This window comes from Gadus macrocephalus, chromosome 18 (assembly GCF_031168955.1).
Source record: "Gadus macrocephalus chromosome 18, ASM3116895v1".
Taxonomy (NCBI): Eukaryota; Metazoa; Chordata; class Actinopteri; order Gadiformes; family Gadidae; genus Gadus; species Gadus macrocephalus.
In genome coordinates, this window is record NC_082399.1 from 15,698,467 (window position 1) to 15,801,626 (window position 103,160).

The window sequence follows — 103,160 nt, forward strand, 5'->3', positions numbered from 1 at the left end:
AACGAATGGATGACATTTGAGGCTATGGGCATTTCAGAACTTTATTAATGCAACAACCTTTTATAAATTCTTCAAAAAATGTATGTTTAAATCAAGAATCAACAGTGTGACGGATATCATGTGACCGGTTTGTTACGTATTTTAAGAACATAAGCTGCCTCCACATAGCCTCTAGGAAGCAGATTCAAACACACAAGCTGCATTACCCTCACATAGCCACTAGGAAGCAGGATCGAACACTTAAGCTGCAATAACTACTTTAGCCACAGATGGCAGCACCTTTAGACAGGGGCGGAGCCATTACGTCACCCCGGCCACGCCCACTACATAGGCCACGCCCACTTGACGGCCTCTCGCGGGTGATTCGAAGTGAAGAGGCCAGAGATCTTAGGTACACCCACGGAGAGACATGGGCTTTTGCCCGTGGCTCGAAGTAGCTCACGTTATTTCTCTCACACGTGTTAGACACGCTTCCTCTCCTTTTGCTCCATAGTTACCATACCGAAATACTTTAACAAATAAAGTAACCTAAAAAGATATCCGGATTTGACCACTTTCCTTGAAGAATGCTACAGGTTAGTCTCTGATCACTTTCTTCATTACCCCGTAACTCCCATAACTAACAATTTCTCCTTTACATCGAAGACTCACAACACACCAAAAACATTTTATAGGCAAATTCAATTCACTCTTGATATTAAAAAAGGTAATCAATGATAGACCAAACTCCAGAAAGTCTAAAAGATGAGCCAAGGGTTGAATCTGTGTCTGCTGCAGATCCTGTTTGGGGTTACCCAGCATTCCTGTTCGTTCTCATCATCCATATCGCCAGCCACACACACACACACACACACACACACACACACACACACACACACACACACACACACACACACACACACCCCAGAACTAAACCCTTACCAGACCTAGACACCCCCAATCCAGGACCCCTACCAGACCTAGACACCAACACTCCACTCCCCTACCAGACCTAGACACCAACAACCCAGAACCCCTACCAGACCTGACCCTGAGGCCTCACTGGGCCTCAGGGTCATGAGCTCCGGTACTCAGAGCCAGAGGGGAGCTCAGTCTGGGGGGGGACCAGGAGTCAAATCCAGATAGAAGATTGGGTTTCTTTACGTTCCAGGGGGCACAGCCTCCGGCCCCCTGGTCACAGGAGGAGCCAGCAGGGCAGCAGTGCAGGGAGTCAGCACAGCACACAGCCTGAGAACACAGTGACATCACATCCTGTAAGCACCGTGACATCACATCCTGTAAGCACCATGACATCACATCCTGTAAGCACCGTGACATCACATCCTGTAGGCACCGTGACATCACGTCCTGTAAGCACCGTGACATCACATCCTGTAGGCACCGTGACATCACGTCCTGTAAGCACCGTGACATCACATCCTGTAAGCACCAATGCCGTGTTCCAATACCCGTACTGTCCGAACTTACTAGCCAAAAGTTCCAATTCAGATCCGGCGAAAAGAAGTATACTTCAAGGACCCGGATGCCGTACTCAAAACGGGCTAATCGTGAAGTGTGGATCGAAGGACACTCCCCGTACTCAACGGCAGCCATCTTAGCTACGTAGCGGAAGAGGCGGAGCCAGGCTGAGCCAAAGTCGGCGCATTTTCCACGTAGCCTGCATTAATAGAGTCATTTTGTAGTTTTTATAGCTTTTTATAGCTGCTAGGCGTAAAGAGTTCACCGTTCAAAACGGGATGTTTATTGCGGGGGAGGAGCCACGGCGGCAGTCGTGATCGTCGTTTCCGGTAAGTGCACCACAGAGTACTCGATTTGGAACAGCACTCACATCTGAAAAATTAGCGTACTCAAGTGAGTACGGATAGTGCAGATAGTGTACTTCCTTTAAGTATACTCATGGAAGTACGGGTATTGGAACACGGCCCAAGACATCACATCCTGTAAGCACCGTGACATCACATCCTGTAAGCACCGTGACATCCTATCCTGTAAACACCATGACATCCCATTCTGTAAACAGTGGCCTAAAATCCTGTATACACCATGACATCACATCCTGTATACACTATGGCATCACATCCTGCAAACACTGACTTACATAAACAACACCAAAATGTCACAGTCAAGTAAATATGATTTTACCGACACGTCTTCCACGGTTTTGATAATTATTTCAGGCAGGGCTCCCTTGAAAAAGAGGCTAAAGGTCTCAATGGGACACATCTAGATAAATTAAGTTTAAATAAAAAATAAATTAATAGAATAATTTCCAGAGCAGAGCCAAAAACCAATTACTTTGATTTCAAAGTTGAAAATTGAAATATAGCTGCGAGCAGCAATGTGGGGGTCAAGCATAATGGGACTTGATAAACAAATTTTGCTGGACGGACGGAATTCGGCTAGGTGGCTACATCACGATCCTCTCGGTAATCGGTAATACCGACAGCCGGTGGGATGAGCATTATGCGAGTACGCGTCAATGTTTACCAAATGACCCCACCTAGAGGTAAGGGCGTAATACAGTCTGCCTGACAGAACAAATGTCACAAATACATAGTTATTCGGAAAACAATATCCCTAAAAGAGACAACAATTTAAACAAGAATCCGTTCTGGAGGTGGTTCGTGAAGCATCTAATCCAATGGGAATTGCAGTTTATATTGTAAATGGGCGGAATGGTAAATATAGTCAATGTTTTATTATACATTAAGTACCGCTTGTCGCCACACGAGTGCAGTGTCTACCCATTAATGAGCGCTGTTCAGCGCAACTGACATTGATATAAATGAAGTAGTTTTCTGATTGTATGCTGTATGTCAGGTTTACATGATGATTGAATATGATTGATATGTTATCAGTTTTATATAACACAGTATATATGATATGACCATGAAAAAATACATATTAGATTTTACTGACAATGAAAGTTATTGGCAAATGGGTATCACAATGAAAATACATTGAAGTTGCTTTCTAAGGGCTGGAATAGACTTTCTGCTAACAACGCACCCCTAAAAGTCAAATCACACCAAATGATTTGGGCATCATCAGGATAGGGTCATAAGACTATGAGCCAAGTTTGGTTTGGATGCATGAAGGCCTTGCAGAGGTATGAGCTCACTTCCTGTTTGACGTGCCCCTGAGGTCAAAGGTCACCAAATAGTTTGGATGCCCCCAGAATGATGTCATGAGTCTATGTACCTAGTTTGGCTATGACATGTTAAAGAAGTGCTGAGAACAGACTTACTTCCTGTTTGGCTGCTTTGCCGTCAAGTTTGATTGGCTGTCACGGCCAAACGGTTTTGAATATGAGAAAGCTGTTGGACACATTTTTCAGCTTGGTCTGAAGATCATATATGCCAAGTTTCATGAAGATTGGACATAATTTGTGGCCTGTGGAAATGTACAACTTATTTTGACAACTTTCAACATGGCGGCCAAGTTCTGATGTTGCCATAAGATATAATTTATAAGCTATATGGGGAGGTCTGACAGTATCATCAGACATTGAAAATAAGTTTGAAATGTACTCATGGGAAGAGAGAGGAGTTAAAACACGTCTTCATTAATTATAGCTCCCCCTAGAGGTCAATGGTCACCAAATTCATTAAGTGTCCCCATGATAATGTAATGGGTTTATGTATCAAGTTTGGTTATGATATGTCAAAGGGTTGCTGAGAAATTGGCTTACTTCCTATTTGGCAGCTTCGCGGTCGAATATGATTGGCTGTCGCAGATATTTCTGCAAGAAATAATGTACTAGCTATATGGGGAGGTCTGATAGTATCACAAGACATTGAAAATAAGTTTGAAATATATTCATGTGAAGAGAGAGGAGTTAAAACACATCTACATTATTAACAGCGCCCCCTAGAGGTCAAAGGTCACCAGATTCATTGGGTGTCCCCATGATGATGTCATGGGTCTATGTACCAAGGTTGGTTATGATATGTCAAAGGGCTGCTGAGATATCTGCTGAGATAAACGGTTCTGAATTTGAAAAATCTATTCGATGATTTTTATCAAGCATGGCCTGAAGATCACGTGTGGCAAGTTTCGAGATGATTGGAGAACATTTGTGATAGGAGATGCATTTTGAAGGTTTTTGACATTAACCAAGATGGCGGAAAATCCATCACGGCGCAAAATGACGTAATAAATGACGTTGAACTCGGCTTGGCCGAGTTAAAAAAAAACGAAAACGTTTATAACCTACCCCAATAACCTACTCGTGTCCCTGATACATAACATGGCTGTAGTGAACGATTTACTCTCTATAGGTTTTGTGGAAGGATTTTGTGTTTTATAGGGGCATGCCACATTAGATCATAATCTTAGATCCTTGCATATAAGAGCTACATACCATCCATTTAAAAATCAATGAAGGGATCTTTTTGTGGGGAACAATTACATTTAGGACCGGGGCTTCTAAGAATCTTGATGATGTATTGTCACAGTACGATATAGGGATATAAAAAATATTTAGTCTCTTTCTCTTTATCCAACCCTTGAGATAAACATTTGAATAAACCCTTTTCCGCAAACTAAACTTATCAAGTGCTTATGTTAAGCGTTGGTCCAAAAGATACCAACAGACATTAAGAGAAGTTGACAGCTGCCAAGAGAAGCTAGCTGAGACTAATAGAAGCTCTGACAGATGCTAGGAGAATCCAGGATAACCAACAAGAAGAGATCATGTAGAATGCTTAAAGATGCCAACATGTCAACAGACACTAAGAGAGGCTAACAGATGATAACGACATCAAACATCAATAAGGAAAAGCTATTAAGCAAACAGATGCCAATACAAGCTAACAGATGCTAACGTCAGTCCACTAAGGCTAACAGAGGCGAGGCGCTACCTGGGCCGAGGGGCAGCACGCCCACACTGTGGGCGACGCGCGGCAGCAGGTCTCCTGCTTGGAGCAGCGGAACTCCCCCACATCGTCACATGGAACATCCTCCTCCACAGCGGACGGCCTCAGCATGGACCGTACCACCTTGCTCTGAGGGCGGCTGCGGGGGGTTTGGTGGCGCAGCTGCTTCTCGCAGGTCCCACTGTGCATGTTGCAGGTGTAGCCCTGCGGGCAGCAGTGCTCGTGGTTGTCGCAGAATACGGCCTTGAAGGGGAAATGAGGAGCGTAAGTAGACATGTACTGGATCACACACTGGTGGGGGTACATCGGAGACCAGGGCAGGCCTTCGGCTAGAAGCTAGGTGAAGTGTGATGTCATTGTCTTGTTTACACATTGTCTTATCAGTGTTGCCATTTTTTATTTTTCAATGTTCTTTGAAAAGTAGCTAGAACTCGCTGGTTTGCGTGATGACGTAATTCGTGACATGAAATCAGCAGGCGCAAGGGATTGGGATTGGGAAGGGGCGGGGCTGGAGAGGAGGGAGAGACCTGTGCAGTGCAGAGACGAGGAATAACACGAAAAAAATCGCCAGATGCACGAAAAGGTCACCAGATTTGCCGCCGGTCAGTCGCTGGAGATAAATCTCGCTAAGTCGCTAAATCTAACGACAAAGTCGCCATATTGGCAACACTGTGTCTTACATATAAACAAGAATAATTTGAATTAAATCTGAAAAGGGGGAACATGGAACATCAAACTGAATTCATCATCGTGGATAAAATTAGCATTATTTGTTTTCTGAAACAGATTATAATAAATGTCTCTTAAAAGAATCAACCAAATTGTATGGTATAGTTAAATATAAAACTAAAGAGTGTGTTTCTGTGCGTCACACATTCCCATAAGCAATTGGACATCTATGCAGATTGGAAAAAATAAAAATAATCCTACTGAATACTGTCAGCCTCTGCTACACTAGAGCCATTCTGTCTGGAGCACAATATCAAAACTTGACAAGCCTCATAGAAAAAATATCGAATTAAAGTGAATTAAAGTTCATACCGTAATTTACAGGCCTACTATGTGCCTTGAAGAATACATCGTCCAAATGCAAGAAAAAAATCGCTTCATTTCACATTCACTTCAAAAAATCTTTTTTAACAATTTATGCACACAAGAACATCTGATTGCATGGTTTGATGGGAAATAGGCAGCAGGGCTGGGGGGCGATGAAGAAGCAAAATGAAGCACTAATAGCGCGTCCGTCCAAGTTATACATGTCTTATGTCTGCTAATCTAGAAGAATTGAAGGGCCTCTACGAATTCTATATTTTGCATAGGAAATTTTCTTTCCTGTGGAGATGACCCGGAACTGCTTGAAGGAAAGGTGGTTCGAATTCTAAAAATGCTTAGGAAAGGAGCATTAATGCTTCCTTTAACTCTCCTTTAAGCCGTAACGAGCCGTAAGTAGCAAGTCTTATACAGCTTTGAGCAGGTCCTCAGCTAGCATTGCTGCCACAATGGCAAGAGCTAAGGCTGAAGCAGCCAAAGTAAAGGTGTCCTTCCCAGAAAAGGAAGCAGCCATGATGAAGAAGAAAGCGGAGGTAGAAGCCAACCTCCATGTATTAAAGCAGGAAAAGGAAGCCGTAGCAGCATCTACAGCGGCAGCAATATTTGAAGCAGCGGCAGACATGGAGGAGGGTCATCTTGAAGAGCTGCAGGATTTAACGCAGGAAGATCCAGCAAAACACACAGCTGAGTACATAGAACAACAGGCATTTGAGCACAATACTCAGAGACAGCGTCAAGATGATTCCAAACACCATTTTCCAAGCGAAATCACACAGCAGCTGACTTCTCATTACAATGAACAATGGGTTTCAAACCAACCACCCCCTACCAGCAGTGCAGCTTATGCAATGTTAGGGCCTCAGGAGTGTGCAGATGGAAAGAAGCCCACTCCTAACAGACGCTATGTAACTTCACCTCTCTCCTGCGCATCCATTCCAGCACAAGTTCATAATCCAACAGCAGCTGTCAGCATGATATGGCAACGCTTGGAGGAGTCTTACGGAAGCCCTGAGATGATTGAAAACGCTTTAATGAGGCGGCTTGAAAACTTCACGTGCATCTCAAACAAAGACCCACACCAGCTCAGAGAATAAGGTGACTTGTTGCTAGAAATAGATGCTGCTAAATCAGGAGGATACTTACCTGGTTTGGCATACCTGGACACCGCAAGAGGAGTTAATCAAGTGGTGGAAAATCTCCCCTTCAGCCTTCGGGAACGCTGGATCACACGATGCTCAAAATACAAGGATGATCATAACGTCTCCTTCCCACCATTCAGCTTTTTCGTCAGATTTGTAAGTGCACAGGCAAAGATCAGAAATGACCCCAGTTTCACATTCAATCTCACCACTGCTCCAACCAAAATGAGAGCAGAAAAGGCACCTAAGTACTTACCAAGATCAGCTTTGTTGGTTTAAAAGACTGAGATCACTGCTGCAATATCCGGTTCACAGTCTAGCTCAGGCTCGAAGGACGATGAACCAGACAAGCAATGTCCGGTACATAATAAACCTCACCCACTGTCAAAATGCCGCGGGTTCAGAGGGTTGTGGATCCACGAAACCTATTGCTAAAGACTGCAAGGTAAGAATAAAATGCAGTGAGTGTGAAAGTGACAAGCATACCTCAGCGATGCATCCTGGTCGGGCTCCATGGCCTCTTGGTACGCCTGCTGCAGCCAATGCGCAAAGCGGGGAGCCTGAAGAACACCCATCACCTGACGTGACTTCTATGTGCACAGAAATCTGTGGTGGTGCTCCCAAGCCGAGATCCTGCTCTAAGGTATGTTTGGTGAATGTTTACCAGATTCACAATCCCAACATATCCTACAGAGTGTACGTGGTGCTTGACGACCAGTGCAACCGATCCCTGGCAAAATCACAGTTGTTTGACCTGTTTAACATAAACGGCAGTACAGCTCCATATACATTACGGGCATGCACAGGCATTGTCGAGACAGCAGGGAGAAGGGCAAGCCAGATCGTCGTAGAGTCACTAGATGGGAAGACTAGAGTAGCACTCCCCACCTTATTGGAATGCAACAACTTCCCCGATCAGAGATTCCTAGCTGAGGCTGAAGCAGCTGTGTGGGAAGCAGCAGACGGTATGGAAAAGTATATGCTGGTAGATGATGTAGGCCCATCAGAAGAGGATAAAATGGTACGGACAGAAGAATACATTACGTCTCACTTCGACCCGCCCTCATATAAAGGCCATCCTTCTACCGACCCCCCAGCTCAGCCAGCCATTAAAGCTACCCAATCAACATGTCAGCCTCCTGATCTATATGTCCCACCAGGGGTTAAGATAGAAAACCAGGCTCCGCATGGAGAATCTGACCAACAGAGAGGCTCAAAGGTGAGCCACACCGACTCGAACAGGTCAGCACAGCCTTTCTATCCCCAGAGGGCACGACAGCTCCCCACACTGGACCCATGGCCGAACACCTGGGGCAGTATTTGGCTCGACGGGACCTGGTGAGTTCAAGTTTATATCAGTTTGACGATCAGCCTGAACATTTTCGTGCTTGGCAGTCGTCATACATCAGCGCAAGTACTAGTGGCTCGCCTGCAAAGTCTGAAAATACCTTCTTTAAAGGCACAAAGTACCCAATTTCAGTCCACAAGACGGACATCGCCCCAACAAGCCTAAGTATAAACAAAGGAGTCAGCGACCTGAACAAAAGCATCCAATACATGGCAAGCCACATCCTCTTAAACGCTGAAAAGCCTTCAGAGCTATGAAGCTGGAGGAAAGAAAGGCCTTTCTCAAAGAAAAAGGAATCTACTTTAAGTGCTGTGGCTCAACTACTCACCTTGCTAAGGACTGTCCGAATGCAGTTAAGTGTTTGGAGTGTGATAGCCCCTATCACGACTCTGCCATGCACCTGCACCTGGATCTGGACCTGCACCTCAAGTCAAGTCCCCTTCAACTCCACCACACAACGGCGGGGAGGAGGAAGAGAGCAGCAAAATTAAAGCTGTTGTTAACTCAAACTGCACAGAGGTCAGTGGCACAGGAAACGTTGGCTGGTTCCAAGATGTGTCTTGTGAAGCTATATCCTAAAGGTCAACCAGACAAAGCTATCAAAGCCTACGTCATCCTAGATGACCAAAGCAACCGGTCGCTAGCAAGGTCCAGCCTTTTTGAGCTGTTTAACATTGAGTGCAAACCATACTCTTACTATCTGAAGACATGCTCTGGTGTAGTGGAAACATCTGGTCGCAGGGCTGAAGACGTCCTGGTCGAGTCACTCGATGGAAAGGCCACGATCCCATTCCCACCAGTCATCGAGTGCAACGACATACTTGACAACCGCTCTGAAATCCTAACCCCAAATGCAGCTCGTCATCATCCACATCTTGTCAAGGTAGCAGAGCACATCCCAGAGGTCGACCCAACTGCTGAGATCCTCCTGTTACTTGGTAGAGACATAATAAGAGTGCACAAAGCTAGGGAACAAGTCAATGGCCCCCACAATGCCCCCTTTGCCCAACGCTTGGACCTAGGATGGGTGCTGGTTGGAGAAGTCTGCTTGGGGAAAGCGCATATACCAACAGTCAACACCTTTAAGACAACCGTGCTTGACAATGGCCGGCCCTCCCTACTCGAACCCTGTACAAACTTCTTGCACATCAAAGAAAAGGTTCACCAAGAAAAAGAGATGAGAGACAGGATTTCAGAGACTAGCAAGTCCGTGGAAGAAACATTGGGCCAAACAGTTTTCAGTCACACCGAACATGACAACAAGCTAGCATCTTCTTGAAACTAATGTACAAAGAGGTCTACAGTAATGAATCCAGACGATTCTATGCCTACGTCCATAATAGAGTTCAGTGCATTCGCCAAACCACAAAACCTGAGTAATGGCACTATGTGCGCACAGAGGATAATCCTGCAGACCATGCATCAAGGTATATTCCTGCCTCACTCTTGGCACAGACTGCATGGTTACAAGGCCCTAACTTCTTGCTTGACTCTCCCAACAAACCAGATCTGGTTCAGTCCTTCAACCTGATCCAACCAGAATTGGACGTGGATATCCGTCCCCAAGTGAGGAGCTATGCCACAAAGCAAGAGAAAAGCCTCAGCACAGAACGCTTTCTAAGGTTCTCCAGATTCAACTCTCTTGTCCGAGCTATAGCACTCTTAATTCACATTGTGAGGTCCTTTAAGCTCTCTAAAGACATGGACAAGTGTAAAGGGTGGCACAGGTGTGATCTGTCTCGAACCCCAGATGAACTATCCCTAGCAAAGGAAGTCATTATTGCAGCTGAGCATTTTCAAAGGAATTTGAGGCTTTGATCACGAATAAGCCAGTCCCGATAAACAGCAGACTTCGTCGCCTCAGTCCAACCTTGGAGAACAATCTCATTTGTGTTGGAGGACGACTAAAGAACGCTAACCTGGGCGCTGGAGAGAAGAACCCCATAATCCTCCCAAAGGATATCCACATCGCCTTGTTGCTTGTCAGACACCATCACGCCCAAGTCAAACACCAAGGCCGTCACCTGACAGAAGGAGCCGTCAGAGCAGCAGGTCTATGGCTCTTGGGGGGGAAGAGGCTCATCAATTCAGTCTTACACAAATGTATAACTTGTCGCAAACTCAGAGGCAAAATGCAAGAGCAACGCATGGCAAATTTGCCTCCAGAACGCCTTCAAACCTGCCCTCCATTTACATATGTGGGATTGGATGTCTTTGGACCCTGGTGTATTACTGCCAGACGAACAAGAGGAGGACAAGCAGAGAGCAAACGGTGGGCTATGATGTTCTGCTGTATGAGCTCCAGAGCCGTCCACAATGAGGTCATTGAGTCAATGGACACTTCAAGCTGTATTAACGCTTTGAGGCGTTTCTTTGCCATAAGAGGACCTGCCAAACAGCTAATATCCGACTGCGGCACACATTTCATAGGAGCATGTAAGGAACTTGGAATGAGCCAAAACCAACCAGACGCCACGGTGCAGAGGTACCTAAACCAACAAGGGTGCTCATTGGAATTCAACCCCCCACTCTTGGGAACGTCTGATTGGGGTGGCCCGAAGAATCCTGGACTCAATGCTTTTCGAACAGCACAATCGCCTAACCCATGAGGTTTTGTGTACACTAATGGCAGGAGTGACAGCTATTGTAAATGCAAGGCCACTAATCCCAGTTTCTAATGATCCTGACGATCCATTCATTCTGTCGCCATCAATGCTCCTAACTCAAAAAACTGGAGTCCCACATCCACCAGGAGACTTTACAGATAAAGATCTCTTCACCAAACAGTGGAGACAAGTACAACAGATTCTGGAGTCGTTGGAGTCGAGAGTACTTGCCAACCTTGCAATGCCGCAAGAAATGGACCAAAACCTGCAAATAGGAGACGTTGTCCTTCTCAAAGACAGTCAAGCTACCCGCAACAACTGGCCCATGGCTAACATCACAGAGGCCTTCCCTGGAGAAGACGGAGGGGTGAGGAAGGTGGAATTGAGGACCACAAATCAGGGACATTCAAAAACTTTCTTCAGACCAGTCTCAGAAGTTGTCTTACTTCTTACTAAAGACTGATGTTCAGAGACTCATGTAGTCCATCTGGGTCAATTAATGACCTCACAGAGGTCAGACGGGGAGTGTGTTGCCTTTCACGCATAAATCTGAATGGACTTTTGCTTTGAAAGAGCTCTTATTTTGAAGGGCAGCTTTCACCCTAATGTTCCCGGGTCATAGGTTTGTTTTGGTTTAGTAGTCTGAGGAGGCTAACCGAATTTGCATAGCTACATTTCTGTGTTCAACCGCATGATTGTATCACTGTAAACGTCACAGAGGCAACGTCGTAAGTTGATAATTTCATAATTACATTCAAAAGTTAATGTTAGAAAGTACTATTTATATGAAAAATGCATGTGATATATTTGTGGCTAAAAACGTTTTATTTACATTTATTTACATGTGGAAAGCACCTGTTACAGAGGTAAAATTGTAATTTTCGTATTTGTCTTGTTACAGTTTTCACTCTGACCTTGTACAAGGGGGAAAAAAGCCACAGTAAAGAGCAACTAAAGCTTACTACGACTCACGTCTTCATTTATAAGGAAGAGTTGAACTAGTTGTATAGCTGCAGTTGCTACACTGCAGTGAGGACAACACAGACTGAAACAACCTAATTGTGATTGCAAAAAAATGCGTTTGTGTAATGTGTTTTTGATTGGTCCACTACTTAAGCTAACGTATTGATCCACGATAGCAGACGCTTTAAATAATAGTTAGAATTACATGCAACTTATTTATCTCAACGAAATTTCAAATAGTATACTAGATACATACAAATATATATAAAGGAAAATATACAAAAATGAAATGGCTAAAGTTAATGCAAAATTATGATGTAGTCTACTCTCATTGCAGTCTTTGGAAGTTAATTCTGACTGATATACTGTTATCTTCCACAGCATGACATAACACATCTCAGGAAGTGGTAGTGCTCCACTTTGTTGGAGAATCTCCATATTGAGGGGTATAGTTCTTCTGAAGCAGATGTGCTGTGAATTCCAATATTAACACAACCGTAACAATGAACTACAAAAACTATTTGTGTGTGTGTGTGTGTGTGTGTGTGTGTGTGTGTGTGTGTGTGTGCAGTCATTGCAGACGGTTTGCTCATTTCACGGAGGACAGAGAGATGGCAAGAGGAACTCTACCACCTATCTTCGGTATCCCGAGGAAGCGCAAAGTGTCTGAAATGGAGGAGAAATAATATTTATCTTTTCTCTATTTCTTTATTTTTTATTGGTTTGTCTGAAGAGAAGAGCAGAAAATAAAATTTATAATAATGGATACCAATTCAAAGAAACATATTATTTGAATCGAAATTAAATCATATATTGCTGGTTATTAAGCACACAATATCCACCGTAAGAAAATAAAATGCAGACTTCACATTTAATAAAGACTAATAGGGGAAGTAAATTTCAAAATCGACATAAGTTGAGCCTCTTTTTTTCACATGTGAATTGGGATTCTCACCGTTGGCCAGGGCCGGCCCTGACCAATTTGGCGCCCTAGGCAAGATTTTTGCTGGCGCCCCCTACCCCGTTGGATCGTACAGTAAATTCGACTACCAATGTTCATAAACTCAGAGAAGCTACAAAGCTTTGTCTTTGAGACTCTTTGATTTTAGATAGAAAATTAAACACACGAAACGTATTACAAACCAAGTAACAAGCAATGAATCACTCATACGATAAGTATGCACAAAATACTGCAAAGAAATGCATGATGTTTACTAAAGGCATTCATAAGCAAAATAATAGAGTTCAGATTCAAATTATTGTGCAGTGAAATGAATGTATATATAGCCTATGAATGATATGTGAAAGCTAAGGTGTGAAATATTAACATTAATACACTTTAACTGCACACTCTTGACCCTTCCCCCCTCACAGAGGGCAGGTACAGAGCAACGAGCCAGGCAGGCACCCAGAAAAAAGGCTTCTCCATTATTTAATAGCCTTTGCTATGACTTTATGTTGCTGTGGGCTTAAATAATATTTCAAAATAATAGTAGTAATGGCACTGAAAAAAAAAAAGTAGTATATATATATATATAATTATTATTTTTTTTTTTTCTCCCCCCGTTTTCGGCACCCCCCGCGGATGACGGCAAGCATTTGCATTTGCCTATGCTGCCTATGCCTAGGGCCGGCTCTGCCGTTGGCCCAACCTCATTGAAATCAATACGACAAGAATGCATTGGAGCACTTGTTGTTGGGGATACTAAATCATCAAAATCTTATAAACATTTGTTTTGTACTCCAGGGTGACAACGAAGTGCAAAACAACGTGCAATTTCCTATTTATTTTATCAGTGTGGAGAAACTGTGTTACCAAGAGGCAGAGCTTACAGGAAGGGTTACAGAAATCTTGCACAGTCTAAAGAGTGCAAAGGAAACTTCCCTGTTCTACTGTTCTTTCCCCACTAGTCACTTAAGAAATGAAATCGTTTTACTTAGTTTCGACTCTTGCAACAGGAGAAATCGTGGCTCTTTCTCCATAGTCGCTGAGCTCTCATTTACCGAGAAGCAGCAGCACAGTGTTTGGGTTAGCCGCTCTATGATTTAGCTTGTGGCGCACTTATGAAAGCCCTTGCGCAATAATATGAATTTTAAGAACTGGGTGTTGGTGGTTCCCCACATGCGTAAGATAATGTAATAATTGCAAAGCAAACCATTTCTGTTCCCTCTTTCTTCATTTGTCACGTGAAGTCGTTCCCCATTTTGTTATACTTTTCCATCATTGCCAGTACGTTTTTATTTTTATTTTATCAATATTAATTTAAACAAAAATATATAAATATAAAGAGAAATGTCGACTCTCTCTAGCTTTCAAATAAATTCTGTTATTTGTTATTTTTAATCCGACTGTACATTACTTTGAAAGGATGAACCTCAGTTTTGTTATTTAGACCTCACTTGACCTCACTCGCAGAGGTCCACGGTGCAATGTTTTTTTCACCACTGGGATGCTGACGGCGTTACCCGCCTCAATTTTTTTCCTTTGCCGGCTCTCAGTCAAATTCTGGGTTCCTAAATTGGCCATCAACTGTCAAAACTTTGAGAACCCCTGTTGTAGACCAATTTCGGAAAACTGTAGTTCCACCGTAAAAACGCTAAAGTTCAGCAATACTGTCTGTCTTTTCCTATGTTCGAAAGGAAGCACATTTTCATCTCTCCTTGACCCGATGACGTTTTCCACAAAGGTTAAGTAAAGGAGGCATAAAGGCCTGATTCCACCGGACGCGTTACGGCAACGTTACGGCTGCGGCACGTCTTGGCCGCGGTCACCGCAGCAGATAGGTTCCACTCTAATCAATGAGACCATTTCCACTGGGCGCGGCTGCGGAACGTCTCAGCAACGTCCCAGGAGCGGCTCGCCGTGCCGCAGCGCTATCATTCCGTAGCATTTCTATTTTTGCCGCAAGCCGTTGCTGAACCGCGTCAATTTCAACAGAGCAGATCGAGCAGGAAGTGAAAAAGTAAAAGCCATAGAGCATCCGGTCAATTTTCAAAATAAAACACAATACTCAGCTCATGTAGCCTATCACAACGTCATTTATGTACCAAATCATCCTTTTTATAAGGGCAATGGCCGGAAGGACAAAGCGTGGCATTTAATTGCAGTAGTTTTGGGAGTGGAAGGTGAGTACATTAGGTTTAGGATTATCGCGTGATCTCGTGATCTCGCGTGAATACGGCTGGCTCGCAGGGCAACGCTGCGCTGCCTTAACGCGCCCGGTGGAAATGCAAGCAGGGCAGAGTCGCAGCCGTTCCGTGCCGCAGCCGTAACGTTGCCGTAACGCGTCCGGTGGAATCCCCGGGTAAAGGTTAGCATTCGTAGTGTTGATCAGCAGAAAAAATAGTCAAAGACGTTGACGTCGCTTAGCAACCGAAGACGCTAGGGTTGAAAAGTTACCGGACTACTTGAGGAGTGAGGGGCGGATCTAGCCATTTTGGGGCCCTAGGCAAAATATAGACATGGGGCCCTCATTTTTGAAACACGTACACAAAACAAATAACCATACTCAATACTCTAGAATCGCAATAAACCCATAGTGCACTGCCACTCAACTCTCCACAGTAAAATCAGTTTCAGATTTCTCCAGCCTTTGCCAAAATTACATGTTTATTACTCAAACGAGAGAGAGAGAGAGAGAGAGAGAGAGAGAGAGAGAGATTAGAATTTCCATTCTCTGCCAGAGATACAAAATGATCTTGCACTTAACAGAACTAAAATACAAAATGGATATGAGTCTATGAAAACCACCATTTACATTTAAACAGGACCAATGAAAAGATTTTGTGTGTGGACAGGAATAACAGTGGCTGTGTGTGTGAGTGAGAGACAGGCAAAGCAGTGGTTCAGTGTGAGTGAGTGAGTGAGTGAGTGAGTGACAGGTGTGGCATCCCGCCACGTGGTCCTCGGCCTGGACGGGCCCGGGGTACCGTGGAGGACGGGGTGTACCACCCCCACCCACCAGCCGGCGATGGAGAGCAGCCCTTTCGGCTCCCCAATCAGGGTGATTGGGGGACACCTGGCCGAAAGCTGGGGAGCCATTTTAAAAGGATGCACAGCACAGCACAGCACGGGTCGGGTGCAGGAAGGAAGGGCTCGTGGCAAGGAGAGAGCCTAGAGTATGGCGACACATTAGTGCCATAATTCACTATTGTGATAAAAGATGCATTCGGGCGTATTATATTATTCCACACGCGTAGATATTAACTGCGAGCGCGCAAATGATCTCTGCGTGCGCGCAAATTACCTCTGCTTGCGCAAATTACCTCAGCGCGCGCAAAACAGCCTCTCGCGCGTAACAGCCTCTCGCGAAAGATGTTTTTACGCTCGCTCGAATTTAATTTTGGCACTATGGGGGAGGGAACCAAGGCAGGGCGGGCTTTCCTATGATTGGCCGTTTCTTTCCTATGATTAGCGCGATATTTGATTGACAGCCCTCCTCAGCCCTCCTCTCATTCAATTCTGAATTGTTCAGTAAATGGCTGAAACGACAGTTACGTATTGTAACTCCAGATTCTATGAGTATAGGCGCAGCCTTTTAAGTGTCGGCCTCATTGTCCTTTAAATAGCTGAAGAAAAGCTGTTTATTGGGAGCAGAACGTCCGCCGGCGCCCGACTATCTGCGAAATGCCGACGTCGTTGAGGCACGCCGCACGCGGACGTGATTGAGGCCCACGCTGTTGGTGGTCGGGGATTACACATTTTTCAGTGCTACGGCTCACGCCTAGGGATAACCCAATAGCAATAGCCTTAAAAGGCTGCGCCTATACTCATAGAATCTAGAGTTACAATACGTAACTATCGTTTCAGCCATTTACTGTACAATTCAGAATTGAATGAGAGGAAGGCTGAGGAGGGCTGTCAATCAAATATCGCGCTTCAGAAACGGCCAATCATAGGAAAGCCCGCCCTGCCTTGGTTCCCTCCCCCATAGTGCCAAAATTAAATTTGAACGAGCGTAAAAACATCTTTCGCGAGAGGCTGTTACGTGCGAGAGGCTGTTTTGCGCGCGCTGAGAGGCTGTTTTGCACGCGCAGAGATCATTTGCGCGCTCGCAGTTAATAGCTACGCGTGTGGAATAATATAATACACCCGAATGCATATTTTATCACATTAGTGAATTATGGCACTAATGTGTCGCCATACTAGAGGCCCACGGAGGCCCTAGAGACCGCGACTCCTTCTTTGGGGTGATTGTTTCACGTTGATTGTTGAATAAATGCCTGACATGGCTAAAAACCCTATGCCAAGCGAGTTTTGTCAGTGGATTCCGGCTCAACCGAGCACCGAGAGAGAGAGAGAGAGAGAGAGAGAGAGAGAGAGAGAGAGAGAGAGAGAGAGAGAGAGAGAGAGAGAGAGAGAGAGAGAGAGAGAGAGAGAGAGAGAGAGAGAGAGAGAGAGAGAGAGAGAGAGAGAGAGAGAGAGAGAGATGCAAGTGGTTAAGTTCTCCATCTTCAAATGTCCATTTTCCCTGTTGCCTTCACCATTTCATGTGAGTAAAACTGTGTGTGTGTGTGTGTGTGTGTGTGTGAGAGAGAGAGAGTATGTGACTGAGTGAGTGGCAAAGCTCTGTGTGTGTGTGTGTGTGTGAGACAGAAAGCATTTGTAAACACAAAGTTCTACTGTTGTCGTCTTCTCAAAAGTCTTCATATCAGAGAAAAGTGGTGAGCAGCAGTATAGAACCCAACCTGAAAAACAGACAAACACAGCATTAGAACATACTCACTACACCATGTTTCATTTGCCAATGATCTTTATGCAACAAGAATGTACTTTGTCAACTCAAATACCTTGTTCAGCCAGGGCTCACTGATAGAAGGTGATGTTGTTCATCTGTCTTTTCCCCTGTTGTTTTCTCACTGTCTGTCAACTTTTCTGGCCAATGTGCAGGGTCGTCGCCAATTAGGAAACTGTTTCCACTGCTGCTAGTGGTAAATGGCATAGCACTACTCACCGCCAAATCATCTTCGTCTTCATCTTCCTCTCCTTCGGCTTCCATAGCCACCTCTTCTCCTTCGGCACCCACCTCTCCTCCTTCCTCCTCCACCTCCACCTCCACTTCATCATTTTCCCCAACAGCAGAGCCTGTCGCAAGTTCAGCAGCGGCTGCTGTAGCAGCAGCAGGTGTAAAAAATGAAGTCAATTTCGGCAGTGTATCTGCAATTCTTTTCTTCTCAGCTTTTTGTTTTCGTTTAGCACAACCACTATCATAATTCCGCCGCTTAATTTTCACCGAGTCGCATCCCTCTGCTTTGGTTTGAAGTAGGCCTACGTTATTTCGCGCTGCGCGCGTTACTACGTAATCATATTCTGGACTAGTCCAATGCACAATGGAGGGGGGCATGTGTGCTGGAAAATTATTATTTAGGCATTAGTTCGGCGTTATGTTGATATTTTTGTTATTTTTTTCTACTAGAAATGTTTTTTTTTTTTTTTTACTTTACATAAGTAATGGCTGGGGGGGTTAGATTTGGGGGCCCCTAATAAAGACAGATTTGGTTGGGGCCCTAGGCACTTGCCTAGGTTTGCCTAATGGAAGATCCGCCACACCAAAGACGTCATTAAAGGCAAAAAGTCCTTTGTTTTCCTTGACAGCGGTCAATTATACTTAGCACGACGCCGGAAGTTGTGAAGAGCCTATGCAAGTGAACGGAGCGTTCCACGGCATTGAGAAGACCCGTGTAATAATCCATATAATTCAACTCGATTTTTTTGTGGTGGGTACACAAATCTTGGAAAAATGTGCTGGGGACACGTCCCCAGCGTCCCCGGCGTAATCAACGCCTATGCACATAGCTGATCTTATTGCAAAGGCCAAGAAACCCAATAGAAGAGCTTCTCTTACCTGCAGAAATGGACATGTCCAGACAGGTTATAGATCAACCGGCGGCAGATAAGCTGAAGACCATACCACTAGCTGCGTTTACATGGCACATCTGATGCGCATAGATTTCTATGCGGAATAGATTTGTTCCTAAAATGTGATCCGAATGTAGGCTACTGTATATATGGCAGTAACAAAAGTGTCCGATATGTCTCTCGCGCACACCTGACACATCTCTGGACCGGCGGCGACATATTGGACGTCTTATCACTATTTGACATTGTAAATTTTATTTTAATGAAAGCACAGCAGGATAGAGCTTTTCTCTGCCTGCTGCTTCAATTAAGAAGGAGGCAGCACAGCTACGGCAATATCTCGTCCGATCTTTATATTTACCCCCACCTCCGCCGCAAACAAGAGGGATTTGAACGCGAGTCTGCAGCCAAGACTGGTGGGAGAGAGTGGTCTCTCTAAGTTGAGAAGTATTTTAACGTTCAGCCTGCAAAAGTACTAGTAGTAGCCTACTCATTTACAGTTATCTCGGCCGCGCACGGACACTGCGATACGCGAACACGTCATTAATAAACACCCATGTCCTGTCGCTTAGCAACCGGACACGCTTACCGGATTACTTGCGTAGTGGTAACAAAGACGTGAATCACGCAATAAATCCACTTTCCCTGACAGCGGTCAAGTTCGTTGTGCATAAAAGTACCGACGGAGCTCAGTGGACCAATTGCGAACTAGGCCTACTACAGCTGCTCTAAGTTAAACCCCAATCTATTCGGAATAAGTGTATACATGTCGATTAAAACGGACTACACCACCTCTTCTATTCGGCATAGATTTCTATGCCGAACAAATAATTGTATTCCGAATGAGGCGTATATATTGTAGCGACCCTGGGACAATTAAATAGTTTGTGTGTTATGTGTTGCATTGTATTTCATTGTCCGTTATGCCAGTTGTTCTATGTGCATGTATTGTAATGTTCTTATTGTCAATCAGGGTGGGGGCCTGCACGCGAGTGAGACCGTGTTGCCGGGGTAACCGGGGGTTTGTGTGTGTGTCGGTTTTCTGCGGTTGTTTACATTGTTACAGGTTTTTCAGTGACCTGGTTTTGGTTGATTAAAAACTACGATCAATTACTAATGACTCGACATGATTATGTCACCGGCGAGGTCGTTACATTGGTGTCAGAAGTGAAACTATTTTATTTTTATTTTTATTTATTTTTTCTCGGTCCTGCTGTGCTCGGCGAGTAGGCTGAAGTTGCGATCGCCGTTAGCTCTGTTTTTGTTGTGGCTTGTTCTCTGCAACAATAATGCTTCCTGCGGACTGTCGGGTGAAGATAGAGATGGACGACTACGGCGAGGGGGCATGTGGAGAAGCCTCGGAGTCTCTGGTGAGGGGTAGAACCAAACGGGAAACGGCCGCCGTGGAAAAAGATGATTTTTCACGCATAGTTCGCAGCGCCGACTGCCCGTGGCCACCACAAGACGGCGACAGACACGGCGGCGCCTTTCTTACATCAAGCCCGGTGTCCATCAAGACGCCTAGATACACCGGTAAGGCTGACTGGGAAGCTTTCCACGCGCAATTTGAACTTTCAGCCGATGCTGCCGGATGGTCAGTGAAGGTCAAAGCGCTGCAGCTTGCGATGTGTCTGGCGGACGACGCATTGTCTTGTTTGTTGCTGCTTAGCCCAGAGGACAGGGGGGACTATGTTGCCCTAGTGGGGGCACTAAGTAGGCGTTTTGGACTATGTGTTAAGCCGGGGCTAATGCGCTCAGAACTCTGTAATAGGCGCAGGAAGCCTGGGGAGACGCTGCGGGCACTGGCCAACGATATCGAGAGCCTGTCTCGGCGAGCATACGCCCACATGCCGCCAGCCGTGCAGAGCGAACTCGCTCGGGATCAGTTTCTCCAGGCCCTTTCCCCTACAGAACTACGCATTCAGACCCAGCTAGCCCACCCGCAGACTTTGCAAGAGGCCTTGGAGATGGCCATAGAGAGGGAGCTGGTGTGGGCTGGAGCAATCGACGGTCATCCTGCTCCTCAGCCGATGGTGAGATCGGCGAGGGAGAGGAGTGAGGACTCACAGAAGCCAGCCTGGGTGGACGAGCTCACTGAACTCGTCCGCGCTGTCTCTATGCAGGCAGACCGCCGCCCCCCGTCTCGTCGAGAGCAGAGGGTCTGCTGGGGCTGCGGGCAGCCTGGCCACCTTGTCAGAGAGTGCCCTACAACTGTGAGAGCCCAGGGAAACGGGTCAGGGTCCGCGCAATTGGGGAGACGCGAGGCCCTGCCCCCTTACCCCCGCCGTCGTCGTCTGGAGGAGCCCATCATCACAGCCGGGGGGGCGGAGCTCCACCCCCCCCAGAAGCAGACGACAACATCCCGGAGCCTGTTGTCGTGGTGGGGCGGACCTGGGCGGGGGACTTTTGTCATGTTCCTGTCACTGTTGAGGGGGTGGCCTGTTTGGCTTTAGTCGATACGGGGTCTACTGTGACCCTGGTGAGGCCAGACATTTTGCCGACCTGGACGGTACTCCAACCTACAACCGTGCAGCTCCGCACAGTCACGGGGGAGAGGGCTCCCATGAAAGGGAAGGGGTTGTTGTCCATCTGCGTAGGGGGAAAGACTGTCCTCCACCCAGTGTGGGTAGCAGCTGTGCAGGACCCCTGTATCCTAGGGTTGGACTTCCTGCGGTGCACTGGCTGCCAGCTGGACCTTGAGAGGGGGGCGATTGGCTTCCAAGGAGGGCCCACAGTCTATATGGCCCCGCCAAACACCTCCTACATCCGCCCCCCACCGACAACAGCTCAGATGGAACAGTCACACGTCACCGGCCCCCTTCACCCCCTTGCAAAGACCTTCCAACCACCCTGTCTTCCCGATCCCTGTCCATTGTCTCAGTCCTCCTCCTGCAACCCTTCCCCCTCCCTCCCACCCCCTTGTGTCAATGTTTCGGCTCCTACAGACTACTCCCTTGCCACCCCAGCACCCCACCCCATGAGCCTGGGCCCCTTCCCCTGCCCTGCCCAGCTTCCCCAGACAGGTGAGGAGACTGTGCTGTCGACTGTGCGGGCAATTTGGCAGGGGCACTGTGATGGACTAGACCCTCAACAGCAGGAGCAGCTGTGGCTACTACTGGCAGAGTTTAAGGACAGCTTTGCCTTGAACGAGAGCGATGTGGGTCAGACGCACCTGGTGCAGCATGAGATCGACACTGGGGATGCCAGGCCCATCAGAATGCGCCCGCGTCGCCTGCCCTTGGCCCGCCAGGAGGCTGCGGACCAGGCGCTGTGGGAGATGCAGCAGGCAGGCCTCATAGAGCCCTCAGATAGTCCCTGGGCAGCAGCCGTGGTGATGGTGCCTAAGAAGGGGGGTAAGTGGAGATTCTGTGTCGACTACAGGCCACTTAACGCAGTGACGAAGAAGGACTCCTACCCCATCCCACGCATTGATGAGGCCTTAGATGTCGTAGCTGGGTCGTCCTGGTTCTCCTCACTCGATCTCCGCTCTGGCTACTTCCAGTGCCCTCTCGCCCCTGACGCCAGACCCAAGACTGCATTCTGCACTAGCAGAGGACTGTGGCAGTTTCGGGTCCTCCCTTTCGGCCTCTGCAATGCACCTGCGACCTTCGAGAGGCTGATGGACAGAGTGCTCGCCGGCATCCCCCGGCAGCAGTGTATCGTCTACCTGGATGATATACTGGCACACGGGGGCTCCTTCGAGACAGCACTTGCCTCGCTGCGTCAGGTTCTGGAGAGAGTAGCTGCGGCGGGCTTGAAGCTCCATCCTGATAAGTGCCATTTCCTGAGGAGAGAGGTAACTTTCCTTGGGCACAGGGTGGGGGAAGAAGGCATTAGCACCATGGAGGACAAAGTGCAAGCTGTCCAGGACTGGCCCACCCCCACTGACACCAGACAGCTGAAAAGCTTCCTCGGACTGGCGTCTTACTACAGACGCTTTGTGAGGGGCTTCTCCTGTGTGGCCGCTCCCCTGTTCCGCCTGCTACAGAAGGACAGGGAGTTTGTGTGGGCAGAGGATTGCCAGTCTGCTTTCGAGACACTCAAGGGAGCTCTCACCAAAGCCCCGGTGCTCTCCCCTCCTGACCCTGCCCTGCCCTTCATCCTGGACACGGACGCTAGTAACGTTGGCAATGGCGCCGTGCTGGCACAGGAGGGGCCGGAAGGGGAGCGGGTGGTGGCGTATTACAGCAGGACATTTAACAAAGCTGAACGCCGCTACTGCGTCACTCGCCGCGAGCTGCTGGCCATCGTTAGAGCTGTACGCCACTTCAAATATTACCTCTGTGGCCGTCACTTCACTGTAAGGACCGACCACTCCGCGCTCCAGTGGCTCATGTCTTTCAAGGAGCCAGAAGGGCAGGTCGCACGGTGGATCGAGGAGCTGCAGTCCTACAGCTTCAGTGTGGTGCACAGGGCAGGGGTACGCCATGCTAATGCAGACGCCCTCTCCCGACGCCCCTGCAGTCAGGATGGCTGCCGCAACTGTGAAAGGAGGGAGAGCCGTGAGAAGGAGCTGTGCAGCCAGGAGGAGGGATGTTCTGCGGTGGAGGTGGCGTCCCCAGTCTGCTGTGAGCTCCGGGAGGTCGACACCGCAGGATGGAGACGGCAGCAGGAGGAGGACGCAGACCTTCGACCAGTGCTCCAGTGGTTGGACCAACAGCGGCGGCCCCCATGGGAAGAAGTGTCCGTTCTCTCCCTGGTCACCAAGGGACTGTGGGCTATGTTCGAGGCCCTGCGACTGTGGGATAGCGTGCTTCAGCGGGCCTGGAAGGAACCCGCCACCGGAGAGGTGAGGTGGCAGGTGGTGGTGCCTCACTCTCTGCGTGGGGAAGTGCTTCAAGCGGTCCATGGTGCCGTGGGCTCAGGTCACTTTGGGGTGACAAAGACCCTGCGTCGCCTCCGCCTTGGCTTCTACTGGGGGCAGCACAAGAGGGACGTCGAGGACTTCTGTCGCCGCTGTGATGGCTGCACAGCCCGCAAAGGCCCCACGGAAAGGTCCCATGCCCAGCTACAGCAGTTCCCTGTGGGGTTCCCTATGGAGAGGGTTGGGGTGGATGTGGTGGGCCCGCTACCCTGCACAGAGAGGGGGAACAAGTATGTCCTCACGGCCATGGACTATTTTACCAAGTGGCCGGAGGCGTACGCTCTGCCTGACCAGGGGGCGGAGACCATAGCGGACGCTTTGGTCGGGGGGATGATTAGCCGTTTTGGGGCAGCGGAGTCCATCCACAGTGACCAGGGGAGAAATTTTGAATCCCGTGTCTTTGCGGCTTTATGTAGCAGGCTGGACATGCAGAAGACCCGTACTACCCCCCTGCACCCACAGAGTGACGGCTTGGTGGAGCGATTTCATCGCTGTATGGAGCAGCAGCTGGCCATTGTCTCGGCTGACCATCAGCGGGATTGGGACAATCATCTGCCTCTGGTGCTCATGGCATACAGGTCAGCTGTCCAGGAGTCGACGTCCTGCACACCTGCTCTGCTGATGTTGGGCAGGGAGCTTCGCACCCCAGCTGACCTGGCGTTTGGCCGGCCGCCCGATTCTCCCCCTGTTCCTCCCGGCCCAGAGTATGCCAGGAGACTCCAGGACCGCCTTGAGACGGCTCACTCCTTCGCCAGGGGACAGCTGCTGAGCGCAGGGGTGAGGCAGAAAAGGAACTATGATGTGCGTTCTCGTGGCAGGCACTTTGAGGCTGGGGAGCTGGTCTGGACCTACAGCCCGCAAAGAAAGAAGGGAAGATGCCCAAAGCTCGATAGCGAGTGGATCGGGCCATGCAGGGTCCTTGAGAGGATGGGGGAGGTGGTGTACAGGGTCCAGCTACCACCTCGGGGAAGGAGGGTGGCTCTCCACAGAGACCGGTTGGCCCCTTATCGAGGCACCGCCACCCCTCAACCTGCTCCAGCGAGCCCTGCAGCTCCCCGCACCGGTGCGAATGGGCCCCGGACACGCACACCTCAGTGTTCTGGCCCTGGGTCCTCACCTAACCCTATCCTTGTCTCCCCTCCCTGTCGATCACCACAGTCAGCAACTTGGCCCCCAGCCCCGCCCCTCCCTTTCCCCCTGCCCGCCCCCGGGCCTGACACTCGTGGGCCCCTCTTGCCCCCAGGCGCTTCTCCCCAGCCCCCCGTGGCCCCAACGCGGCCTCGTAGGGAGAGGAGAGCGCCGGGTCGCTTCCGGGACTTTGTTTGTTCCCTCGAGGACGAGGAACTTTGAAGGGGGGAGGCAATGTAGCGACCCTGGGACAATTAAATAGTTTGTGTGTTATGTGTTGCATTGTATTTCATTGTCCGTTATGCCAGTTGTTCTATGTGCATGTATTGTAATGTTCTTATTGTCAATCAGGGTGGGGGCCTGCACGCGAGTGAGACCGTGTTGCCGGGGTAACCGGGGGTTTGTGTGTGTGTCGGTTTTCTGCGGTTGTTTACATTGTTACGGGTTTTTCAGTGACCTGGTTTTGGTTGATTAAAAACTACGATCAATTACTAATGACTCGACATGATTATGTCACCGGCGAGGTCGTTACAATATGATCATTTTCTATTCCGCATAGAAATCTATGCGGAACAGATGTGTCCATGTAAACGCGGCTACTGTTGAATGTTACAATAGGTAGGTGCATGAAGAAATGTCTGCTGACATAAATTTGCTTGGTTTGAATAAAGATGGGTGGCGACATAATGACCATGTAATATGTAGGTCCCAAGGCCAAACCAGTTGAGAACCACTACCCTAAATTTCAATGTTATGGGAATAAAATAAATGTATATACATTAGGGCCGGACAATTCTATTTGCAATGTCCCCTTCGCATCAGATACGAGGCTCTCTGACAGCGCCTGTAGCTGTGAGCAGGGCCAGGGATCCAGTTCAGCTGCACTTATTATTTCTCATAGCAGCCCACTTCCTCTTCCCAGCCCAGCCCCTGAATTCTATCGTGGGGCGTTGCATCCCAACCGTGACCTGGTGGCCGGACACGGGGTGTCTCTTTTGTGATGGGGTAACAGAAAGAGCCCGCCCCGCGCCAGCTACCGCTCAGCCTTCTGCGTTCTACAGCTCCCACTTCTCTCTCCCTGCACACAGTCTGGGGAGCGAAAATACAACCGTGATGGACTGGATGATCACTCTTGTAGTGTGCTTCTCAGGTAACAAAGACGCGTTAAACAGTGTGCTATTTTGTCATTTTAGTCCTTATCCTGTCTTGATTCTTAAGACTTTAGTTGATTATTGTGTTGCCTATGTGATTATTGGGCTCATGATGCATGAACTATTTTCTTGTGTGGCTCGTTGTGTGTTGTGAAGTCTGTATTTAGAGGAAATCAGTTCACACATCCTGCAAAGTTCTAACTGAACTAAGACACATACACTACAAACACACACACACACACACACAGATAATTAATTTTTTTTCAGGCTTGCAGGCGTCCCAAGCCTTTAACGTGGATTCCCCAGCCTGGCAAACGTTGACTACAAATTCTGGCGATCCTTCTGGATGGTTTGGATACAAGGTCGTCCAGACGGGATCTGGGTGAGAGAAGATGATATTGGTCTAACACTGTCTTAATATCTAACTCTAACCCTGTCTATAGAACTAACCCTGGTTTAAATATCTAACCCTGTCTTAAGATCTAACTATAACCCTTTCTATAGAAGTAGCCCTGGTCTAAAGATCTGACACTGTCTTAGGCAGTGGTGGGTAGAGTACTGAAAATCTAGACTCAAGTAAAAGTAAAATTACTTCCTTCAAAATTTACTTTTAGTAAGAGTAAAAAAGTACTTTATTTTAAAGTTACTCAAATTACAAGTTAATTTACATTTTTGTATTGGAATGCTTGGATCAGTGAAAAAGACATAACGTGTTAGAATGCGTGAGTGAGGGAGAGAAAGAGATGCACTCCTAAAACATTTCTTCACAAGTTGTACAACAAAAGCAATATGGACAACAAAAAATGTAATTTCATTTCAAACAAATTTGCATTAAGCTCTGTGCATGTGACAAAAGGCAAGAGCTTTGTAGGAACACAACCAATTAAACACAAACAAGACTGACTTGGTTGGCTGATTGGGCAACCAGATTTATCCAGCCTATGCACATAGCATGGACGCACACTCACAGAGCCAGACACGACAATGCCGAACAAGTTTGTGAGTGGTCTGCAGAATACAGTGTAACATAGTATCTAACTCCGCACCCCCTGGCGAAAATATCTTCCTGCGCGTCTGCATCCATGCGTTTCTAGTCCTCAGTCCCAACGTAACGGTCGACTCGTCTCCTCGGCTATGGAATTGCAACAATGTTGCAACCTAGGGAGGGTGCATTGCTAACGTGTACGCTTGTATGTACAGTCAACGAAGATAATGTCTTTATCAAAATACTTGTTTTAATGAAGGCACAATGGAAAATGTAATTGAGTAAAGAGTAGAATTCAAAATCAAATATTTACTCGAGTAAGAGTAAAATTACAGACTCATTACCCGAAAAATTTACTTTTTTACTAATTTGCGTTACTTGCAATGCGTTACTGCCCACCACTGGTCTTAGGATACATAGAACTAAGGATTGAACCCTGTCTAAAGAACTAGCCCTGGTCTAAAGATCTAATCCTGGTCTATAAATCTAACCCTGGTCTAAATATCTGACCCTGTCTAAGGTTCTAACCCTGGTCTACAGATCTAACCCTGGTCTAAAGATCTAACCCTGTCTATAGAACTAACCCTGGTCTAAAGATTTTACCCTTGTCTAAATATGTCTGAAACTCATAGATTAAGCTAACCCTTACCCTAATTAACCAAACACTGAACAAATGCTGATCCATAATCAAAACAAAAAAAAGATGATATGTACTATTTATTTCCCTGCATTTCAGTACAGTCAAATGAGGTTTGTTTCTCAAACATGGGCTGTTAACGACCAAAGCATGGAGCATGAGTTTTGTGTGAATGATATAAGCGAGACAGAAGTAAAAGTAGTAATTGGTAAGATGAAGGCATTTGTAGGCTGGAGCGCTTGTTAAATAATGGTTGTCAGGATCACCTGATTATGTAAAGCCAACCCCAAAATCTCGATTTATTATATCAAAAGGTTCAATTCGTCCTCCAATAAAGAAACATGTCCTGCTGTAATAATTAGTTGCACATGGTAGTGAAGCTAGAGTTGCTGACACGCGCCTTGTGGTGGGGTATAATAACTGGCAGTGTCTTTCAAAGATACTGAAGCACCATGAAACAAGTGGTTACCACATAAATGCTTATCTGATGTGGAAAGAATTGGCATCCTGCTTATGCCTAGGTAAAACTATTGATAGCGAATTGCAGAGAGCCTGTTGACTCCAGTGATCGACTGCATACTCTTCCTTGCAGAAGGAAACCTCCAACTGAGGGGGACACAGCTAGGAAATCCTAGAAATGGAAATTTTCTGGGTATCCTTGATCGGTATGATGTTACACTGGCAGAGCATCTTAAAAAGGCTGCCTTTAAAAAAAACACCGGATATTTGTCCTGGTGCACTCAAAATGATTTTTTTGTGTGTGTTAGGTCAAATTTGTGCCCAGATCAAAGAGGGGCATCACATAGCGCCTGCTATGTGTCTGCATACCCCCCAGAAAGTAGGCAGTTGCGCCCCTGAGAATGACCAATGGAAATAATTCTCTGCACAATTTGAATTGTATTTAAATATGCTACAGTGGTCATTTGTTTAGCCAATTCATGTTCAACAATGAGGGTTTTGATTGACCCGACCCGGGCCTTTGATGGAGCGTTTTTGTTTTTGTTATCATTGCTTTATTGGCCTAATCTGAGGAGAAATCTATGCCATCAACAGAAATAGTATAGGCCTTTATTACACAGGTCTTCTCAATGACTTGGAATGCTCCGTTCACTTGCATGGGTATTAGTCCGGTAACTTGTCAACCCCAGCGTCTTCGGTTGTTAAGTGACATCAACGTCTTTGGCTGACTATTTTACTGCTGATCAACACTACGAATGCTGGTAACGAATAAATTGTAAAAAGACACACCTGTAATGTTTAGCTGGGTTCTTTAATAAACACACCGTAAGTAGCTTGAGGAGAAGGCCTTCATATTCATGACGCATACATGAGGTAACACTAACTCGCCTTGACGCATTCTTAACCCGGACCTGACATCAGCCAGTCCAACTGCGCATGCTCAGCGTGACGGTCTAATAACTGATGCTGATATCATTACATCTCCCTCTCTTAAAATGAGAATGTAAAACATTTACATAGACAACACATACTTCGTTTTTCAATACTTATCTTTAACTCTTATGAACTGTAATTATTAACTGCAATAGTTACTTATTTAAACCTTTTCAACTGCAGTGTAAGAACATTAGAATATTCCAGGGAAAGTATAAACTCATAACTTTACAGCAATACTCATGATCCCCTAAAACTGTTAAGCCTCTGTGGTGGCTTCACAGCCCTGGAACTTCTTCTGAAGGGCAAGTCTTGCACTGGAACTGGTGCCTCAGGTGATGAGCTATCCGAGTGTCCAGGTTGTTCAGCAGCGGCATCACCTCTTTGATCTGCTGTGGCTGGTCCCATAATGTCTCGCCGGTTCCGTCTCAGCACTGCTCCCTCCTCTGTTTTAATGGTGTACGACCTTGGATGCACTTCATTTATAACAGTTGCTTTCTGTGACCATGTATTTGTTTTATCTTTGAGCCTCGCATAATCACCAGTATGCAGTTCAGGTAGGTTCTGTGTTCCTTTATCATAGTAGAATTTCTGTTTTGCTTTTTGCTGCTCCTTGAACCTCTGTACTTTTCCCCCCTCCTTCGTTTTCAGCAAGTTCTCCTGAATGGGCAGGTTGGATCTAAGGCGACGTCCCATTAGGAGTTGTGCTGGTGAAATACCGCACTCTAGTGGCGTTGTGCGGTACACAAGCAGGCTTTGGTAAAAGTCAGCTCCAATGTCTTTTGCTTTACACAGCAACCTCTTCACAGTCTGGACCGACTTTTCGGCCAAACCATTAGACTGCGGGTAGTGAGGACTTGACGTTGTGTGTACAAAGCTCCATTCTTCTGCAAAGCGTGCAAAACTGGCGCTAGAAAAGACTTCGCTTGGCACACCATGTCTGGAGAATATGGCCTTCATAGACGTTATAACAGCCTCTGCTGTTGTAGTGTGCAGTTAACAGACCTCTGGATACAGGGAATAATAGTCTGTCACCACAATTTAGTCTTTCCCTGCAGAAACAAATAGGTCAGCGCCTACCCTTTGATATGGTCTGTCAGGCACTGTGTGCGGCTTAAGTGGCTCAGCTCTATTGCTTGTGTGATATCTCAAACAGGGCATCAAACAAACAGGGCATCAAACATGTTGTGCAGTTTGCCACCTCATTTGCCACATCCTGGTTTATTCGAGGCCAGTACATCACTTCACGTGCCCTTTTCTTACATTTTTCAATCCCAAGATGCCCGTGTATTTTCTTGTTGTCTCTGTTCTTATGAGCTCCATTTTCGCGTCTGCTACTGGCAGTGCCTTTGTGATCAAGTTCACATAAACATCCACGTCATCACTCATCTTAGTGTGCGTCGGCTCCTGTGGGTCAACTGCTCTTTACAATGTGTCCGCTGTGTACATCAGCTTGCCCGGGGTATACATTACATTCAGCGAGTAGCTTTGCAGCCAGATCATCATCCTCTGTATTCTCAGTGGGCAGTCATTGAGCGGCTTTTGAAACAATGCGATCAGCGGGTTGTGGTCAGTTTCAACGCTTATGTTCTGTCCTGAAACAACCTGGTGAAATCTTTCACAGGCATATGTTATGCTGAGCAGTTCTTTCTCAATTTGTGCATATCGTGTCTCTGCGTCTGTCATTGAACGCGATGCATATGCAATTGGTTGCCAGTCATCATATTTTTGTAAAAGAACAGCTCCGAGCCCACTCTGTGAAGCATCTGATGAGATTTTGATGGGCTTCACTGGATCATAGAACCTCAGAACTGGTTCTAATTTGAGCTGTGTCTTCAGTTCTTTCCATGACTTCTCATGACTTCTTTTCAGTCAGCTGCCTCAGAGGTGCCATGCGTTCAGAGAGATTGGGTATGAATTATCCCATGTAGTTTATCATGCCATTAAATCTCTGTATGTCCTTCTTACATTGTGGCTTTGGCATGTTTTCTATTGCAGACACTTTCCTGAGATCTGGTCCGATGCCCTCGCTGCTCAGGATGTCCCCCACTAATGTTAGTTCTTTAACCCCAAGCTGGCATTTCTCTTTATTCAGCTTCAAGTTTGCTGTTCTTGTTGCCTTGAGAACTTGTTTTAGCCTCTCATCGTGTTCAGCTTTCGTACTTCCCCATACTATGATGTCATCCATGGATGTGTCCACTCCTTCCAGATGTTCATAGATCATGTGTATTGTCTTATGATACACCTCAGGTGCTGAAGCTATGCCAAATGGTAACCAAAGAAACTTATATCTACCGAATGGGCTGTTGAATGTACACAGCTTCATCTGCCAAAATCTGGATGATGCATCTAGCTTGCTGAAGTACTTTGCATTTGCAAACTGTGACATTATTTCTTCTCTTGTGGGAAGTTTGAAGTGTTCTCTTTGTATTGCTCTGTTCAAGTTTCTGGGATCCATACACACTCTAGGCTTGCCATTTTTCCTTTCTACAATAACAAGCGAACTCACCCAGTCAGTTGGCTCATCAATCTTTTCGATCACATTGAGGCTTTCCATCCTGTCCAACTCAGTTTTCAGTGGCTTTTGAAGAGCAAATGGCACTTTTCGACATGGGTAAATAACTGGTGGCACATTTTTATCCACTCTGATTGTGTGTTCTCCAGGAAGGCATCCGAGACCCTGAAACAGGTCACTGTACTCTTCCATCAGTTCATCATAGACTGTTTCTCCTTCCCTTTCCACCACAAGCACTCTCTTAACCAGGTTCAGTCTCTCACAAGCAGCTAAACCTAATTTGGCCTGCACGTCTCTGTGCACCACGACAAATGCGAGTGTGCGTTCTCTGTCCTCGTGTGTCACTTCCACCAAGCATCTTCCTTTCACAGGTATAGCTGTTCCTGAATATCCATGTACTTTCATTTTTGTTGCATGCACTTTAGGTCTGGGTCTGATGTTGTTGAACGTTGCCTCTGACATCACATTTGCCTGCTCCAGTGTCTAGTTTCAATGCAATGTGTGTGTCATTTACTTTCAGTGTCAACATCCAGTCCTTTTTTTCTGTGTTCTGTTCTGTCACTACATCTACATAAAACTCATCAGTCACTCTCATCCACTGCATGAACTTTGCTCTGTTGGTTTTTACATTGCTGTGCATAATGGTTCTATTTGCTACAGTTGTGACATACTTTACCATATGCGGGACATCTTCTGGGAGCATGCTGCGTGCCACATCGATCACATGACCTTCCCTTTGCGTCTCTGCGCACCGGTGTATTTACGTCGGGAGCCGTGCTCTTCTTCTTGACTGCTCTGTTTGCATCTCTTCTTGCAGCATCCACGTTGCAGCTTTCACTAAACAGCTCTATTGCTTGTGTTCTCACCGTTTCTGCTGCTCTACACATTCCTAGTGCTTTTCCTAGGTCCAAATCTTGTTCCCTTCACAGCCTCTCTCTTAGACTATTATCTGGAATCCCGCACACAAGTCTGTCCTTTATCAACGAGTCAGTCAGCTCTCCGAACTCACACGTCTCGCTTCGGTTCCTCAGGTCCGTTACATGTTGATCAACAGTTTCTCCCGTTTTCTGCACCCACGTGAAAAACCTGTGTCTCTCGAATGTCACGTTTCTTTTAAGTAATCCTCAAACTTCTGAAGTTTTTTATCCAATTCCATTTTGTTCGCGTCGTCTTGGAACTGAAAGTTATTATATACCTCCAGCGCTTTTTCACCCACAACATGCAAGAAAACTGACGCCTTCATCTTAGCGCTCTTCTCGTCCGCCCCGATCGCCGTCAGGTGCAACATAAAGCGTTGTTTAAATCTCCTCCAATTCTCAGCCACATTACCTGTCAACTGAAGGCTGGGTGGTGGTTGTAATGCTTGCATCTTTGCGTTGGTATGTCCTCTTTCTCTCCCGGAAAGTAAATAGGCTACCAATGTCCTCTCCGTGGGTTATTAGCGGAGCTCTTAGCTGCTCACCGTGCTTTAATAAACACACAGTAAGTAGCTTGAAGTGAAGGCCTTCATATTCATGACGCATACATGAGGTAACAATAACTCGCCTTGTCGTGTTCTTAACCCGGAACTGACATCAACATGCAGCGCGCCAGTCCAACTGCGCATGCTCAGCGTGACGGTCTAATAACTGATGTTGATATCATTACAACACCATGTGAAGTTATTTTCCAAATAAGATTTGAAAAGCTTTGAAGTTTAATACAACACTATTCATATGGTTTCGGAGTAGTACACTTTGACATTTAATACAGTTCAGAGAGAAAGGCGACGAAGAATAAGAAGGGGGCGTTCCAGTCTGCATAAACGGGAACCCCCACCACACGAGAACGCCCATTTGTGTCTGCAGTGGGATGATATTGGGAGAGCGGGCCCTGGGTGTCCAAAGGATCAGGACCAAAAAGCACATGCGGGTTGACTTTGCACACAGAATAAGAAATGTACTGTATATACAACTACATGCTTGTAAAACCGCTTTATTTGTGAATGACTGATATCAGGTAACTTAGTTGTTGTTTTTCAAATTAGGCCTACGATACACAGACTAATAGTGCCCCATTGATGTTCTTTGAAGTAGTTTTCTACAACATGCACGTTTGCATTAAAACAAAAAGATAAATAAAACATAAGATCTCCCCCCCACCGGTGGGTGAGGGTCTTTCTTTTCTTGATACTAACATTAATTCTAAACAGCGTTTTACACAGTAGCCTATAACAGGAAATGCTCAAAGGTAAATCAGCACAATTTAACACTGACTGAAGTTTTTTATGGGTAAAGAAGCAACGGTGAAGGACCGTACTAAACGCCATCATTGTATGGGTCTGTAAAATGCTAATCAAATCAAAATAATTGTATTTATTAAGCACCTTTAATTAAAAGGTAATTGGTTTGGGGGGAGATCTTATGTTTTATTTATGTTTTTGTCATCGCTTCAAACTTGTGCATATTGCAAAAAATATGCAACAGCGCCCCCCGGGGTCACACTTTTCGTCGCAGAATTTGGTGTCTGACATTTCTCCGCCCAAGAAAAAGTCTAGCGTGAACGCTGGATGCTACACAATGCTAAGTAGTGTTTTTCAAGTGCCATGATGTTAAACAAACAATAAGTGTGTACATTAAAGGTCCCATGGCATGCTACTTCATGGATGCTTATTTATAGGTGTTAGTGGGCCCTTAATACAGTATTTGAAGACTTCAAGAAATTCAGCCTCGGTGCAGAATAACAGCCAGTCCTTTCCACAAACATGCCGTTTTTTAGAGCGGGTCAAGGTGGATGGTGGGGGTGTTGCCCTGAGCAGCTTGCGGCCACGGTACCATGCGCCCATGTTTACAGTGGATGTATCGCAATGGCGAGGCACACACAGCTTTTGCTAGGAGCTCTATATCTAAATAATATCATATTATACATTATGTTACGGGTCCCAGGATTGGGTGCCACGGCAACAATAAAAAAATCTGTAACATACAGAAAATGGTGAGAAACAATGAAGACACGACTGCTCAGTTCGTCATCCAAGTTGCGTCTCTATTCAAGTTCTCAAATAAAATACAAACATTTCTCTGAGTGTCTCTTGTTCAGTCTTCAACTGTTTAAAGGAGCATTTCACCGGTGGAGGCATGAATATGTATAGAAATTGGGTCCTATATGTAGTCGAATAATAAAATAAAATTCTAATTTGGTTCCGTCTTGACCGAGAAAAGGCAGAAAGTGACTTTTTGGCGCGTGGATTGAAGACAACAACTCCCACCATGCACCACGATGCCCAACTTCGCTGGCCACTCCCGCTTATCTAGATCTCCGCCTATCAGACACCTCGCTGTTCCATCTACCAAGCAGATACCGCAAGACTGCTTGAAAATCATTTAACACAACATTTCTAGTGAAGAGTATTAGTTGGTGAACTCAGTGAATTAGTCCTTGTTTGTATTTCTTTCGAAATGGTGAACTTTTGCATGGTGCCATCTTCTATGTCAGATCCAGTACCTTCCGCCATTGTACTTCAGTTTTATCAACAGCCTCTGTTAGCTTAGCTTCAGACGCTGTGGATGTTAGTTTCTGCTGGTGAAGTCCCACCCACTGGCACTGCTCTAATAGGTCTGTAGCGTCAGTGGGTCCCACCCCCTATAGAGGGGTGGGACTAGTGCTTGTAGTCTTACGAGAATCCTCCCCTCTTACACTTCCTATTTACTTCAACGCAAAAATCGCCATATTGCGTCATCTTAAACAGGAAGTGTTGGAGAACGATACAGATCTCTCCAGTCCCTCCAGAAAATAAGGGAATGATGCACAACCATTCAAAAATATGAGTGGGTTTCTAACGATACAAAGCTTAATGGAAATGAGTGAAGTTTCCCTTTAAGTGCATCAAATATTAACTACATTGTACATACTATTCTAATGCACATTCATGTTATAGCTCGTGTACATTCAATATTCTCCATTAGTCCACTTAACTCTACTTGAGCAACGTACTCATTTACATTCACCTGTTTAAGTGAGTTAAAGCATCAATAATAATGTAGTGCAATAAACGGCATTAATCCACTGTACTTGAATACAACATGTAGTTGACAATTATTCTAGATTCACACACACTTAAATAAAACAAAATTATTACTCAGAGAAAGCTAAACGTTTTCAATACAAAGTAGCCTAAACCAAGTTGTGACTCTGGATGTAACAGTAACAGTAATTTTTCTTTCAAACTTGTATATCTGTAACCATGAACCTTTAACAATTACTCATATTCCCATTTGAACTGTGTTGTACAGGAGACCAAAAATAAAACTAACACTGTGCAAAGTGCAAACAAAAACCCTTAAATTGCCCGGCATTCCCGCAAGGCAATACGCAGGGCGAAAAATAAACCCATAATCGGCGGGACCTGCCGTTTCGCGCTTTCCGGTATATTTACCCCTGCCATTGTACTCAACGGCGGTATTTTAAAGTCTCTTAAGTTCGCTAGAAACACAACAAAACATGACCCGAACTTCTTCAACAGTTATACATATAAAGCAAGGCTTTAGAAGGTTGACATGTTATAGTTTAAACCAACGACTGACCTGTAAAATACAGAAAATGGTGAGAAACAAGGAAGACACGACTGCTCAGTTCGTCATCCAAGTTGCATCTGAGGACGCGGGCGGAAGTGCTCCCATCTGACGACAACCCGGAACGCAACTACTTAAGTGTCGACAGTTCCACCTGGGTGCTGCTTACATTTTAAGTTCCTCTCAAGACAAATTATGAGGAATAACGCGCCTCCAGACGATATTATGAATCTCAAACGACTGGGTCGGGTTCTCTGACGTCTCTGGTTCTTCCACTTCCACATCAATCTGAAGTAGACTGAACCGCGACATGGAGGAGAAAGGGATTGTTGACCGCGATTGTTTCCCGCCGGAGCCGCGGGGCCTGTTCCGCGGCGGCGGTGCCCCGCGGCGGCGGGAGGGTGCCCCGCCAGTGCTGCTGAGGCAGCCGGCATCGTGGCTCCGGCGGGGGACAATCGCGGACAATTCCTTTTGTCAAAGGCAGAGCAGGATGGCTAGTGCTCGTTTTACACCTAATGCCATTTCTAGCTACTGGGGGACCATATGCAGGCTAGGGGAACTCATATTAATGTTAGAAAACCTCCTAAAGTGAATTTTAAGTGTCAGGACGTACAATACAAGTGCGTAAGGGGGGCTATGCAGTCCAGGTGAACTCTGAACAAGTGAGTCTTTTGTGTAAGCTGGTGAGTGGCTGGAGACTTGAAATCTGCAGGTTTTCTTGATAAATCTAATCTATTTATAAAATGAAATGTCAGAATGGATTTCTTTCGGTGGATTCAAAGTGAACAAAAACACGTCCTAGTCGGTCCCAAATAAGAATAAATGTCACCCCAGGTTACTCGAGAAAAATATTTGAAAGAACATCACCAGTTACATATAATAACACTGAATTCAACTCAGCTCAGCCGACTCATCGACGCAAAGACATTGATTCAATCAACATGAAGCTGAGTGGTTTCAGGGATAGCGGCATCCATATGAATCACCATGGCAACGATAGAACACGTTGCATTAACTAACAGGCTAAACATTGTATACATTCACTGAAGATTACAAAACGGAAATATCCATTTATCGCTAGAAAAGTTTGAAACTATCTAAAAATGTCCACAGAATAAATCTAATGTCATCCATTTTGTTTTGGCACAACGGTGAGATACGTGACATTCATGTTGCTGTTTCTTCAAACAGGCGATAGGGGGCGCTGTACAAGTGAGAGCTCATATGGCTAGTTTTGGGTCACACCAACGGTCTATTCTGTCGTTTAGGTTGGAGAACAGGCTGATAAATAAGCAATAGTCTGTTCTGCATACTCAAGTTTGGATCTCGTTAGTTATTCACGGTCTATCTGTCGATACCTATCGTTATTTGAGGGTTTGGGTATTATATTTATATTGGATTGATAACGCCTATATCTCCCCATTGGACTGGTCAAAAGATAGATATTAAGTTAATCGAGCCCCCAAAAAGTTTGTTGCCGAAATTCCCATGGCTATAACTTATGGTCAAGGTTAAACGCCCGATGGATAAAAATATATGTAGGCCTATAATGCAGATTTTGTAGGCCTACTTTATATTTTGCGGTAGAATTTGAAGGTTCCTGTTCAGTCAGTCTGGTGCTCCTGGTGACTTTTCTCCTAGAGGTTTACGCTGGAAATGGAACCAAAAACACAAGGTTAGAAAATTGAAGCTGTGATGACTTAGTGATACCAACATGGGAATGACGGAGAAGAGGTAGAGCAGAACATTAACACTGCCAGGGTGCAGGGTCGAATCCCGTCTAGCAGGCCCGGCCCTGGGCAGAGGCAGCAGAGGCGAATGCTAAAGGCGCATCCATCGGCAGGGGGCGCCAAAAATATGTATTTTTATTTATTTTTTTATTTTTTTGCATACTGTATTCATCTAACTTTAACTTCAATGTTTATATTACTTAGTACCAGTAGTTATGTCTAAATAAATATTAGACAACATAATAACATGTAAAATAAAAGAGCGCCCTAGTTTCTGTTTCCCCCCTCATTCTGACCGGAGAGGAGAAAGCTCTCTATTTGCACATCACAATGTCAAAGAAACCCAAACACTCTGGTGCCCAGGGGAGGAAGAGAAAGAAAGAAGAGGAGGAAAAACGGGAAAAGACAGAAATACAGTAACTTTAATTTATTTATCTTTAATGTTGACCTGGCTGGCTATAGCCAACTGGTCACTTTGTCGGGCTCTTGTTCATCTTTCTATCTTTATTTCTATGGAGCTAACTGTTCCCTATACAAAACTCAGCTTAATACATGGCTATTAGTTTAATTTATTCACTTATCGAAGCATTATGTGGTTTTAAATGTGGTTTTATTATTAAGTAAATACAAATAGTCCGCCAAAAGTTGTCAGGGCGTAGCGCGTTGCCAAGCTACGTGTAAACAACTTAACCAGAGTTAACTAGTCATGCAGTGTTTGTTTTTAAAAAAGAAAAGGAATGTTAGCTCTTTACCTAGCTGGTCCGCTGCTCAATCCAAACCCACACGCTTCAATGAAAATCAAAACATGTCAGCTAAGTACATAGGTCCATAACAGTTTGTAACCCACAGTAAAATTGGGGCACTATCCTTAAATTATCCAATGCATAGTAACCATTGTTTCAGCAGTGTTTATTTTCAAGCTGATTTGGAGGATAGTTTGTGGTTTGCATATCTTACATTTCCCATATCTTTCATACAATAATGTATTATTGTATTTTTTTTACACTTCACTTGAGTGCTTGTTTAATCTCTGGTTAGAACCAAGCTATAAAAAATGTAAACCACACTACATTTAATTGTATTTACAATAATTTGAATCTGAAGTCACTCAAAACGTAATACGTTTTTTGTGTTTAATTTTCTATCTAAATTAAAAGAGTCTCAAAGACAAAGCTTTGCAGCTTATCTGAGTGTATGAACATTGGTAGTCGAATTTACTGTGCGATCCAAAGGGGTAGGGGGCGGCAGCAAAAATCTTGCCTGGGGCGCCAAATTGGTCAGGGCAGAGCACGGTATTGAAACTGCCAAGGTTACGGTTTTGATTCCTCCTCGAGGTTTAAGGATCCTAGAGGTTTAAGGTTCGTAGAGGTTTGAGGCTCCTAGAGATTTAAGGTTCCTAGAGGTTTAAGGCTCCTAGAGGTTTAAGGCTCCTAGAGGTTTGAGGCTCCTAGAGGTTTAAGGCTCCTAGAGGTTTAAGGCTCGTAGAGGTTTAAGGTTCCTAGAGGTTAGAGGCTCCTAGAGGTTTAAGGCTCCTAGAGGTTAGAGGCTCCTAGAGGTTTAAGGCTCCTAGATGTTTGAGGCTCCTAGAGGTTTAAGGCTCCTAGAGGTTTAAGGTTCCTGTTCAGTTCGTCGTAGAGGTTTAAGGGCGAGAGCAGCGGTGCTCCCTCTTAGTGTTGAGGGTTGCAACGCCACGCCCTTGTTCATATCAAGCTAAACTAATCCCACATGCGCTTTCAACTTATATGTTCTATACTGGTCCTATGGTAACATATGAACATCTCCCTCTCCCTGATAAGCTTACTGGTGAGCGAGCCACTGTTGCAGACATCCCCAACGCAAAGAGGCAGAATCTACAACTGCACTACTAAGAATTGTCAACCCATCCCCCTCTCAGGTAATCACACTCTATTCACAATCATACATGCTACCTTTCATTTGTTGAACAGGACTGAATGAAAAAGTGGTGTTTTTACGTGCGGCCTGTATGTAAATTGGACCCAATAGGACCTGGGTCAAAAGTTAAAAGTGAAATGAGTTATTGATGAAGGTCTCAATACTTAATTAACTGTTACTTTTACTGTCATTCAGGTTATGTAGGCTTGCTTATCATCTTGGTCCTCGGAAAAACTTATCACAAGGCAACATCCACATGATGCTACACTTTATACAACTTTTTTAATTAAAAGGTATTGAGTGGATGCTTTCATCCAAAGTATATTACAATACCTTAAGTGAATGCATTCTGAGCATGAGAATCAAACCCGTAACCTTGGCAGTTTCAATACCATGCTCTACCAGTTGAGCTAGTCGGGATTCGACCCTGCACCCTGGCAGTGTTAATGTTCTGCTCCACCTCTTCTCTGTCATTCCTATGTTGGTATCACTTAGTCATCACAGCTTCAATTTTCTATCCTTGTGCTTTTGATTCCAGTTCCAGTGTTCGCCGTCAATATGTCTCTTGGTTTGACGTTGACGAAGGACCCAGCCTCTGAAAATACTTTGGTGAGGGGTCCATGTATTAAACATTAAATGGTTGTTTTAAAAAACAACCATCGATGGCAAAAAAGTATTGGCAAGTGTCCAAACGTCTACAGTTAGATGTTTAGAGAAGAAACATTGTTGTATTGTTTAATTGTTCCAAAAATGAACACACTATTTGTAACCGTATTTCTCCTTTGTTTAGGCATGCGGTCCAACCCTTACAAGAGAATGCAAGACTATCAACACATACAACGGATTATGCTTGAAGATTAACTTTCAAAATAGAGCTGAATTGCAAAGACCATCAATTCTAAAGGGTAAACATGTCAGCTATGCTGATGCTGAAACTTCCTAGTATTAAGCTCTTCATAGAGGAAAGGTTTATGATGTGTACAGGATGATTTGAGGCTCACTTTAGATAGGCCGATGTTCTCTTATGAATTGTCCATTGCAAAATATTCATATTGTTATTCAACAAACGTACCACAATTAAACATAATTAAATTCAGTAAACTGAAATTAATCATGCACATTTCATGGGTTTCATTGGATTGACAGATTGTCCTGGCCTTTCGGACATCGCCTTTCTGCTCGACGGCTCTGGCAGCGTAGCTGTTCTGGACTTCAACGCCATGAAGGTCTTTGTCACGCGTTTGGTCAGCTCCTTACGCGCTGGAGGCACACGGGTAGGGACGGATGTCTATAAGAACACTTCTCGAGGTCCACCGCAGTGTCAATGTGTAACCACACAATGACACCCATGTATTACATAGCGTGATATTATCCAAGCCCTGAATCTATGGGTGGCCAGGGAGGCATGGTGGTGCTGCAGAGATACTTGCATCGGATCGCTCTGCCTTTAATGGTGCACCTACAACGAAGAGCATCGGCTACCTACTCTGATTTAGGTGCTGTCAATGGAATCTATTGTTTTTTTAATTTCCACTATTGGTTTTTCAGTTCCCACAATTCATAACCGATATTGTTATCTAGTTTTGATGGGCATGATATTATTAGACAATATTTCGGCATTGTATATCAGCCTGAAATAAGGGGACCAGGGACGGCTTTGTCATTGTATGGCTATAGCTTTAATTTTAAATAAATGTCTGTCTTCATTCCAGTTCGCCATCACCCAGTACTCAAGACGGCCTAATACTCATTTTCACTTTGATGATTTTGACCTCTCCAACTCTTTGGAAAGTAAAATCCCGTCAATAAGACAACAAGGAGGAGGAACGTTCACGGCACTAGCCATCAAGCATGTTGTGTGAGTCCATCATCATCGTTTCTATAGTAACAGTAGTGGTCAACCATTGGACCCAATGTCACAGCCTGGTGCAGCAACGACTGCGGTTTTTAGTATGGAATATTCATTCAACTGGTCGATTTCTTTCCAAAGCGAACGCGTCTTCACAGAATCCAAAGGGTCTAGGAGGATCTCAAAGAAGATTTTGATCGTGATTACTGATGGAGAGTCAAATGACTTAGTTAATTTATATGATGCAGTAAATGGAGCGGACGCAAAGGGCATCGTTCGATTTACAATCGGGGTAAGAGACTTTTAAAATGGTTATTGTTAATAAGTGTGAAGCATTCAGAAACAAAAGCATGATGGGTAATGTTACAAGGCTTCACACCCTACCTTTCTCCTGGCACTTTGGCCATAGATATATATAGAAGACTAGATGTCTTTCTGGTATCTAGTGTTCTATATTTATATCTGACTTCAGCACTGCGCCGATGGTAGATGGACAGGGAGCTCAAACACTGGTGGCTTCAGTGGCTAATGCAGCGTTAACAGTTGAAGCTGTACACATTTTGAGAGTGGGGATCCTCAACATCAAGATGCCTCAACAGCTATTTAGGGTTGTGATTGTATCTCCGCCTACCGATAATGACATTTTTCTGCGTGGCTGATAAAGTTCTAATCTTTATTTTCTATGTATAGGTGGGGAGAGCCTTCGACCTGCCTAGTGCGAAAATAGAGCTGGAGAAGATCGCGTCCAGACCATCGGAAACACACGTGTTCCGTGTCAGCAACTTTGACGCCCTGGACAAAATCAGGGACACACTGGAGGAAAGCATCTTCTCTATTGAAGGTACGAAGTCTCTCCACCTAAAACTCAAAATACATCTCAGGTATTTATTAAAATTGCAATATTTGATTATCATTTTGCGTGATCATTCTCCCGAATTCTCATCATGTCAGTTAATTAACACCAACTAAACTCTTTGACGAAGACGTGATGATAGAAATGGTCAGGAAAAATGATACAAAGAAATCCATCAGTCACAGTTCTGGTATATGCCAGAGAGGGTCATGAGAGTATTTTACTGAGTCCCATCAAGCCTTATGTGTGTCCATAAGATACAGTCCAGAACACAGAATTAAAAGACATCTGATGCATGATGCATAGGCCTATGTTGGTTGGAGTTATGACCATCATAGATGTTATAAATTTTGATCATGGGAGGAGCATCCAGGAAGGCATATGTTTTTAAAGGCTGCTAAGCCAGAGGGTGCATGACTATGATACGTCTTCCCTTTAGGAACTCAGACAGGTGGCTCTTTGATAATGGAGATGGCCCAGGAGGGGTTCAGCGCAGCCTTCGTCCCGGGGGTGAACAAGTCTTTCAATCGACCAACACTAAGAATCTTTTCCACACATTAACAACCTTAATTCAACTCCACATTGCTGAGAGGTTAGTTATACATACAGTATGTCCCGAAGAGTGACCTAATGCTTCTTCATACTTTCCAGGGTGGGTTTCAGATGGCATCTGTCGGAGCGTATGATTGGAGTGGGGGCTTTCAGGGCTACTCATCTGATGGTCAGCTTACATTTCCACAGGACGAACAGTTTGTGGAGAAAGACAGCTATCTAGGTAAGAAACACTAAGAAACAGTGAAAGGATCAATGTGGAGTTTGAACCAGTGAGAAAGTTTAGCTTCTTCAGCGCCATTCAAGGCTGTTCAGGATCTGACCAATCATGACCTTCTGGGTTCTTAGCTAGAGAATAAGTAAGAAGCGTGAGGCGAATCACTGTAGATATACCGATTGAATCCCGTCCCTGAAGTCTATTACTATTGCCCTGTTACAAAAAAGGAGCAGATCATAATTAGTGTTAAGGGATGTAGCACCTGTGTTCGTTTTACAATGACTCTGAAATGGGACTATTTCAGATTTCTATCTAAAATAAGTCTCATATCTCCAATTTCAATCTTTTTTCTTTTTCTTGGAGGAACAAGCAGATTATTCTAACAAGCTAGCAAGATATCTTAAAAAGCTAGCAAGCTTTCGTAATGAGCTAGCAAGCTATCTTAACGAGCTAGAATTCTGTCCTAATGAGCTAGCCGGCTGTTATAATGTTTGGTACTTTTTTTTTTTTTTTTTTGGGTCCATCCAGGCTACTCCATGGCTGTTGCTCATACCAGAAATGGACCTCTAACCATTGTAGGGGCGCCGAGATACCTTCACAGAGGAGTAGTGTTTGTCTATCCTAAATCTTTGGACCTCTCTAAAGGCCAGACGGTTGACCCCTCTCCATGGCAGGTCTGTCAGCAGGAAATCTCCATCAAAACAAATATCCAGCATGCAGCATTTGTACTGCATGCTGTACAAATGCTTTTAGAAAACCTTTATAATATCTTTTTATTTGGTCTCATGCTTTTTAAATGTAATCTGTGTAATCCCGGTGTTTGACAAGGGCTATACAATGGGGAGGCTTATTCATATGTTGACGAGCAGCGCGGGTAGGACGAGACGGGAGTCCAAGTTAAGCGGTCATGCGACTCTCGCGCCCCTTACACCGCACGACTCCGACACCTTCATTGAACACACACATGACACACGGCAAAACACACCCAATACAACCAACCAACATGAACGTCTCGGTCACGGTGTCGGGAACAACATCTCAGTAACAGCAACGCTAACCCACCCACAGAGATAAACAAACCCCACACAATGTCTCCGCCGCAAATGACCTAGGAGGGCGCCAGAGGCCCAACTTGAATTGGTCCAAACCCCCCCCCCCCCCCGGATCCCTTGCGGCACCCTGAACACCACGGCCGCTACAATATAATTCCCAATTATTATTATTATTAACATCATTATTGCTTTTGCTTGGTTTCAATCAGTCTCAGATTGGTGAGTATTTTGGGGCGGAGATAGTGACCATGGCAGTGAATCCCACCCGTCAGATGTTCACCAAAGTGGTCCTCATCGCCGCCCCTCTGCACATGGAGGAGGACTGGGAGGGCCGGGTGTACGTCTGCCGCCTCACCGCCTCCGTGAGTAACCCCCCTAAAATGAGCCAATGGGCTGTTTAGTCTAATTACAATCAGCCAATGGGTTGTAAAGTCTAATTACCATCAATCAATGGGGTGATTAGTCTAATTACCATAAGCCACCATAAGCCAATGGGGGGTGTAGTCTTATTACAATGAGCCAATGGGGGGTTGTATAGCCTAAGTACCATCAGCCAATGGGGCTTTAGTCTAATTACCATCAGCCAATGGGAGTCTAGATTCAGTCTGACCCTTGTGTCCCTGCCAGAGAGTGGACTGCCAGTTTGAGGAGCCGGTCGTCCTGCGAGGACAAGCGGGGGCGAGAGGGAGGTTCGGATCCTCCATGGCTCCCCTCCCTGACCTCAACCAGGACGGGGTCTATGACCTGGCCGTCGGGGCCCCGCTGGAGAACCAGGGCCAAGGCAGCGTGTACATCTTCCACGGCGACATGAGAGGCACCATAAACCCCAGGATCTCGCAGGTGGAAACCCAGACCTCTGTCATGTTCTGACGTTCATCTTCTGAAATGTGACCCTTCCCTCTGGTAATATCTACTGGATTGTCCCGGTCTCTCTGTAGAGGGTTGCAGGCTCAGACATCGAAACGGGACTGCAGTTCTTCGGCCTGTCCATCAGCCAGTCCTCCTCTGACCTCAGTGGGGACGGACTCCCTGATTTAGCAGTGGGGTCAAAGGGCAAAGTGTTCCTACTCAGGTACTTTCAGTGTGTTTGCATTGAATGATTGTAACCCAGTCAAAAAAGAGTTTGGTCATTTCTGCACCTTATAGGGTCGACAGATGAAGCTCCCGTTGAGGTAGCGAGAAGGGGGGGATCTTTTATATTTTAAGAAATTATTATTATTTATTATTTTGTTATTTATGATTTCAATGGGATTCAGGATCACCTGGCCCACTCAGATGGGCCTCATTCATGCCTGAAGGACTCCCCGACACAAAACTGATCCCATACCACTTCATCATGCCGCCAAACTTTGATTTTTGTTATGGATTTTCGAGAGAGCCCTGGCGGCAGGTTAACATGTTATCACTTTAAGTGTTGGAGATGGTTTTACAGGCCAACCCTGTCAAATAACTCTCAATCTGTTGCACAAGGCTCCACCCTACACCCAACAACTCGTTCTGGCGCATTTTAATGAGCTGTACCAGAAGCCCTCTTGCTCTGCACCCAGTGGTGTCTATATTGGTAGCATTCAGATACAGCGTGTTGAAGGGGACATATTATACCACCAGGGGTTAGTGTGATTAGCCTAACAAGCCGTTTCGAAAATCTGCCCCCTATGACATCACTAGTGGGCGTGTCCACCTAGATCTGTACTTGATAGATGGGCAACGGTTACGTCAGTACACTGGGTAGGCTGGTAGACTGATCTATCCAGCATCGATCTAGGTGGACACACCCACTAGTGATGTCATATGGGGCAGATTTTCAAAACGGCTTGTAAGGCTAATCACACTCACACCTGGTGGCATAATATGTCTCCTTTAAAGCGCAGGTGCCTTCAGCCCCAGCAAGCTCCTCTCTCTTGCGCTGCAGAGGAGCACACTCAGAACCAGAGTACATAGTGAGCCCAAGTCCACCAGTTTTGTTTCCCTCACAGGAAATTATTTAGGAAAATGTATGTACTGTAATGAATGGCAAATGACATATAACATATCATTTAAAAGATAATTTTGGAAGTGTCAAAAGTCGCATTTTGTATTCAAACAGTAAATTAATATTTAGCTATGTGTGAAATCGTTCATTGCAATACAGCTCTTGTCTCTAACAATATACATCCCCAACACCAACATGACATGTTTACTCTCGCTGTGTTTCTCTCATGAGCCAGTGCAAAACAAAGCTCTGATAGTGTTGTAACGTTCTAACAAATAATTCAGCGTTGAATTCAGAATCCTTGGTTTATTTACACACCAGATTGTTGCCAGTGATGCAAAGTTCAATCTTAGAATCCAAAGATCAGACTCCGATCTTTGGATCTGCGGCAGACCTTACAGAAAACGAGTCTTTCTGACACCCCAAAATCTAAAAATAAGCTGCGAGTTTAGGAAAGAGTTGGGGGGAGGTGTTATCGCCATGGTTACAACCCACTCCAACTCATTTTTTTGCAACGTTTTTGTGTAACTGTTGTGAGTGTCAGATCAGAACATCAGATCAAAACAGGCTTTCCGTCTGAACAACCCCAAAGTCCTGAGGTGTGCAAAGTCGACAAACTCATAACAATACCATCAATATTACTTAAGGACACGAGTATCTCCCAACGTCAGAAACATAAACCAAAACAGAACTGGATTAAAATAATGTTTACGTCAATAAATTAGAATTCTAATTAGAAGTAGAAATGTAAGGGATCGCGTTAATTCAGAAAAACAGCTGAATTTGTGTCGCCATGAAAACTGATCTCAGAAAAGATAGTTAACTCATTTTCTCAAATGAATGCATAATGCCTCTGTACTTTTGCACAACGCTTGTGGTCAATATGCTCTTCCTTCTGCCCACTGATGACGTAGGAAGGTGATGCAAAACATGTAAAGCTGGGAAACTATTGTAGACTCATTCTGATGAACCTCGCTCTGATGAAATGTTAAATCGCTGGACTGCCCCTTCTAATTATTGACAGTAAATTTGATTTTGAAAGTGATCCAGATGATCTCATTTGGGGGAATTATTGTTTGAAATATGTGAAAAAAAATTTTGCCTCCTTTCTCTCAGGTCCAAACCCATTGTGATGGTGGAAGCTCAAGTGACCTTCACTCCGGCCCAGATACCACCCAGCCCCTCTGACTGCCTCACCCCGGTGAACGTCTCCGCTGAAGTCTGCTTCACAATGAGCGGCCCACTTTCGGTCCTACAGACAGGTTTCAGAACCTCTCACCTAAACCTGTGGTAGTTTGTAGCTCAGCTAGTAGAGCAAGCATTAACACTGCCAGGGTTAGCGGTTCCATTCCCTGTCTAGCTCACCTGGTAGAGCTGGCCCTTACACTGCCTTATTTGTGCGATAACCCTTGTTTTATTTCCCATGGGGTCTCTCATGCAAGATTATATGCACTCATGGGATTGGCAGAAACACACACACTATAAATCTTTCACATCTTCACACTTTTCCAACGTCAACGTTCAAATCAAACCATATGAGGTAAAAGGAGGAGGGGTGAAGGGGGGATTGTGTTTTGTTAACTAACTTCGATAATAACATCTAGGACGTAGTGACAATCAAATTGGTTCCACATGGTCTTCCTTTCTACTGTCTTCCAGTACAAGCCGGGATAAATTTTACTTTGTCACTGGACGCCATCCGAAAGCGAGCCTACTTCACTCCGAATGTGCGCACGCGGGACGAGTCTTTCACTGTCAACCAGCGAGGAAGATGTTTCACCTACCGAGTGGTCATTGAGGTACGTGGTTCCCTAAGCACCGTGCTGGTAACTGATAGTTAGTTAGTGATGTGCAATGGGAGCACCAGGGAAAACTGGTCCAAATTACCTATTTACACAATTTAGGGGTCAATCAGGTAAGCTAATCACTTGGTACTTGGCTGCTCTGTGCTGTCTTGTGTGATACCTTTTGTAATAAATCTCTAAATACATTTTAAATTGAGCACTAGTAAAGTAAAGGGGAGATAATTTCAATTCAATTCAATTAAAAAAAGCTTTATTTGTCCCCAGGGGGCAATTAAAGACACATAGAGCAGCAGTATTACGAAGGACGAGGTTGGGTCCAAACATAAAAACAAAACAAAAGCACAGCGTTGCTACCTGATAGACAGTACACACAAAGCACAGGTGTGTACAAATGCACAAAAATATAAAATATGTATAAAATATGTACAGTGTATGTTTATAAATGGAGAAATGACTCTTAAAAGTGTAAAAAGTGTAAAATATGACAGATATATAAAGTGCAATCAATTAATTAATACCATACTGGTGAGAATACAATTATGAGATGAATTGCAGCGAGTTAGTTATATTGTGAACAGTTAATGGGAGGGAGAGGGCAAAACAGAGTTTACGGCTTCAACAGTCTGTGTTGGGCGGGCACAAGCCCGGTAGGGGGGTTTAGGAGGAGTTGAGGAGGTGAACACCCTTGGGAACATAGGTTGCTTTTCTCCTCTGTGTCCTGCAGCCGGGGCAGCGAAGTCAGCGACCTGAGGGGAGCCACTCAAGTGTAGAGTGTTTGAGGGGTCCTGCATGATCCTGTTGGCTAACCGGAGTGTTTGCTGGTCATAGATGGAGGAGAGAGTTCTTGTTGAAAGTCCAATGATCTTAGAGCAGACTCTGGCCGTACTCTCCAGGCGGTTTCTGTTTTGGAGGCTAATGGAGTGGAACCAACAGGTTATGGAGAATGTACAGGTGCTCTCGATAGGGGTAATAGAAAGTGAGCAAGATGTTTTTACTGACTCCAAAGGAATTGAGTTTCCGTAGGAGATCCTGATGCCAGACTAATTCTGGACTATCAGGGCATCTCTTCCCTTATTGGTTCGGGGAATCCATCTCGCCTGTCACTCACAGTGCGTGTTATGCATCACTTCTGAGTGGCAGAAAAGTGTTGGGAGGGCGGGAGCAGAGAGGGAGGGGCCGGTTCCTCCATCAGAGCTCTCTTCTTCTCTTTCACTTTACAACTCTTGAATGGTTCCAGCGGCGGTCTAAAGGAGCAGGTTGTAACTGTGTATTGTCCCTTATATTGCAGCCCTGTCCCGATGACTCTCTGAACGACTTGTACAATGAGCTGACCTTCTCGTTCGTCGGCCTCCCCTCAAAGGACAACCTCAGGCCCAGTCTGTCCCAGCAAGCCCTCACCACCAGCTACCATCCAGTAGGCTCCTCTCCATCTCCACTCCAACGCTCTGTCTCATTATATACCTGGTTCCGTGTACGAGATAGGGCGGCCCTAACATTTTGAAGTCCTCTTGTTATCTGAACCCATGAACTGAACACACAGGGGCATAATTACGTGAGAGATGAGGTCGTTTCGATAAACGGCCGCCTGGTTCCCCGTGGTTAACACTGTCAACTTAAGAACAGAAGTGTGACCATGGTTCACACCAACACATATCTTCTAACCTCCTCCCCTCCTCACTCTCACACAGCTGAGCTTCAAGATCAACTGCGAAAATGCCTGTGTGGATGAACTCAAAGTCGGTTTCAACTTCAGTGGGTGAGTCAACTTGAGCTGTTATAACGTGTAGGTGAGAAGGATGTGTGATGGTTAGAGGATGTAGGCGAGGTGAAGACAATGTGTTGAGATCTGAAACACAAAGTGAAGTGAACATTTTCAAAAGCAAAATAAGAAAATAAATTAAACGGCTAATTCCCCTGCAAAATGACATGGAAACGTTTGTTTTGTGCGGCACATCCCGCTGAATCCAGTCTGTGAAGGAACCCACGCTAAGGCGGCATGTGGCTCTGGAGTTACAGCGGGTTGGCTGGTAACCGAAAGCTTGCTAGTTCGATCCTGTGTGTGTGGAGGTGTCCCTTAGCAAGGCACCTCACTGCTCCCGACGAGCTGGCTGTGTTTCATGTCTGAGACCGCCATCTGTTGCTTGAATGAGTGAATGTTAAGCAATATTGTAAAGTGCTTTGTCTGGCCCCTGGTTAGACAAGCGCTGCATAAATGCGGTCCATTTAGCATTCACAAAGTAGGCTGGCTAGCATGGTCAAGACGGCTTGATAGCTGGTTAAGTAGTTGTTTCCTAATCCTCCTTTCTCCCCTACACCAGCTCCTCTGCCGTTCGGGTCGGCATCGATGACTTACTGAACGTGACGACGTCCCTCACCAACCTGGGAGAAGACTCGTACAACAGCCAGGTGGTTCTGACCTACCCCGCAGAACTGTCCTTCAGGAAGTTCAGCACCCTGCAGGTGCGTGCATAGCATTTTGGTTCTGGTTTGAGCATCCCTCTGTTTGTGTGAGCAGCGAAGGAGAGCAAAGAGCCATGAGACCGTGGGGCCTGCCCGTATTTCCGACACCTCATTGTTCCGACGTCTCAATGGTCCGAAATATTTCCCAGTAGATCGACATGCCACTATGCCGACGGTTCAATGTTCCGAAAACGGAACCCATTGGTCCGAATGTCCGTTTGTCTGACTTTTCAAAAAGGAGGCGCATTAGGCCGACGGTTCAATATGCCGAATAGGCCTACATATAAAGAGTTTTATACCTCGCTCTTGCTCTCGCTCTCTCACTCTCTCTCCAAAATACAACATAGGCCTATCACGTTCCAATGAATATTGGAGAGCAAAGTGACAACGCTTCACTTCATTTTGACAGGGTGTTTCAGCCCCATGGACAGAGAGCGTAGGTCTAATTCTCAACACGGGCACGAACACACACACACACACACACACACACACACACAACGGGAAAAGTATTAGTCCTTGTATAACGTGCGCTTCATAAATTCACCTCTTGTGACCGTTCAAGCCCACAGCAACAGTCTGGCTTGGTGAAGATCACTGCTGGAACTTAGCCTATCGTCTTTTATTTTTGGTTTCATAATCACACATGTGGAATTGCGCCTTTGCCTATTCGGCGTATTGAACCGTTGGCCTTATTCGCCTCCTTTTTGAAAAGTCGGACAAACGGACCTTCGGACCAATGGGTTCTGTTTTCGGAACATTGAACCGTCTGCATAGTGGCATGTCGATCTAATGGGAAATATTTCGGACCATTGAGACGTCGGAACAATGAGGCGTCGGAATTACGGCATGGCACCGAGACCGTAGTCAGAAACAGCCCACCAAGCAACACAACAAGTAGAAGTTGATCTGGCATCATCTAAACAAGTCTCTGTAGGCCTACTCACATAATAAGAACTGCGGCAGATCACGGTGATTTTAAATAACAACATTGGAACGTAGTTCAAAAGTAACATTTTGCCTGTTAAAATTCACTATGGGGTCAGATTTACTATTGGGGTCGGATTTGAAAGGCTTGTGTGTGTGAATTTTTGAACTGAAATTGAGCTGGTCATGTGGTTCATTTCTTTTGGTAGATCTGAATATTGTGTTCATACTGCACTCTGGGCCGGATTAAGAAATCATAGGCCCCTGGGCACAAATGTATGAAGGCCCCCCCCCCCCCGAAAAAAATCTGAAAAAAAAATTCTATATATTTTTTTTATTATTATTATTTTAACACACAGACATAATGACACAGAGTATTTCCAACTCAAACGGGAAAGCACTGCTCATTGCAACAAATACCTATAACTTCACTAAGAACTTTAATGCAACTTTAATACATGACATGTCATTCAATGGAAAAATAAAACAATCAGAGCTGTTTTTTAAATGAAAATAATGTAATATAAGCTCTCCTCTCCTGTCTGCCCCCACCACCCACCCCATCATCTTAGAAAGGCTTTTTACGGGCCCTCCTGTTACTGTAGTAGAGAAATATTGTCGGGTAGTAACTTTATTTGTTAACCAATAAATCACATAATTTTGTTGAAATGTAAAATAAATAAATACATATTTTTTTATTTTTTTATTTTTTTAAACGATCTGCAAGGCGGGCCCCCTCTATGGACGGGCCCCTGGGCCCGTGCCCAGAAAACCCATTGGCTAATCCGGCCCTGACTGCACTAAGTGTGTACCTGTGATCAGCCCTGGTCTTAAAAGCAAACCCTAAATGTCCATGTACACTCAGTATGAACCATCAGAGTGCAGGGGAAGCCGTGGGCTGGAGGAGGCTGATGTGTCTTTCCCCCTCAGGGGCGGGTGGAGTGCAGCTCGGTGGACAGTGAGAACGGCCTGACTCCCGGACGGAGCAGCTGCTGGGTCTACAGACCCATCCTCAAGACCAACGCTAAGGTCCGCTGCCGCCATCACTCCGACCACCCAGTCAATCCACCAGTTAGTCCCTTAGGTCATTGAGTGATCTGTCATTGAGTATGTCAGTCAGTTGGATAATTAGCCGGTCAGTGAGTACGTCAGTTAGCTAGTTAGGTGGTTATTGTGTTAGTTAGTGTGGAGGCTGATCCTCACAGGGTCTTTCTGGTCATGGGAGGATCATGCTACTGATTCATTCACATGATTGTTGACGCAGACTGTCTGCCCATCAGGCTGTGTTCACCGTGTCCTACGGCATCGACTCCAACAGTCGGCTGAGCCACAAGATTCGCATCACAGCCAAGGCCAACAGGTAGCTCACACACACGCACACTCACCTCCAACCTCCGCCCTCCAGGCCACGCAGACCTCCTCAGGTCCTGCACTGAGTCCCCCGTCTGATGGCAGCAGATGAGGAGTCAAGGGCAATAGAAGCACGTTTACTTTGTAACCTTTCTTTAACGTTTCCTTGGGTCTGTTTAGTGGAAACCTGGATCACTCACAGCAGAGTGTACTGAACCAGACGGAGGAGATCGACGTGAAGTACAGCATATTCCTTTCCATCGCCAGGTGGGTTTGCACGAATGCAACACACGTTTTTTGGATGAAACAAAGACGAAGGGCGTGACCGATCTGGAGAGGGAAAGATTGACCATAGCTGAAGATAGCCCTGGCAAGAAGTCAGATTTAATGTTAACACACTATTGGGGGGAGTGTGTTGAGTTGTTCCTTAAATAAAAGATGATTCCATCTAAAAGATAACAAATTAGCATGTAGCAAATACAGTTATGTATTTCATAACTTGGCTTGTGCATGTGCACAGCAGTCGCGTCTTTCTCAAATCTCCGCAAGCAATAGGCCGATGTCAAATGGAGGCTGTTGCTCCACTGTAAAACACAGCAAAAGCGGTCAAAGATAAATAACAAACCCCCCTTTATGAATTACAACCAGGCACCCAACACCAACACACACTAATGCACACACAGACAGTCTTGTGCTCACACACATACACAGGTACTTTTACTTCCATCTGTACCATGAGAGGGGAAGTAGCTCTCTTCCTCTCTGATGTTCCAGTCAAGTCATCAAGGTGTATTCAGTCAAGTCATAGTATTTGTGATATTATGAAAAACATTTTTCCATGACAGAATTATACGAAAAGACAAAGAAAGTCCTCAGCTCCTATCCTTCCAAACATCTGGTTGAACATGTGGAGTAACCTCCATACATCACTGAACATACTAACAACATTAATCTCTGAACATTGTCACAACATGCATGACTGAACGTAACATCACTGAACATATTAACAACATGCATAACTGAACATAGGAACAACATATGTATGTTGTTCCTATGTTCAGTTATACATGTGTTTCCTATGTTCAGTGATGCATGGTAGTATGCTCAGTGATGTTGTTAATATGTTCAGTGATGTTATACTCTGAAAATACTGAACATACCAACATACATCACTGAACATAACATCACCGAACATACTAACAACATACAGGACATCGCTAAACATATTAACAACATACATCACTGAACATACTAACAACATATGTCATTGAACATAACATTACTGAACATACCATCCAGTACAGATTGGAGTAGCTGCAGAATAATATCCAAGGGCTGTGTATTAACTGACTCACTCTCCTTATTTAGCTCACTCAGTTACACCAACTTCACCTTCGGAAGAAAGGATTTACACAAACCAGTGGTGAATCCAGTAACGGTAAACGTAGCTGTAAAACCATTTAAAAGCCCTATGAAATTAAGATTAAATTATTTCAGATAATTGATCCTCTTTAACATGCAATCACTTTGTGATCTTTGCTTTTCATCTCAACTATCACTCTCTTCCATCTGCCGCTGTCTCTCTCATCATTGTCCATCATAACCCATCTCTATATTACCTCTCCCTTTCTCATTCTCTCCGTTAATCATTTCTCCACCTTCATCCATGTCTGCCTCTCTATCTGTCTGTCTGTCTGTCTGTCTGTCTGTCTGTCTGTCTGTCTGTCTGTCTGTCTGTCTGTCTGTCTGTCTGTCTGTCTGTCTGTCTGTCTCCCTCTCTTTCTGTCTGCTTTCCTCTCTTTCTCTCTCTATCCGTATATCTCTCTATTTTCTCTGTCTGTCTGTCTGTCTCTTTCTCTCTGCGTCTCCCTCCGTCTCCCTCCGTCTCTGTCTCTCTCTCTCTCTCTCTCTCTCTCTCTCTCTCTCTCTCTCTGTGTCTCTGTGTCTGCCCTTCTCTCTCTCTCTCTCTCTCTCTCTCTCTACCTGTCTGCCCTTCTCTCTCTACCTCTCTCTCTCTCTCTCTCTCTCTCTCTCTCTCTCTCTCTCTCTCTCTCTCTCTCTCTCTACCTGTCTGCCCTTCTCTCTCTACCTCTCTCTCTCTCTCTCTACCTGTCTGCCCTTCTCTCTCTACCTCTCTCTCTCTCTCTCTCTCTACCTGTCTGCCCTTCTCTCTCTCTCTCTCTACCTGTCTGCCCTTCTCTCTCTACCTGTCTGCCCTTCTCTCTCTACCTGTCTGCCCTTCTCTCTCTACCTGTGTGCCCTTCTCTCTCTACCTGTCTGCCCTTCTCTCTCTACCTGTCTGCCCCTCTCTCTCTCTGTGTCTGCCTCTGCCTCTGTCTCTCTCTGTGTCTGCCTCTGTCTCTCTCAGGTGTTAAACTTTGTGAGGGCTTTTAATGTGACGGTGCTGATCAAGGTTCCTGTGCGGCTCGGAGGCGAACACATCTGGCAGGAGAGGGAAGACCTCCAGGTGGCTGACGGAGCACATACTCCACCACTCAGCAGACTCCTACACTCCTACACTCCTACACACACACACACACACACACACACACACACACACACACACACACATATATATATATACTTACAGACACACACGCCATATATGTGAATATACAATGACTTTATTTAGCTTGATAAATATAAAAGGTCAAACTCACCTTTATAATTAAGTATTGTCATAAAAATTATAAAGAAAACGTTTCTAAGTCTCTTCAAAACACACACACACACACACTGTTTGTATTTTTCGTCTCTATTTTGGGTGTATTACTTGCTGCTGTGATCCCTGAAGGGATTCAGAAAGTGATTCTATCTCCTCTGAACCTTGATGTGGTGGTTGGTTTGTTAATGCTGCCCCCTCAGCCAGTTCACCCCTGATGACGACGTGATGTTTTCATCTCAACCAGGCGGCTCAAACAAAGTTAAATCCATTAGAAGGTGGTGTTGTGTTGAAGTAGCTTGAGTCGCCCCCCGGGTGAGCAGGTGGTTCCTAGAGAGACGCTGACTCTCAAGCTGTTTCTAGGTTCCAGAGTGCCGGCGAGACGGCGTGGAGCCGGCGGCCCGTCCAGACTTTCTGGCGGAGGTTCAGCAGAGCCTCACAGTGGTATGTATGTCCCTGTGCGCTGGCGTCTTTGGTTTTGTCAATAACGGGTTGAGTGTGTTTGTCCGTGGCGCCGCAGGTCGCGGCTGGTAGTGTGTTGTTTCTGTACATGATGGGTTGTGTGTGTTTTACGCTCTGTTGTGTGCGGTTGTGATAATGGCATTGTGTATGTGGTTGTGCATGGTTTTGTGTTATTCTGTGTGTTGATGTGTGGTTTGGTGATGTGTGTGTCAGGACTGCTCGGTGGCGAGCTGTCTGGTGTTCAGGTGCAACATGTTCATGGGTCGGGCGCAGAGCAGCACCTTCACCATCAACGGCAACCTCAGCTCTGGGTGGATCGCACAGGTAGGTTGGGGGAGGAGTCTGTCACGGAGACCGTGGAGGGTTTGGATAGGGTAGAGGGTTGTCACGGAGACCGTGGAGGGTTTGGATAGGATAGAGGGTTGTCATAGAGACCGGGGAGGGTTTGGATAGGGTAGGGTTGTCACGGAGACCGCGGAGGGTTTGGATACGGTAGAGGGTTGTCACGGAGACCGGGGAGGGTTTGAATAAGGTAGAGGGTTGTCATGGAGACCGGGGAGGGTTTGGATAAGGTAGAGGTTCTCATAGAGGCCGGGGAGGTTTTGGATAGGGTAGAGGGTTGTCACGGAGACTGGGGAGGGTTTGGATAGGGTAGAGGGTTGTCATAGAGACCGGGGAGGGTTTGGATAGGGTAGAGGGTTGTCACGGAGACCGGGGAGGGTTTGGATAGGGTAGAGGGTTGTCACGGAGACTGGGGAGGGTTTGGATAGGGTAGAGGGTTGTCATAGAGACCGGGGAGGGTTTGGATAGGGTAGAGGGTTGTCACGGAGACCGGGGAGGGTTTGGATAGGGTAGAGGGTTGTCACGGAGACCGGGGAGGGTTTGGATAGGGTAGAGGGTTGTCATAGAGACCGGGGGGGGTTTGAATACGGTAGAGGGTTGTCATGGGGACCGGGGAGGGATTGATTAAGGTAGAGGGTCGTCCTAGGGACCGGTGAGGGTTTGAATACGGTGGAGGGTCGTCATGGAGACCGGGGAGGGTTTGAAGAAGATATAGAGTTTCCATAGAGACTTTTCCTTCCTATGTTTTGGCTATTCCCGAACCAGCTTACTATTTCACTGGTCTATGCTTTTTTTTTACAGATCGGTATTCAGTCGGCTAAGTTCCTCCTCATAAGCACAGCCACCCTGGAATACGATGAGGACACATACATTTTCTTTTCCACAGAGTCTAAACACACCCCTCCCATCCGAAAGGTAACTCTCGCTCTGGTCTCAACTCAGTCCTGCTAGTCCAGGGTCTCTGATCAGAACCTTCACGCAGTCATGTGACTCCTCAGATCGTCACTGAGGTGGAGGTGTACCCGGTAGCAAACTTCACTAAAGAGATCGTTGGAGGCAGCTTCGGAGGACTGCTCCTGCTGGCCATCATTACGGCCGCTCTATTTAAGGTGACCTCAAGACTTTGTGTGGATGGGCCGATCCCAGCAGAAAGAGCTTGAGTTCAGGACAGTTGTCTTGGAAAGTTGTTCAACTTCCAGCTGGAAGATACTTGATGTAATCCCAAATGACCATGGCTTCCCTGAGCAACAGGTCTTAACCCTTACCTGCTCCTTAATGCCCAATATCCGAATTCACTTGAGATCTGCTAAATGACTTAGTAAATATAAACTGCTCCAAAAACGACTGTTACATAAATACAACTATGAATACAAAGGAGATCTGATTTATAGTTTTTACATTAAGTTGGTTAACTATGGGCAGATTATTGTTGATTATGTTAGGGCTTGTCATACAGTTGTATTTACACAACACTTCTCCCTAGTGGCCATGATCATCCAATGTGATAATGAGACGGGAATGAATTGGGTTGTCATCACGAGGTCCTCTCTTGATGGGTACCTGAATGATTCTGTCTGCTGTTTTCAGGCTGGCTTCTTCAAGAGTCAATACAAACAGATGATTGAAGAAGCTGGCGCTTCTGGGGAAGGTGGAGATGGTGGAGATGGTGGCGGAGATGGTGGCGGAGAAGGTGGCGGAGATGGTGGAGAAGCACCGTGAACCAGGCAGACCACCCTTCCATGCTAAGATGCTCATTTGAATGCTTCAGTCCCATGATTCCCTCCCCACATCCCATATTATCAATGATTTTGTTTATTTTACACATATAAAATCTAATGATTACACCTTTAGGATAAAACTCTTTTGGAAAACCATTGTAATTATGAACTATTTCTTTTTTGATGTAGAACATTCGTTCCTTTTGGCCAGACAGGCCAAATGTAAATACAGTATAACTAAAAATAAATCATCCCCCGCATTTAATACATTTGTGTTAATAATCGTGAATAAAAAAATATATTTTATGGGCTGTTTGAATGTTGATTGACAACTCATTTGGTCCCAGGCCAATACGATTTAAAAATGGCATATCATACCACCAGGTGTGAGTGTAATTAGCCGTAGCATTAGCATACATCTAGGTGGACACGCCCATTTGTGAGGTCAGAAGAGGCAGATTTTCAAAACGGCTTGTAACGGCTAATCACACTCACACCTGGTGGTATGATGTCACCTTTAAAGCAAATGACGAAAGAGCAGCAGTTAAAGTTCCGGTCGTGGATCACGGAGCATTTTGCCACCATCCCCCATTCGAGGTACGTTTGCTTGTATTTTGGGGCGGTGGGGTAGGCAAAAGGGCCCACGTTCCCCTTCAGGACAGGCCACACTTGGACGTCTTGACGATGCTCTGAATGCCGTACGGGGCTCCGACCTGTTCTGATCCATGGTCACAGCAGCTGCATGCTGCCAGGTCAGACCGCATATAACCAAAATAAATCATCCCATCATATAAATCATATCACTCATTTAATTGTTGCATTACATCCCACCCTCTATGGGACTACAACAACCATGCATATTCAACAGAAATATGTTTTATATACTTTGTATTTTACATGTTAAGTGATCCGAGGTCACTGCGACTGGACCCATTCAACTCTGTGATAGGGCTCACCCTTAAGCAGTGAACCACCCCGCGAACACCTCGTCTACCAGTGTGCATTCGCCGCCAGTCGTCATGACGCGTGGCGTTAGGAAAAGGTCAAAGAAAACACCATCTTAGTCAACATCATTCAAGGACGCAACCTTTAACGAATGGATGACATTTGAGGCTATAGGCATTGCATAACTTTATTAATGCAACAACCTTTTACAAAGTCTTCAAAGAATGTAGATTTAAATCAAGAATCAACAGTGTGACGGATATCATGTGACCGGTTAGTCTCCGATCACTTTCTTCATTACCCCATAACTAACACTTTCTCCTTTACATCGAAGACCCACAACACCCCAAAAACATTTTATAGGCAAATTCAATTCACTCTTGATATTAAAAAAAGGTAATCAATGAAAGACCAAACTCCGGAAAGTCTAAAAGATGAGCCAAGGGTTGAATCTGTGTCTGCTGCGCGCACACACACACACACACACACACACACACACACACACACACACACACACACACACACACACACACACACACACACACACACACACACACACACACACACACACACACCCAATCCAGAACCGCTACCAGACCTGACCCTGAGGCCACACTGGGCCTCAGGGTCATGAGCTCCGGTACTCGGAGCCAGAGGGGAACTCAGTCTGGGGGGGGACCAGGAGTCAAATCCAGATAGAAGATTGGGTTTCTTTACGTTCTGGTAACCAAAATGGACTTGCATGGACTTGAAAACCCAACTCTGGGCTCAAAAGGAGGAGGGAGCTTCAAGTCATCCCCAGTCTTTAGATTTAGTCAAACTGATCCTGGAGAAGACACTTTAACATTGGAATCATGACCATTTAACCAAAAGTCAAAGCGATGTGAGATTTTATGATTTTAAACCAGCATCACTCGCTGTCACACTAAAAGAGGTAGCATATACCCACGTACATTCATATTCCTATGGATTAAGGGTCATTATTCCGGGCAGGGCCTTCTTAATATTTATGCAGGATTTTCAGAAAAACTAAAAAAGATTAGCTATCTGGTTTTTGTAAAGTGGCGGACACTGTCCTTACAAAACGTGTTCTATTAGACCTGATGAAATAATGAGTGTCACGCTGGAACCCAGCAAACTCCAGCAGGGGGTCGAATAATGGTTGGAACAGAACATGGACTTGATTGCATTGAAGTGAATCATTCTTTACAGCAGTTGAAGAGCCGGTCTTCCAGCCTCTCCGGACAATGGGACCCGTGATGTGGTCCCCCCCGCGGTCAGGTCCTGAAGGGCTTAGAGTCCCAGGGGGACGGGGTCTGCGTCCCAGCGTTGGGCGGGCCTACTGGGCTGGCCCCGGGGGGCACAGCCTCCGGCCCCCTGGTCACAGGAGGAGCCAGCAGGGCAGCAGTGCAGGGAGTCAGCGCAGCACACAGCCTGAGAACACAGTGACATCACATCCTGTAAGCAGCGTGACATCACATCCTGGAAGCATCGTGACATCACATCCTGTAAACACTGACTAACATAAACAACACCAAAATGTCAGTCAAGTAAATATGATTTTACCGACACGTCTTCCACGGTTTTGATAATTATTTCAGGCAGGGCTCCCTTGAAAAAGAGGCTAAAGGTCTCAATGGGACATCTAGATAAATTAAGTTACATAAAAAAATTCCAGAGCAGAGCCAAAAACCAATTACCTTGATTTCAAAGTTGAAATTGAATAACCTACTCGTGTCCCCGATACATAACATGGCTGTAGTGAACGATTTACTCTCTATAGGTTTTGTGGAAGGATTTTGTGTTTAATAGGGGCATGCCACATTAGATCATAATCATAGATCCTTGCATATAAGAGCTACATACCATCCATTTAAAAATCAATGACGGAATATTTTTGTGGGGAACAATTACATTTAGGACCGGGGCTTCTAAGAATCTTGATGATAAATTGTCACAGTACGATATAGGGATCTAAAAAATCCAACCCTTGAGATAAACATTTGAATAGACCCTTTTCCGCAAACTAAACTTATCAAGTGCTTATTTTAAGCGCGGTTCCAACAGATACCAACAGACATTAAGAGAAGTTGACAGCTGCCAAGAGAAGTTAGCTGGGACTATTAGAAGCTCTGACAGATTCTAGGAGAATCCAGGATAACCAACAAGAAGAGATCATGTAGAATGCTTAAAGATGCCAACATGTCAACAGACACTAAGAGAGGCTAACAGATGATAACGACATCAAACATCAATAAGGAAAAGCTATTGGAAGCAAACAGATGCCAATACAAGCTAACAGATGCTAACGTCAGTCCACTAAGGCTAACAGAGGCGAGGCGCTACCTGGGCCGAGGGGCAGCACGCCCACACTGTGGGCGACGCGCGGCAGCAGGTCTCCTGCTTGGAGCAGCGGAACACCCCCACATCGTCACATGGAACATCCTCCTCCACAGCGGACGGCCTCAGCATGGACCGTACCACCTTGCTCCGAGGGCGGCTGCGGGGGGTTTGGTGTCGCAGCTGCTTCTCGCAGGTCCCACTGTGCATGTTGCAGGTGTAGCCCTGCGGGCAGCAGTGCTCATGGTCTTCGCAGCATACGGCCTTGAAGGGGAAATGAGGAGCGTAAGTAGACATGTACTGGATCACACACTGGTGGGGGTACATTGGAGACCAGTGCAGGCCTTCGGCTAGAAGCTAGGTGAAGTGTGATGTCATTGTCTTGTTTACACATTGTCTGATCAGTGTTGCCATTTTTTATTTTCGCTATTGGTTCTTTGAAAAGTAGCAAGACCTCGCTGGTTTGCGTGATGACGTCATTCGTGACGCCACCAAGCCTCATTGGCGTTAGAGGGATATCCGGGCGAAGAAGGAACAGGTGGGAAACATGAAATCAGCAGGCGCAAGGGATTGGGATTGGGAAGGGGCGGGCCCGGAGACGAGGGAGAGACCTGTGTGCAGTGCAGAGACGAGGAATAACACGAAAAAAGTCACCAGACGCACGAAAAGGTCACCAGATTTGCCACCGGTCAGTCGCTGGAGATGGCCAAAAGTCTCTAATGGCGCGTTTCAACTGCAGGGTGCGGTACGGTTCGCAAAGGTGCGGTACGGATTGTGTTTCCACCGCCAAAAGTGGGCGTGACCCGGACTGAGCCGTACTCGTTTTGCCCTCGTCTTCAGTACTCCACCGTTGGGGTTCTGTGTGTCACACATTCCCGTACGCAATTGGACATCTATGCAGATTGGACAAAATAAAATTAATCCTACTAAATACTGTCAGCCTCTGCTACACTAGAGCCATTCTGTCTGGAGTACAATATCAAAACTTGGCAAGCCTAATGGAAAAAATATCGAATTGAAGTGAATTAAAGTTCATACCGTAATTGACAGGCCTACTATGTGCCTTGAAGAATACATCGTCCAAATGTAAGATGCATCTTTAGATGCATCAGTCAGTCACATGTCTAAATGAGCTATATATTCTCAAAACTAAAAACAAGATCAGAGAGTTGACAAGAACATCTGATGGCATGGTTTGATGGGCTGGGGGGAGATGAAAAAGCAAATTGAAGCACTGCTAGCGCGTCCGTCCAAGTTATACAAGTCTTATGTCTGCTAATCTAGAAATAAAATCAAAGGGCCTTTACGAATTCTATTTTTTGCATAGGAAATTTTCTTTCCCATGGAGATGACCCGGAACTGCTTGAAGGAAAGGTGTTTCGAATTCTAAAAATGCTTAGGAAAGAAGCATCGATGCTTCCTTTAACCGTCCTTTAGCATAGGTTTCTCCTGAGCAACCTTTGCGAAAGGAAGGGAGATAAATGGTATCCCATAATCCTTTATGGCGGCAAAATTTAAAGCAACATGCCACCGACGAAGATTATTGACTTTACGCAAAGACGCACGAGAGACGCGATAAAGCAGAAGAATAGAAGAGAAGAAAATCCAATTGATAATGGGATTAATAATAAATTAAATAATAAATTAATAATTGATATTTTCGTTGGCCAAGTCCGACCAAAGTGATTCTCACTCTTGGCGACAACCTGATTGAAATCAATACGACAAGAACGCATGGATCAAAAGAGCGCTTGTTGTAGACCAACTTCGAAAAACGGTAGTTCCACCGTAGAGACGCTAGAGGTCAGACTTACTCCCCGTCGCGCAATGACGTCGGGTAGGAAAAGTGGAGTCGGATTCGTTTTAAACAGCGCTGTCTTTTCCTATGTTCGAAAGGAAGCACCTTTTCATCACTACTTGACCCGAAGAGGTTTTCCACAATGGTTAAGTTAAGGAGGCATAAAGGTTAGGAGATTTGGCTATTCGTAGAGGCCCCAAGTCTGAGCCACGGGGAGTATTCGTGCCCACCCTCAATAAGTACGCGAAACAGGAGGCCTTGAAGTGAAATTATACAAAACAGAACGTTTCTGAAAGACGCTGAAATTGCTTTTGCAGAAATGAACAGTGTGAGAATAATAAGGGGTATTTCTCAAATACAAACCCTGTTCTAGTATAGAAATGCAATTGTTAACCCTAAAAAAGCATGATATGGGATCTTTAAGGTACTTTAAGGGTGCACCCACACTTGGCCATCTGGCCGTGGCCGTTTTCACACCTAACCGTGCTCAAATCTGCCAGTGTGGCCAGTCTGGCCAGGCCAGGCCAACTTGGCCACTTGGGAGGGGTGTGCTGCTACGGTACGGGCCGCCACGGTACAGATGCTAATGAGCCGACACGCACACACGCACGGCTACGCAGCCTGAGCTGGATGACGCATAGTCCATGCGACGACCATGGACATAATAAAGGCGACGAGCCTTCTTTCCCATTAAACGGTAAACATGGCGTCAAGCCGTTCAACTGTTGGTTCACGTTGGTCCCATAGAGAAGTCGAGTGTCTGTTAGCCATTTGGGCAGACGATAAGCAACAGGCTCAGCAAAGTGGGAACTGTGTTCTCTGTGTTGTTGTCCATTGTTGTTAAAACTCTGACTGGCGGCAGACTTTATTATGGTCCATGCTGCGGACGCTTGGTGATGACGTGTTACGACGTGATGACGTATGTACAAGAGCCTACCGTGGCCAGGCCACAGTCGCGACGGCCAGATGGCCCAGTGTGAGTGCACCAGTGTGACCAACCCCAGTGTGGAGGGGCTCACCTTCACCAGCGGGCAGCAGCCCCACTCCCCCGTGTCCAGCTTACAGCAGGTGGTGCCCGACGCACAGCTGCTGGCGTTGTCACACTTCACATCCCCCAGCATGCCCCGCTGCACGGCCCTCTGCTTGGAGAACCAGGGCAGGCGCTGGAGCCCCGCGGCGGCGCGGGGCTTGGCGCAGGAGGCTGTGCGGGCGTCGCAGGTGTAGCCGATGGGGCAGCAGTGTTCCCCGTCAGCACAGCACACCGCCTGGGGTGGGGGGGTACGCAGTCATTCAGCAGCAGATGGAGGAGAGAACCATTTACAATTTTACATTATGGGGATTTTGAGATTTTAACCCAAGTGACTTACAACCATTCATTCACACACCGACGGAGGAATCAACCACGCAGGGCGACAGCCAGCTCGCCAGTAGCAGTGAGGGTGAGGTGTCTCGTCACTCAGCTAGGAGGAGCCTGGGATCGAACCAGGAACCTTCCGATTACCAGTCAACCCGCACTACTTCCTGAGCTACTGCCGCCCCTAACTAGACTGTCCTCCCATAGTGACTCCATCTGGATCTAGTTTTGGAAAATGGTTGCAACTCAGCCCACCAATAACCCCTCTGACCGACCCAGGTCCTGAAGACCCTCTGCTGATGGCTGGGGGCCGAGGGGTGAGGGCCCCATGTTAACCCTCCCGTGTTCCCCAGGCTCCAGGCCCTCCCAGGCTCTGACCTTGGGTAGGGGGCAGCAGCCCCACAGGCCGCTGCTCTTCATGAAGCAGCAGGTGGTGTCCCGGGGGCAGGTGGTGCGGGCGTCACACTCCACCCTGGCAGGGCTCAGGCCATCCCGGGAGGGCTCCTCGGGGTCCGCCCGGGGCAGGGCGGGGGTCTTCCGCACCCAGGGAAGGCTGCTGGCGCCTGGGCCGTCGCGGGTCTGGGGGAACAAGGGAGTGAAGTGAGGAAGGGAGGCGAAGCACTCCACGCCTCGAGGACTAAGCTCACACTCCACAAGCTCCTGATGGCGAGGGTCTGGATGGAAGGGGACCCGGTGGGGTCCAGGGTGTGGGCTTTAACCCATTGAGTTTAAACTCATAGAAACATACTTCGGTTTACAAATGAAGAAAGCTGTTGTCGTTGGGATTGGGTTTGTTTGGGAATGTCAATCAGTGCAGTGAGGAGAAGTGCTTCCAGAGGTCAACCTGTAGCTTGAAATAGTTTGAACTTTGAGCTAGGGGCAAGTTGCTATCCCGGGCATCGCGGACTGCTCTGATTTTCCAGAATATAAGTATATGGGTATAGGTGTAGTGCAAAGGGATCAGGTTCTGACCTGTGGTAGGGGCAGCAGTAGTACAGTAGTATATTAGCAGTGTTGGGAAGGTTACTTTTAAAATGTATCCAGTTACAGAATACATGCCCAAAAATGTAATATGTAACGTATTCCGTTATATCACGCAATCTGAGTATTCTATTCTGAATACTCGGATTACTTCCACATTGAATTGCATTTTATAAGTATAGAAATGCGGCATCAAATCCTGCTTACTAAACAAGTCTATTCTGGTGTATTCTTCTTCTGCGTTAGGCCCAAGTCTCCCTGAAAGTGAACTATTTTATATAATTTGCTGTAGTGGAACAAAGACTATAAGGGTATGTTCATGCGAAAGATATTCGCTATTACATCTAAAAAGAAATTCACTGAGCTAAATGCATAGGTGTTGCCTATAAAAAATGTAATCGCACAGAGAGAGAGAGCGAGAGAGCGAGATGCATTTTTATGTGTGTTTTCCAGCATACGTTTTAAGTGGGTGTCTGTCCAAATTCCCAGACAGTCCGACAATTTGCTGCTAGTTTTGGAGTTAACGCTCATCAAACAATAATTCCCATAATGCGCGCGGCTGAGCGGGTGCCTGTTACGTCCAAAGAGGCATATGCTTTGTAGAACTGGATCGGACCGAGGTGCGTTCGCTTTCACATCACAAGCGAACCGTGCCAGGGTTCGTTTGGAAGCGAACCGAGACCAGCTGTTCAGGGAGGTCTCGGCCGGCTGATCCGAAGTGAGGTGGTTGCATTCACACCAACGCTAACGTACCGAACAAAGGGGATCAAACTAATTTAGTGCGCACTAAATGCTGTAGGTTTGAAAGCACGAGTAAACTGCTGAAACAGAAGTATCGTCATGTAATCCATTGATTTCAACAATGTAACTATTCTAAATACCAACTATTTAAATTGTAACTGTAACGGAATACAGTTAGCTATAATTTGTATCCTGAATACGTAACGCCGGTACATGTATTCCGTTACTCCCCAACACTGTATATCAGTAGAGTGACCAGCGGTAGGCGCTAGCAGTAGTACGGAATATTAGTATATTGTATTGTGTATAGTCGCATTTCTCATCGCTGCTCGTTACCGTGGCGACCTCCTCGGCAGCGGAGAAGCTGCGGGCGGAGCGGCTGAGGGCGGGCAGTTTGGTCAGCCAGGGCACAGAGGGGGCGTGGCCCCGAGCGTGGTCACACCGGGACTGGGCCAGGTTACAAACAGTGGCGTGGGGACAGCAGTGCCGGTGGTCCTGACAGCACACCGCCTACAGGGCAGGAGGAGGAGGGTTCACACACCAAAACCAGGGCCCTCATTATCAACATTTTGTAGAAGAACTCCAATCCTAAGCAGGAAAGGGAATAATACGCGTGTAAATTGTACCCCCAGGTGTGCTGTACCTCCCCCAGGTGTGGTGTACCTCCCCCCAGGAGTGGTGTACCTCCCCCAAGGTGTGGTGTACCTCCCCCAAGGTGTGGTGTACCTCCCCCAAGGTGTGGTGTACCTCCCCCAAGGTGTGGTGTACCTCCCCCAAGGTGTGGTGTACCTCCCCCAAGGTGTGGTGTACCTCCCCCAAGGTGTGGTGTACCTCCCCCAAGGTGTGGTGTACCTCCCCCAAGGTGTGGTGTACCTCCCCCAAGGTGTGGTGTACCTCCCCCAAGGTGTGGTGTACCTCCCCCAAGGTGTGGTGTACCTCCCCCAGGTGTGGTGTACCTCCCCCCAGGAGTGGTGTACCTCAGGCATGGGGCAGCAGGCCCACTCCCCGGCGGTGGTCTGGCAGCAGGTGGTTTCGTCAGCACAGGCCACCGACTCGTTGCAAGGGACAAGGAGTCCTGGAGACAACAACATCCATCAGGCCCTCCAGGGTTTACCACTGCCTCAAGTCATGCAGAAATCAAGCAATGCCTGGGACATTCCACAAGCTTGTATATTTGTCCGATTGTTAAATATGATGACATGCTTTGCTGTAAACTTGGCTTCGGAGGAGACAGCAGGTCAGAAGTGATGGGTAGAAGGTTTTGAATGACATCCAAGTTCAGCAAGTATATGTGCTTTGCTTCTGCTGCAGCACATATTGCATGTTCTAGAAACTGGATGATTTATACAGTACAGGGTAAATTTAAGACTTTTTAAGACCATTAGGAATGCAATTTGAATTCCTATTTAACCTCCAAACTGTATGAAGGCTATGAAGGAAAATCCCAGAATTACTTGTAAAGTAAATAAATGTATTCATTCACATTCAAAAGAACATTACTAGACAGAACTGTGTGTACGCAAGAGTTGCAGTAGAATACGTGATGTGAAGAATATGTACGTGTGATTAAATTGTAGACAATTTAAATGTCAGTAGTTAGTGGTAAATCTAACTGTTGTAGTCGGTCGCTGTATGTCTGGTCAGAGAAAGTCTAAAACGGTGTGAAAACAGGTAACCAGTCTCGAACCACCCACAGCCAAAATGTTCCTTAAATAGTAATGTGGCTTACTATCATTACACAAACCAGGTGTATTCAGGCCGTCTCGTGGTGCAGTACCACCTGCAGGTTCCCTGAGCATTATACTTTAGTATCGGAGAGCGTGATCGAATCCAGCAAATTATTATTTTTCTTTTTTAAGAAAGAAGAATCACGCGTCACATAATCAGAAACTAAAAGGTACGTTTTGGGCATTTTGACTTATATGCTGACGTGAGCTCTGCTTCATCTGGGTAAATGTGCTTGTACTGCCATGTGCACGCGGTCGGGGACCCGATATCGTGGGAACCGTGGGGAGTTGTTGATAGTGCAGTTTGGGGTCGCGCTGGGACAGGACTTCGAATACTGAACAATATTGGGCGATGGCAGGCGATGGCGGTGGCTTCTTACAGCGGTTCATGTTTTTCTGAATTTGCATGCGACTAATGCCTTTACATCTTAAAGGTTGCGTCAGCGATGTTGGGCGACGTCTCTTCTGTTGGTATTTGAAGCGAGATCTGTAATTGGAAAATTATATTTTCGCATTCCGTTTCTATAACTACCATTTGTTGATTATGCCTTTTCTCTGACACCCCTGGGATGGTCAAGGGTCAAAGTGTCCAACCGAGAAGTCACCACTATGAGACCCCAAATGACATTGTCAATGATCAAATCATTTATTGTTTACTTAAAAAGGACAGAGTTTCCTGTGTTCTCATCAAGGAGAAGAATGCATAAGGGCATCTCTGCTCCCTCGTGATCGCTATACCTCTGGCACAAAGGTTAACGTTGGATAACGCTGGGGACAAGTAGAATGGCTAGACAATGCAAGGAATGGGAGCTAGAGCTTACATGATGAAACAACATGATTTATTTTTCCATCATACATGATGTGTGGAGCAGAGCTGTTCTCAGCATTTCTCAGACCTGTGCTACTGTATGAGAAGTGAGAACCCCGTGCCTTTGCCAATGCATTGGACATCTCCTTGCGAAGCTAATAGAGAGGTGCAGGGCAAACTCCCATCTGAGGCCTCGGATTACTAAATGTTTGTTGTATGATTGTACATGGTTATTACTCAAATAAACCAGCCTAATTGTTCTAAGTTCGGATGACTCTTTAGTTAAACAGTTTAGACAGAAACGATTGACATGGTTCCTGAATTCCCAGCACAGATCCCAAACAAACAGAACCAGTTTGACCCTCCCTTCCATGTTACGTGCATCCAGTAAAAACCATCATGGTCGCAGCGCAAAACCCCACAACACCACCCCTTGTCGGTGATTGGTTGGAATACTATTTATTTTGGTTTTGATTAGTTGATAGTAGCATTTGATTTTTGTGCAAGTGAAATAATCAACGTTGATTAAAATGGAAAGTAATCATCAGGTTGGTTTGTTTTAATAATCCAGTATAAGCTTGTTTTTTATTCCTTGTATTATCTAGCCATCCCATATATAAGCTAGAGCTATCCAGCCCATTTGCTGTTAACCTTTTGCCTGACCCTAACTCACACATAACGACATCTGCTTGGCGAGAACGCAGGTTGTAAATATCTCTTCCCTTGACGTAAGGGGAAACTGCCTTCCAGAGAGGGGGTGAAAGGTACTCCCCTTCTCCTAAAGACAACGGAGGGTGAAGCTGTGTTCCCTCTAATGTAAGGACACCAGCCCTCTGGGGAGGGGGTGGAGCTGTTAAAAGACTGTGCCAAGAAAGGACCCAACCTGGTTAGAGTGAATAGGGATAGAACACAGCATAGGTGGAAGATTTAATTTACGCCTAAAATAAATGTCACGTTTTAAATGACCATCTAGTGCATTATCAGTAGGTAGTCCTGCAGCACTACAGGGCCACAGAACCACAACTGATGAATACCTGGGTCAATGTTTGAAGTTAATAAAATGAAATTGAGCAAAGATAGAGTTCAGGAAGAGGTGAAATATAAATTTGATGACACACACACACACACGCACTTCCTCTGAAACCTTCTCTTAGTTACTATAAATTAACACTGGTTTATCCATTTATGGTGACTTTATGCAATCAAACAGCATTTTTGTGACGAAAACAACAGTGTTGGGACATAGCTTTGGTTGTAAAGGTAAAAGTGATTTTCATTTAATTTTTTCTCTAGTTCTGTGATCTCTCAAATCACGTGAAAAATCTTGCCCTTTCTGTGCATGCGCACAGTCATGAAACACAAAATGTGTTGCTTCCTCTTATTTTGTCTGGGTTTGAAATTGTCTTTTGTTTAGCTAACAATGGTAACGGTAGACTAAAAGCTGAGAATAGTATCGTGCCAATGGTCTCACATGACTTGGCACACAACCTCCTCAGGCGTTTCGGCCCTTCTCCGGAGGAAAACATTTAGTTGCAGCCGCTTGCTTCCACCCTGTGGCAGAAAAGAGAGTAGCAGCTCATGGCACATTGGTTGGGCCTGCTTAACAAGTTGCTCTCTTTTTATGGTTGACCTGCAAACTGCAATGTTTGAGGCGTGGTTTGAACGGTTAAAAAAATAAATGGATATTGCCCAACCCAACAGGAAATGCAGCCCGATGGAGAGAAGCGATGTCTCTCACGGGTTCGAGACTGACCTTTGACCTCGGCCACAGCAGAGGAAGTCTTTGCAGGTGCGTAGGTGAGGAGAGGCAGGTGTGTGTCGGAGGAGAGGCAGGTGCTGTGGACCAGGTCACAGGTGTACCCGTCGGGGCAGCAGTGGAGGTGGTCCGAGCAGCACATTGCCTGGAGGGAGGGAGGGAGGGAGGGAGGGAGGGAGGGAGGGAGGGAGGGAGAGGGAGAAATACCAAAACCAAATAAGGTCAATCGGGTCTTGGTGTGTATCAATTAATTATTTCTGAACAATACTACTTAAGTGCTTTTCAAATACAATCAGGGCTTGAAATGAAGCATGCCCAATCGCATCAGACGAGTCTCATTTCACACATGTGCATCAAGTTGTTTTTTTTTAACTGTATTTGATCCATCTAGGAATATAACATAAAAAATGAGCGGGACTTCTGGGACCTCTGGGCGTGCAGAGACCACACAATCAGTAAGGGCGACTCTCCGCCTCCTCCATTCATTCGTACTGGTCCGCTCTGCAGGACCAGTGGGACTCCACTCCTGAACCACAGACTGTCCGTCTGATACACGGGCCAGAGAAACTCTCTACATGGGAGACAACACGCTGCAACGCACTCTCGGTGTGCTCCTCCTCTATCAACAGCTCATCACTAATCATTGGTTTATAAACAGGCGGGGGCCAAGTTATGGATGAAATACTAGTTAATCCTGTCGATTGTCCTGCCTTTTTAAATCAAATTAATATTTGGCTATATCCAAATGTGTTTTAATGAAGCCTGTAGCCTCAGCGATTCGTTACGGCAACATAACGCCTGACTGCAGATGCAGGGGTCCCGAGTCATTCAGAGGACTTTTAAAAGGTCCGCTTACTAATGCCGCTTTTCCACTGCATGGTACCAGCTCGACACGACTCGACACGACTCGACTCAGCTCGCATTTTTTGCGTTTCCACCGCGGTACCATGGTATCTGGTACCTGAAGTGGCTGCTTTTTCTAGTACCTACTCGCTCTAGGTTCCAAGCGAGCTGAGCCGATGCTAAAAGGTGACGTCGGCAGACGGCCGGCGACTGATTGGCCAGAGAGTGTGACGAAGTCACGAGAGCGACATGGCAACCATGCTGGTAACATCCATAGCAGCGCCGCAGCCAACATGTTCCACTTCTCCAACTTCTTCAACATGCCAGCTAATAATAGTAATGTGATCGATGTCCTCCATTGTTGTTATGTGGGTTCTGTCCATGTGTGGGTTGCGTATGTGTTGTTTGCGTCGCGTACACAAATACGTCACGGCCCTTTCGCGCAGCCGACCCCGCCCACGTCCAGGAGGTACTATTTGCGGTGGAAAAGCACCCGTGCTGCTACCGTGTCGAGTCGTGTCGTGTCGAGTCGTGTCGAGTCGAGCTACATGTGCGGTGGAAAAGCGGCATAATTCAATCAATCATTTGACAAACTATAAAAACAATAAATCATTGAAGAGAATTAAAAAAAGTGTTGCCTTCTTTCATACAGATAGTAGGTCTGATAGCCGAAAGTGGACTCAGCTGTTTAGCTCACAAAGAAAGGCAAAAGTAGTCAATAATACAAGACTTCTAACTTAAGAAATAAGTAACATATAGAATACTAGCATTCCAACATACTGGCACATTAGCACATCAGAAAATTAGCACGGTAGCACGTGACTCACGTTGGGCATTGGGCAGCAGCCGTAGGAGCCGTTTACCAACTGGCAGCAGGTTGATTGTTCGTGACAAATAGTCAGGCTGTCAGGACAAACCACTGCCAAAGAGGGGAAAGGCACATTACAATAAACATTAATTGATCACATACATCGTGTAACCTTCATTACTGTAGCCCTAGGTCATTTAATATTCAGCTGTACATAGATGTTGCATGTGGGTGGATTCCAACTCTCTGATCATATCTTTATTAAATCTAATCTTTCCCCATCAAGAACGTCTTGGAAGAAACGGCTGGGACACGGGACCACTCATTTCATTCTCTCATTAAAAGGGCCCAGGAGGAGAGATGAGCTCTGCTTCCACACAGGAGCCAGAAGGAGGCGTCCTCTGTAGGACCTAGCAGTAGGTTTCCGTGGCAACGGGGATGAACTCACCGTCATGGTTGGGTGCGGCTGAGATCTTTGTAGCCAGCGGGAGCGCCTCCCCCTCCCCAGAGAGGCACCTCTCATGCTCCATGTCGCATGTGGTGTTGGCAGGGCAACAGTGAAGCTGGTCACTGCAGCACACCGCCTGCTCCCAAGTCACATGACGCACAGAGCAAAGACAGGGTGAGTGGAACAGCCCAACGTTTGTCTGGCCCGAGATGCACAGGTCACATGGCTCTGGGTAATGGGCTGCATGTGAGGCTGTGTGACCAGACCAATCGTTTCAGATGCTACACATGCCTTCCATGTTTAGGATTGCCCTCGTCTGGAGGAGAAGAGCTAGCGGTTTAATATTGGTGGTGCGATAAGTACACTGATTCTGCTGCCGTTTGAAAGCTCTTTAATCGTGATAAAACACAGAGGCTGAATCTGGTTTTCTGGACCCTTCTACACAATGGGTTCTTTTGAAGCTCTGTTGGCCCATTAGAGCTGCTCTACTATATTATTACTCAAGGCACTAAACCTGACGGGTTTAGGGACCAAAAGTTCAATGTATTTCCATTTCTCTTAAAATAACTAAAATAAATATGAGTATTTTTGCAAAATAAAATAATTGGGAAATTTGTCGAGATGGAAAAAATATACATATGATGCTGGTGGAGGTCTAGGGATGGTGAGGTTAGCGGGGGGTCAAGGGGGAGGTGGAGGTGGTACTGACGGTGCAGTTTGTGGGGGTGATGGAGGTGGAGGTGGTGCTGACGGTGCAGTTTGTGGGGGTGATGGAGGTGGAGGTGGTGCTGACGGTGCTGTTTGTGGGGGTGATGGAGGTGGAGGTGGTACTGACGGTGCTGTTTGTGGGGGTGATGGAGGTGGAGGTGGTGCTGACGGTGCAGTTTGTGGGGGTGATGGAGGTGGAGGTGGTGCTGACGGTGCAGTTTGTGGGGGTGATGGAGGTGGAGGTGGTGCTGACGGTGCTGTTTGTGGGGGTGATGGAGGTGGTGCTGACGGTGCTGTTTGTGGGGGTGATGGAGGTGGAGGTGGTGCTGACGGTGCAGTTTGTGGGGGTTAATGGGGGGGGAGGTGGTGCTGACGGTGCAGTTTGTGGGGGTGATGGTGTGAGGGGGCTGACAGTGGTACCTCTGGGTGGGGACAGCAGCCGTAGACTCCAGTGGACAGCTGGCAGCAGGTGTACCCTTTGGGACAGCGGCTCTTCCCCCCCGGACATGGCCCTGAAGCCGAGTCGACCTCTGCTAGACACATCACGCGTTCTACCGTTACCGACTGGTATCTACTGGTAGCGCTCATAATGGTGCGATCTGAAGACGTGGGCATTACTTGAATCCATGCGGTTATATGTACTTTGTATTTAAGCTAGAGCTGTCAGTTAAACGCGTTATTAACGGCGTTAACGCAAACCAATTTATTTATTTTTTTTTGGCTCAAAACAAAGAAGCAGTAGCCTGACTGCTATGTTCAAGGCATATCTTTGTATGTTCATCGGTTAATTGCATTATAGGCTTTTTTTTTGTACCGTCCTGTTTAGATCAGTATATGCCAATGTTGTTATAAATAAAAAAACATTTGCACAAGGCAAGCCGATGCACTTCTCCATGCACCACAAAGAATTCAACATTACAATTAATCGTGAGTTAACTATGGCATTAATGCGATTAATCGTGATAAAATATTTTAATCGCTTGACAGCCCTAATTTAAGCATAATCAGCATGCTATGATTGTTAATGAATATAGTTGCATAAACTGCGTCGTTATTGCCCATATTATCCCTGATCAGTGTATTTGGGTTTTGTTAAGCCAAAGCTTTGGTTTCATGAGAACAGCTGAGGTGTTGTGGTGCGCTGGCAGGCGTCCCACCTGTTCTCCTGCGAGCAGGTAGCTTCTCCAGCAGGGGGACGGAGCCCAGGCCCGCGGACACACAGCGGGAGTGTTTCAGGTCACACCGGGTCAACTCGGGACAGCAGTGCTGCCTGTCTTCACAGCACACCGCCTGTGGAGCGGACAGACGGACGTTAATGTACCGTATACACTAAGGGTGGGAACCACAGGGTACACGGGCCACCATACCGATAATATTGTGATACATCTATATATAGATATATTGGATATTGGATGTATTGTTAGAAAACCCTATATCGATTCATCACGATAAGATGTCCAACGATGAATAAAAAAACTACTGAGAAAGTAAAGTGCTGGATTTCTGCCTTTATTGATGGTACATAATTCGTTTTTCAGTAACTCGTCTTTGGTGGGTGGACTTCTGTTTAAGTTTCCTTTATTCATATGTTGAGCGCCACCTCGAGGGGCAGGGAAATCGGTTTAGAACGCCTTATTTTATTAATTACAATATCGATATTTAGGGCGATACTTCCAGTCTTACTCTTCAGGAATAAAGAATAAATATGCCAGTGTTTCCCACAGGATATTTGGAGACTATGATGGGGGACTCGCGATCCTCTAGGGGGTCCGGGGAATTGCCTTTTTTTTATAACTATGGCGGCAGAAATTAGACTATGGCGGGGTGCCATAGTCTCGTCAATGTGTGGGAAACACTGGATATGCTAAATAAATGTTTTTTTAAAAAAGGAAAATATTATATCAATATTTGGCGGCAGTATATCGATTCTCATATCGCACGAAGAAGGGCCACAATATATCGCCGTATGGATATTTTGTCCCACCGTTAGTGCACACTAACGGTGGGACGCCTGCCAACGTTTATCAGACATCAGAGTCTGATAAACGTTAATGTACCGTTCACACTGGACCCAGAGTCTGATAAACGTTAATGTACCGTACACACTGGACCCAGAGTCTGATAAACGTTAATGTACCGTTCACACTGGACCCAGAGTCTGATAAACATTAATGTACCGTACACACTGGACCCAGAGTCTGATAAACATTAATGTACCGTACACACTGGACCCAGAGTCTGATAAACGTTAATGTACCGTACACACTGGACCCAGAGTCTGATAAACGTTAATGTACCGTTCACACTGGACCCAGAGTCTGATAAACATTAATGTACCGTACACACTGGACCCAGAGTCTGATAAACATTAATGTACCGTTCACACTGGACCAGTCAGACCTCAGAGTCTGATATACGCACGTTGTTGATCTTTACTATGGTCGTGGAATTGAGTACACATTCAATATCCAATGACTGCCATTGTCCTCATTTGTGAGGGGCTCATCGTGTGGCCTCATGCAGTCCCAGGGAGTGTACCTTGACCATGGGGCAGCAGCCCCACGTCTCGTCAGGGAGCTGGCAGCAGGTCGTCTCATCTGGACACTCAGACTCCTTGTCGGGACACATCACTGCCTTCACCGCCTGACACACACACACACACACACACACACAGATCTTTCTTGTTGCCATGCTTTAAACGGGTTAAGACGAATAAGTGTATTTTTATGCCTTTGTCAGTAGAAACTATGCTGCAGTAGAAACTGCTGTATGGGTCAAAATCATAGACATAATTTGGACACAGAGCTCCACGCGGGGCGGCCACAGAGCTCCACGCGGGGCGGCCACAGAGCTCCACGCGGGGCGGCCACAGAGCTCCACGCGGGGCGGCCACAGAGCTCCACGCGGGGCGGCCACAGAGCTCCACGCGGGGCGGCCACAGAGCTCCACGCGGGGCGGCCACAGAGCTCCACGCGGGGCGGCCACAGAGCTCCACGCGGGGCGGCCACAGAGCTCCACGCGGGGCGGCCACAGAGCTCCACGCGGGGCGGCCACAGAGCTCCACGCGGGGCGGCCACAGAGCTCCACGCGGGGCGGCCACAGAGCTCCACGCGGGGCGGCCACAGAGCTCCACGCGGGGCGGCCACAGAGCTCCACGCGGGGCGGCCACAGAGCTCCACGCGGGGCGGCCACAGAGCTCCACGCGGGGCGGCCACAGAGCTCCACGCGGGGCGGCCACAGAGCTCCACGCGGGGCGGCCACAGCGCTCCACGCGGGGCGGCCACAGCGCTCCACGCGGGGCGGCCACAGCGCTCCACGCGGGGCGGCCACAGCGCTCCACGCGGGGCGGCCACAGCGCTCCACGCGGGGCGGCCACAGCGCTCCACGCGGGGCGGCCACAGCGCTCCACGCGGGGCGGCCACAGAGCTCCACGCGGGGCGGCCACAGAGCTCCACGCGGGGCGGCCACAGAGCTCCACGCGGGGCGGCCACAGAGCTCCACGCGGGGCGGCCACAGAGCTCCACGCGGGGCGGCCACAGAGCTCCACGCGGGGCGGCCACAGAGCTCCACGCGGGGCGGCCACAGAGCTCCACGCGGGGCGGCCACAGAGCTCCACGCGGGGCGGCCACAGAGCTCCACGCGGGGCGGCCACAGAGCTCCACGCGGGGCGGCCACAGAGCTCCACGCGGGGCGGCCACAGAGCTCCACGCGGGGCGGCCACAGAGCTCCACGCGGGGCGGCCACAGAGCTCCACGCGGGGCGGCCACAGAGCTCCACGCGGGGCGGCCACAGAGCTCCACGCGGGGCGGCCACAGAGCTCCACGCGGGGCGGCCACAGAGCTCCACGCGGGGCGGCCACAGAGCTCCACGCGGGGCGGCCACAGAGCTCCACGCGGGGCGGCCACAGAGCTCCACGCGGTGGTTTTGAGATTCTGTGTTGCCATACCCAGTAGTAGTATTGTTAAACTTATATAGTAATGACGTACCCTTACCGACATTGTAACTAGTACTACTGTTCTACTGTAATATAGAACTAAATACCCTTAACTAGTATTATTGTTCTACTGTAATATAATAATAATAAATACTAATACATTTTATTTAGAGGCGCCTTTCAAGACACCCAAGGTCACCTTACAGAGCATATAGTCATCATAAATCGTTTAAAAAAAAATTAAAAAAAATGTGGAAAAAATAAATAAATAAATAAACATAATAAATAAAAAATAAATAAAACAAAAACAAGACAAAACAAAACAAACAAACAATCACGTTTGACGTTGTGTGTGAGTTTGAACAGGTGAGTTTTGACTTGAAGGTTGTAAGGGTGTCTGACTGTTTTATGTGTGGGGGGAGGGAGTTCCAGAGCCTGGGTGCTGAACAGCTGAATGACCGGGCACCCATTGTAGTGAGTCGTGATGTGGGGATACATAGTAGTCCAGCAGAGGTTGAGCGGAGGGAGCGGGAGGGAGTGTATTCTTGGAGGAGGTCGCAGAGGTAACTGGGGGCTAGGTTGTGGAGAGCTTTGTAGGTGAGGAGCAGGGTTTTGTATTGGATGCGGTAGTGTACTGGGAGCCAGTGAAGTTGTATGAGGACAGGGGTGATGTGGTCAGATGATTTGGTGCGGGTGATGATCCGGGCGGCTGAGTTCTGAATGATCTGCAGTTTGTTGATGAGTTTGGTGTAGTACTAAAATATAGAATATAGTACTAAATACCCTTAACCACATTGTAACTAGTATTATTGTTCTACTGTAATATAGAACTAAATACCCCTAACCACATTGTAACTAGTATTATTGTTCTACTGTAATATAGTACTAAATACCCTTAACCACATTGTAACTAGTATTATTGTTCTCCTGTTATATAGTAGGACCACACCGTGACCCTCATCAGAACTAGTGCTACTGTTCTACCGGTACTCCTACTCACTGTTCCTGTATTGTCACTAACATGGGCTGGAGGCGGTGGAGGACAGCAGGCGGCCGCTCCGTCAGGGGAGGTGCAGCAGGAGTCGTTCCCCTCACACCGGCTCCCATCTGGGCAGGAGGTCGCTGAGCAGACGGCCAGCAGGAGGAGCACCAGCCATGAGCCCTGCAGAGACTGGACAAGAGGAGGAGGTGGTGGTGAACAATACTTTACACACCTGATTTCATTTAGTTTACATTAAAGATTAAATAACTGAGCATCTTATCTCGGTGAGAAAGATAGGGAATGTGATAGGAAGTGCATGTGCAAACACAACTTTTAAGAGAGTGTGTGTGTGTGTGTGTGTGTGTGTGTGTGTGTGTGTGTGTGTGTGTGTGTGTGTGTGTGTGTGTGTGTGTGTGTGTGTGTGTGAGGATTTAATAGTCTTTTATTTCCAGCTATAGAAACTGAAAATAGCTATAGAAACTGAAATATCCGGTGATATTGTTTACTGCGAAGAAACAATATCAAATATCAAAGTGTTAAGACTGGGCTTAATCTGAGGCAAATCAAGTATGAACACACAGAGTTCATTTTACCATTGGACCAGATGGTTGCAGCATAATTGGGCAATTCAATAGGCCTCCGGTGCAGCCCACGTCTTCCTGGGAGGAGATAACGACAGCTTTCTCAAACAGTGGACTGTGGAAAATAGGACCTTGGAGCCTGGAGGAAGGCTGAAGAAGAGTAGACCTTCTGATATGAACAGAAACACAATAGACAATAGCCACATGTAAATTGTGAATGGACTGCATTTATACAGTGCTTTTCTAAACAGTGGCAACTTAAAGCGCTTTAAAATACATGCATAACATGCGAGGCGACAGCCAGATGGACAGGAGCAGTGAGGGTGCGGCGTCTTGCTCAGGGACACCTCGACACTCAGCTAGCAGTCAACCCGCGCTACCTCCTGAGTCGCATGCCGCCCTTATGTGAATGTGTGACATGTGAACAAGTGGTGAAGGAACAGCTCACCTCGTCGTTGGGTACGCTGGATCAGAACCAGGACGTTACAGTCAAACTGCAGCAGGCTGTGAGTCGCTTTCCCTTCCAGCGAGACCGGAAACAGTGAGGTATACAAACCAGGGATCACGTGACATGCCGATCACGTGACAGCCCGCCATCCCCCATCGGACCTAAAGAACATTTTAATAAATATATTTTAAAATATTATGAGTACTGCGATACTTCGTGTCAACACTGTTGGACTCGTTTGGTATATTTGCGTTTTTATTTTATTTACAAATCGACAATTTCGCAAAAACATTTATCATCAAGTCTCAGAAGACTTGATGATAAGTTAGGATCATGATTGAACTGATTATTAATACCAACGTTACAGTAAATGGTTTATTTCCCGTAGGAGTATAACAAAGTACAAATGAGTGATCACCACATCAGTCAAGACAGAAGTGGAAAGATTGTTTTTATTTCTACTTTTTCTCAAGTACAGAAATAATTGTTTTACATTTTACAAACAACCGACAGGTTTATGAACTGATGATCCACACATAAAGTTAGCCTCCTCCAGCCCCCATGGACCACTACAACAGCATATGATCCCTATGCGCTGCAGGGTTTAGTGATGGTCCACCCATGAGGTCAGCCTCCTCAGCCTCCACATGGACCACAACTACAACTCAACAGCAGATCTATTATCAATATGCCCTGCAGGGTTTAGTTCCACATTTTCCTTGTAACTTTTAATCACTTGTATTGAATTAACAATTAAATTGTCAATAGTTAACAGTTTAAAGATATGGGGAAAAAACTCTACTGAGAATACATTTCTCATTAAATACTAAACCAGCCACAACGACAAAGAAAAGCCGCGACTTCACAACCCAAATAGCGATAAGATAATAAAGTATTTTACAGCAGGACGGAGTAGGACCATACCCATTTCAAACTTTGTTTTAGAAATCTCACTATTAACATTCAAGTAAAAATGAATGAACAACTTGTATTTCATTAATTCCCCCCACCATAGTGAGTTATGAATATTAGGTGTACGTTGATGACCCAGCAGGGGATGGTCAGGACACCATAGTGAGTTATGAATATTAGGTGTACGTTGATGACCCAGTAGGGGATGGTCAGGACACCATAGTGAGTTATGAATATTAGGTGTACGTTGATGACCCAGTAGGGGTTGTGGTAAGGATGGGATTGTTGTAAACATTAACGACCGGAAGTGAACTTTGTTGGCTAACCGAGGGAAACTCGATCTATTTTTTTATCTAACTCAACTACAGAATGCAATGCCGCATCAACATCTGTGCCGACATGTCCTGGTTAATAAAAAAAAGAATTAAAAACAGTCTTCTACATATTACATGCACATACTTCATCATATACATTGAATCTCATGACGTCCAAATCGTATCATTTACAAGGTGGAAAAGTGGTAAGGTAGAGGAAAGTATGAATGTTACATCGGGTGTAAAATGTGTATTTTGTGGTCAATGTGGAAGGCTCACTCACTCCCCAGAGTAAGGCGTGTTGCTGTCGGCGCTCTGCAGTGTGCTTCTTGGTTTGGCGACGGGTGAGTTGGAGATGCACCAGCGTACACGACGGTGTGTGTTGAAGGACAACGCCTCAGTCCTAAGTGGCGGAAGAAGGCACTTGGAGGAAAAAATGGCACAAGCCGACAGACTGTCTAAAGGTCTTCCTCCTTCAGCTGGCTGTTCCTCCACACCGTGAAACTCTTCCTCCTCTTCCTCATCCTTAGCCTTTCAGAAGGTGGTGACGGTGGTGGTGGTCAACCCCAGAGGCCCAGATAATGGGTGGAGGGTGTCCAGTGCCTTTGACTGGTTTCATACATTCATATGCATGCAAACTGGTATCCCAAAAAGGAAAATCTATTTACACGACAACATTAAGAGAAACGTGTCTGTCTGCTAGGAAAAAAGGCAGAGAAGTGATATTTTGGCGTAACTATAGAGGGCAAGTGTAACAACAGTTATGACTAAAATAATCTGATATGAAATTCAATGTTATTTCAATAACTACAAATGTATTCCAATACATAAACACAGCTTAGAAGATAAGGACAACACAACACAGTTAGAGTTCACTCATGTTCCATTGACGTATGGGGAAAGTACAGTTGATTAATGGATTGGATTCAATACAGATAGTACGTGTTAAATTTGGGGTTTCAGTAGTTGGGATACAACTCGATAAGGTGGTTCAATCCTATCAGTCTCTATCATTCCTCTAGAAAATAGTCATCCACTTTCAAATACTGGACTCATTCAGTCAAATTCTTAGTACTATTAAGTGCTTTAAAATCTCCTAACTTTCTACTGTTTTTCTCTGAAAATGGCTCTTTCCAAAGTCAGCATATACAATGGCTCAGACCTTGATTTTAAATGTTAAGGAAACACAATTTAAAATCAGTCCCGTGAAATGTACGTAGACCGTCTGGGAGATGGTGGGACTATGAGAGAGGCCAAGCACTGGAACTAAAGATCCACATCCTCCTATCCATCCTGATTGTGCTTAACGTGATCTACCTCCGTAGCTGGGAGTGGAAGGACTGTCTCTTAATATATCATCTAGTAATAGAGGGTGGGAGGAGCTCCAACACCCACACGGTTTACTTCTTGGGGTGGAAGACCATCAAGGGCCTGTCCTCAATCTTCTGCCAGGGGCTCTTCTTGTTCCCATCCTTATCTTCCGAGTCGTCCTCGGGGCTGGTCATGGAGTCGCGGCGGTTGTCGCTGCTGCGGCTGCTGCTGTTGCCACGGCTACGCCCCCGGCGGGAGGAAGGCCCTTCATCCAGCAGAGGGGTCAGAGAGTTTTCCTCAGGTGACACCGGGCGCCCCTGGCTGCCGCCGGGCTCGCTGTGATCCGGGTAGGCCAGTTTGGAGTAGGTCTTCCCCTCGCCAACACCGCCGCCGCCACCTCCTCCTCCCATCCCCTGCCCCCTCCTTCCCCCGGTCCCCCAGCGATCGTCCTTCGCCTTCCGGTTGGCGGCCGCCTTGCGTTCCAGGGCTTCCATGGGCGGCTCCAGGTTATCCCGGAGGTTACTGCCGGCACCACCGGCAAACAGCATCCCTCCGCCGCTGAGGTCGTTGCCGGCGTCGATGTAGGAGTGGCGCACGTGGGCGTTGTTCCGTCCGTCCAGGGAGATGAACCAGGCCCGGGGGTGCTGCTTCACCCCGAACTCCAGGAGCTTCTTCTCCGTCATGGCCTGCAGCTCCCCGTTCATCTGGGCCATGGTGGAGTCGTTGAAGAGCACCGGGATGGTCATCGGCCCGCCGGACGAGTCCGAGGCCCAGCTGGGCTCCTCCGAGTCGTCGCCCTGGGAGCCGCCGTGGTGCTGCTGCTGGCCCTGCTTCTGGGAGTGGTGGTGGTGGTGGTGGTGCTGCGGGCCTCCCCCTCCCATGTGCGCGTCCTTGTCCTGGTCCTTCTGGTCCTTGCCGTCGGCCCTCCCGGAGAAGTCGGAGGACATGCGCATGTAGTGGGCGGGGATGACGAGCGTGGGCACCATGCTGCGGTACATGTTCTCCTTCATCTGGTCGATGGAGCTGCAGAAGATGATCTGGCCCGGCTGGGTGTTGAGGGACGTGGGCCTCTTGAGGTTGTCCGCCGCCGCAGAGTACTCTGGGGGCTTGTCGCCCTGGCTGGGCATGTAGCCCTGGAACCTGGGGGGCGAGGGGGGGTCCGAAGCGTAGCCCTGGTTGTCGTTGGCGTTGTGGTGGCGGTAGTGTTCCGGCTCCTTGTCGTCGTGGAGGAGGGGGTTGTCCAGGTTGTTGGTCTCGGTGGCCCGGGTCACCTTCATGGGGAAGCTCTCCCCCCTCTGCGGCCCCGAGGCGTTCTTGCCCTTGGACTGGCGCAGCTTGTGTGCTGGGATGTGCTTGGCGAAGTCGTCCCTGGAGCTCTGGTACTCTTGAGACGGAGATAACTCGGATTTGCTGATGTCCCCCGCGCTGCCGGACTCGGCGTGGCCGCCGCAGATCAGGTTCAGGTGGGAGGTGGACGTGCCTTGGTCGCGCTTGCCGCCGTTCAGGTTGGAGTTGTGGGGCTTGCCTTGCTGTCGACGTGGTTTCAGACACTTCCGTCTAAAAGGTAAAAAAAAAAAAAGGATTGAAGGAGGTTTTAGCAATGCCAGAGCTACAATCAAACCTAAAGTCCGGGCTCCAGACTAACCTTTTCATTGGGGACAGCTTATCATCAGAGTGCTCATAGTAACAAGCTTTCTGAGATGCAGACAGGGTAATCACCCTGTCTGTGTCAATGAAGTCAGTTGAATGGTTGACGAGTTCCTGATCAAAGGACAGCATAGCCTCTCCCCACCAAGTCAAAGATTTGATGGCCAAGTCTCACCAGGCTCTCGCTGCATGACCGCAACACAGACTCCACAAGAGCCTATGTTGTGGACTCTGTATCTATTAATAGATATGTAGATAACATCTCTATAAATATCCCAGCTTGCTATAGAGCCCGACATTTTAGCACCAGGTGCGATGAGGATAAGGCGTTTAATCATACATGGGCCCCCAGAAGACCAGCCTAACCAGCGCACTGAACCACCTGGTCGGGGGATCCATCAGCCACTCATCTGGCCGGACGTCTCGTACTTGTGATGCCACTAATGGCTCATTAAAGCAGATCCACATCACATCAGGCAGTCACATAGGGGCCATGTGATGCATGATTGAGGAGAGCAGAAGGTAGGGTTAGGGGGTGAAGGTAGGGTTAGGGGGTGGAGGTAGGGTTAGGGGGTGAAGGTAGGGTTAGGGGGTGAAGGTAGGGTTAGGGGGTGAAGGTAGGGTTAGGGGGTGAAGGTAGGGTTAGGGGGTAAAGGTAGGGTTAGGGGGTGAAGGTAGGGTTAGGGGGTGAAGGTAGGGTTAGGGTTAGGGGCTGAAGGTAGGGTTTGGGGGTGGAGGTAGGGTTAGGGGGTGAAGGTAGGGTTAGGGGGTGAAGGTAGGGTTAGGGTTAGGGGGTGGAGGTAGGGTTAGGGGGTGGAGGTAGGGTTAGGGGCTGAAGGTAGGGTTAGGGGGTGGAGGTAGGGTTAGGGGGTGGAGGTAGGGTTAGGGGGTGAAGGTAGGGTTAGGGTTAGGGGGTGGAGGTAGGGTTAGGGGGTGGAGGTAGGGTTAGGGGCTGAAGGTAGGGTTAGGGGGTGGAGGTAGGGTTAGGGGGTGGAGGTAGGGTTAGGGGGTGAAGGTAGGGTTAGGGTTAGGGGGTGGAGGTAGGGTTAGGGGGTGGAGGTAGGGTTAGGGGCTGAAGGTAGGGTTAGGGGGTGGAGGTAGGGTTAGGGGGTGGAGGTAGGGTTAGGGGGTGAAGGTAGGGTTAGGGTTAGGGGGTGGAGGTAGGGTTACGGGGTGGAGGTAGGGTTAGGGGGTGGAGGTAGGGTTAGGGTTAGGGGGTGGAGGTAGGGGCTCTCCTCACCTGCAGTAGTAGAGCAGCACACAGAGCAGGATGAGCACCAGCAGCACCAGGGAGCCCAGGATGCAGAGCAGGAACAGGGTGTGGTAGGTGCTGATGTCCCTCAGGCCAGGGTGCCCCAGGAGACCAAACCCTGCAACGCAGAGGCTAAGGTGAAAAGACCCTCAGAACACCAGACCCCCCAGCAGCCACTTCATATATATATATATATATATATATATATATATATATATATATATATATATATATATATATATATATATATATATTTATTCACTGTTTATTTATTTATTTTCTTATTGGATTTATATTCTACATAATAACTATTAGGTTTCTATCTCTGAACAGAGCAATGTGTGAGTGATAATTTCCCTCACGTTGAATGAAGTTATCTTAATCTCAGCATCTGGGTTTCAGGACTTAGGAGCAGGAGATATTGCTGAGGAATTGACTGTGTGTACAATTTGGCCATGTCAGCCATGCAAAAGAGATGCACAACCTCAAAGAGTCATACCTGAATAAAAAGAGGTTGAATACAATTGGAACAAAGGTTAGATAAAGGGCTACAACATCAAATGATGTCAAGCCGTGTGAACCAGGGCTTGTTGGAAGAATAATGCTAACTTGATGTTTACCAGATGCTTACTGATGCCATCCTCAAGATAACAAGATAGTAACCAGGGGCCTCATTCACGAACCGTTCTTGAACAAATTTGTTCTTAAGTCCTACTTACGAAGATTGTGGCATTCATGAATTTTTTTCTTAGGTAAGAACAAATCCTACGAAAACTCGACATGTTGGCATGGTTGTGTTGTCTCCTTCTTCTTCTTCTTCTTCTTCTTAAGAAGAACTTAAGAAAGAATCTAAGAAGATTCTTAAGAAGATATTGGTGAATGAGGCCCCAGATGCTTAGCCGGACACAAAATACTAACCAGATGTTAACCAGGGTGTTTAAATGACTGCTAACTGGATGTTCAACGAATGCTAAACCATTTACATCTGTTCAGCGGCTCAGATTTCTGAAACCAGCTTCGGTACCTGAGGATGAGGGGAACGCGGCCAGCCAGTAGCCCATACTGGGAACCACCAGCGTCCAGATGAACTGGGAGCCCTCCTTCTTGATGTAGCCGGTCCCGTTGCGTATCCACAGGCCTGGACAAACACAACCAAACCACAATCACACAACCAAACCACAATCACACAACCAAACCGGTTCATGAAGAACACAAGGTGATAAAACACGCGGGGAGGCCGCCAGAGCCAGAGGGTTTTGTTATATAATTATATCTTTTGACAAACAACATATGAACAAAAGTGTTTCCGAGAAAGTTAACCCTTCAAAACGGCCCATTCGATTTGTGATGGAACGTGAAGGGTTAAATGAAAGAAGCCCTTTTGTCAGAATGCTGCTGACTCTGCAGTTGTTGGGAAGCCAAACGCTATTCAGCTCTTTGATTGGTTGGCCCGCTATAGAGGAAGCGTATTAGGGATTTAATGAGAGTAATTTCAAATGACAGTAAAATTGACCAATGATATCTTCCCTCTAAATGTTCAGTCAGCTGTCAGGGACACAATTCCAATAAACTGGACCACAGTTTATCGGGCGTGACTTGGATGACTTCACGATGTCAGCCGCTGCCAGTAACGTAACCGCTAGTTTCTGCTCCATTTTCTAGGTTAAGTTTTAATAAAAAAAAATAATTTAATAACAGGAAGACACAAACCAGAGCTACAATTGGTCCAAAAAAATAAATAATGCATTTGAAAAGGCATTTCAACTCCACCAACTATCACGATACCCGTGGATGGCGAGATCATCGAGAAGCAAAAGCATCACTGTGGGTGTCTGATTTGTCGGCTACAATGCACTCTGCACCCCAGGGCGTTGTCTATATATATATATATATATATATATATATATATATATATATATATATATATATATATATATATATATATATATATATATATATATATATATATATATATATATATATATATATATATATATATATATATATGTTCTGCTGAAGTGCACACACAGCTTGTGTGATAATGCAATTATTTGCAGGAGGATTTTATTTTTAAGAGATAGCTGTTTTTAGATTTGGTGATAACGCACTCTCTCCGTGCTGTTTGCTCGTTGCAGTGCTAAGGCTGGACTTGCGTATTAATGTCAATTCCGAGCTGGAATTGTCACATGGTAACTTTTGCAATACTATAGAGAGGTCACGGCGACAGGGAAGGGGGGGTCAGAGGGCCGAGTTTAAAGAGTCACGGTTCGCTACTGGGAAAACTTGAGAACTCTACCAACATGAGACCAAGTAAATCCCGAATCAGTTGGAATGAATATCCTCATGTCCTCTTTGACATTTAGGGTGAAATGTTTGAAATGAAATCATAGGTACAGTATAAATTATAATCAGTGAAGGCAAATGTCGATAAGGTATAGGAGTACGATTTAAAGGGGCTGCAGGAAGGAATTAAGAGCTATCATTTTAGGGTAATATGTTAGACGAGCCAAAGACACTGGTCAGCTGTTAGTGAGTAAGAGAAGTGCTCTGTGAGAATATCAATATATCAATAGCCCTCCTCAGTGTTGTAGGGTGAACCTGGTAGCCCTCCTCAGTGTTGTAGGGTGTTCCTGGTAGCCCTGTTGTAGGGTGTACCTGGTAGCCCTGTTGTAGGGGGTACCACTGTGTTGTAGGGGGGTACCTGTGCTGGCCCGGTATGTCCAAGAGGGTATGCTGGTGGCCATCCGGTTGCCGGTGTCGGCGGGGAGCGGCACGCTGACCTGGATGGGGTCGGTCACCTGGATGGGGCCTCCATCTTTATCGTACAGCTGCACGCTGACCACGGCTAGCGCTGTTAGCTCCGTCCACCCGGTGTCCACCCCTACACAACATTGGATCGAGTTGATCATTTAGACTACCCGTTGCAGGGCGAGCCATCCGATCGGTCCGCTAGACCTTCATCAGGCATCAAAGCAGTACAAAGCTAGCTGCTCGAAGTAAACACGCAGCTATAGATATGACATCATTGATAAAAACTTTTGCATGGCGCTGACATCTTAAAAAACGCTTGTGACATTTGCAGAAGTAGCAGCTCAATCTGTGGATTCGGTTTATACGTCCGCCGAATCTGCACACAAAACGTTGTGATTGAAACATCATTTAAATTCATAAGACAGCGTGGCCGTATGTGTGAACCCATACTGATCCACTGGTCTGTTGGAAGGCTGTGGCCCACGCTGGGTGTGCAGAAGGACGTGGAGCAGTGCCCACTACGACACCGCAGGCGATGGGCACACAGCGCTGCGCCAACTGAGCCAAATAGAATCAAAGCCACGCCACTGAGGGAATGTGCAGAATCACAGCACTACACTGACTCCCAGGCCGCAGTACACAACAAAACGTAAATGCTAAATGGACTGCATTTATACAGCTCTTTCCTAACCAGTGGCCACTCAAAGCGCTTTACAATACTTCCTTACATTCTCACACACACACACACACACACACACACACACACACACACACACACACACACACACACACACACACACACACACACACACACACACACACACACACACACACACACACACACACGGCGGAGTCAACCATTCAAGGCGACAGCCAGCCCGTCGGGAGCAGTCAGGGTGACAGGAGGAGGAGCCGGGGATCGAACTAGGAACCTTCCGGTTACCAGCCGACCCGCTCTACCTCCTCCGCCGCGACAGTGTCCAGCGAAGCCTACCGGAGCCGTTGGTCTCCTGGCCCAGCAGGTAGGGGAACCCCCCCATCTCGTACTGGCTGCGGGCCACCGTCAGCATGGCCGACAGGGCCGTGGAGTTGGAGGCCGCGGGCAGCGACCTCCTCGGCACCTGCACCAGAGGCTGGTTCCGAGCACCTGGGGAGGACACAGACGTCAGGCTGGAGGGAGCCGGCGCTACTGGGGAGGAGCCGGCGCTAAAGGGGAGGAGCCGGCGCTAAAGGGGAGGAGCCGGCGCTACTGGGGAGGAGCCGGCGCTACTGGGGAGGAGTCGGCGCTACTGGGGAGGAGCCGGTGCTACTGGGGAGGAGCCGGCGCTAAAGGGGAGGAGCCGGCGCTAAAGGGGAGGAGCCGGCGCTAAAGGGGAGGAGCCGGCGCTAAAGGGGAGGAGCCGGCGCTAAAGGGGAGGGGCAGGCGCTACTGGGGAGGAGCCGGCGCTAAAGGGGAGGAGCCGGCGCTACTGGGGAGGAGCCGGCGCTAAAGGGGAGGAGCCGGTGCTACTGGGGAGGAGCCGGCGCTACTGGGGAGGAGCCGGCGCTAAAGGGGAGGAGCCGGCGCTAAAGGGGAGGAGCCGGCGCTACTGGGAGGACAGTATCAGGCCGGCACTCGTGGGAGGATGGTTGTCCGCCCGGCCGGGCGGACGTTGGTAGCGGCGGGATCTCGGAGTCGGGACAAACATCCAAAAGACACTCTCAAAGAGAAAGGACTTCAACTGACTAATCATTCATTTAATAGTCTCTCCAGAGGCCACAAGGAGCTTTGTTTGTGTGTGTCGGTAAAGGGGAGAGGCTTTGTGGGCAGGGCCCACGACAAGGATCAATAGGAGCAGCTTTTCCAATTGAAAGAAAATGTAAGCCTCTCAATATCTGAAAGCTCTCAAAAAACACAACATACACTGCTGACACACATGCTAGAACCGCTAGTTTAAGTACTCATGAATTACACTTCTCATAGTCGGGTTATCACTCACCCCGATGGCGATGGGGGCGTGAGGGGTTTACCTGGAGAGCCGGCGAGGACCTGCAGGACATCGTCGTACAGGATGAGGGTCCCGGGACGCTGGGCCAGCAGGTACAGGCTGACGGCGGCGTACACTGCAACAACGCACACATCCTCAGGGCCTCCTCCACTACATTTACATTTTGGGGGATTTTGTAGACGCTTTTATCCAAAGTGACTTACAACGGTTAAACGCACACATTCACACACCGACGGCGGAGTCGACCGCGCGGGGCGACAGCCAGCCCGTCAGGAGCAGTGAGGCAGAGTTGTCTCGCTCAGGGACACCTCGACGCTCGGTGAGGAGGAGACGTCAACCCACTCTACCTCCTTAGCTACTGTCGCCCGCTCCGACGCTACACCCCTGTCTGCTGACCGCTCCCCCCATGCATGGCTTTCCCCCCCCATCCCCACCGTGACCCCACGGTAAACCGAGTCCCCTGTGTGAGCACGCCCCAGCTCTAAGCCATCAAAGTGGTCAAACATGCGTTGTGGTTCCATTCAGGTTGTTCCACTTTCTTTAGATTCAGGGATGGGGCTTTATGGATGTTCCTGTTCCACGGTCTCTCCCTTCAGTGGGGGGGTGCAGCCAGGCTGTGTGCATGATGTCACCTGGTTACTGAAGATTGCTGCCTTTTGACCTAAAGAGGGCAATGTGGGCCCATATTTACATCTTGTGCTATGTTTTTAAACTTTGTGAATTTAGGTAAGAAAGTTTATGTTACCCTCTCCAGCACGTTTCATTGAAAGCTGTTTTATATTTGGTTTTCCTCTTACATGTCCGGTCCTAAACCTTAACCTCACATCTAAACCTAACATCCATTTGTTGTTGTTTGTTGTTTTGAATCTAATGCACGACCTCCAGGTCAACAGGCCCGTACTGTAGCTGTGGCGTCATGGCCGATGGGAGGAGGAAACCGTGTTCTGACTACAAAAGAGAGAAGCAGAGTCCGCCCGACCCAAGCTTTATGGTCCGCTGCCTGCCGACCCCGCCGACTCCAGGACAGGAGACCACGGCGGCAGTGCACCGAGCGAGGAGCCTGGGGCCTCACCTGTTCTCCGGCTAGCGTGCCGTGAGTGCGCAGGCAGCAGAGAAGAAACACAGCAAAGGGATGCTAAACGCATTTGTTGGAGTGTGTGTGTGTGTGTGTGTGTGTGTGTGTGTGTGTGTGTGTGTGTGTGTGTGTGTGTGTGTGTGTGTGTGTGTGTGTGTGTGTGTGTGTGTGTGTGTGTGTGTGTGTGTGTGTGTGTATGATGGCTGGTTTCAGCAGCCTCACCTCTCTGACTGGCCTTTGGGGCTGGCTGAGGCTGCACAGCTGTTGCACATTGAGTAACCAATGGGTGACGGGTTTAGCCAGAGGAGCATCGCCACAAACACAGGGAGAGTTCTCATACATGGCAGCACGGAGCACCAAGCCAGGTATCATTACCTATACACTTTTACAATAGAACTTCGTCTTTCAACATGAACCACCCTGCGTCCTCGTCTGGAGGGGCCCAATAGAGGTCACCTAGGTGGAGTGTGGCCCCCACCTAGGTGAAGGGTGGCCCCCAACTAGATGGAGTGTGGCCCCCACCTAGGTGGAGTGTGGCCCCCACCTAGGTGGAGTGTGGCCACCACCATTGGTTGCACCCATTGTAACGACATCTAATTACAAAGCATATTGGATACAACATTCCTTTTAACCATCAAACCTCCCTTGCCCAGGGGGTCAATGTGTCATGTAGGGTCCGGGGACCAGGCGGAGGTCAGGTGACCAGGCGGAGGTCAGGTGACCAGGATGACTTACGGGGGACCCTGCCGGAGTGCCACGGTACGGAGTTGGTGACGTAGTCCTGCTTGGAGGCGCTGATGATGACCCATGTTGCTAGGCGGTAGGGGAAGGTGACCCTGAGCACGCCGTCTGGCCCCGCCCTGCTGGAGGCCAGCACAGTCTGGTTGCCATGGACGACCACCTGAGCATCGGACAAAGGTGAAAGGTCGCTGTTGTCGAAAACCTGCACCCGTATTTGGACATCTGCAAGAGAAGGAAACACAATTTGTGCCTGTCAGTACCAAAGGATGAGGCAGATAAATATAAGGAAACCAAGAGGGGGTTGTTACCCTGTACTCCCTCATCCTGTCATTGAGGAGGGATATTGAAACGAGAGCAGAGATGTTTGTCGACCAGCACCACTGTTCTGCTGCACGCGACGCCACAGTACATCAGCATCAACAGGACTCTTTCACACCTTACATCCCCCCCCCCCCCCCCAACACACACACACACACACACACTGGTGGAGCCTTCCTGTGTGTCACTCTGGTGATCTCAGGATGTCACCAGACAACAGGATGTGGGTCAGACCATGGATATTTCTATGGAGAGGCTGGTAGCCACGAGAAGGGGTTCTTTATATCTGTCTGTTTGTCTGCCTTGCAAGTCTGTCTCTCTTTCTGTTTTTGTATTTAGATAGACGTCTGTCTGTGTGTCTGAACAAGATGGTGTGAATACTCTGTACTTGATGACTTCAACGACTAATAACGTCTCAAACACCACAGGAGACCAACAGCAGCTGTGTGTGTGTGTGTGTGTGTGTGTGTGTGTGTGTGTGTGTGTGTGTGTGTGTGTGTGTGTGTGTGTGTGTGTGTGTGTGTGTGTTCCAATAAGGGGTCTATTGTGAGCAATGAAAGGAGGACTTCCTGCCTCTTTAAATGAACCAACGTTTCCTGGAGTCCAACCAAACAAACCCCCTATATTTAAGCCTTAATAATAATAATCATAACAATAAATACAATATGATATCGATATCAGAATTAACAACATATCTTATCTCTTCCTTTAAAAAAGAACGGATGGCAATACATTTAGAAGATTGTGATTTGCTCAGGCTTGTGTGAACCACAAGTCAGCTGTCAAACTGTCAAGCAAAACGAGCACAACTTCATAAATAAGGGTTGGTTGGGCTCAATTTTATAAAACATGCTCTTCATTTAAACACAATGACAGCCGAATAGAAAAACAAATACATTGTTTCATTCCCAATCTGTAGATCTAGAACTTCAAGCTCCACTGTCTCTTCACTGCAGAGGCTGTAATGATCTTCGGTCGGTCTCAGAACGACACCAGTACATGATGTTCACACATCATGATACCGTTATCGTGGGTCCTGGTGAAGCCCAGTTATATACCGACCATTTGCGTGCAATAATGAATATATTGGAACACCAATAGACACAATGGGCATATGAGCAGACGCGTTCTGCAGTCAGAGAGGAAGAGGCTCCCAGGCCTGATGGTGGAGCTGAACAAGGGGAGTGGGCCTCCCTGTCTCGCTGCCCCCAGCCCCATGTCATCGAGACAGGAGCCTTCCACACACCCAGCAGACAAGCAGGCCCACATTTTGGACTTCGCGCCGCACACATCACGAACACCTTGAACAACAGCACTGAGTTTATGTTAATGAGGTGTTGATCTGTGGTCGATCGCGATCCAAACCCCACGGCAGCCCATTTGTAACCTGGGTGGTCGACGCATCCCTTCCTTAGAAATGCCGATTAGCAATGCACGTAAGCTTATAAACGCTGATTCGTGACGAGGCGGGATGTTTTTCGACAAAGAAAATACAAGATCGCAACCACTCCCATCTTGTCATTGTGCTGCATCCCCATATGGCGATCTTACCAAACGCTCCCTGATCTGGAAGAGATTTGGCGGCCGCCTCCCAGACCGCAGAGAACGAGACGAAGAGGAGCAAACGAGAGATGGAGTTGGCCGGCATCCTTGCGACTACATCTCTAGTCCCAGGTCAGCGGCCAGATGTCCATATTCCTACTCGATCGTGATCCAAGGACTAGTCAGACATGGTCTGAACGCCTACTCATGGATGCAGGAATATCGGGAGAAACGCTGCCGACTCCCGTCTTTAGGTTTCGCCTTGTTTTTATTGTCGAGGTGAGGAGACGGTGGTTCTGCCGCCCTCTGGTAGTGAGAACAGGAACCGTCTCGAGTCGTCCAGTGGTCGGACCAGGAATAGCGACCAGACACCGCTTTAATAATATCCACTGCATTTTTTTGTTTTCATAACATTATATTCAACGATAAAATCATATAGGCCTACAATTATATAATTGTATATAATATTATTAAGTGTAGTATATTATTGCATACTGTTATGTTATGTAGTGTAAATTAAATAGAAGTGGAACCAAGTAGTTCCTTAAAAATATTCAATGCTCAATATTGTAGGCTTCTAAGAAAAAGTGTTTGAGTTATAGTATTAAGTTATGAGACGGGTGTTTGCAACGGTTAAGGAGAATCGATCCATAAATAATAATGAATAAATCAGTTTTTCTTTCAAAAGGTTGTTGTTAGAGTGTTGCGTCACCAGGGGGCAGCAGATAATCACACAATATGTTGAGGGAAACGTGACCTCTGTGTTGAAAGCTACGTTTTGGAGTTTAGCATAATCAATTCAATTCATTATGAAATTCTAAAAACTAATTATAATTGTTTTAAACTGTGATCAATCTGTGTGAAGTCTTTGCAGGAACATTGTTTAACAAATGTTATTGACCCAACAACACATGTGGCCCTATCTTGCATCCGGCGCAATAGAGTGGCGAAGTCACGCCCCTTCCGGTAGGGCTCATGGGACCTATGAGATCGAAAAATATGAATGGGTGTCAATGGAGAGAAAATAATTATTTTCTGGTCCCGGTCTTTATATGCCCTGGATTACACATATGTTGTTTGTGGATTTAAAGGATAATTTTTCATGCAAAGAGTTCAACCGTTTATTGTGCAATTGTTCAGATAAAGGCTGTAGAGAAAACACAACGAGAAAGACTACACGGCTCGTATGTGACGTCACGCTCCCTGCGACTGGCGTGGAGAAGACCGACAATCTTCCCATCGGCATAACTGAAACTCTGCACGTGCCCCGACTTATAATGGTTTTCACCTCTTTCGATGCTTTTATCCTCCCCTTGGAAAAAGCGGTGAAGTGGGGCAGAGAGATCGCCATCTCTGTGCCGAGTTCCAAAGGCGGGTGTGGCGACGTATATCATATGCGTCGAGAGCAGCGAAGAGCTGTAGTTCACAAAGCGGCCTCACATAAAACCTAAAATTATCAAACTTCTTCAAGAACATTTTTAGTTTTCTTTGCATGACAAATTATCATTTAAATCCACAAACAACATATGTGTAATCCAGGGCATATAAAGACTGGGACCAGAAAATATTTATTTTCTCTCCATTGACACCCATTCATATTTTTCGATCTCATAGGTCCCATGAGCCCTACCGGAAGGGGCGTGACTTCGCCACTCTATAGACTTAAAGGGGTAGTTCGGAATTTTGGACATAGGGCCTGATTCCCAAGTGAGCGTTGGTATTCTATATCACTGGAGACAGTTTTCAACACATTTCATACAGTCCTTCTAGTTGCAGAGTTCGCTCGTGCTAGGCTAGCGCAAGTCAACGGGCAATGCTAGCCTACTATTAAAAACAGTCTTACCCACTCCACAGTACACCCGAGGTAAATCAATTATAACGCCAGACAATAGATTTAAATGTCTGTGTTGATAGAATAATGTTAGAAATAAAACTAACCTTGCATCGCATGAATCATCGAGGGACTACTTTCGAGGGACTACTAGAGGCGGAATTTTACTATGCGCTGGTTAGGTTTGTAACCGAATCACGACAGAAGAACGTAAACAAAGAAGCGTGGGACAGAAGCGCAATTGAACGACTAGGCAACATGATGGGTCAGTGTGCTTTTAGAAATTGTAGAAATAAACGGTACAGATGGGTACCACAAAGTTTCCACCAATTTCCAGTGCGAGATCCAGAAAGGACTCAACTGTGGCTTGTTGCTGCTGGCTTGGACATCAAAACACCGGCTCGTACATGTACGGTTCGTTGGATACAACAAATTCCTCATAATCGTCTTCAAAAGCAGATGCATCGCTAACTCCTCCAAACGTGGGCATATCTTGTTAATTGAATACGCTTATAGAATTCCTTCGTTCACTGTACTCTGCGTTTGTAGCAATGACAGCGGCAGGTAACCTAGGTATCAGTCCGCCGCTGCCGTAGCCTACGTACAGGAATATAAACACTGCTGCTGAGACCCCGCAATTCCCTCAAAATGCAATGCAATGCAAGGTTGGTTTTATTTCTAACATTATTCTATAAACAGACATTTAGATTTATAGTCTGTCGTTATAATTGATTTACCTCAGGTGTACTGTGGAGTGGGTAAGACTGTTTTTAATAGCAGGCTAGCATTGCCCGTTGACTTGCGCTAGCCTAGCACGAGCGAACTCTGCAACTAGAAGGACTGTATGAAATGTGTTGAAAACTGTCTCCAGTGATATAGAATACCAATGCTCACTTGGGAATCAGGCCCCATATGTCCAAAATTCCGAACTACCCCTTTAATCACTGGCGCATGTGTCGTTGCTAGTTTGTGTCATGTGCGGAGGCATTAACCGTGACTACCGTGTAGGTTTCATTAATAGAACAACTCGTTTATTTCCCGACACATGGATATGACGTCAGAGGTATGGCACTACGGTCGCCCATCCATTCATATATACCTAAATTTCTCGCTATCAAGTCATTGAGATATCCCTTGCATTAACCAAAACAGAACAGGCATAATTTCCATAGCAGGGTCACATAGAACTAGGATTTTGGGGCAGACTGCCCGCCTGAAACAATCCAAAAAGTCCATGGGTTTCCGACTTCGGCAACAGCCATACAGTCCAATTCCATTTCGTAACTCAAAAGTGCATTTCTTATAACAACTGTATGTCGGTAAACAGTCAAAAACTCAACAATAACATTTCAACTTGATAACATAACCAATCCCTGCTTTAATTTGAAGTGTATCATAAGTGTATTAAAGCAGACCTAAGAGTTAAGTGTCCCTATACCTGTAAGGAAGTCTGACCTCCCGACCTCTGGAAGTCACCTGTAGGGTTAGGGTGACATCTGGTCTGGTGGCTTGTCGCTGAGGGCAGGACTGGCCGCAGGAGAAGACCCGCTTGGCAGTGGTGTAGGTCTCTCAGCCCGCAGCTGCTGTTCTTCAGACAAATCTGCAGATCTGCAGGCCTGCAGGTGTCTCCGGTTGCGACGCAGCACTGCGCCGCTGACCATCTTCACCAGGTACGACCGGGGCTCTTTGCACCGGCCAACGACTGTAGCAGGAGTTTTCCACCCCTTATCTCCATCAATCTTGACTCTGACGTCCTGGCCCTGATGAAGTGGTGGAAGTGGACATGCAGAGTGGCGGCGGTCGTAGTAGAACCGGTAGGACGACTTTGTCTGTGTGTCTTTTTTCTGAGCCTGTTGTCTGTCAACAAGTGCGGGCTGTAGCTTCTCTTCCAACATAGGAAGTGTGGTTCTGATGCGTCTCCCAGTCATGAACAGAGCCAGATGTGGATCGGGCTGCTTCAGGATGTGCTTGGCCGTCTGAACAGCCCGTTCTGCTGCACCGTTCGCCTGGGGGTAGTGAGGGCTAGTTGTAGGATGGGCAAAACCATACTTCTCACAAAAGTCTTTGAACTCCCCAGATGTGAACTGTGGGCCGTTTTCACTCACCAGTTCAAGTGGTATCCCCCATCTCACGAACATGGCTTTGAGCCTGTTGATGACTTGTATGGTGGACGTTGAAGAGAGGTGAGCTATTTCAAGGTCCCTTGAGTAATAGTCCGTCACCACAAGGTAACTCTTCTTTTCCAGTTCGCAGAGGTCTGCTGCAATGCGCTGCCATTGGCCCTCCGGTAGGGCTGTGGTGAGTAGTGGCTCACGTTGCTGAGTGGGTCTGTTTTCGACGCAGAATCGGCATGCTGAGACTTTCTGTGTTATCTCACCACTGATGCGTGGCCACCACACTGACATCCTGGCTCGCGCACGGCACCTTGTCAGGCCCTGATGGCCTCCATGAATCTGCTCCAGTATGGCAGATCTCAGCGCAACAGGGATGACGATCCTATCCTGATATAGCACCAGCCCATCTGTTTCGGAGAGATGAGCCCTAGCAGAAAAATAAGGCTGTAGAGATGGTAGCATCCGTGACTTGGGCGGCCACCCATTTCTGAAAAAGGCTATGATCTGCAGCAGCTCACCGTCCTGTTGAGTAGCTGTGCGGATCTGGCTGAGTCTTTGTGATGAGACTGGAGCATTGCCAACGACTGATTCCACGTAGGCCTGTACCTCGTGCTCCAGCTCCCCATCACTCACCTCGGACAAGGGCTGTCTGGAGAGTGTGGCGGCGCCGACTAACTGTTTCCTTGGAATGTGCTCGTCCACCACATTAAAACGAAGAAGGCACATGAGAAGCCTCTGACACCTAGGAGGAGCTTTGTCCAGGTCGTAGGTATTGATAAGCGGCAGAAGAGGTTTGTGGTCTGTGTGCAAGTGAAAACTGTCCATACCTTGTACGTAGCGTGCAAACCTCTCGCAGGCCCACACACACGCCAGGCACTCCTTTTCATTTGGTGAGTACCTTTTCTCGGCCTCTGACAGTGTACGAGAACAGAATGCCACTGGCTTCCACTCACCGCCATGTTCCTGCATTAACGCAGCCCCTAAGCCGTAGCTGCTCGCGTCTGCACTGACGACTGTCTTCCTGTTAGCTTCGTAGTATGCCAGAGCAGGGGCTGACACAAGTATGGCTTTGACAGTCTCAAACGCTCTTTCCTGTGCCTCACTCCAGACCCAGTCGTTTTCCCTCTTCAGCAGATCAGTGATCGGATGCAGTTTGGTTTGAGAGATCAGGCAGAAATCTCCCAACATAGTTGATGAGGCCCAGGACCTGACGCAGTTCCTCGACACTTGTTGGACTGGCCATTTGGGTGACTGCCTTCACCTTGATGGGGTCCGGCCTCAGGCCATCCGCACTGATGAGGTGTCCAAAGTACTGAATTTCTGACTTGCCAAAGTGGCATTTGGCCCTGTTCAATTTCAGTCCACTGTCTTTGACAGTCCTCAAAACTGCATTCAGACTACGGTCATGCTCCTCGGTCGTGGCTCCATACACCAGAATGTCGTCCATCACAACGACAACCCCCTTGTGGTCCTTAAGCAGAGTGGACATCTGTCTTTGAATTTTTTTTGGGGCTGACGTTATCCCGAATGGGAGTCTACGGAAACAGAACCTGCCAATGGGAGTCATGAACTTTGTCAGCTTGCGGCTATTCTCCTCCAACGGGATTTGCCAAAATCTGCGTTGACAAAATGTATCTCACGATTTACTGCCTTGTTCAGGTGTTTAAGGTCTACGCACACTCTTACTTCTTTGTTCTCCTTTTCGACAGGGACCATCGGGGCACACTAATCCGTGGGGTCCGTGACCTCCTCGATTATGCCCAGGGACAGCATGCGTTGTAATTCGGCTTCAACTTTTGGCAGGAGAGGAAACGGGATACGGCGCGGCGTTGTCAGGGTGTAGGGCTCTGCATCCGGCTTCAATTCAATCTTCACAGGGTCACACTTGAACAGGCCGATGTCCCCAAACACACCCTCTAGATGCAACAGCATTGACTCTCATCACCAGGCCCATTCTCTTAGCGACACTGCGTCCCAGTAGATTGTGTGAGTACGGCCCCCTTATAACAGTCACCCAGTACTTGTAATGCTGTCCCTTGTATGGAATTGTGGCAAGGAATCTGCCCACACATTGCACTTCACCTCCTGGGCTGGTAACGAGTGGCCCATACATTCATATATCACTACAGTTTGCAACTGGCGCATAGCATTATTTTCCCTCCTGAGCCACGCGTCTGTAATTTAGGGAATAATCTTGCGCCCCAAGGGACGGCTCGGCGAAAGGAGGAGGCGTGTTCTGGCGCAAACGTTCCCTGTTGCTATTTTGAGTTTCATAAACCACTTGCGCCACAAACCAGAAAATACCTGTTTTAAAGTCAGTGGCGCGTTGTTCAGATGCTATTTTAAGGGCGCAGGCATAATGTTGCTTGTGCACCTCGCGCATACACTTTGCTTCTCTCATCTACCTAGCCACACATTCTTGATAAATTATTTGGGAAAGAACAGCTGATACAACGGTAATAAGTTGTACTTTTAAATCAATGCATCTGCAAACACTGTACAGCAAACACATATTTTCTTGACACAGACATCGTGTACATGCCCATAACTTTTAGGATTGAGGAGTATTTGATCGTGAGAAAACATTGTTTTACCGCGAGTGAGTGTTGAAAAGAATGAATGAATGCGGGCGCGCGTGTGTATATGTAACACACACGCACGCGCGGGCCCGCGTGTGCGTCCATCTGTTTAAACACACGCAAACTAAACACGTTACGCATAATACAGTCCATGGCAATGTATATTAACATGGGGACACATGCATATTAGGAACACAAGTCGATAAAGATAATGCATACAATACTGATAAGAAACGATGTTTATAATGTATTGCGTAGCCTATATCATTAAATAGAACAGTTACCGCATATCATATGTTATATCATATACGTTTTCTTTGCCAAAATTTATTTGAGGACTCAGTATTTCTGAAGTTGTGGAAGAAAACCTTATTCCATGTGTGAATTGGGCCATATTATTTGGCCATAAACTGAGCCATTTGCCATTTGAAATGCATGTGCATGTGTCTCATCGGAGACTGCAGACGCGCTGTCAAAATATCAACTCGTCAGATTAAAATGCGCTCATGGCTCTTAAAGGGGATGGGAGCTGGCACTCTCATTGGTTTGTTGCACGTTACGCCCAAACCACACCTACGGGTAATTAGGCTAGTTCAGACCAACCCTTTTTAGATATGCGCCGGGCCGAGAGTCATTTTTCGCGCCGGTAAACTAGCGACATCGCCGTAGAATCGCCCACAAAGCTACTTGCGCTTGGCGCTTCTCACTTGCGTTTCATACCGCTAAAATAGGGCCCCTGATGTTAATTTTATAGAGATTTGAATGAGACCACACACAAAAACTCCGACGCACACACATACCAAACACACACACATACAAACATACATCCCATCGCGCACACACACACAGACACACACACACACACACACACACACACACACACACACACACACACACACACACACACACACACACACACACACACACGCACATACACACAGACTCACACACACTCGTATGCTCAAACGCACACACAAATACATATTTTCTATAGTTATTGTGGTGTATAGCAGATGTGCAGTATTGGAGTATAACTTATATTTTTCGATCGTAGAGGGATGTATCTAGAAGTATAGTAAGTTTATATTTAGAGGTAGAATACAGTATTAAATGTGTAGTTGGTAGGATTTATTGACATATAGCGGTGAGGTTGCAGAATGCATCCAACTGAATCATGGGCTAGAAAGGACCTGCTCCCTATGTAGGTGAAAGTACGTGTATGTGTGTGTGTGTATGTATGTATACTATATACTGTATGTATGTATGTATGTATGTATGTATGTATGTATGTATGTATGTATGTATGTATGTATGTATGTATGTATGTATGTATGTATGTATGTATGTATGTATGTATGTATGCAGGCCCGGCTCTGGGCATAGGCAGTATAGGCGAATGCTACGGGCGCATCCATCCGCCGGGGGCGCCGAAAATATGGGATTCTTTTTTTTTTTTTTTTAATACTGTATTCATCTAACTTTAACTTCAATGTTTATATTTCTTAATACCAGTAGTTATTTCGAAATAAATATTAGCGCCTAGGCTAGTTTCCACTTCCTCCGCGCCCCCCCCCCCCCCCCCCCCCCCCCCCTAAAAGGGACTGCGGTCATGCCAGCCGACTCATCGAGATTGGCGGTCATGCCAGCCGACCCAGTTTTTTGCCGTACCTGTATATACTAGCCATTACGGTAATAGCGTCTCAGAACTAGTAAAAGCATTCGTCGGGTAGCCTACATACAGAAAGACAGTCAATAAAAGCAAATACTATCAAAGGAAGTGTACGGCCGTTGTGCTATTTACTTTCAAAATAAAAGCCCACCAAACATTCCAATCTGAGACATATTACAAATGATTTTGGATTCGATTTAAAATAAAATGCCCTTTTATTCCATGCTCATTTTACTTCAGGGTTATAGTTCACAACCCCATAGGGTCACCGAAGAAGTTCCAGAACGTTCTGATGTGGAGTTTCAAAATAAAAGCCCAGATTCCAATATGAGACATATTACAATGATTTTGGATTCAATTTAAAATAAAATACCCTGTTATTCCAGGCTCATTTCACTGCAGGGCGATAGTTCAAGACCCCATAGGGTCACCCAAGAAGTTTCAGGACATTCTGATGTGTAGTTCCAAAATAAAAGCCCACCAAATATGAGACATATTACATATGATTTTGGATTCAATTTAAAAGAAAATGCCCTGTTATTCCAGGCTCATTTCACTTCAGGGTTATAGTTCAAACCCCCATAGGGTAACCCACGAAGTTTCAGAAAATTCTGATGTGGAGTTTCAAAATAAAAGCCCACGAAGAATTCCAATATGAGACATATTAAATATGATTTTGGATTCAATTTAAAAGAAAATGCCCTGTTATTTCAGGCCATTTCACTTCATGGTTATAGTTCACGACCCCATGGGGTCACGCAAGAAGTTTCAGAACATTCTGATGTGGAATTTCAAAATAAAAGCCAACCAAAATGTCCAATATGAGACATATTACATATGATTTTGGATTAAATTTAAAATAAAATGCGCTGTTATTCCAGGCTCAGGGAGATTGTTCAAGACACCATAAGGTCACCCAAGAAGTTTCAGGACATTCTGATGTGTAGTTTCAAAATAAAAGCCCACTAGATATTGAAATATGAGACATTAGATATTATTTAGGTATGATTTTTGGATTAGATTTAAAAGGAAACGCCCTGTTATTCCAGACTCATTCCACTTCAGGGTCATAGGTCAGAACCCCATAGTGATACTCAAGAAGTTTCAGGATATTCTGATGCGTAGTCTCAAATTAAAAGCCCACTAGATATTGAAATATGAGACTTATATTTCAATATCTAGTGGGCTTTTAATTAGAAATTACACATCAGAATATCCTGAAACTTCTTGGGTGACACTATGGGGTCTTAAACTTTGACCCTGAAGTGGATGACCCTGAAGTGGAATGAGTCTGGAATAACAGGGAGTTTCCTTTTAAATTTAAACCAAAAAAATATATGTAATAAGTCTCATATGTCAATATCTAGTGGGCTTTTAACTTGAAACTACACATCAGAATACCCTGAAACTTCTTGGGTGACACTATGGGGTTGTGAACTATAACCATGAAGTGAAATGAGCCTGAAATAACCGGGCATTTTCTTTTAAATTGAATCCAAAATCATATGTAATATGTCTCATATTGGAATTCTTGGTGGGCTTTTATTTGAAAGTAAATACCACAACGGCCGTACACTTCCTTTGATAGTATTTGCTTTTATTGACTGTCTTTTTGTATGTACCCAACGAATGCTTTTATTTTAAACTAGTTCTGAGACGCTATTACCGTAATGGCTAGTATATACAGGTACCGCAAAAAACTGGGTCGGCTGGCTTGACCGCCAATCTCGATGAGTCGGCTGGCATGACCGCAGTTAAAAGGGGTAGGGGGCACCAGCAAAAATCTTGCCTAGGGCACCAAATTGGTCAGAGCCGGCCCTGTATGTATGTATGTATGTATGTATTATGTATTATGTATTTTGGCCACTATTGCACTCTTGATTATCCCTGGAAAGAGGGATCCACTCTGCGTTCCTCCTCAGGATTAGTTTTTTCTTGCCCTCGGGGGGGCTATTGTCAGGGGGGGGGGTCATATATACGGCCTGTTGAGCCCTTTGGGACTACCTGTC

The 103,160-nt window shown here is 46.6% G+C and overlaps 3 protein-coding genes and 3 long non-coding RNA genes across 10 annotated transcripts; 4 read left to right on the forward strand and 2 right to left on the reverse strand.

Annotated features, from left to right (window-relative positions):
• The first annotated feature begins 11,280 nt into the window (after window positions 1-11,280).
• Window positions 11,281-12,749, forward strand: LOC132446227 (uncharacterized). The gene is made up of 3 exons (XR_009522796.1): window positions 11,281-11,748; window positions 12,365-12,429; window positions 12,555-12,749. It is a non-coding gene; the product is annotated as an uncharacterized LOC132446227 (long non-coding RNA).
• Window positions 12,750-25,824: 13,075 nt separating this feature from the next.
• On the forward strand, window positions 25,825-58,067 carry LOC132446222 (integrin alpha-M-like). Its single transcript, XM_060036387.1, has 30 exons — window positions 25,825-25,984; window positions 26,253-26,367; window positions 39,591-39,688; window positions 40,226-40,296; window positions 40,478-40,592; window positions 40,834-40,961; window positions 41,400-41,545; window positions 41,678-41,828; window positions 42,227-42,377; window positions 42,829-42,899; window positions 43,041-43,164; window positions 43,687-43,832; window positions 44,420-44,572; window positions 44,838-45,050; window positions 45,149-45,282; window positions 47,299-47,444; window positions 47,842-47,981; window positions 49,276-49,401; window positions 49,676-49,743; window positions 50,306-50,447; window positions 52,302-52,400; window positions 52,652-52,731; window positions 52,902-52,988; window positions 54,090-54,159; window positions 55,090-55,188; window positions 55,747-55,827; window positions 56,059-56,169; window positions 56,989-57,102; window positions 57,186-57,296; window positions 57,775-58,067. Exons 1-30 carry the CDS (start codon window positions 25,948-25,950, stop codon window positions 57,904-57,906), a joined length of 3,459 nt encoding a protein of 1,152 aa, XP_059892370.1. The 5' UTR covers window positions 25,825-25,947; the 3' UTR covers window positions 57,907-58,067.
• LOC132446228 (uncharacterized) lies at window positions 36,274-39,584 on the forward strand. The gene is made up of 3 exons (XR_009522797.1): window positions 36,274-39,128; window positions 39,265-39,298; window positions 39,384-39,584. It is a non-coding gene; the product is annotated as an uncharacterized LOC132446228 (long non-coding RNA).
• A 956-nt stretch (window positions 58,068-59,023) lies between the features above and the next one.
• LOC132446225 (progranulin-like) lies at window positions 59,024-79,253 on the reverse strand. Of its 5 annotated transcripts, none has more exons than XM_060036393.1 (15): window positions 79,108-79,253; window positions 78,672-78,737; window positions 78,118-78,267; window positions 75,701-75,805; window positions 74,320-74,452; window positions 73,583-73,695; window positions 72,455-72,590; window positions 72,026-72,117; window positions 70,353-70,500; window positions 67,042-67,139; window positions 66,401-66,574; window positions 64,721-64,921; window positions 64,008-64,253; window positions 61,197-61,454; window positions 59,024-60,284 (listed from the first exon to the last, which is right to left on the reverse strand). In XM_060036393.1, exons 2-15 carry the CDS (start codon window positions 78,693-78,695, stop codon window positions 60,144-60,146), a joined length of 2,019 nt encoding a protein of 672 aa, XP_059892376.1. In that variant the 5' UTR covers window positions 78,696-78,737; window positions 79,108-79,253; the 3' UTR covers window positions 59,024-60,143. The 5 variants fall into 5 exon arrangements, with proteins under 5 accessions (XP_059892376.1, XP_059892379.1, XP_059892375.1 ...); XM_060036396.1 differs by having other exon boundaries at window positions 73,583-73,692; window positions 79,108-79,252; XM_060036392.1 differs by having other exon boundaries at window positions 78,672-78,828; window positions 79,108-79,237.
• LOC132446229 (uncharacterized) lies at window positions 65,361-66,002 on the forward strand. The gene is made up of 2 exons (XR_009522798.1): window positions 65,361-65,699; window positions 65,888-66,002. It is a non-coding gene; the product is annotated as an uncharacterized LOC132446229 (long non-coding RNA).
• Window positions 79,254-79,541: 288 nt separating the features above from the next.
• LOC132446224 (protein FAM171A2) lies at window positions 79,542-93,268 on the reverse strand. Its single transcript, XM_060036391.1, has 8 exons — window positions 92,968-93,268; window positions 91,093-91,320; window positions 89,305-89,397; window positions 88,289-88,441; window positions 87,245-87,424; window positions 85,568-85,681; window positions 84,532-84,661; window positions 79,542-83,201 (listed from the first exon to the last, which is right to left on the reverse strand). The coding sequence occupies exons 1-8, from the start codon at window positions 93,062-93,064 to the stop codon at window positions 81,734-81,736; spliced, it is 2,463 nt and encodes an 820-aa protein (XP_059892374.1). The 5' UTR covers window positions 93,065-93,268; the 3' UTR covers window positions 79,542-81,733.
• Window positions 93,269-103,160: the final 9,892 nt, after the last annotated feature.

What these genes read in the sequence shown, in the direction of transcription:
- LOC132446222 (XM_060036387.1), top strand. Translation starts at nt 25,948, where the DNA reads ATGGACTGGATGATCACTCTTGTAGTGTGCTTCTCAG. An exon ending in ACTTTCGGTCCTACAGACAG is followed by an intron (nt 47,445 to 47,841) that starts GTTTCAGAACCT and finishes ACTGTCTTCCAG; the next exon opens with TACAAGCCGGGATAAATTTT. An exon ending in CCTACCGAGTGGTCATTGAG is followed by an intron (nt 47,982 to 49,275) that starts GTACGTGGTTCC and finishes CTTATATTGCAG; the next exon opens with CCCTGTCCCGATGACTCTCT.
- LOC132446225 (XM_060036393.1), bottom strand. Translation starts at nt 78,695, where the DNA reads ATGCTGCAACCATCTGGTCCAATG. An exon ending in GCTGCTGTCCCCACCCAGAG is followed by an intron (nt 72,591 to 73,582) that starts GTACCACTGTCA and finishes ACTTGGGAGCAG; the next exon opens with GCGGTGTGCTGCAGTGACCA. An exon ending in CTGCCGAGGAGGTCGCCACG is followed by an intron (nt 64,922 to 66,400) that starts GTAACGAGCAGC and finishes TTGTTCCCCCAG; the next exon opens with ACCCGCGACGGCCCAGGCGC.
- LOC132446224 (XM_060036391.1), bottom strand. Translation starts at nt 93,064, where the DNA reads ATGCCGGCCAACTCCATCTCTCGTTTGCTCCTCTTCGTCTCGTTCTCT. An exon ending in GGTCCTCGCCGGCTCTCCAG is followed by an intron (nt 88,442 to 89,304) that starts GTAAACCCCTCA and finishes TGTCCTCCCCAG; the next exon opens with GTGCTCGGAACCAGCCTCTG. An exon ending in GACATACCGGGCCAGCACAG is followed by an intron (nt 85,682 to 87,244) that starts GTACCCCCCTAC and finishes GTGTTTGTCCAG; the next exon opens with GCCTGTGGATACGCAACGGG.